This window comes from Ascaphus truei, chromosome 3 (genome assembly GCF_040206685.1).
Source record: "Ascaphus truei isolate aAscTru1 chromosome 3, aAscTru1.hap1, whole genome shotgun sequence".
In the NCBI taxonomy this organism is placed as follows: domain Eukaryota; kingdom Metazoa; phylum Chordata; class Amphibia; order Anura; family Ascaphidae; genus Ascaphus; species Ascaphus truei.
The window spans coordinates 67,375,994-67,520,172 of record NC_134485.1 but is presented as its reverse complement, the minus strand read 5'-3'; the positions used below and the strand labels follow the sequence as shown (position 1 = coordinate 67,520,172).

Sequence of the window (144,179 nt, the reverse complement as noted above, 5' to 3'; positions counted from 1 at the left end):
TTTCACTTGAGCTTTAGCCACTTGGTTGCTTAGTGTGACAAAGCACTTGAGAGCTATTCAATCTTGCTCTCTTATTAGAACTATAATGTATTACTTGCTAATTATTACGCACTGCAGTATTGAGTATTTTACACCTGACATTTAGCCAGCCTAGGTGTAGCTTGACTTTGACTACCTTATTGTGTCACCCAGCTTACTCTCCATTCCCTCCCCAATTCCATCCTCTATTTTTAAAGTTTTATTATTTTACTTGAATTAATTACATTTTATATTTTATTTGTAGCCATTCTATTCACATATTCTGATTTTATTAAAACATGTGTGCGCACATTATTAGAGATATCCTTGGTGAACTTTTCCCACTTTTGTGTTTATTTTATCATTTACATCTCAATAGTGTAGCACCTTGTTAACTATTTCCAATTACTTTTTAGTCCTGAGCAGTCTCTTCTCTAGTAGTTTGCACCAAAAGAAGAAGTATGGAGTGAGAAGAGCATAGAGCCAAGGACAGAGCCTTGTGGGACCCCAACATAGAGTGGGAGTGCAGAGGAGGAGTCACCAGAAAAGGAGACATAGGAGAGGTTGAATAGGTACAGTAGGATGTGAACCAAGAGAAGGCTGCCTCATGGAAGCTAATGGAGTAGAGTGTGCAGGAGAAGGGGTGATAAACTGTGTTGAAGGCAATAGAGAGATCCAGCAGAATTAGTAAGAAGAAATTACCCTTAGACTTAGTAGTGAGTAAGTTGTTGTTGGCTACTTTGACTAGAGCTGTCTTGTCGTGTATAGAGGATGGAAGCCAGACTGCAAAGAGTCAAGCAGTTGTATAGAGGATAAGAGAAGGTGAGTCGAGCAGTTGTATACAAACTGCTCATATAGCTTCGAGGCAAAGGGGTAGGATAGATACACATGTAGCAAGGCAGGTTTCTTTTTTTTTTTTAATAACTGGGACTAGATTATGACCCCTGAGCTGCCACAAGGACAGCAAGTTTTGTGAAACAGGAGGATTAATGCTGCAGGGGCCCATGCTTTTGAATGAGACCCCGCAGCATTAAACCTCCACTTGAATTGGCAATCTGTAAGGAGAGAATAGCACTATTCACCTTTCAAGTGGGCCGTAGAGCCATCTGCATTTCTATGTCTGGATCAGTGTTCCGACAGTGCTGAAGGTAAGACATACAAGGCTGTATTGTACTCCGTTACCCTGGATGATGTAGATGCCCAAATATGTGGCTTTACCTCGTGAGTGGGAGCTACAGTATATGGCCATATTTGGTCATCTACATCATCAAAGGGGCTTCGTGTCCTGTCCAAACCCTTAATTATGCAGTTGATCAAATATGACCAGGGGGTGAGGAATTACAATACAGCCCTGCATCTCTTACCTTCAGTGCTGTGGGGACAAGCCCAACAACAAGGGGAGCTGAAGTAAATATGTTACATGAAGTTTCAGTTGGGATGAATTGGGCAACAGGCTCCCAAAATAAAGGTCAAGACTTGATGCCAAGGTGGGGTGCTTGGAGCCTTATGCTGCGGTCCCAGTGTCTTCTACAGTGCACGCCTCGGCGTGCACTGTGCGTAGAAGCACTGCCCATCAATGGGGCTGGGCCCAGTATGCACCATTGCTCGGAAGGTGCAGCCGTGGTGTGCTACTAGATTTTCAAAAGACAGTGAAATTGAGTTTACAGTTTGCGACAGAGGGGTGGCCACGCCCCCACTGGGGGTTCAGCCAATGAGGGCGAACCGGCCGCATGAGGACAAGGCCAGGCCCCTGGAAAACCCCAGCCACGACCCCCATCGCAAACTCTGCAGTCTGTCCCAGATCGCAGATCACGGTTAAGCACTGTGCACTCGCCACACCCCTGCCGGGCGCGTGCTACAGTGCACACTGGGACTGCAGCCTTACACTGGCTACATGCGGCAAAGCAAGAGCCTTGTTGACTCTCTGGATTGGCCAGGTTTGAATTTTCCTCCCCTTCGTGACACTCCCCTTGGGGGGGGGGAGTTTTTGCTGTAACCACACATCTTCTTGTTATTTGTCCCTTTTGGCCATCTAGCTCTCTCCTGAACAGATGACAGAGAAGCCCAATGCTACATCCAATATGACAAAAATACACAGTAAAATACTTATATATTCTCTTGTGTATTTTTGTCATATTGGATGTAGCATTGGGCTTCTCTGTCGTTTGTTGTATACATATGCCACGCTCAATAGCTCTCCTTTTTGACACTTATATACATATATATATTGTGGGGGCTCAGGGGTTTCCAAAAAGAGCTTCCTGGTGTTTTGTGTGTTTTGTTCATTTATTTTCAGCTGTCTCAGCTGCTGGAGGTTAGTGGCTCCTCCTTCCAAGGTTTTAAAACCGCCCCTCCCCACTTCCCAAGTGAGTAGGTCCTTTCATTCTACTGAATACAGATCCAATGGTGGTCTTTCTCCCTCCTAATAGAGGTACTGTAAATGAGAATTTTAATCCTAATAGAGATATATATATTAGTATTTAATTTGGTAGTGTTAGGTCTTGCGAACAGGTGTCTGCCTTGTCATGGCTCGCAAGCTTACAACGCTTTGGCCAAAGGGTTAAACTAAATGACCCTTTTTCAAGAGAATATATAAGTATTTTACTGTGTATTTTTGTCATATTGGATGTAGCATTGGGCTTCTCTGTCGTTTGTTGTATAAATACAGTATGCCACGCTCAATAGCTCTCCTTTTTGACACATATATATATGTATATATGCATATATGCAGTGGTTGACAAATCACCAAAAAATCTACTCGCCACAAAAAAATCTACTCGCCACCTAGTACCAAACGTGTGCTGCTTGGGCCAATATTTACCCGCCCGGGGGTTAAATCCACTCGCCCGGGGCGAACAAATGTATAGGTTTGTCGAACACTGCATATATGTATATATGTATATATGTATATATGTATATATGTAATATATAATATATAATATATATATATATATATATATACAGCTAAACCCCGTTATAACGCGCCTCGTTATACCGCGATTCGGTTATAACGCGGTTTTCCCGTGGCTCCCGTTTAAAAATTTTTTTTTTTTTTTTTTTACATTTTTTTTTTTTGCACACTGCACACACTGCACACACACTGCTCATTGCTCACACTGCCACACTGCGCACACACACTGCACACTGCACACACACTGCTCATTGCTCACACTGCACACACTGACACACTGCACACACACTGCACACACACTGCACACACACTGCACACACTGCACACTGCACACACACTGCTCATTGCTCACACTGCCCACACTGACACACACTGCACACTGCACACACACTGCTCATTGCTCACACTGCACACACTGACACACTGCACACACACTGCACACACACTGCACACACACTGCACACACACTGCCCACACACTGCACACTGCACACACACTGCACACTGCACACACTGACACTGCACACACACTGCTCATTGCTCACACTGCACACACTGACACACTGCACACACACTGCTCATTGCTCACACTGCACACACTGACACACTGCACACACACTGCTCATTGCTCACACTGCACACACTGACACACTGCACACACACTGCTCATTGCTCACACTGCACACACACTGCTCATTGCTCACACTGCACACACTGACACTGCACACACACTGCACACACACTGCACACTGCACACACACTGCTCATTTCTCACACTGCACACACACTGTACACTGCACACACACTCCTCATTGCTCACACTGCACACACTGACACCCTGCTCATTGCTCACACTGACAGAAACTGCACACTGCTCACACTGACACACACTGCACACACTGCACACACTGACACACACTGCACAGACACTGCACACACTGATACACTGCTCATTGCTCACACTGACACACACTGCACACTGCTCACACTGACACACACTGCACACTGCTCACACTGACACACACTGCACACACACTGCTCACACTGACACACACTGCACAGACACTGCTCATTGCTCACACTGCACACACTGACACACACTGCACAGACACTGCTCATTGCTCACACTGCACACACTGACACACTGCTCATTGCTCACACTGACACACACTGCACACTGCTCACACTGACACACACTGCACACTGCACACACACTGCTCAGACTGACACACACTGACACACACTGCACAGACACTGCTCATTGCTCACACTTACTGCACACAGCTCTCACAATACACTCACATGTCAGCAGCCCACCCCCCCTCACATGTCAGCAGCCCACCCCCCCCTCTCACATGTCAGCAGCCCACCCCCCCCCTCTCACATGTCAGCAGCCCCCCCCCTCTCACATGTCAGCAGCCCCCCCCTCTCACATGTCAGCAGCCCACCCCACCCCCCCTCTCAAATGTCAGCAGCCCACCCCACCCCCCCTCTCACATGTCAGCAGCCCACCCCACCCCCCTCTCACATGTCAGCAGCCCACCCCACCCCCCCTCTCACATGTCAGCAGCCCACCCCACCCCCCCTCTCACATGTCAGCAGCCCACCCCACCCCCCCTCTCACATGTCAGCAGCCCACCCCACCCCCCTCTCACATGTCAGCAGCCCACCCCACCCCCCCTCTCACATGTCAGCAGCCCACCCCACCCCCCTCTCACATGTCAGCAGCCCACCCCCCCTCTCACATGTCAGCAGCCCACCAGCCCGTTTTTCACATGTCAGCAGCCCACCAGCCCGTTTTTCACATGTCACCAGCCCACCAGCCCGGTGGAGGTTGGAATAATGACATCACCCGCAGGGGGCGGAGAGCGGACGGCTTGATTGACAAGAAGAGGGCTGTGGGCGGGGCGACTGAATGAGGCAGGCAGTAAGAGTGCCCGGATGTGGGATGCTTGTTCTGCAGTCATTGGTGCCATATAGGAGGAGGTAAGTGGGCGTGGCTTGCATCCTTTACCCCCCTTTGTCTCTATGGCAACTCCTCCTGCCCGGGTGATTTGCAGTGCAGGGTGGGCGGAGGTGAGTCAGAGCCGGGCGTGGTGGACTCGGCCGGGGAGGGGGAGCCTCGCGCTCCGGGACCCTCTCCCAGCCTCTCCTCCCCACCCCTCTCCCTCCTTCCCGCCGCTCACCAGGACTCAGTGACCGGAGCTGCAGCTAACCCAAGTCCCGCAGGCTGTGCGAGGTGCTGGTATCTGTCACACCCTCCCTGACCCCGCACAGCGGCTCTGATGCTGGGCGTAGCGGTGATGACGAACAGGTAGGGGACCCTGCATTAAAGCCTGAGAGAGATTAGTGTCTCCTCACCCTGCCCACCCCTTCTCACCATCACACACACACACACACACACACACACACTCACACTCACACTCACACTCACACTCACACACTCTGTCTCTCTCTCTCTCTCACACACGCACGCACACACACACTCTGTCTCTCTCTCTCTCACACACACACGCACGCACACACACACACGCTGGGAGGACACAGACACGTGCAAAACCAGGGGGCTGAGAGGGAGGACGGATGAATCGCCGCCATTTAAAAAAAAAAAATTATTTATTTATTTATATAACTTCCTTCCCTCCTCACACCCGATCAGGAGCGCGGCGGCCATTTTTTTTTTTTTAATTAGCGCGACCCCGTTACTAACGCGGTGGACTCGGGGTGGACCCCGAGCACCGCGTTATAACGGGGTTTAGCTGTATATATATATACCACAATTATTAAGGTTATAGTGGGTAAAAAAAGTGACAAAAACCCTCCAAAGTAAAGCATAAAGCAACTGTAAATATTACTGTATGCTCATTTGCATGTCTTAGACAGGTCTGCAACCCTGTCTTTCCCCATTATCGCCCAGCATACAGCGCTTCCACTGCAGCAAGGGATTCTGGGAAATGACATGCAAATGAGCACTCTGTGCCACCTTTTGTCTCAAGCTCGTATTACACGAGCAAATCCTCAAGCCAATGCATGTTGTTTTAAAAACAGCTTTTAGACAGAGGCTGGGATGAGATGCAAAGCCATTAAACCCACATGTTTCAACCTTGATGGGTATCATCAGTGTGAGGTTGGTTGTAATGGCTAAGCTGGATTGAGACTTAGACTAGGTAATCACCACAGGTGATTACCTAGTCTAAGTCTCAAACCAGCTTAGCCATTACAACCTCACACTGATGATACCCATTCACCCAATCACTTGTGGTGATTACCTAGTCTAAGTCTCAATCCAGTTTAGCCATTACAACCAACCTCACACTGATGATACCCATCAAGGTTGAAACATGTCTGTGAGTGGGTTTAATGTCTTTGCATCTCATCCCAGCCTCTGTCTAAAAGCTGTTTTTAAAACAACATGCATTGGCTTGAGGATTTGCTTGTGTAATACGAGCTTGAGACAAAAGGTGGCACAGAGTGCTCATTTGCATGTCATTTCCCAGAATCCCTTGCTGCAGTGGAAGCGCTGTATGCTGGGCGATAATGGGGAAAGACTGGGTTGCAGACCTGTCTAAAACATGCAAATGAACATACAGAAATATTTACAGTTGATATATATATATATATATATATATATATATATATATATATATATATATATATATATATATACACTGTATATATACTGTATATATATATTGTGGGGGCTCAGGGGTTCCCAAAAAGAGCTTGCTGGGGTTTTGTGTGTTTTGTTAATCTCTCCTGAACAGCCCAGGACTTAAAGGGAAGATACAGATTGTCTGGCGGATGTTTTTCCAGCGTTTTGAATAACTGACTAGCTGAGCCAGAGTTCCAGTAGCTGTTATCTTGGAGAATAGAGACCCCCTATGAATTTGTAGCAGCGTGCCTGAGGACTCTTGTAGGCTCTCTCAGGAGGAGAGCTACAGTACCTGGAGTTCTAAACTCAGCGGCATCAAGGTTCCCATGGAAAGGCTTTAAGTGACTTGGGGCATCCAATTTCAGTTGATAGCGGTGCCCACCAGAGAGTGGAGTAGTCAGGAGGCAATACAAATTGCAGAGGGTGAGGATGTCATGTCAACCAGTGAATTCAAGATGTTAACCCTTAGAAAGCTGGACACTATTTATGTGCAGTGGAGAAGCAGCTCTTGGAATACCCTTTCAGACATCTGGCGCAGATGTTAAACTTTTAAACATTTCTTAAAGTTTTCCTTAAAATATAATTGTTTTCAAGAATAAATTGACTGCAAATTAATCTGACACAGGCCTGTAACAGGAATTGCAGATTTGCAATATAGTGGGAAATGGAATATGCTGTCTCTGTACTGTGAAACTTGAGATGTCCAGTTGTCTTCATTTTTAAAGGCAGGTAATAACACAGAATGTTAAGTACACTTATTCCTTAAAAAAAAAGTAAAAACATTGGTTTCTTTTTTTCTAAAGCATATTGAAAGTTTGAGTATTTAAAAAAGCCAGTTTGGTGATGTCATTTAAAATTCACGGAGTTCCATGTGTCAGACATAAATGTAATTGTACATAGCTTCAAACTCCCCAGATGGCAGGGAAATCGAATGTAAGTAAATTGCCATACCTACGCAGCATACAGTAGATGCTTTTAACATTGGTGATACTTTACTGCTGAATGTAGGGGCCTATTCATTAAACACTGATATTACCAATGTAAAATCTTCCAAAAAAGACATCTAATTTCCATGCAGTTTCACCCAATTTGTTCTTATTTGATGCAATATTGCCTGGAAATAAATCACAATTAGAAATCTCTCTGTAGGGGGATTGCAGAGTAAAGAAGGAGAATGTCCTTGGCAGCAGCGACCTTGCCAGTGATATTCAATCTTGCACCTTAATTAATAGCCTGTAAATATTTATTTAGCAATTTGCATACAGTACAACATTTGGATATTGCATTGAATTGCACATCCAGGAACAAATTGCATCTTAAAAAGCAGTTTTTTGGAAAGGCAATAACTGCTTAATGAATAAGGAGACATGCATTACCATGTAAAAATTGACATTTCTGCATGGGAATTACATTATTGCAGATTAATAAATGGGGATCTTAGACTCAAACACCCCCCTGCTATTATAAAATAACCCCTGTCCCAGGCAGCACCCTTATTGGCATCAGAAGAAGTACCAGTCGGACAACAGAGAGATGCAGAACTATGAACATGGCCGCACAGAGGAAAACCAGGAAGCCCACTACTTAAGATGATATTTAGGGGGCTATGCACTAAGCTCAATAGCTTTGCGCTCTGATTTTGCAAAAAAGCAGGTTCGTTAAAAAGTGAGGCCGGGGACGCGATTCACTAAGGCCTTGAGCCCATTTTTTAACGTACCTGCTCAAAATAGCTCAGAACAGCCACAGCGTACGAGTTGCTTTTTTTCCCCCTGCTAGCGTTCTTAACCTTTACGTATGCTAGTTGATAGAAAAAAAAGCTGTGTGTGCTGTGCACGCGCATAGTAAGTGAAACTTCTTTGACTTTTGTCACAGAAATTGTATTTGTATTGGTGATGTTTTAATTAAAAATCAAAATACAATTTCATTGCCAAAACGCAAATACATTTGACTTTTAATGCGCGTGCTCGGCACACATCCCCTGTATTAGCTATTTGCACTAAGTGTGAATTCCTCATGTGTATGTGTGTCAGTCAGTGTGTGTGTGTGTGTGTATGTGTGTAAGTCAGTGTGTGTGTGTGTGTGTGTGTGTCAGTCAGTGTGTGTGTGTGTGTGTGTGTGTGTGTGTGTGTGTGTGTGTGTGTGTGTGTGTGTGTGTGTGTGTGTGTGTGTGTGTGTGTGTGTGTGTGTGTGTGTGTGTGTGTGTGTGTGTGTGTGTGACTGACACACACACACACACACACTGACTGACACACACACACACACATACACTGACTGACACACACACACTGACTGACACACACACTGACTGACACACATACACACACACTGACTGACACATACACACACTGACTGACACACACACACACACACACTGACTGACACACACACACACACATACACTGACTGACACACACACACTGACTGACACACACACACTGACTGACACACATACACACACACTGACTGACACACACACACACACACACACTGACTGACACACACACACACTGACTGACACACATACACACACACACACACACACACTGACTGACACACATACACACACACACACACACTGACTGACACACACACACACACACACACACACACACTGACTGACACACACACACACACACACACTGACTGACACACACACACACACACCCACTGACTTACACACATACACACACACACACTGACTGACACACATACACACACTGACTGACACACATACACACTGACTGACAAACATACACACTGACTGACACACATACACACTGACTGACAAACATACACACTGACTGACACACACACACACTGACTGACACACATACACACACTGACTGACACACATACACACACTGACTGACACACATACACTGACACACACACACACACACACACACACACACACTGACTGACACACACACACACTGACACACACACACACACACACACACACTGACACACTGACACACTGACACACTGACACACTGACACACTGACACACTGACACACTGACACACACACACACACACTGACTGACACACATACACACACATACACACACTGACTGACACACATACACACACAGACTGACTGACGCATACAAACACACACACACACACTGACACACATACACACACACACTGACTGACACACACACATACCCATACACACACACTGACTGACACACATACACACACTGACTGACACACATACACACACTGACTGACACACACATACACACACATACACACATTGACTGACACACACACACACTGACACACACACACTGACACACATACACTGACACACATATACTGACACACATACACACACTGACTGACACACATGCACACACTGACTGACACACATGCACACACTGACTGACACAAATGCACACACTGACCGACACACACACGCATACACAGGGGGCCCGGGAACGCCCGCGTCAGTGGAGGGCGGAATGGTGCCGCTGTCAATGGGCGTTAGGAGCGTGTGGGGGGAACGGCGCCGCTGCCAGCCGCTTCTGTGCATGTGTGGCGTCCGGCAGCGTCGCCATGACTAATGCGCATGCGCGGTGTGGGCAGCGCAGAGCTTGGCGGTAGCTGAACAGCTCCCCTTGCTGCCTGTATGCGAGTGAGCCCAGCAGCACATGCGCATGCGCAGGGGGGCTCTGTCTGAGTCTCCACTCCAGCCCGGCAGAGCGGGCGGCTGGGACAGAGAGCGGGCCTGGTCCCAGGAGCCGGTCAGCGGGTCCCCGCTGCCCCAGATGCCGCCCGTGCCCATCTCCTCCTGGAGGAAATTGCGGCCATTAGGAGCGGCGCCGGCGGCTATCGCCGCCGCCGCCACCGCCGCATATGTCGCGGCTGGGGAAGAGAGCCGGGGGAGCCGTAGCAATGCACGTGGGGGTAATTGCGGCCGTTTGGAGCGGCGCCGGCAGCTATCGCCGCCGCAGCCGCATATGTCTGCGGCCGTGTGGGGGGAGCGTCGCCGGCGGTGGCATCTGATTTTTTGAGCGGTTGGGATCATGTCAGTGTTGGGGTCGGGCTGAGCCAGAACACAGCCCAGCCTCAACTGCCAGCACTGACGTCACATCCGTTTCATTTCTGTCTCCACAATCCATTTTTACCCCAGTTCGAATGAGGTGTCACTAAAGAAGTTTCACTTAAAAAAAGCCGCATGTAACATTTGCATGGAGATTTGCCATCTCCATGCAAGACTGTTACAGGCGATCGTACACTAAATAAATACATTTTAATAATAGTCTACATGAGCAGGGGGTCTCAGGACCTGAACCGCATTGGTTTCAGGTCCGAGGACCCCCTACTTCTGGAGATATAGGCCCCGTTATGGGGTGCCGGTATCCCCTGCACTTTAAAGCTCCCGCGACACGTGACCGGGACATTTAAATTCTGCAGAGGATACCGGCACCCCATAAAGGGGCCTATATCTCCTGAAGTAGGGGGTCCCCGAGGTTGAAACCAATGCGGTTCAGCTCAGGAGACCCCCTGCAGATCTACACTAGTATTAAAACACACATAACAATAAATAATAATTCATTACCTTAGCGGCTATCCGCTATGGTAATGAAGCTGCTTTAATGTATTTTTAATAATAGTGTGCAGGAGCAGGGGGTCCCCTGAGCTGAACCGCATTGATTTCTGCCTCAGAGACCCCCTACTTCCCGAGATACAGGCCCCAGTATGGGGCATCGGGTGCCAGTGTCGCCGCCATCTTTATAGCATCCAAGACACGACGTGGGCTCTATAAAGATGGAGTCCACACTGGCACCGATGCCCCAAACCGGGGCCTGTAACTGTTGCTAATGTTTATGTTCTTTTCATGTATGGCTAATGTATTTATCAGCTTTATTTTGTCATTGTTGTGAATAATGTAATTTGTATTTAGTTACAGATTTTTTGTAATGGCTTATTTCTGGTAGTTAGATTAGAATGATGGTGGTTACTTTAAATTAGAATTTTTTGGCAATGGTTTGGCTTTAGGAATTGAATAGGGAATTGTATAATTGATTTGTATTGTATTGTAATTGTTTGAGGAAATGGATTAATTGATTGATGCTAATTGTATTGATGTTGCTTAGTTTCTATTTGATTTTCAGGGTGGCATTAGTGGTTAGGAGACATTGTTCATAGTGTATTTTATTGTTACATATATTTTGCATAGTGTTACATGATGCACAGATTATTTGCATCATGTACACACTCAATGCAATTGTGTGACATTTCATATACATATGTGTAGCTGCTGGTTTGTTGGTTTATATTTACAATTGCTGCAGAATTTATTTTAAAATGCAATGTGGTGATTTCAAGATTAAGAATTCATGTTTTGATTTATGCATGTTTTATGTGTTTCATAATGGGCAAATAATCTATTATCCATATCTGGATAATAGTTATTTTGCACATTATTGTACTGTATGTGTTGGGGGGGGGGTGAATGTATGTATTTAATGTATAGGTCCGGTTTATTTTTTTTACATACAGGGTTTGTCCTTTGGTCTGCGAGAGACCTCTGGAGACCACCTGAGGTATCCTCGGGTATCTCACGGGTACCAGACTGCGTGGTCCACGGGGGACACCTGCGGGGAAGAACCGGTGGCCCCACATCTGTGGGGGCACCGCAGACCCGTAGTGCCCACCCGTGGATCCCCAGACCCCCGTGAGAACCACCCGAGGCCCCTCAGACACCTGTGGGTCTGACCCGGGGCTTCCAGACATCCGCAGCCTACCGTGGGGACCCAATTGTGCACCACGGTGACCCGTGGAGACCACCTGGTGGGCCATGGCACCTGGTGGGACCCACCAACAGGCCTCCAGAACCTGTATGAAACAAGTTGCTGGTAACCTGTAGGTCTGTGAGGTGACCCGTCAGGCCCACCGGGGACTCACGTGGGCCTGGGGTATGAACCCTGTATGTAAAAGAATAAATCATGTATTTATGGGGGGGGAACAGGGGGTGGGTTATCTATTTAATAAATAGAATGATGTTTATTGTGGGGCTGTGTATTGATTTTATTGTGGGTACTGGGGGTGGGCGGAGGGGGTATTGGCCCCAAGGGTATGTGGGTAGGCCTCCCGGCTGGGTAGTGGGTGAGGGTGGTTAGGCCTCACAGGGTGGGGGGGTTAGTGGGGGAGGGTATGTAGGCCTCCCGAGTGGTGGGTGAGGGTGGGTTAACCCCTTAATGACTGTAGCGGTTAATAACCGCTATGGTGATTAAGGGTTAGGGGACATTACATTGGCTATTGTGATTGTTGTGCATGTTTTGCAGCACCGGAGGGGAATGGGCAGGATGAAGATGAGGATAAAGACGGCCTTCATCGTGGGCGCCAGTAAAAGGTAAGTGTAATATGTTTTTACTGTATTTATTGTAATATATACAGTATGTATTTAAAATGGGCAAATGCATTATTATCCATATGTGGATAATAGTAATTTTGCCCATTACTGTATAGTATGTGTTAGGGGGGTATATTTAGTTATAAATATTTTTTATTATTTTTGGAGGAGCAACATTGGTACCGCAGGTACACCGGGACTCCGGCGGGGACCCCCGGACTCCCGCAGGGACACCCGCACTCCTGCGGGGAACTCCGCTTGGTGAGCCGGGGACCCCCACCCCCGGCCCCGCGGGGTCAGCCGGGGACACCTGCGCGACCCCCGGGCTCCCTCGGGGACCCCCGCGGGGTCAGCCGGGGACACCCGCCGGCCTGTTGTATGGGTTTTGCGCATGCAAAAATGAAAAGCAATAATTTTTTCTAAGTCCAGCTTTTTTTGTGTCTACACTGACCTGATGTGTTCTGATCAACGCAACTTTCGCGTACGCTAAGGTTGCGTTGCTTAGTGCATCCCGCTTAAGGGCAGAATTTAACGCAAACAGGGTTACGAACGAGCAAAGTTGGACTTAGAAAAAATTCCAAAAAAAGTCAGTTTTAGAGCGCAAAGTGCCTGTTTGCGTTGCATAGTGCATCGGGTTGAGCTCAAAATCACGTCCTAAGAGCACTTTGCGCTCTAAAAGTGACTTATCGGAGCTTAGTGCATGGCCCCCTTAGACTTTTCTTGATACTGTATTTTTAATACGAAACGTTATTAGCATTACATGAAAACATTTAACATTTTTCTTAACTGGCGTATAGTTTACCTTTAAGATGCCATGCAACTAAGGAAAATTATTTTTTGCCATCTCACCTAACAGTGCCTCATAATCGCCAAGAATGAATGGCAATTAGCTGCAATCACAAGTAGAAATGTGTAGAATTTGCCATTTTATTTTGAAGTTCACAAAAAAAATTTGCCTAACATTAAAGGTAAATTTGCAGGTAACGTGACCATAAATTTTGGTCACATGATCCTTTAAATATTGTCATTTTTTGCAAAATTTATCCAACGTTGAGCACGGTTACTTTCATGAAAAATTTCACAAAAACACTATTTAAAAAATATTTCGCAAAGCACATTTGAAGACATTTGTACATTTCTATTAGTCAGATGTTCATGAGTGTACTTTAGATGCCAGGTACATTGTTCTGCTGAAGTCAAAGTTCTATATTGCTGATTAGCACATTAGGAGGTAGAGAATTCAGGAATCCTTGTTTTAGTAGATTAACAAGACAAGCATGTTGCCTAAATACGGTATGATATTAGAATGAATATCCATTGAAGCCACAATAGACATCACAAGGGCTATATGTATCTTTGCATATATATTTAAAAACGACTGAATGGATTCATTGCACCCCACCAATGTCATCCTTATAAACTAATTTATAAAACAATATTGGCTGAAGCTACCATATACGGTATTATAGACAGAAAACAATGACATGCTTCAACTTTACCCATATCCACAGTTCTACATGGCAACAAATAAGTAGAATAAATATTTTTCCCTACAGTGTGCTACTATTATCCTACTTAAGCAAAACTGTTGAAACACATTATTAAGCAAAACATACTGTAACAAGTTGAGAAGTAACCTACTTACCTTTTCCATAGATATATTGTGAGAACTCCAATGGAAAATGTACAAAGCATAATAATGAGAAGTAGGAGCCAAGCCTGAATTCCTTCGTTATCTAAAAATAGAATATGTTGGTGAGTTTAGCATAAATGGTAAGGTTAGCTTTTTTAAATTTAAGAGGTCATTGGACATCTCGTGTTTTTCCTATCGCACTAAAATTTGAGTTTTGAAAAATTATTATCATATACTTATAATGTTTTTAGAGATGTGCAAATCTTTCTCCCCAGTTTGCGAACCATGCGAAATTGCCACTTAAAAAAAAAAACTTACCTGAGATACCTGGGAAATATGCTAATTTCAATCATTTAACTATATTGCATACCCAAATTATACATGTGTAACACCCCTATCTCTCCCCCTGGTAGCAGGAGATAGGGTATACATGTGTGTGAACAGGGTTCCGAACCACTCCCGATTGGGATTAGAGTGTTGGATCCCCGGTTTGTTAACTGTAATCTCAGGGTTCCTTCTGGCAGGTTTAGGCCTTGGCTGTAATGGATGATGAAGTGGTGGTTGTGAGGACAGGATAAGAAATAGGGCATCAGAATCTTTTGCAACTTAAAGGAGTTTATTGACAGGGCTTCCACTGCATCAGGGATCAATCTCTGCATACATCCCAGCCCAGGGGCATCACCCCTTCCCTTGGCAGGATAGCACTAGGCATCCTCAGCCATTAACCAAGGCAGGAAATACCAGCAATGGTAATATCCCCTCTGTCTCCTCTCAGCATCACTCCGAGACCCGTCCCTCTCAGGTAAGTACTTAAGGGCTTTAGCCTCTAGTCCACCTGAAGCCTTATGTTGAACAGAGGAGCCTGGTTCACCTACCTCCTCCGCAAGAGTGGTCTCCTGTTGGCGTCCTAGACTGTAGCACCCTGTGTCTCAGAATACTCCTTCTGCCTGAGCTTCAAATCATCCCCTGCTGTGTCTATTTAAGTTCTAGCTAGGTAAATCCATATTTCAATTGTCTGTCTGTCTTCAAATCATCCCCTGCTGCGTCTTAATTAATTTCAGCTTTCACACTTGGGCAAGACAACACCCTGCTTAGAAAAACCACCTGTTCTAATGTCTCTCACATGTGCTAATTAAGTTGGTTGGGCCAGTCAGGTAACATTTTAGAAGTCTATAAGTAAGCACACAGCAGCCTTGCTGTCTGCAGCCATGTTTGAAGTAGATAGGTTAAAGTAGAATGTTAGTGCTGAAGTTTAAAAGGAAGTTCAAAAGGAGTTAACAAGTGGCACTTAACTATTGCTGTGATGCCGCCTCTACTATTCATATTTGCTATGGCCTCACTTGTTTTCAAATTATGCACTTCTTTCTACCAGCCTCATGTCTCCAACTTTATTCATATATCTCCATCTCTCCTTTCTTCGCCACTTCTCAGCTCACATGAACTACTTTCTTACCTGTGCCCTCTGTCACTACACAGCTATACACCCTGCACTAAACCACAACCCTACAAAACATACTCACACATTCTCTTTCTATCCATACTTCTCCTCCTTGCTTCTGGGGATATCTCGCCCAATCCGGGTCCCTGCCTTATTTCTACATGTGTTTGTCCTCGTCTGCCAAATGCAACTTCTACTCTTCCGGTGTCAATCCCTCCAAAACTCATACCAATTCCCTGCAACCCTCCCTCCTCTCTCCCGTTCTCCTGTGCCCTTTGGAATGCTCGCTCCCTTTCTAACAAGTGCCTCTCTGTCCATTACTTCTTTCTCTCTCACTCTATGCTCCTATTCGCTATAATTGAGACTTGGCTCACTCAGTCTGACTCTGCTCTGGAAGCTGCCTTCTCTTTTGGGGGACTTTCTTTCTCCCACACTCTGTGCCCTGGTGGCAGGGGTGGAGGCGTGGGGCTCCTCCTCTCCTCTCTCTGTCATTACGAACCCTTCCTATTCCCCCCTCTTTTGCTTTTCCCTCCTTTGAGGCTCACACTGTCCAGATCTTCTCTCCTCTCCCTGTCTACGTGGCGGTCATCTAAAGCCCACCTACCTCTACTCATTCCCCTTCTGCCTTTCTCTCTCACTTTGAATCCTGTCTCTCTTTCTTTCTCTCATCAGACTCTCCTGTTCTTCTCCTTGGAGACTTCAACTGCCACATTGATGACCCCTCTCTCTCCTGGGCTGCACGCTTTCTCTCTCTAACCTCTTATTTGGCCTTCAACAGTGGACTGCAGCCAGCACCCACAAGGATGGCCACTATCTAGATCTGGTTTTCACTAAAAACGTTTGCTCTCTGATTTCTCCATTTCCCCCTTTCCAGCTATGACCATCACCTCATCTCATTATCTCTCTCTCGCTTCTTCCCTTCTCCATCTACCCCTTGTCTATTAATCTACCAGCCTTTGAGTCCACTTTACGCTCCTCTCTCTCCTCTCTCAGTTCTGCTACAGACCCTGACAACCTGGTCAGAAACTACAACTCTGCCTTATCCTCCTCTCTTGATCTGCATGCTCCACTTTCTATGTGCCATCCTCGCCCTTCTAACCCCAGACTCTGGCTAAATTCCCACATGTGCATGCTGCATTCCTCCACTCGTTCCTCTGAACGCCTCTGGAGGAAATCTCACACTCTAGCAGACTTCCTTCAATACAAATTTATGCTACTGCACCGACACACTTTATTCGAGCAAATACCCAGTATGTACCTGGCAGATACCTGGAATGCGCCGCTCCTCACCTCTGACAAGCCCCGTTGCATTTGCCTTCCCAGCCTGGGTTCATGCCTGGCTGATGGGCGGCTGATCTGTTAAATGATAATGATTAGGATTTAATAGGCTGCAATGCTTCGCGTGTCTACCAGATGGCATAAATTCCTGAATTGTAATGCAGTATATATATATATATACTGTGCAGTATTGCAGCCAGCGGGAATAAAATGCTTCAATCCATGCTTGGAAAATAACTCAATGCACTCGGACAGAAAACAGTCACAAACCTCAATACAACCGGGTATACCCGAATTCGTGGGACTAGCCGAGCTCGAATAAAGTGTGTCGCCAGTGTACTGTATCCTGTTTCAACTCTGCCCTCTCTCAAGCGAAACAACCCTACTTTTCTTCACTAATAAACACACACAAATCTAACACAAGCCGCCTCTTTTCTGTCTTTGACTCTCTACTCAAACCACTTTCAGCTGCCTCTTTTTCCTCCATCTCCGCTCAGGACTTTGCTGATTATTTTAAGGAAAAGGTGGAATCCATACGTCAGAATATCCCCTCAGTATCCTCCTCCCATCCTACACCGCTTCCCAATTCTCCTCCTGCCTTCCTTGACTCTTTTTCCGCTGTCTCAGATGAAGATGTGTCACTGCTGATCTCCTCCTCTCCCTCTAACACTTGCCCTCTTGACCCCATTCCCTCCTATCTCCTAAAACTATAGGAGTTGCTATAGTTCCTACTATAACCCCTACGCTCACACACATTTTTAACTCCTCACTCTACTCTGGTACCTTTCCCTCTTCCTTCAAACATGCAACACTTGTACCATTACTCAAAAAGAGCCAGCTTGACCCTACCTGTCTTTCTAACTATCGACCTGTCTCCCTCCTGCCTTTTGCCTCTAAACTACTTGAACGTCTCGTATTCTCTCGCTTGCTCCACTTTCTCAACACCCATTCTCTCCTAGACCCTCTACAATCTGGCTTCCGCACTGCTTACTCCACTGAAACAGCCCTCACTAAAATAACTAATGACTTCCATGCTGCCACAGACAGAGGTCATTAAACTCTGCTCATACTACTCGACCTCTCTGCAGCATTTGACACCGTCGACCACCCTCTTCTCCTTCACATTCTCCACACTCTTGGTATTCAGAACAAAGCTCTATCCTGGATCTCCTCTTATCTCTCCCATCGTACTTTCATTGTCTCTTCTGCTAAAACACCCTCCTCCTCTATCGATCTCTCTGTGTGGGTACTCCAGGGCTCTGTCCTGGGACCTCTTCTCTTTTCTCTGTACACACTTTCTCTAGGTGACCTAATCACACCTCTTGGGTTTAAATATCACCTCTATGCTGACGACACTCAAATTTACATTTCAACCCCTGACCTTACACCTGCTGTACAGACCAAAGTTTCAGAATGTCTCTCCTCAATATCATCATGGATGGCCCTACACCGACTTAAACTTAACATGACAAAAACCGAGATCCTCATACTTCCTCCCAAACCTGGCCCTACTGCCTCCTTCCACATTACTGTTGGTAGTACTATCATTCAGCCAGTAGCCCAAGCATGCTGCCTAGGGGTCACACTCGACTCCTTTCTCACATTCACCTCTCACATTCAAAACGTTTCTAAAACCTGTCGCTTTTTCCTCCGCAATATTACAAAGATACGCCCTTTCCTCTGTTGTTCGACTGCTAAAACTCTGACTCAGGCCCTCATTCTCTCCCGTCTCGATTACTGCAACCTCCTGCTGTCCAGCCTTCCTGCCTCTCACCTGTCTCCCCTACAATCTATCCTAAATGCAGCTGCCAGAATCACTCTACTATTTCCTAAATCTCTCAGCCTCTCCCCTGCTCAAATCACTCTCCTGACTTCCTATCAAATCCCGCATCTCACACTCAATTCTACTCCTCACTTTTAAAGCTTTACACTCTTCTGTCCCTCCTTACATCTCAGCCCTAATTTCTCGCTATGCTCCATCTCAACTTTTGCGTTCTGCTCAAGTATGTCTTCTCTCTATCCCCTTTGTATCTAAAGGCCTCTCCCACCTTAAACCTTTTTCATTGACTGCCCCACACCTCTGGAATGCCCTTCCCATCAATACCCAACTAGCATCCTCTCTATCCACCTTTAAGACCCACCTTAAGACACACTTGCTTAACAAAGCATATGAGTATCATCGTGGATAATACTAGACACATGATACATAAAGCTTGGCCCCCTGCAGGTGCACTTACTAGAATTCCCTCCTACTGTCTCTTTACGTTCTGCCTACCTACCAATTAGATTGTAAGCTCCTCGGAGCAGGGACACCTCTTCTGAAATGTTACTTTTATGTCTGAAGCACTTATTCCCATGATCTGTTATTTGTATTATTTGTTATTTATATGATTGTCACGTGTATTACTACTGTGAAGCGCTATGTACACTAATGGCGCAATATAAATAAAGACATACATACATAGGAAGGTCTTGCTTCTCTTCACTCGCCATAGACTGTCATCCCAGGATCTTGAGGCCCCCAGGCAGTCTTTATTAGAAATCCCTGTTCATCATCCCTAGATGAGGGATGAACCTGCACTTCCCTAGGTGAGGGATCAACTGACTATTCTCTCTAGCAACTTCCACTTAGTCATAGAGCAAGAGGAGCCATACTATCCCTCCCTCTCATTCTAGTAGCTTCACAAGCCCAGACTTGTGCCTGTAAGTTGCTACACTCAGCAACTGAGGAACTGTGATGTTACCAGCTCACTATTAACCCCAGCACTGCGTGCTCTTACCAGGACTTATGTGCCAGGCTGGGGAAAAATTAGGGAGGGGGCTACACAAATTTTACAGGTGTGTTCAGTTTTTGCACAGTTATCTCTCCACATTTAAATAAGACTCTCTCTCTCTCTCTTGCACTCTCCCTCTCCCCCTCCATTCTCCCTAGCAAAATCCTGATTTCAAGCTCTATTTGTGATTGCCAAGAGCTGAATTTGGTAAAAGGTTTGTGAATGCATTTTTGGAAACTTTCTCACTTACTGTACTTGTGACTTAGTTTCCCCTTTCTTTATCTTATGTTCTCCCCTTTACAGTATTTACCCTTTTGCTACCTTATTCTCTTCCCCTTATTTACCCTATTTACCTAATTCTCTCTTGTCTTAGTTACATTTTTTTTTAAATGGTTGTATCCAGGGGGTAGAGCTAAACCGTAACAGAAAGATACAATACAAATCTCAGATGACATTGCAGTTTGCTATTGGCGCAAATGAGGGAGGCTTGCAGAGCAGCAATATTAATTTCCCAAAAGGAACCAGAAACATTGATATATCTGTAGCCATGCCTGGTTTGCTACCAGTCTGCCCTCTCTATCATGCAAGCCCTGGTAACAGAGCAGGCAGTGACAGGACCAAATATGGATTTTCAACACAGAGGCAGCTCCCTTGAGATAGGGGAGGAAGTGGGACAAGGCCCGTGTTCTACCCAATCCTGGGTTCAGACCTTGTACCTTCCTCCAAATGTACTTAAGGGGCTGCAACCCCAAATGTAGGCAGTGTCTCTACCGTTGAGAGAGGCAGGTATCACGCAGGATTGATTGTGCATTGGCATCCCCTGTTCCTCTTCCCCTTGGGGGAGAGTGAGAGATTATCATTCCCCTGTCCCTGCTAGATGGGCAAAGAAGAGTAAGGACTGCTTTGGGTGCCCTTGGCCCAGAGTAGAGGTCCAGGGACCATCCAGAAGTTGGAGACCTACAGATAACTGTATTGGGCAGGACGCCTATAATACTGTGTATGCAGAGGAGCAATAAATCGGTTCCAGTTATCTATACCTCCTACCTGCTGTGTAATCTTTCTGGGGGGAGAGGAGTACGTTCTGCTGTGGGAGATTGCCTTTATGCAGTAGATGGATGCACTGTGTACCCAGGAATAAACAAAGGTAATGTACCCCAGATGCCTGTCCAGACGTCCCCACTACCATATGCGGACCACTCAGTATCTCCTGTGAGCCAACAGGTAGCATGCACCAAACACCTGGTAACAGGGGAATCTCCCATGGGGTTGTGGAAACACTGTTACTTATGGAGGCACTGCTGAGATCAGCAACAGGACAGGCTTTCAGCTACGCAAGGCTGGAAGTTATGAAGTACGCTTCCAGAACGAGGGCTGAAGAAAGAGGGAGGCTAGGTGTAGTGTCCAGGGGTCTCCGGCATACAATAACCAGGGCCTACCTTCCCCGCCACAGAACTGCAGCCTATGCTAATCTACAGGGCAAGCTGTGTTGAGACAGAGGGCTATTGCTGGTTCTTAGTTACCCTGCGGGCTGATACATAGGGTGTCTGGAGGAGGTGTCTAGTTGCCGCGGGCCAGAGGCCCCTAAGGAGACTATGGTGTCAGGGTCAGACGGGTTGGCGTAAGGTGCTGACTGTGTGGTGTCTTAGGAGGGGTACCTGATCCGCAGGTCCTATACCTCTCTGCTGGAAGAGCTACCACAGCATCACTTGCAGTCAATACACAGTAAACCAGTGCTTGCGATGGACTGATCGAATGCAGCATGCTGGAAAGAGTTTTGCTAGCTTGGGGTCCTTCCAGAGCCCAAAATATTGCACTGGGGGATTCTTTGAAAAAAGTCTAGACAGGATTCCTGCTTTATATAGGTTCTAGAATGTAAGTTCCATAGGGCAGGGACTTCCTTCCCTTTTTCTTAGTTTGTACATATACAGTATGTACTATTTTTCCATACAATACCCTTCCAGATTGTACTGCACTGTGGAAAATGTTGGCGCCATACAAATAAAAGACAACAATAATAATAATAATAATAATAATAATAATAATATATATTCATTCATTGTTTTGCCTCAATCAGTTTTCATTCTTCATTTTTAAACTCAACTTCCTGACTTAATTCAAGGTACAGTATGCAACATTGTAACACCTATAATTACATTTTACTGTAAATACGACTCTATTAAACTAACCCTTTGCTTTCAAAAAGGCCTGTGCCTGTAACACATTATGTTTCAAAATGTTACTAATCCCTCTGGTAGAAAATTGGATAAACTAACCTGCCAAGCTATAGTACATGTACTGTAGGTTCAAGTTTTTGTGCTTAAAATGAATTTCAATTCTGAGATCTGACAATAGCTATGCAGGACATGAAATTTGCATTTTTCACAATTCTACTGGATAATTACACATATCCCACTAAAAATCAGAATATTCACCATGGATATGTTGGTACTGTACAGAATATCGTGACGTACTGTAGCCCAAAATATCAAACAGTGTACAATGAAGCTTAATCTACAGTAGAACAGACTCATTTGTTTATTATTTTTTGGTCACGGTAGCATATTCTCTCTAGCCTCTTCTTCCCGCCTTTTGCTATATTGTTCTTGATTAGATTTTCAGATGAATCAATGAAGCATAGCAAACATTTTATAAAAGCATAATCTGCAACCATACTGTATGTTAGGAAATGTTGCCATTGCTGCCACTATGGAGCTATGCCTAAATGTCACACGACCCCAATGAGTTTTAACTTGTGTTATTTAACAGCAGTATGATTTTAAACGTCATGGAATCAGCTTGCAATTTACCTTTACCAATGAAAACTGGTTTGCTCCATTCACCCCAAAATTTGCTTTTGGCACATTGTTTTTGTCTTCCTCGGATTTGAATAGAGTATCGTCTGTGTTTATCCAAGTCAGCAAACAAATATTCTTCTTCTGTGCTGCTGATAACCTTAAAGTTTCATTAGATAATGATTAATATACATTTCAGAATTTTTCAAAATGATGCAGCATTTTATATTATGTTATAATATATACATATATATAAAAAATACATTTCTAAAGAAGAAACAGTGATTTAAAACAGCATTGTCAATTACATTGATTGTGTTTTTCTTTAAACATCTTTAGCGTAGTTACTTTAAAACAAATATGACATATTATTTAATACTAAAGGGGTAATTCTATATCCACCGAAGCAGCTTTCGGAACGGTTTTGGCACAAAATGCCTATTGAATTGGATTGAATGTATGTTATTTTTCTGTTACAGTTTTTTTCATTGTATTTTGATTGTTATTTAAGTTTTTAATTTTTTGATTGCCCATTGATTGCAAATGTATTTATGTATGCCCCTTTAGGGCTATACAGCTGTGTGAAAAAGAAAGTACACCCTCTTTGAATTCTCTGGTCTTACATTTCAGGACATAATAATAATCTTCTTAGCAGGTCTTAAAATTAGGTAAATACAACCTCAGATGAACAACAACACATGACATATTACACTGTGTCATATTATATGGGTATGATGTACCCACTGTGTCAATAAATTGGTTTATTGGCATTTGTAATGTGTTTAATTTTCTATGTAATGTGTTTTTATTTTGGGCCAGTTTTTTGTTTACTTCACCATTTATTGCTATAGTTGTAAATCAGGCCCATATTATATTAGCATGATGTACCCACTGTATCAATGAACGGGTGGAGGGTGGTGATAGTTGCCTGGGGAGGGTGATTAGGCCTCCCGGGTGTGTAGTGGGGAATGTGGGTTAACCCCTTAATTACTATAGCGGTTACTAACAGCTAACCATTAGCCATTAGATTTTATTTTTTATTGCATTGTTTATGGCAATGGATGACATGGACGTGATGAGGATGAGGATGGCCTTCATCATTGCAGGCTAGCAGGGGTACGTGCAAGTTATTTTTACAGTATTTCTGCTGGTTAATGTTTTATTTTAAATGGGCAAATGCACAATTATCCATATCTGGATAATAGTAATTTTGCCCATTACTGTACTGTATGTGTTAGGCGGGAAGAGGGGAGGGGTGTATTTATTTCACAGTGGACATGTTTTATTTTGGGCACATGATTGGTACTGCAGGACAGCGGGGACCCCCAGATACCCGCAGGGACCACCCGGGTACCCTTGTGAGGCCCCCAGACAACCACGGGAACAAACTGGAGGTCTCCGGACACCAGCGGGGACCACCAGGAGGCCCACAAACACCCGCGGAGACCACCCGGGGGTCCACGGACACCCGCGAGAACAACCTGAGGACCCCCAGACACCCGCTGGGACAACCCGGGGACCCCTTTGGGCCCTCAGACACCTGCGGGAACCACCGGCTTTTTGTATTAATGGTGTGCATAAAATAAACAATAATACTTTTATTCACGGCTCCATCTCTTTTGCGCCAGCCTTTAGCTGGTGAAAAGGAACGATGAGTTTTTACAATGCGATTCACTTATCACTGCTTTGTGATTCTTGCAGACTGGCAAAAAACGTTGGGTTTGCCATTTTTTGCTTTATCGTACGACATTTTTATCACTGACAGTTTTTGGTGATAAAAAGACTTTATCGCGTGATACTGCAGTGTTATCACTGCTTTGTGAATCGCGCAGCAGGCAGTACCGTGCTATAAAGGCATTTATCTCCCTTAAAACATGTATCAATGCTGTGTGCATAGCTGCCATTTTCTCCAGAATAGGACACAGTGCTCTAGAGATCTAGTTTAAGTCTTACCAATGATCTATATGGCATCATCACCCCTCTCTATTTACTGATAATACCTCTCTATAAACAACCTAACATCCTGCTTGCTTTCCACATAGATTTGTTCCATTGCTCACCTATTTTTAAGCCTGCTGCATTAATGACTCCCAGGTGTCTTTCCTTTGCAGTAGTTGACATTATAGTGCCATTAATCCTGTATTCTGCTTTGGCATTAAATTGTATTTGCCATACTCTTGACCATTCCTCTAAACCTATATCATTAGTCATTTTGTTTACCCCCCTGGAGTGTCAAACCTGTAGCAGATCTTTGCATTATCTTCAAAAATGCATACTTTCGCGCCCAAACACTTTGTAATGTTACTAATGAAGATATTAAAAAGAGCACCGGCTTCAGGACAAATCACTGAGGTACTCCACTGGTTACCTTCCCCTCATCTGAATGTACTCCTTTAACCACAACTCTTGGTGACCTAGGCTTCAACCAATGTATTATTAATTCTACCACAGTACAGTACAATCCCAAGCATTGCCCCTTGTTTATCAGTCTTCTTTGTGAGACAGTGTCAAAGGCCTTACTAAAATTAGGGGAAGTCACATCTACTACTCCACCTGGATCTTACCTTAGTCACTCAGTCAAAAACAATTAAATTAGATTTGGTTGACAGGATTACCCCCCATTTAACCACATTCTGCCCGGGATTTTGTAGTTTGTTGCACTTTAGCTTGTCAACAATTCTATATCAGCAAGGTGTTCATTAATTCTCTCCCTACTGATGTCACACGCACTGGTCTGGTGCTACCTGCCTCTGCCCTACTTCCACATTGTGAAGTGTGACTATGCTGGCTCTTCTCCAGTCATCTGGAACTACAGTACATCTGTTAATAGTGACTGATTCAATAGATACATAATGGTGTTGCCAGCACACCCCTAAGCTCTTAAAATATCCTTGGCCGTATCCCATATGGTGTCTGTAACTGGGACTTATCCCTGTGTAAGAAACTGCCTCTAAATCCAGCAGGGAGCTGGTTAACTGCAGCCAGGCAATTAACCAGACTCCATCTGGCTAATTAGGACTCTGAGACTGGTTTAAAACTCCTGCTAGAACAGACCTAGGGAGATTTTCCTCAGCACACAACAGTGCTGACATGAGAAGAGGGTCTTTAAAATACAGGACGACATTATATTGACAGCAAGACACAAGGAGACCAGACCTCTTTTCCTGGATGCAGAGGACCCAGGAATCTGCCAGAGGCTGGACCCTCAAGCACACAAGACACCTGGACACCACAGATCTGAAGGGTCACCTGCTTTAAGGTACTGCTGAGACTTTGGGGTGGTAGGCTGGAAATGGGCTTAGCCTCTCAGTCTTGTAAGAGAGGGACTGGGGGAAGTAAGTTGGCCCTTACAAAGGGATTGGTGTTTGTTGTTTTGTATATTTGTTGTTGTTGTGCTGTTTAAAGGGACTGGCTCAATAAAGCCATATGTTAATTTCACCCTAATAGGTCTCCATTTGCATACCTCTACACACATCTCTTACAGTGCCATTGACTTGTCCACTATCAGTATTTAAAGTTCCAGTAGGACGTTCTCCTCTGTAAATGGATTTGTGTTCAACTTCTTTCCATTTGTACTGTATTTCAACTACCCAACTCTGGTCCTTCTCCTTCCCCTTTAGCTCTGAAGATTGAGCAATAATAATTATTTCAGTGATCTTCAATACCTTTTTCTCCCTCAGCCAGACTATTCCTTTCAGTTTTTCGTCGTACTACTGTATTCCTCCTTTTGTTTTTCCCCTTTCACTTATATACCAAAAGAGGTAGCACTTACTGTATATACTGTACCTAAAATGTTTCCCCCCCTTCTTTACAGAGATATTTTATCTTCTGCATGGGTCTTTGCATATCTAATTATTTGCTTAGCCTCCTTCTGCCTAGCCTGATACAGTTCTCTACCCTTCTCCCTCTGAATCAGGCTTATACTATTTTCTAAAAGCTGTCTTTATATTTACAATCCCTGTCACTTCCTTTGGAAAACAATACCAACTTTCTTCTCCTTGTATTTTTACTAACCTAATCTATTGCTTTTAGTATCACATCTTTTAATTATTCCCACTGCTTCTGCTCTCCACACCAATTCCCGAACCCTGCCAAAGAGTCTCCTAAATAATTTGCCATATCTAAAATGTTAGCCCTCCTAAAATGTAAAACCTTTGTTTTTGTGTGGTATGACAACCTCTGTCTTTATACTAAACCACACTGATTGATGAGCCAAGCAATCCAAGTTGCTTTCTCTCTCTCTCAAAAATCCATCTGGATTGTATTCAATGATTGATTCGAACTAATCCACTAAACTTTTTAAGCAACCAATCTGTAGATGAATTTTGGTAGTGGTGGGGGCGGGTTTGGGCAAAGCAATCTGTGAATTCAGGGACACTGATTTGAACTAGTTTGCCCATATCTAACAACAAAAATAATAATTTTGAATCCAAGTATCAGCTCTCCCTAATGACCTGAGCAAGTCACTTTTCTCAATGTGCCCTGGGCACGAAAACTGGACTGCCATCTCTTTGGATGAAGCGATGATAGTGCCTGTAACATTATGTGCATCCCGGTGTATATTGTAAACAGGGTATAAGTACAAAATATTATTTTGAATTATAAATAGCGCTCTTCCTGCAACTGATTATTCCCATACTTTTTTTTAAATTAAATGAATAAACATAGTTACATAGTAGATGAGATTAACAAAATGACATATCTATCAAGTTCAACCTACACTATGCTAAATTTAGACTGATACTTTAGCCTATATATGTACTTACAGTATTTTGAACCAGAGGAAGGCAAAAAAATAAACCCCCCGGTGAAACATCATCGAAGGATGTCTCATAAGGGGAAAATTAAATTCCTTCTTGACTCCAAGAATTGGAGTACTCCCTGGATCAACATCCTTTCCATGTTAACGTATTTGGTATATCCATGTATACATTTCCTTTCTAAAAAGATGTCCAACTTTTTTTTTTTTAAGGTATCAAGGTATTTTCGAATGTATCTGCTATCGCAGTCGACATGGGTATTGAATTGCACATTTTAACTGCCCTTACTGTAAATAACCCTTTCCTCTGTTGCTGGTCAAATCTCAAGGGATGAACCTATGTCCTTTGTACTACCCTTGGGATGAATAGCTCTTTTGAAAGCTCCTTGTATTGTCTCTGAATATATTTGTATATACTGTACGGTAGTTATCATATTCCTTCTTAGATGCCTCTTTTCTAATGTAAACACATCTGAATTAGCTAGCCTCTCCTCATAAGTCAGATTTTCCATCCCCTTTATTAATCTTCTCTGCACTTTTCTAGTTCCATAATATAATATTTTATGGAGCGGTGTCCAAAACTGTACTCCATATGAAAACTTTACTCTGTATGTGCCTTGTGACATATTTGATATACTCCTATAGATTTAAAGTGATTTAAAAATATAATGGTGATATATCTAATGAATGTGATAAATAACTACAAATATGCAATATAAAAAGTTTCCAGCTCTGCAAACCCTGCTCTCTGCTTTTTCTGGGAAATATGAGTGCACTTTTTCTCACTTTTCGTGTTTTATCAATCCAGTGGAAACATATTTGCACTATTTTTATATTTTGTATTTTTCTGTTTCTCGGTCACTTAGAATGTATGCTCTCCGAATTTTGAAGAAAGCTATCATTTAGATGAACAAGAACAGGTCTTAAGAGGGTTTGCAGAGCTGGAAACTTTTTATATTGCATATTTGTAGTTATTTATCACATTCATTAGATATATCACCATTATATGTTTAAATCACTTTAAATCTATAGGAGTATATCACATATGCCACAGTACAGTATTGAAATAGCAGCTCCCTTTATACTTATTTGCATATCATGTGGTTAGGTTATGGTTGTAGGTTATACACTGTTACTGTACATCATTATGAAAATTAGTGAAAAAATAAAACAATGTAAAAAAATGTGTACATTGCATAGTATTCATTTTTAAATTGATTCACTCAAAATGAGTACTTTGTAGTCATACACACATTTCAATGGTTTGTTGATTGGACAGTTCTACACCCAATTTTTTTTTAACATATAATGGTTGATATTATATGGAAAAACATACAGAATGTTATGTCATTTATCAAATTATGAAGGAGCATGTGGCAGTCAATAAGCTTATAACTGGATACAGTATGTCCCATAGTTTGACATTTGTTAACAGACAATTTAATATAATATAAATATACAGTATATGGGCTTTAGATTAATTGTTCTTATTACCCTGATTAGAGGATTCTTCTTTGTCTCAGAAAGCTTTATTTGGTATTGAAAGCAGTTTTTGGAGTATGACTGTACAGTTAATGGTGGACTCCATCTGATTTTGATATCCTCATTTACAGGTGACAAAGATACATTGATTGGAGGATTGAATATTTCTGTAATTGATTAAACATAAATTTCAATAAAGTTAAAACAGCCACATAATTTGCAGTCACAAACTCTATAGGCTATTGATTAAACAATGAGAATGGCCCTTGAGTGGTGAACGAAAATAACAGATTTCACTGTATTCATTTAACACGTCTTACAAGTCTAAGCCTTCAGTAGAGATTGGGCATTTTACCGGTACCACAGTAATATTGTGGTAATAAAAACTGACACTAAATCAATCTGTAACAACATTTATTAGCGCTGTAATACAAGGTGATGGCTTCTGGGATCATAGGGATGCAACGTTGAAGCGGCCATGTGTGTGGAGCCTTCTCTTACAGTGCTGTCAGACATGCTTCTCTCCATTCCCCGCATCCCCCTCTTCAACAGCACTTCTGTCTGTATCAGAACAGCCGGAAGAGTGTTAAGGAGGGAGGAGGGGAGTGTCTGGCAGTTCCATGAGAGGTAGCGGGCAGCAGCTGCAAGAAAGAAAACAGCTTCTCTCCCTTTACAACAGGCAAGAACCCAGGGTGATGACCCACCTACCTCAATCCCTACAATTCTCCTGGGACTCCTCTTAACCCTTTAACCCCCCTTGGGCTCCTCTTAGCGCCCTCCCCACCCCCACCCTCGGACTCCTAACCCTTTTCCCACCTGGGACTCCTAACACTCTCACCTCTCCCCATAATCCCTTCTCCTCTTATTAACCATTTGAATACAAAATAAGCTGCAGGGCATTGCAGATACATGTGATGCAAGTCTCTCCTGTAGAAAAAAGTCTTCATTTCAAAACTGTTTCCATTTCTTCCCCTCGTTTTTTCTCACCTACACTGCTTCCATCACTCTAAAATCACCATAATTCATGCCTCAGTCCCTTAAACCCATTTCTCTCCTCCTTATATACTTCCTCCATTTAGAAACACATTTCAATGATAAAATGATAAAAAATATCTAAAACATATTTTTGGACAATACTTATGAATAAAAAGTGTTTCAGTGAAATACATCTTCAGACCTTTTTTTTTTCAACATGATCATTCTCGCAATATATGTATTAATATCGGCATCATGAGAATTTTTTTTGTTATCACCCAACCTTAGCCTTGTGATAAATGTTATTTTAGATAGCAATTTTATTTGGCTTTAATATTTGTTGGAAATGCACATTAGATATATAAATGAGCGAATCTCTCAATACTAAAAGATAGGAATTGACTGATAATTTTGCAAAATCTGATCTTCTTGAGGTGTTTAAGATTGATCATTTGTATGCGTATAAGTGAAAAACCAAAATACCGTATTTCCTCGATTCTAAGACGCACCTTTTTTCCATTTTCACATGTCTGAAATTGGGATGTATCTTAGAATCGATGTTTAAAAAAAAACTGCTAGGGGCCACTGCTTGAGCAGCCACAGCAGCCACAATGGGGATGCTTTCAGCGCTTAATAAAATCGGGTGTTAGCGGCGGTGATGAGCAGGTGCAGAGAGAGAGCACGGGACACAACATAAGTAATGAAGGAATTACGTTGCTCCCAACCCCAGCACAGCTCTCATAGTGCTGAACAGGAACCTGCTTGTAGTGCAGAGGAGAGAAGTTGTACTGTAGAGTTGTACTGTACTGTAGTGTAGTGTTGTGCAGTGTATTGTTGTGCAGTTTAGTGCAGTGAATTGTGACTTACCATAAAATGGCATAAAAAAGACTACAATACAGCATTGAAATGCAAAGTTATTGTGTTAAGCAGAAGAGCACGGAAATAGAGCTGCGGGAGGCAAAACGTAATATAAATAAAGCAAATATTTGTCGCTGGAGGAATGACTGCACTGCAATATTTGCTTGTAAAGCAACAACCAGGTGCTTTACAGGACCCAAGAAGGGAAGATACCCACAAGTAGATGAAGCTGTGCTTCATTTTGTCATTGAGACATGAGTAAAAGAATTGTATGTCACACAGCAGGCAATGCAAGTAAAGGCAGCAGAAATTACCAAATCTCTTGGAATAGATTACACAATTTTCAAAGCAAGGAGAGGTTGGTGTGACCAATTCATGCATCGTGAAAGACTATCACTAAGGCACCGAACATCTATCTGTCAAAAGATTCCAGCTGACTTTCAAGAGAAGCTGCTAAACTTCTAGCGATACGTCATTGAATTAAGAAAGAAACAAAACTACAGGTTTAATCAAATTGGAAATGCTGACGAAACCCTGTTACTCTCCGATATGCTTCGAAATTATACTGTAAATCCTAAAGGTGCTAAAGAGGTCAAGATCATGAGCGCGGGTTATGAAAAGTAGCGTGTCATTATGCATAACTGCTGATGGCCAAAAGTTGCAGCCTTATCTAATTTTAAAAAGCAAACTGATACCCAAGAATGAGATATTTTCCAAATAGGTAATTGTGCATGCACAAAAAAAAATATTGATAGATGACAGTTGACCTGATGGAAGACAGGGTAAAAATCGTCTGGAGTAGATGTCCAGGAGCTCTACGTAACACACCTAGTATGCAAGTTCTTGATGCGTTTCGTGGACATTTATCTGAATAGCTAAAGAATAAGCTCACCAGAATGCACTGTGACTTGGTGGTTGTTCCTGGTTGCATGACTAGCAAACTTCAAGCCCTCAATGTTTCAGTGAACAAACAGTTTAAAGATCATATAAGGAAAGAATATGAGGCATGGTTGCTATCTGAAAACCTTCCTTTAATACCTTCTGGTAAAATTAAGAGGGCATCTGCCTCAAAACTTGCAGAATGGGTGTTACCTGCTTGGAAGAAAATACATAAACAATAGTAGAGCATTCATTTAAGAAATGTTGCATCACAAATGCACTTGATGGTACAGATGATTTACTTAATGTTTTACCAGGAAGTAATACATTGAGAGTTACCTCTCATTTTCAAGTATGTCCTGGGCATAGAGTTAAAATGACAAACAATACATGGCTACAATACATAGTTACATAAGTGAACAGGGTATCAACAGAGGATGATCTTTTGTGGGAAAACACTGACCTCAATGACTCCCAAAGTGATCCAGAAGAATATTTAGACTCAAACTCTGAATGTGATAAGGAAGAAGAAAGTACGAGCCACTTTCAAGGCATGACCATACACGCTTTGGCCAAAGGGTTAACTAATTTACCCCTTTTTCAAGAGATATATAGGTATTTCACTGCATATTTTTATCACATTGGATGGTGCTCTGGACTTCTTTGTTTCTTGTTTTATACAATTAGCCACGCCCAGTAGCACTCCTTTTGACACTTATATTCTTATATACAGTACCGACACACTTTATTGCAGTGTGGTCGGTACCGCAAGCCGGGATATTTCCCGGCTTGCTTGTGGCTGCCCCTCGGCGTGCCGCGCGTCATAGACGCGCGGTCACGCGTCTTCGGGAGCCTGCGCCCCCTGCACGCGCGTACAGGGCTCCCCGAGGGAGCCCTGGTGTCCCGCGATCTGCGGGACGGCGGCAGGGGGTTCCGGGGGACCCGGCGGACCCAGTAGCGGTAGGGAGAGCGCCCCGATCGGAGGGCGCTCTTCCGCTGCTTCGGCGCGCGCCCGTCACACTCGGGCGCGCGCCAGGCTACTGCTGCGGCCAAGAACGGGCAAATGCTCGAATAAACTTGGCCGCAGCAGTATATATATTGTGGTAATTTTGGGGGGTTTCTGAGAGCTTGCTGGGTATCTGTGTGTTTATTAACTTTGTCTAGCAGGTCTCAGCTGTTTTGGAGATTAGTGGCTCGTCCCACCCAGGGTTTAAAGCTCGCCCCTCCCCACTGTCCAGGTAAGCAAGTTTTCTTTTCATGCAGCTGGTTGCGAAGGGTTCAATGCCAAGACCATCCTTCCTCTAATTATAGAGGTAAAAAGGGATTTTAATCAGTTAGTGTTTAGGACCTGCAATACTGTATTATGGTCATGCCTTGAAAGTGGCTCGCAGGCTTACACACTTTGACCAAAGGGTTAACTAAATTACCCCTTTTTCAAGAGATATATAGGTATTTCCCTGTGTACTTTTGTCACATTGGATGTTGCTCTGGACTTCTTTGTTTCTTGTTTTATACTTGGGCTATTAACAGGTTAATATATTAATATGTTCTGCAATCTTATGTATTTGTGTGACCTATTCTAGGTTGGTTAGTGTTATCTTGTCTATGTATATAGTGCCCACTATCCACATAGGCAAGACTGGCTTAGCAACAATTTGGGGTAGGCGATAAAAACTGCCATTATTGTTTGCGCTTGTCTGTTATTGCCAGGTATAGTTTAGTGCAGTGTTTCCCAACTCCAGTCCTCAGGGAACCCCAACAGGTCAGGTATTGAGGATATCCCTGCTCCAGCACAGGTCGGTCAATCAGCGGCTCAGTCATTTTGACTGACCCACCAGTGCTGGAGCAGGGATATCCTTAAGACCTGACCTGTTGGGGTTCCCTGAGAACTGGAGTTGGGAAACACTGGTTTAGTGAATAGCAGGTGAATACGTAATTTGGTGTTAGTCATTTGCATACTGCACACTGCATTAAAAATAACACTGACGTGTCACTGCATTACAACACACCTTATCACTGCTTTGCTGCTTACAATGTGGTTTAGTTAATAGGTCATTACAAACGGGCGTTCAAAACTCACAATGCCAATTTTCTAATTTATCGACCTGTAGTAAATCTAGGTAATTGTTCCATCCTCTTAAGGAAAGAAACATTATCAACTGAATTGATTTAAGACTACTTACCTATATTTGCAGTTACAAAAGTTTTAAACAAGTGAACCTCATGACTGGAAAATTGGATTTCAATTTTTCTTCCCAGGTTTCCTCCTTTCACAGCATTTGAAAACACATCTTTCATATGACACCCAATGTTTTTCTTCTCTTGATTTGTTAAATATTGCTGACATGCAAACACATCTGATCTATGTCTGTACAAAGTAAAATAGAAATATATGTTTTTAGCATTATTTTGTAGCATTGCAAATAAAAAGCTTGTTGTGGAAGTAATTTACCTTAATGAAAAGGAGTATTGGGTTTCTTTTGGTGCATCTTTCTGTATTTGCCATGTACAGTTTAGACTGGTTAAGTTGTATATTATGCATGACACATTGCAAATGTATTCTGAAAGAAGCAAAATAAATAACTGCGTGTTTAGCTCCCAATGTGAATAGTATAGAGGGACATATTTACTAAGCAGTCTTCTGCCATAAGATACTTTCCAATTCTGAAAGACACCTCATAGTTACAGCCTATTGACTTGAATGAGCTGGAAAGTGTCTTCGAGAGGCAGAAAGCTTCTTATTGCAGAATGTTGGAGAAAAACCAGCGCACAACTCTTATAGTGAAGTAAAGCTTGTGATTGGCACAATTGTGTAAAAGGATAAATATTGCGCGTACATCAAGACCATTCTTTAACGCATTTCATGTAACATAGACAGTGGTTGACAAATCACCAAAAAAATCTACTCGCCACCTAGTACCAAACGTGTGCTGCTTGGGCCAATATTTACTCGCCCGGGGGTTAAATCCACTCGCCCGGGGCGAGCAAATGTATAGGTTTGTCGAACACTGAACATAGACATGGGAATGTCTATGAATCGATGTCCACAGACACTGTATCTTGGCAAGATGAAATACTGTAAGTGGAACAGATCTTTTATCCAAATTGCTGCGTTGTCTGCACCATCCAAAGGACACAGCACTCGAATAGCAACGGCACAGGGCTACTCCATTTTTCATTTTTTTTATATACAGTATCTATTCTTAATTCCACTCTACAATATATTATCTGTGAAGGACCCTCATATTAATATATTAGAATATCACAACATTAAATATATTTCAGGCACTAGAATCTAAAACTGCACTTAAAAAGAGAGGGGTTTTTTGTCTACACTATAAAAAAAACAGTGTGACGCATATATAATAGGAAGAGACAATAGTAAATACATCAGATTTACATTTCATAAACTGACCTGGAGGAGCATTATAAATATATTCTGTCCAGTTGCTTTCTGTTACAATTCTATTGTTCTGGTCAAAATGTATTTCTCTAACTTTAGCAATAAAGCCAGGATGTAAGCGAAGTTTTAAAGTTGCATGATTTTCCGATGTTTCCTCCTAAAAATAAAACATGAATTGTTTACTGTACACCGCATAATTACTGTATTTGTAAAGATTATAACTAAAAATGTATCTTGTTTTCTATGTAAGCAAACATGACGTACCATTTATACAGTAAGTTAACAATAATATATATATATATATATATATATATATATATATATATATATATACAGTGTATATATATATATACTAATTAATATCATTATTAAATGAAACAGTTTTGAAAAGGGAGAAAAAAAATTACGACTCCAAATTATGTTAGCAAAATAATTTCGAAAACACGGATTACCGTTATGTCGTGTTTTCTGTCCAGGAATCGATATGAAAACTGGTAACGTACGGTAAAGTTCTTGATTTGTTCATTATTCTCTGTAGCCCAGGAGAGAGTAACAGAGTTGACGCCATAGGCAGAAATAGTTACATTGAGCTGTCTCGGAACAACTGTAAAGAGGTTAACATTACCCTATTAGTAGAAATAACAAAATTGAAACTTAAATGCCTGCTAATAGTTGGGGGGGAAAACATATCAATATACAGTATACTTCAATATATGAAACACAGACACACACAAAGGAGACTTTGTATCAAGGCAAAATGTTGCCATTCTGGGGCAAAACAAACTGCACCAGATATACAATATGAAATAAAAAATACTATTGATTCCACTGATTTTCTTTATATACATACTGTAAAAAATATTTGACCCAGAATTCCACCACTTCTGCCTCGATTCATACATACATTTGGTGCTGTTTGATACTGATACAAACACCTATCTCATGTACCTACCATGTGTACACCTATCTCATGTACCTACCTATCTCATCTTACTACCTCATCTACCTTCCTTTAACATCTATACTGTAATAGATTGAAAGATAAATAGATGTCAACATTTATATTTCTACTTACAGTATATATGATGTTTGTGTGTAGAAAGCTATAAAACATAATCACAAGATGAATGCACAATTTGAACATGCATTGAACATGAGACACAAACAAACTCAGTAATAAACCAAATAAATGAAGGCCTGGGACGAAGGAGACATGATGTGGCACGACACCACCTCATTCCCTCCCCCAACCTTGATGAGATGGCACGTCCTCCCACCCACCAACACCCCCAAAAGACATTTGATGCTAGCCTCCCAATCCCTCCACCTCTATACCTCCCCCATCCTTACCACACCAGGGATCATATAGGATGATGTTGCACACCTCCCTTCTTCCCACTCATCCACATCCTGGATAATGTTGCATTCTCTCTCTTCCCTTCACACCACAGATGATATCGCCAGCACCTCATGATGTTGCACACCCCTCTCCTTACCACTAGCCTGCCCCCCAAGGGACGCTGCATGCGTACCCCTTCTTCCCGCACAGCAGATGATGTCAACTGCACCCCTCCCCCACCTCGAATGATGTATGCCCCTCTCCCTGCCATAGCTCAGATCACGTTGCATGCACCCCTTCACTTCCTCCCATATACACCCTGGATGATGTACGAAATGTCTCACTATTTCCTTTCTGCACTCCTTCCCACATCCTGGATGATGTTGTACGACCCACTCTCTTCCTCCCACACCCCACGTGATGTCTCACAAATGCAAACACCCCCCATCCTTCCCTATCATGGATGACATCACCAGAATGCTTGCGCACTGGAACCAAAATGGTTTTGAGGTCAGGGATAATTCTGGCAGCCAATAAAAAGCGGCAACATCATCAGCAATAAGCTATTTACTTTTGTGGAGATATGACAGTTTTAAAAATGTCTTTGCAACATTTTTGGTGTCATTTTCCATCATTTGCATTTTTCTCTACACGTTAAGTTAAGGTAGGTAAAAACAGGGACCCTCCACCGTACAGCATGCAGCCAATAAAAATATCACCTGTGAGCACAGTCACATGTCTCACACTCCATTTAGCAGTACAGTATGTAAAGAGCCATGTGATATGATACCATTTGATTCTGCTGCAAAGCACAATGACATGCTTACGGATGTTGCCATTTGAGAAATTTTCCCCTCAAAAATATTAGCACATTTTGCCTGATTTGTGAACCTCTACGAAAGATTTGCACATCTCTATATGGTAATACACAAAGATGTCACAGCCTTTATACCTTAGCGACGCTAGTAAGCTTTTAATTCAATTTAGTGACATCTTAAAACCAACAATCCAGAGTTACAATGCCCTTCTGGCTCACATACAATGCTACATTTAGTTTACACAGCATGGTCCATGTGTCAGGTCACCACATCCTCGGTTATCAAGCAATTCAATGGATCAAAATAACAGGCAAAAAAATAAAAAGGTGCCAGCCTGGCATTGCTGTATAATGCATCTGGACATCCCCACATATCTAAATAACACAAAGCCCAGCACACACTGTCTATAGATCATAGAACAAATGAAAGGGATAATGCCAAGAAGAAATGAAATGACATTTAATTTGTAACACAAACCACCAATATTAGAACCACATCCCCGACATCAAAAAATGATAACATGCAATAATAAAACATATAACAGGCAAAAACAGAAGGAATAATGGAGGGGGGAGAGGGCGGTGAATAGGGTACAATAACAATAGGGTCAAGACAACACATAGGTGGGTACAAACAATGGGGAAGCAGAAGGGGGGCAACGTTTCGCCAGGCCCGTTCCCCCTCTCTCCAATGGAACAGAGGGGTACTTTCCTGTCCTCCAGACCCACAATAAAAACATCAAGTCCCACAGAGAGACTGAATAACCCCCACACAAACAGTTCAATAGGGTATTAGTGAACAACCAAAATGGTGAGTATATAGCAAAGTCAGAAGGAGCAGGATAAATGATGTGAGGCAAAAATGCAAACCACAGGCAGTCTAGTGAAACTCAGCAATCCTGCTCCTGCTGCTTCCCCATTGTTTGTACCCACCTATGTGTTGTCTTGACCCTATTGTTATTGTACCCTATTCACCGCCCTCTCCCCCCTCCATTATTCCTTCTGTTTTTTCCTGTTATATGTTTTATTATTGCATGTTATCATTTTTTGATGTCGGGGATGTGGTTCTAATATTGGTGGTTTGTGTTACAAATTAAATGTCATTTCATTTCTTCTTGGCATTATCCCTTTCATTTGTTCTATTATCTATAGACAGTGTGTGCTGGGCTTTGTGTTATTTATATATGTGTATTGGGTCCTCCGCAGCCTGTTGCACCCTGCAAAAAACTCTTTTGCTTTCCAGTGTGTGCTGTATATCATTGTTCTGATCCCCACATATCTGATCATAAAAATGTGCCACTGGATAAGTATTCAAAACAAAATGCTCACACAAATGTAAATGCAAAGTGTCTGGGGAGCTCATTTCTACAAGAATGTTGTAACAATTTTACTCGCACAAATATGGAACTTATTGTAACTTGGACAATGTCCTCTGTTGATCAATGTGACCCATTTATTTGGAGAAGTAACATTGTTCCTGTGATCAAATGATACAATTGGATGAGTAGGCAAATATTTTGTATCATTTTGGAAATGTCAGAAGATCCTATTGTGCCAGACTTGTTGATGCATAGTATAGAAAAATACTTGGCATTGATGTGTTTTTTTCTCTGGTAAGTGCTCCTTTCTGTATCTCTTATGATGACAAATAATACATGGTTACAAATACATAGTTACATAAGTAAATAGGGTATACATTATATACAAGACATTGCATGCACAGTTAAAGATAATATATATTATAGGCTTATGTTAAAGTTACAGACCAGATTAAAAAGGCATGGGAACACTAAATGATACAGTGGTCCTGAATAACAACTCTTAAAGCATCTATGAAGAGAGAGAGAGAGAGAGTGTTGGGTGCAGGATGGAGCATGAGGTGTCAATTCAGTTTAAAGTAAAAGAGAAGGCAATAAGATGTGAATGAGTAATGGAGCAGTTTCAATGGAGATCAGAAAGAAGAGTGAGGGGTAGTGAGGTGCTGTTGCACAAGAGTGTGACAATAGGAGTACAGATGGAGAGAGAGGAGTAGTAAGATGCAGGTGGGCGATAGACAGAAAATTACAGATATTCCTAGTGATAACAACATATCCTGTAATAACTAATTTAATAGAATTCAATGGCAGTAATGACATGGAATGTCACAACATATCCCATCAGAGACTAGAGGGAACAGTGAGATCTGTGACATCTGTAGGTACAGTATAGACAAAGAGAGACAATGAACGACAAAGGTGAAAAAAGATACAATGCAGGGGTAGTTTTGTTGGTCCATAAAATAATTTTGCCTGGGTATTACAAGTTCTGACTGGCTACAGCACAGACAGTGAACTATCCCAGCCATGTCGATCTATTAATGACATTTTTAAATAGCAAATAATATTTTAAAATATTCTAATTTTATATCTGTGTAACCCTTCTATGGTACCCCACCTGACATGAGATTGGGGGGTACACTCCTTCTGGTCACTCTGAGTGGTTTGGGTGCTGTGACCTGCTGATAAACAGGAGGGCTGAGTGCACCGCGGTGTTGTGGGGAGAACCCAGGACAGGACAGGAGGTGTGGTGTGGGACAGGTTACCTTGTTCTCTCAGGGTGCACAGCGCCTCCAGCCAGTAGGGATCCCCTGGGGTCTCCAGAGGAGAGACCCCCACTGACACTCCATTCTCCAGACACCAGGAACAGGGACACACACAGCAGCCTCTTTTCTCTCGGTCTTTATTCAGCATAGGTGTGCAGACAGGTGTGCAGGTGTGCTGTAGCATGATATCACAGGCATGGTGTAATCTCTGCCTCTCTGCTCATGGCAGCTTAAATTCCCCCCCTCCTTGCCCAGGTGGGGCAAGAGGGGAGACCGGTTCTCTGTCCTCTCACTGCAAGATCTCCTCTCAGACTGCACACAGATCTCTCTAACTGACACACTAAATTTAGGAAACATGTCTCGATTTGAATATCCTCAGGGAGTGTCTCTAACTTTGAATCATTACAACTCAAAGCTGGATACCGATTGGCTCACACACATCAGGGGGTGTTCCAACCCATATCCACCCTTTGGATTAACATGCTCACAGGTTGCTTAGGCCCGCCTCTGAATATTGCTACATACTCAGAGCTGAAATGCAAAACAGGCCAACTGAAGGAATCAACCTTTCCACTGCCTGTTCTAACAGGACTGACAGAGGAAAGGCCCAGAATTAGCAATAGCTGCCGAATGCCTGGCTATATACTCCCTCTTGTAAAACTCCAACCGTCCCGGCTTGGACTTACAGCAGGTATAACCTCTACCATACTGTGCAACACCTGTAAATTCACATACAGTAAGTTGAAATGCATTAACTCCTATGCATTTCAGCTGGACAGAACTGACATAACTACTGCATATACACAGATACATGGCATATACAGTGACTGAATGAACAGAACATTTCTACTAACACGGCAGTTATTAAAGCATTAATAGTAATGAGCAGGGTCAGGCTTCCTGACCATTCTACCAGTATCATCAGGTACCTTTACTGAATAGCACTTTCGTGTCCCATACTCAGAAATATATTCCACTCGGTCTATGTGAATATCTCTCCCAACCATCCATAGTTTTAATAACTGGGGAGCTCTATCCAGATCCACATAGGCGGGATCCTATGCATAAGTCCCAAAGGGCAATTATGGCTTCTTTCACCCACTCTAAGCAGTGAATTTTTACAGTTCCCATCAGTTTTTCAGGGAGGTATGGAAACTCAAATCTCATCTTTCTGAACCTATGAACAATTACACGGGCTGCTCTGCTAAACTTCCCTAAGCTGCGGTCAGTAGCAGTACCCGGCAGCACCCAGAATATAGGATCTTCCCCTACAGGGGTCCCTTCTGCCTCCTCTCTGACAGGAGACAAAACATTTTCAGATTGCATTGAACTCATCCCCTCATCATCACAATCCCCCCAATGCACAGACACTTCCAATTGCATATCAGGCATAACAGATATAACATCATATTGTCCATAGGGAGCCACGGGGCTTCCAGGTGAAGAGGGCCTGGGGGTCAAGGTCGCACCTTGGGACTGGTGATGGATGGGGAATGCGGGGCAGAAGGGGCAGATGACTCAGGGACTGGGGCCTCCGGTGACAAGGGGCCAGCACCAAAGTGTCTAGGGGGCATGTTCAGGGAACTCTCCCCGGGAGGAGCAATGGCACAGTCCTGGGTCAAGTTCAATTTGCCCCTCCCTCTGCTCTTCTGACAGAGGGCTTCAGCAAGCGCCTCGGCCTGAAGGGCCTCCCGGGACTTCTTCCACTCCCTGCATGTCAGTAGGAAAGGATCAACTGGAAGGGTATTACTCACCGGAGCGGCCTGGATCTTACTGGAGCTCACCCGGCCAGGCGACTCGGCGGCCATCTTAGTTCCCGGGGACGTAGTAGCAACAGTGGAGTCGAGGCAGTCATCAGGGGTGGTGCTGGCCGGCACTTCTCCCGACAGTCGACTCTGGAGCAGCAGGTCATCGTAGTGACGTTCAGCAGCTCGCATGTAGGTCCATGCTGGACCTGGATGAGGGGTACGTGGACAACACTTGTAGGTCTGGGTAGAACAGTTCATACACCATGGCAATGTAATGGTGAGCAGCGTCGTCGGCTGATGCTTGAGCCAGTTGAGACAACTTGCACACCAGGGTGTAGAGAGTGCGCAGCTCCTCAGTGCTCATGGTGAGATCAGGTTCTGCAGGGCCATTGAGCCTAGCCCACAGATAGGGCACACGGAAAGCGGAGCAGCTTCCCATGAGGTGAAGAGAGCCACCAGGAAAATCGCACAAGGGGCAGACTCCAAGTAGTTGATTCTCAGGGGAGTTCCTAATGACTAGGACTCCTCCGGTCAGTTCGTAGACTTGTCCCCGAGTCTCCATGATTATGGATAGCAGCAGCAGTTCAGAGGCACAACTGCTGTCTCTGTAGTACACGTGCGTCTGGCTCCTCACTTCCTGTGGGTTCCTTCATTCACACTCGGCTCGTCCCCCTGGTAGATAGGATAGTCCAATCCAGAACAAGCAAAGGGGGAGGGGTTTGAACAGTTCCCGTACTTTCTTGCAAGCTGAAGATCAGCACAAGCTTCCAAAATGCAGAAATCCTTGCAGTACAGCACATGGCTTCCCTGGTAAGGTGGGAAGCGCTATTTTGAGCACAAAGAGAGTCCATACGGACCCAAGAGGAGCTGGAGCCACCATTTTGAGAGCACAAAATACATGGCATCCCTGTAGGAGCAGGAAACGCCATATTGAACATAGTCCAGCACAGTGTGGTCTCCGTTTGCATTCAGGAGCCACAAATACATTTCTGTCCCTGTAATCTTTGAATATCACGCACCCTGGGGTAGCATCAGGGAACACCTCGCACAGGGACCGCAGTAACTCTTACTGCAGGGTGCACAGGGGCCTACAGACATTTCCCATGTAGTCCCTGTCCCCTTACCTCTCTCTTCGTTGTGGGTACAGAAGTGTCATCACTCTTCCCTGGTATCGCCTCAGGTCAGCCGCCCCAACTATAGTGCCATTAAGTGACCGTCAGCTCCCTGATGAAGCATCAGGGACCTGTCTCCCTTTTCTTCTTAGATGGGGTGCACAGGGGTCATAGGCGTAATCCCAGAGTTCCCTGTCCCCCTCACTCTCCTTGGTGGGATACAGAAGGGTAACCACGCTTCCCTGGGGGCGCCTCAGGGAAGTCGCCCCTGCTGCAGTGCCATTAATAGGCAGCCAGCTCCCTGGTGAAGCCTCAGGAACCGGCCCCTATTTTCTTCTTGGTAAGGTAGATGGGTGCACAGAGGTCCCTATGCAATCTTAGAGCAACCTCTGTCCCCTTGAAGGGCATGTAAAGATGTACGCTCCCTGGTGCATAGCCACCAGGAATGGTCCCACAGCAAGGTCTTCTTAATTAGGGTAACCCCCTCCCTGGGGAAGCTTCAAGGAGGGGTTCCCTCACTGCAAAGTCTATTGTTGCTGTTCTGTGCTGCATACAAAGTCTTTGAAACTGCTGCATGGTCCACTGTCTTGAAAACCTGTCCTGTCCTGGGGAGCAGTCCTCCTCTCAGCAGCGCCTCCAAATGTAACCCTTCTATGGTACCCCACCCAACATGAGATTGGGGGGTACTCTGTACTGTTCTGGTCACTCTGAGTGGTCTGGGTGCTGTGACCTGCTGATAAACAGGAGGGCTGAGTGCTCCGCAGTGTTGTCGGGAGAACCCTGGACAGGGACAGGAGGTGTTGTGTGAGACAGGTTACCTTTTTCTCTCAAGGTGCACAGCGCCTCCAGCCAGTAGGGATCCCCTGGGGTCTCCAGAGGAGAGACCCCCACTGACACTCCATTCTCCAGACACCAGGAACAGGGACACACACAGCAGCCTCTTTTCTCTTGGTCTTTATACAGCATAGGTGTGCATACAGCATAAAGCATGATATCAAAGGCATGGTGTAATCTCTGCCTCTCTGCTCATGGCAGCTTAAATTCCCCCCCCCTCCTTGCCCAGGTGGGGCAAGAGGGGGAGACCGGTTCTCTGTCCTCTCACTGCAAGATCTCCTCTCAGACTGCACACAGATCTCTCTAACTGACACACTAAATTTAGGAAACATGTCTCAATTTGAATATCCTCAGGGAGTGTCTCTAACTTTGAATCATTACAACTCAAAGCTGGATACCGATTGGCTCACACACATCAGGGGGTGTTCCAACCCATATCCACCCTTTGGATTAACATGCTCACAGTTTGCCTAGGCCTGCCCCTGAATATTGCTACATACTCAGAGCTGAAATGCAAAACAGGCCAACTGAAGGAATTAACCTTTCCACTGCCTGTTCTAACAGGACTGACAGAGAAAAGGCCCAGAATTAGCAATAGCTGCCGAAGGCCAAGCTATATCTGTCTTTCTTTAATTTAGCCTTACTTATTTCTGCTATACTGTATATAAATCTTGGATGTCTTTTAGTCTGTTATTGCAGCTTTAACATTAAACACTATCCATTCTTCCCCCTCCAGCTCTGGCACTTTTATATTCCCTCCATATATGCCTGTCTTTACACTAGGCCTGCTGAACTCAGAATAGCTGGGGGGCCAATTCTTAAGTCTGACTGCAGAACTCAGGCTGCACCAGGAAAAAATAAGATACATAGTCACTATAACCTGCGTACACATTTTTCTTGAGCTTTTCCTATTAAAAATATGTAAACGTCGCTGGTATCTCTCTCCCCCATCCCCTTCTTTCGCCCTCATTCCCTCCTCCATCCCCCTCTCTTTCCCCATCTAGGGAAACAGAATTATGGTAAGTGGCCCTGAGATAGGCGGGGGACACTGTCTCTTTTTCTCCTCCCCCCTCACCCACCCTCCCTCCCCCATCTCCCACTGTCTTACTCCCCCCTCCATGCTCTGTCTGTCTCTTACTCTTCCTCTCTCTCATCACCCTCACAAAACATGCATACACAATACCACCTCCCCCACAATAAACATACACACCACACCCCTCCCACACAATACACACACACACAATACTGCCCCCTCAATACCCCCTCCCCCCAATACACACACACACACAAAATACTCCCCTTCCCTCACAATACACACACACACAGCACACCCTTTCCCCACAATACACACACAATACCCCCATCCCCACAATACCCCTTCCTCCCCAACAATACTCCCCTCCCCCACAATATTCATAAGAACCCACCTCACAATACCCCTCCCCAAAAAAACGACACACAACCCCCGTCCCCCACAACAAATCCCACCGACAAAAAAACCCTCCACTACAATACCTGCAAACCCCCCCCCCGGCTCAAGTGCAGGGTCTGTCGGCTGACCAGTCACGGGCCGCATGGTGACCCCTTGTGGGCCGCATGCTGCCCGCATGTTTAACAGCCCTGCTTTACACAGTCCTGAAGGTATCATAGTGGGAATGAGAAAGGTCAGCTAAGCGTATTTACCACACGTTTTCATTCTTTTTATAACTACATACACACCCAATAAATATATGTCATGACCCTGAATACACAATGCCAATTTACAATAAAATACTTACAATTTATTTCCTTATCTGGTAAAGTTAATATCACAAATTCCTCCATTATTGCCAGGATTAATATCAACAGCAGATAATTTGCTTTAGGTGTCATTGTAAAACTCTGTCCCTATAAATAAAAATGATCATTAATACATTTTAAAATGGTTATAATCTATATCAATGAATATCAGTTATTTTATAGTAAACATACTGTACTGCAATTATTATTATATGAAAACATAAATCATATTAATGTTCCATACTATTTTATGGAATCATACATGGTATTGACTATTGAGTCAACATATGATAATTAATGGCACAAACATATTAGAATACAAAGTATTGTATAACTTTTGGAATATTGCTCCGTTTGTATGACAGAAACATTTAGATTTTATAAAATCGCAATGTACTCCACTTCAAAGGCAAACGGAAACTCTTACTAAAACTATTGCAATACAGTTGTTCCCCAATACTATTATAAATCATGTGACTTAAGAAACAACACAATAATTGAGACATATTTTCAGTTCCTCTTCTATTTCTTTAGGATTTTTTTTTATTGTCATTAAGCCACTGGAGCTTTTGCTTTTTGAATAGTACATTTGATGCCTGTAAACACAAGATTACATTTCTATATTAAGTTTAGAAATAATAATAATAATAAAGACATCTCACATTATAGGTCATATTTACTCTGCCATAAAGAACCTTCTGAAACTGGATGACACCTTCAGCCCATTCAAGTCAATGTAAGGTGTCTGCTGATGGCAGAAAACAACTTAGTAAATATGGGCCTATATACCTTAGAGTTATATCTCAATTAAATTCTCTGTGTCAAATGATTACAATTGTATATACAGTACTTGCCAGATATATAATATAAAATATAAAACATCCACTAACCTGTGATTTTAGCACAATTCTTACATATGAATCACAGCAACAAACAAGTGAAGTCGAATCACTCAATGAACTAGCCAACATAATATAGAATCCTGTCCTAGCCTGGTCTCATCCTTCCTTTGTTTTCTAATATCAGGATCTTCATTGAAGTATTACAAATGAGAAGTCAACCGGATGTTTTCAAGAAAGACGTACAGTAAAGAAGGAGCAGTTACCAAAATCTCCAGTTCTTTACTTCACTGTATAATTTAAACTGCAGTCAGTTACACATCAAAAAAGGAAGTAAATAGAAAAGGAAATGTGTCAGCCAAGACAAAGAAGTCTCCTTGGATGTGACCTTGAACACTATTCCAGTCTTGTCTCTATTTTGAAATCTGTGACTCAGATTTGCATAAAGAGACTGTAACATAGCAAAGTACCGATCCCTGTGGTGCTCAACTCACGACTTTAGCCCAACCTCAAAAAGTTCCATTTATGACAACCCTCTGTTGTCTGTCCTTTAACCAGTTTTCAATCCAGGTGCATATATTATTACTGAGTCCAATTTTCTTTATTGTTTTATTTTATTTTTGTGGTTCCCCCAAAGTACTGAGGGTGCCCTAGGAACTTAAACAACCGGTGTCCATAGAACAGTGTGACGGTGAAGGGGTACCCAGGCCAGTAAATAAAGGTATTATGTCCAGCTGGGTGCCCCTGAGCCTTATTGGGGAAATATAGATTGTCGGCTCTGCGACCCAGTAATGGCAGTAACTCTGTAATTGTAATAATAATGTCTGTGTGTCTCCCACCAGGTATAGGGTGGCGAGAATAGGTGGATGTGGCCGGGTTGCCAGGGACGCGAGCGGGCCGGTTGCCGGGGACGCGAGCGGGCCGGTTGCCGGGGACGCGAGCGGGCCGGTTGCCGAGGACGCGATCGGGCCATTACTAGGGCCGCGGTCGCGTCGCGAGGGTCCCGGCGGTTCGCGGAGCAGGGCGCCGCCATTGGTATCACTATTGCGCGTGCGCAGGAGCCTGATAGCGCGGCAGGACACATAGAGTTCGCGCATGCGCAGGGAAGGGCAGTCCACCCCCAGGGTGCACAGGGGGCAGAGCAACATGACCCCAGGGAGCCAATAGGGCTGTAGCATCTCCCTGCAGAGGGATTGATACATTTTCGCGGGCTTGCAGCACGTTGGGGAGTTGGTGACCGGAGCAGCAGGGGAAGGAGGTAGGGTGCAGGAGTCAGTGACTCCCTGCACTAGGCCAGCATCCCCCTAGGCCCCAGATAGCCCTGAGTCACAGTAGCTGAGTGTTGTAGGGACAGGCCCTAGGTTAGGGACCATGCCCCATTAGTTATTTGTTAGTTAGGGACACAGCGAACACGGCGCTTCCTGCTGAGAGACTTGGGCTCAAGTATCTGTCATTAAAGAGAGCTGGACTATCTTCAGGGTGGGATCGCCCCTGACGGATCACCCCGCGGGTGGATACTGGATATCGTGTAGGAGATCGTCTGATCCTTTTTGAAGCGGTGGCGGATCCAAGCACTGGAGTGCTCGGCAGGTACTCTAACTCTACAAGTGCACCAACAATCCTATTAGCTTTAAATAGTGGCTGCGCAGTCACACACAAATTAATATGACTTGGTAGTGTGGGCCATTGTGTGGGGTTACTGGACACGGGGTGGGATCATCCGATGAAGGGTTGGTGAAGTGTTGGCGTCCGCCGCGGTGCGTGAAGTGTTGGCGTCCGCCGTGGCGCGTGGAGTGTTGGCGTCCACCGTGGCGTGTGAAGTGTTGGTATCCGCCGTGGCGCAAGAGTGTTAGTGTCCGGCGAGACGCAGTAGTTAATGTCTCCTCTAGGGAGGGACACCTGTTGATGTTACATGCACGTACGTTTCTATGCTCACAAGTAAAGTCACTGATTGTTTACATACGTTGTGCTGGTTATTTATATGTGTCCTGCGAGGACCAATTCCTGCTCTGCTAGGAACCATCGGAGGTGAAGGCACTGCACTGAGTACAGGGTTACTCATACTATAATTGCCCCAGGTTCCCCGTGTCGGAAGCTCAGCCCTCCTGTGAGCCAACAGGTAACGCACCACACCTGGTAACATTGTGTGTTCTCCGCACCCACACTATATCTGCGATTGGGTGGGGTGGAATACCCGTTACATTTGGAGGCGCTGCTGAGAGATCAGACCTGGGGTGCCCTGTTCCATTTTTTTTCTCTCAAAATGTCACCACAATAACCGTACCCGTTGCGCTCAGAAGTGTATGACTGGGCCGTAGAGCTGCAAGTGCCCCGTCCCCATACACTCGCGGTGCGCCTCGTCCCTGTTGATACTCCGTCTTCGTCCATAGAAATGGGCCTGAGGCAGCACCCAATTCTCCGGGAGGCTGCCACAATAGAAGTGTTAGAGCAACATTTGGAGGACGAGGAGTATTTCTCCGTGTTAGTGAGTATAGGGCAAGATATAACTGAAGACCAGGGTCCGTCCAGCTTGTGGCTCGAAGGCCCGACCGGATCCTGCAGTATTGTTGTTTACCCTGAACTGCCCATAAAATCTGAACCCTGCAGCTCTCCCACAAACTTAGAAGAGGTTGTCATGCATCCATCACCTTTCCCCCTGAGAGTTATTGCGGGCCCGACCGGGCTGCGACCACCAATTGCAGTTCACCGCTAAGTATTGCCCACCCGTCCTCTAACTTTGGGGATGGAATCCGAATGCTAGCTCAGACTATCATAGACCTGGGGGCGTCCCGATCCGAAGCTCAGCCCTCACAACAGTATCGCAAGCTAAGGATCTTTTCAGGGACCAAGCCGACCCCGATGGGTGAAGAAGCGTGTGAAGTCTGGAGAGAATACACTTCTCAGGTCCTAGAAGAGTGGACGTGCTCTGAGTTGGTGAAGCGGCAATGCATAATGGAATCCCTGCACCCTCCCGCATCCACCACAGTACAGATGGCTAAAGATCAGCATGCGGACGTCACCGCACATCAAATGCTAGAGACTCTTGTGCGGGCTTACGGGCGAACCGAGGACATAGGACAATTGATGAAGCGGTACTTAAATCTTTGCCAGAAAAACGGAGAGGACCTATCTGATTTCCTACAGCGGATTCGAGCAGTCTTATGGGAGATGCGAAAAAGGAACAGTATTACGGCCGCCGAGGTGGATGAATATTGCCGTAAGCAATTTCTGAGAGGAGCTCTACCGAGCATCATATTGTAATCATGATGAAGCGCTCTTTGATGCAAGGTGATCCCCCTTCCTGGGAGAAGCTAATGGATGAGATAAAAGAACATGAAGCCTACGACCGGTTGCATACTTCCAAGAAGACTAAGGAGTCTTCCACGAGTGAACCTCCGGGGGCTACTGCGGCAAAGGCCAAGAAAACCCCAATTCAGGAAGAAGATGTCGCCGACAAGGTCCGGGTCTCCAAATCTAGCCCTTCCGGGAAAGTATCTTCCCCGTACAGGGATCGTCCTGAACACCGGGAAATCACTTGCTATAACTGCGGCAAGAAGGGCCACATCTCAATCGATTGCCCGGAAAGGGAGGAAAAACCTCCCAATAGAAGGAACCCCGCCCGGTCAATGATATGCCGAGTACAAACTGCAGAGTCGGACTCAGAACCCCCTCCTGTAACCTCCGATGTCCCTGCTGACGTTGATCCTGGGGAGGACGCCCGCCCCCAGGAAGCTTACAGTCAAGTAGGCCCCGCGGCAATCGTGCGGGTGGTAGTGGAAGGGATCTATGCATCGGCCCTACTGGACACGGGTTCACAAGTGACCATTATATATCGCAAGTTCTATGACCAGCACCTTAGACACTGTCCCCTGAGGTTGGCCGAACATATGAAGGTTAGGGGGTTAAGTAATGAAGACTACCCCATCGATGGGATTGCAAGGGTGCAACTGCAAATACTTCAACTGAACACCGGCAATACATACCCCATGCATGTAGCGGCCATGGTATGCCCGGAGCCCCAAGATCAGTGCAAGTATCCAATCATCTTGGGAACCAACGCTGATATAGTGCAAGCGGTAATCCGAGCATACCTGAAAGAGACTAACGAGTGGCCGCTAGCCAATTCTCTCCTAGATCCCGTCCTAAGAGAAGAGTGCAATAGGTATATGCCCTGGAGTGTCACGGGGATCTCTACAATCGTCAACGCGGACTGACGATCATATTACCAGGGGGAGTGCAAAGGATGGCCGTCTGGTGCTGTTATCCCGAACGAGATTGGAACGATCAGCTTTTCTCTTTGGAAAGTACCCCTGAGGAAGAAACTCGGAGAGGGTATAGGATACTACCCGAAGTGAGGGAGTGGACGACTAAGATTCCTCGCCGAACACACGTGTATGTGCAGAATCTCTCCCCCTTCCCGATGGAATTTGATGCCGACCAGAAGTTGGGTTGCATATATAGCCCTGTGACCACGCCCCAGGTGAAGGCGGCGGCCGTGAATGAGCGGTTAGTCGACCTGGACTTCAACTTCGACAAGTCGACGTTGCCCACCAAGTGGAAAGAATGGCTGACAACCAAGTTGAATAAACGACGGAATGTGTTCTCCACGAGTGAGATGGATGTGTGGTGCAGTTGCAGCGCTCAACATACCATTCGACTGAGTGATGCCACCCCATTCCGGGAACGCTCACGTCGCATCGCCCCGTGGGACGTGGATGACGTGAGGAACGCCATACAGGAAATGGAGACCGCTGGAATTTTGACGGAGTCTCGGGCCCCTACGCGTCACCCATAGTGGTGGTGAGGAAAAAAAACGGATCCGTACGACTGTGTGTCGACTATCGAACCCTGAACAATCGTACAATACCGGATCAGTACAACCTCCCTCGCGTTGAAGAGATCCTGAATGCTCTGAACGGAAGCCAAAGGTTCAGCGTGCTCGATCTACGATCCGGGTACTATCAGTTACCTATGAATGCAGAGGATCAGGAGAAAACAGCCTTCGTCTGTCCTCTGGGGTTCTACCAATTTACACGTATGCCCCAAGGCATATGTGGGGCCCTTGCTACCTTCCAACGACTGATGGAGAAGACTATCGGGGACATGAACCCCCGGGAGTGTCTCATCTACCTGGACAACATCATTGTCTTCAGAAGAACTCTGGAAGAGCATGAAGACAGGCTGCTTAAAGTGATAGATCGTCTGGGGAAGGAAGGGTTGAAGTTGTCCCTAGACAGTGTCGGTTTTGTCACACCTCGGTGACCTACGTGGGGCACATCGTGTCTGCTCAAGGGATCGCCACCGACCCTGCCAAAGTAGAAGTGGTCGTGAACTGGCCGCGTCCCGAAAATGTCACAGAACTACGATCCTTCTTGGGGTCTGTGGGTATTACCGTCGCTTTGTGGAAGGGTTCTCTAGTAGAGCTAAACCCCTGAACAATCTGTTGAAGATATACCCCGAAGAGACCGGAAGGAAGGCTGTATCGGCCCGCCAACCGTTTGGTGATAAATGGACGTCTGAGTGTGAGCAGGCCTTCCTGAAATTGAAGAAATGTCTGACCGAATCGCCGGTGCTTGCGTATGCTGATCTCGAACAGCCATACGTTCTGCATGTGGATGCCAGTCTCAATGGACTGGGTGCCGTCCTGCACCAGAAGCACCCCGAGGGTCTTTGGCCTGTAGCCTACATCAGCCGCAGTCTGACGCCCAGTGAACAGAGATACCCCGTCCACAAGTTGGAGTTCCTGGCTCTCAAGTGGGTGATCACTGAGAAGCTCCACGATTACCTGTACGGTGTTACATTCGAGGTAAGGACGGATAACAATCCCCTCACATACGTCAATACCTTGGCCAAATTGGACGCCGCCGGACACCGATGGCTGGCAGCCCTAAACAACTACTGCTTCTCCCTGAAGTATAAGCCGGGACCTTTGAATGTAGGGGCTGACGCTCTATCCAGATGACCCGGGCTATGTGCTACTCCAGATGATGAGGAATGGGAAGAACTCCCGGGACCAAGGGTGCGCGCTATATGTAGCACTGCTGCCATCATCAACGATCAAGTGGCCTTCTCAGAATTAAAGATGGCAGATTCCTTAGGATGCCAGTCGCAGGCTGTACCAGCCGCCTACTGCAATCCAAAAGGGATGAACATAACACCTGACAAAGTGTTGCGGTGGAAAGATCTGGTGGACTACCAAATACGAGATCCTCTCATTAGTGTCATTAGGCAAGCCGTTGAAAGAAAGAACCCAGCTCTTATGAAGTGGGCTCCCAATGACTTGGTGGCCTTGCTCCTGCGGGAAATGGATAAATTCGAAATAGACAACTGTTTACTCTATAGGGTGGTGCAGTACCACAACCACCCGGATAGGCGACAACTAGTCCTTCCTAAGAACTTTCAATACATGGTGTTGAAGTCCCTACATGATGAGCATGGACATCTCGGTATAGAGAAGACCTTTGGGTTGGTCAGAGACTGCTTTTTCTGGCCCAAGATGCGAGAGGCCGTAGAACGACACTGTCGCCATTATACTAGGTGTATACAGCACAAGACCCTGCCCACCAGAGCAGCTCCCATGGGCCATCTGAAGAGTTCTGGCCCCATGGACCTTGTGTGTATGGACTTTCTGTGCATTGAGCCCGATAGCCGGGGAATATGCAACATGCTGGTCATCACGGACCATTATACACGGTACACCCAGGCCTTCCCTACGAAAGATTAGAAAGCCATCACAGTGGCAAAAATATTATGGGAGAAGTACTTTGTGCACTACGGTCTTCCCAACCGCCTTCACTCCGACCAAGGTCGGGACTTAGAGAGCACGTTGATCCGAGAACTGCTCAAAATGCTGAACATTGCCAAATCACGAACGACCCCATATCACCCTGAAGGAGATGCCCTGCCAGAACGATTTAATCGAACCTTACTGGACATGTTCGGAACTCTGCAGAGTGCTCAGAAAACTGAATGGAGTCGACACGTGGAGGCCCTGGTGCATGCGTACAACTGTACCAGACACGAGTCAACTGGATTTTCCCCATACGTCCTCATGTTTGGGCGAGAGGCGAGACTGCCAGTGGATGTACATCTTAGAGTCTCGACGGATGGGATACACAATGCTACCCCTTTCAAATACGTGCAAAGACTTAAAGACAGTTTACAGCAGGCTTATCAACAGGCTGAGAAGTCTACAGCTAAGCTGAACGCTGGAAATAAAAGGCGATACGACCATAAGGTCAAATATCGGGAACTTCGTCCTGGGGACGCTGTGCTGCTTCGAAATCTGGGAGTCCCGGGAAAACACAAACTGGTCGACCGATGGAGAGACGGGGTATATGAAATAGAATCTCAGATGCCTGTCCTCCCGGTCTATCGCATCAAAGACACTGAAGGCCGGGTAAAGGTATGGCACCGTAATCATCTTCTCCCCATCCCACAAGTGGGAGATGAGGAAACAGAGATACAGGCCACACCGCTCAACGGTGAGCCCGACTTATCAGAGATGGGTCAAGAGACTGTCCATAACGAGACCCACTCTGAAACTCCTGTAGATCCTATGGAAGGACCCTCTCAAAGGGACTACGCCACAGATGGGGCATCTCCTGTAGGAGCTATTGGTAAAGGGCCCCGTAGGCCAAGCCTACTAAGGTGGCACCAACAGGCCAGCCTTTGGATCCACAGAGCCCGTGCTTTGTGCCTAACAGAGACTGTTCAGAGACATTTCTCCCCTCAAGGGAAGAGGCTGAGCCTCAGGACTGTGTTTATTACTCCCCCGAGGGAGTTGCAGAAGAACAGCTCCGCAGGAGCCAAAGAATCAGGTACCCTCCAACTCGTGTAACCTATGATCAAATTGGGGCACCCCATTATGAGGCTCAGCAGTGGTCTCGGAGCAAGATCCAATCTGTGATTGTGATGCTCACAGAATTGTGCAATATAGTTTAGAGTCATGCAAAGTGCTAAGTTATATTTGAAATGCATTTTTATTATATAATTTCTGTACATGGTTGAGTTGTGTCCCAAGCGAGGACGTTGGGGTTTTTACCAGGGGGAGGATGTAGCCGTGTCTCCAGTCAGGGCTCAGAGCCCCTGTGGGTACTCACGGGGCAGCCATTGAAGTGCGGGGGCGTGCGCTTGCATCGCGCGCCTCTCAGGTGGATGTGGCCAGGTTGCCGGGGACGCGAGCGGGCTGGTTGCCGAGGACGCGATCAGGCCATTACTAGGGCCGCGGTCGCGTCGCGAGGGTCCCGGCGGTTCGCGGGCAGGGCATCGCCATTGGTATCACTATTGCACGTGCGCAGGAGCCTGATAGCGTGGCAGGACACATAGAGGTCGCGCATGTGCAGGGAAGGGCAGTCCACCCCCAGGGTGCACAGGGGGCAGAGCAACATGACACCAGGGAGCCAATAGGGCTGTAGCATCTCCCTGCAGAGGGATTGATACATTTTCACGGGCTTGCAGCACGTTGGGGAGTTGGTGACCGGAGCAGCTAGGGGAAGGAGGTAGGGTGCAGGAGTCAGTGACTCCCTGCACTAGGCCAGCATCCCCCTAGGCCCCAGATAGCCCTGAGTCACAGTAGCTGAGTGTTGTAGGGACAGGCCCTAAGTTAGGCACCCTGCCCCATTAGTTATTTGTTAGTTAGGGACACAGTGAACACGGCGCTTCCTGCTGAGAGACTTGGGCTCAAGTCTCTGTCATTAAAGAGAGCTGGACTATCTTCAGGGTGGGATCGCCCCTGACGGATCACCCCGCGGGTGGATACTGGATATCGTGTAGGAGCTCGTCTGATCCTTTTCAAAGCGGTGGCGGATCTGAGCACTGGAGTGCTCAGCAGGTACTCTAACTCTACAAGTGCACCAATAATCCTATTAGCTTTAAATAGTGGCTGCGCAGTCACACACACATTTATATGACTTGGTAGTGTGGGACATTGTGTGGGGTTACTGGACACGGGGTGGGATCATCCGGTGAAGGGTTAGTGAAGTGTTGGCGTCCGCCGTGGTGCGTGAAGTGTTGGCGTCCACCGTGGCACGTGGAGTGTTGGCATCCGCCGTGGCACGTGAAGTGTTGGCGTCCACCGTGGCGCAAGAGTGTTAGCGTCCGGCGAGACGCAGTAGTTATTGTCTCCTCTAGGGAGGGACACCTGTTGATGTTACATGCACGTACGTTTCTATGCTCACAAGTAAAGTCACTGATTGTTTACATACGTTGTGCTGGTTATTTATTTATATGACCAATTCCTGCTCTGCTAGGAACCATCGCAGGTGGAGCCGCTGCACTGAGTACAGGGTTACTCATACTATAATTGCCCCAGGTTCCCCGTGGCGGAATCTCATCCCTCCTGTGAGCCAACAGGTAACGCACCGCACCGCACCTGGTAACACTGTATGTTCTCCGCACCCACATTGTATCTGCGATTGGGTGGGGTGGAATACCTGTTACACAACTATGAAATGTATTTCTATAGCACTGTTTCCCTGTAACCGCGCAAAGGAAAAATGTTTTTAAAACTCAGCAGCCCACAGCACAGCACATGCTAACTTCTGCTAGGAAGGTCCTAGAGCGCGCTGAGATTTGTTGTGAGTGCTGGTGGGGTAAAATCATGAAAAAGGTTATAGCGCAATTTTTATAAAGTTATATAAAAATTGATGAATGAAAGTCCCCTTATTTTAATTGTTCCAACATTATAGGCGTAAGGGGATTTTCATTCAGGCGGCCAGAACAGAGGAAAACACTTAAGTTTTAATTACAGTACTTTAGAAGTGTATAGCAGGAAATTCCTGTGAGGGGAGCAATGCATATGTAACTCGAACTTCTAAGACACCCCTCTCGTTTGGTTCCACAGTGTCTGAAAAAGTCCGTAGTTGAAAAGATTTAGCCGACTAAAGTATGAAGTGGGGAGAGGTAATAAAAGTATCACCATCTTAGTAAATGTCCGGGCAAATGGCCCAGATGTCCAGCCAGCTCAGACAAAATTTCACCAGGTAAGGGGGATGGGTCTGTATGCTAAGCTACAAAGGTGCGAGGAAGCCCTCTGCCAGGTTTTGCCAAGTATGGGCAACTCTGAGATAGGTGGGAATATTATTCCCACGAACGAGATTGGCTGCAGAGGTTAGATTTTTTACTGCATAAGAATCCCTGCAGCTGATCGGGAGTCAGATTCATCATGCAGTGAAGGATTCACCTAAGCTGGATTTTAAACTTTATACCATCGTAACCCAAATCAAGAGTTCGTAAGAACTAAGAAATCCAGAACCAATTCAACGGCGGTAGAACGAAGTAAGCAGCATTGGAGGAGAAAAAGTGGTTGCGAGAGGCGCCACAATCCAAAGACTGTTTTTGGCTCTGTTTGCGCACAACTCCAGCTCCTGGAAAATTGTGCCTATAGACTATTTCTAAGGATTTCCTTCCAGGAATAGAAGATTTCGTTTACCCCATCCCAGTAAGTGTATTTCAAGTGTTTTTTGTAAACTAATCTGTGTATGTTCATTCTGTAAATAAATCACAATTTATTTTATCTCTTTCTTTGTTCAATCAAAGGATCCGGGTAATTTGGTGTTAAAAGTGCTGGTCTCCCGTGACAAACAGTCCCCCCCAATGTGTGAGGTAGCGCTAACCCTATGTGGATCGTTGGTGCACTTAAAACCTCCCTGGGCACCCAGGTACCGCTGTTGGTCAAAGGATCAGTCCGGCCCCACGATGTGGGGCCTCCCACAACAATCCCCTCATTCCTTATGTGTCCCGATCCGCCTCGTGAAGCGAGTTCCAGTTGGAGGGTCTCACCTAATGTCTCTGTAGCCCTGTGGCCTGGTCCCAGACCACAGTACACTGTGTGGCTGTCCGGTCACCGGTGCCAGAGTACCCCTGTGTACTAATGGGGAAGCGTCCCTATCTGGGGCCTTCCCAGCAATTCTCAGCTATGGTGACTCAGGGCCTATCTGGGGCCTACGGGGAAGACTAGGCCTATTCCAGGGAACCACTGCTCCCTGGACACTACTTGCACCTTTGCCTCCTCCGTCAGGACGGGGGGTCTTTGCAAGCCAAAGATATCAGCCTCCTCCTCCCTGCCCCTGAGGATGCTGGTACATGTAGTCCCAATGTAGTGTCTTGCTAAGTCGTTTTAAGATAGCTGCCGCAACTATCAGACTCTCCATCCTGCGCATGCGCTGCGAGCAAGATAGCTGCCCCCACACTCCTGGCACAACGCTCTGGCGGGCAACCCGGCAGCTCCCCTCTGCATCGGAGTGTGCGTGTGCATGTGCGTGTGCGTGTGCGTGTGTGTGTAAAGAGAGAAGGAATGGGAAGAACAAGCTCCATAGCATGACTCGGTTTAAAATTAATTTAATGGGGGGAAGATAACAGTTAACTGGAAATACACTCACAAGTGGAGCATTATAAAAGAGTAATAACAGCAGTTGAGGATGCCCAGCTCACAGGAAGCATGAGGACAGATAACATCCACATAGTACAAAACAACTCCCTTTCAATCAGTGAAAAGATCCACACAACAGTTCAAGCTGCGATGGTAAAGGCGTCCGCAAATCCACAAGACTGCTCAGCCAGATGGTTTCAGGAGAGGTACAGATGCAGCAGCCATTATCTGATCATTTCACAGGTTGTATTCCTTTGCACAAAAGGGAGAGGGGAGGGAAATATCCTTTTATTGGGAGCACTCCTATCTCAAATACAGGGTCGTGGTGTGTATGTTTATTAATCAATCACATCACATTTTGGGTATATATTTACCCTTGTACCTCCCTTGAACAGAACCTTTGAACATATAGGGTATCTCTATGTACATTTAAAAAAAAACTTTTTAATACAGAATAAAGTGAAAATTGTACACTCAAACTTTAAAATAACTTAAAAATCCAAATGAGAGTCTCAAGAGTCTGTGTGTGGCTAGCAAATATGTAATATATCAATTATAGTAATGGCTACAATACTGTCTCCCTATACAGTAGAACCGCTACCTTAAACATAAACTTTGCTTATTGTGCCTAATTCTAACACAAAAAGCTGATTGCTGTTATGTTGCTGATTTGTATCTGGCTATTGCAACTAAGCTGGAGAAATCCCAGTCTAAAAAATACAGATAGATAATAAACCTTTACTAAGGCTAATTAAACATATCCAATGCTAATTAGGACCTTAATTGTTCAGATAGAAAACTTGCCACTTAGTATCTGGCTCACTCCTAAAGTAGGAAATGATGTATTTTATTCCTGTGAGCAGTTATAAAATTTCATAGGTCTATTATCAAATCAAGGGAAATCAGAAGACTAAAAAATGTTTGTTCTGACTGATCTATTAATCTGTATTGCCCTGGAGAGATCTATGATTGCCAGTGTCAAAGGGCATTGATATTAATTTAAAGAGTGTAGCAGTAATATACAGATAATAAATGTAACCGGAGTATGAATCAGTCTGCCTGTATATTGAATAATATTGGACATGTGATTCTAACTAACCAGAAAAGCTCTCTGTAAATACAGCTCAACCCCCTTATAACGCTGTGCTTGGGGTCCAAAGAATCACATCGCGTTATAAGCGGATCGCGTTAGAAATAATGTACAATTGCATGCATTGTACAATAAAGTATTCAAGATACCTATAATTGTGTTGTCAAGTATTCATAAATATGAAAATTGGGAGCCACGCTTGCATCGTGTTATAAACGGATTCGCGTTGTAACAGATCGCGTTATAACGGGGTTGAGCTGTACTAAGGGTTTGTGAGAGGTGAACATCATTGTTTATCTAAGGGAAACTGAAAAAGCCTGTGCAGTTAACAGACCTCTACTGTGGTCTCTGCTCTCAGTCAATGTCAGACTTTTCAGCATGAAGAGATCAGTTGCTTTGGGAAAATTCCTCCTGCTTACTCAGCTACATGGAAGCATACCCTTAGCTGTGATAAACATATAATAAATCTCATCCGAAGTATCAAACAATCTGTCTGTATGCAAAGTAATACTGGGCAGGTGATTCTGGCTTGCCGGAGTTTCTATCTTATCACTTTTACTCCCAACGTGGATCTGTACTCTCAGTCAAAATTAACCCTGCAGCATAGGGAGATTGCGTTACTGTGAGAAAAAACTTTTCCTACTCACAGAACCTTATGTAATCGTGCCCTTAGTAAAGTTATAAATAAAATAGACTTAAACCGGAGTATGAATCAGCCTGCCTGTATCAAGAATTATACTGGGCAGGTGATTCTGGCTTGCCGGAGTCTCTATACTCTCACTTTTAACTCCTAGGAGAGCCGAGCCAGACCGTGAGGCTGTCAGACCTCTCCTGTGACTAATACTTTTAACAATATAATGCCGTGCAGCCTGGGGAGATCGCATCCTGATGTGGTATAGAAATCCCACCCTGTGTTGGTTTGAGATTTCTTGAAATTTTCCCGCTTTAAGACGCGAGTTTACTAGTGTTTTGATCGAATGCAGAAATTTGCATTTTAGGGGTGTCTGCAATATATATCATCAAGAAACTCAAATGGGCGATCGTGAGTTGTTGTCTTAAAAAATCTAATTGCAATTCAACCTGTTTTTTATTCCTGTAAAGTGCTTCGTGTGTATGTGTGTGTGTGTGTGTGTGTGTGTGTGTGTGTGTGTGTGTGTGTGTGTGTGTGTGTGTGTGTGTGTGTGTGTGTGTGTGTGTGTGTGTGTGTGTGTGTGTGTGTGTGTGTGTATGTGTGTTTGTAATTTGAAGATTGAAAATTTGAGTTCATATACAGTATATAGGAAAGAAGTTCTTTCTGAGGCTCCTTGGCTTTTAGCCATACAAAAATTAATCGAACAGTAGAAGATTTACAATATGAACACACACAACAAAAAGTATTTATAACGAATTAAATGTTTTATTTGTACAGGCAAAAAAAGTTCAAACGAATAATACCAAAATACAACATCGCTCTCCTTCCGAATGTAAAATGTATATTCCGCACATGCGTTTATGTTAAATTGGAACCTTGTTGAAACGCATACAGTATGTGTGTCATCACATTTCTGCGCATGTGTGTAATGTACAGTACAGTACTGCGCATGCATGTTGTTACTGTACAGTAAGATAAGATACAGTGCATTTCCTCACGGAGTCACTTAATATCTGCTATACAGTAGTACAGTACTGCTGGTAGTGTATTTAAATAGTAAAAAAAGCCTTTTATTTTCTAGATTTATATAATATAGTGTACATACTGTACTGTAAGTTTATTTAAGCACTAAAAGCAAATTAATTTCATTACTGTACAGTAAGATACAGTACAGTGCATTTCCTCGTGGAGTCGCTAGATATCTGTTGTACAGTAGTACTGCTCTTTGTGTATCTACAGTATATAGTAAAAACACTGTTTATGTGCTACAGTATACTGTAGTTATATACTGTAGTATACTGTATAGTATGTCAATGAGACATTTTTATATATTTAAATGCATTTAGAACTTTACATTACAGTATGTACTGGATTTTAAAGATTTTTATAGTCTCCATTCGGTCCCTGTATTGCTCTGTTGAGTTCTCAGTGATTTCGATACCACTAAAAACATCCAGCATGTGGGTTGACAGTGCTGGATTTGGGGCAAGGAGTGCTGGTGTCATCCAGACGAACATTTGCGTGGCTTGGTGCTGGAAGAGGTAAGCTGAGGGCTTCGGGACTAACATCGGCATTGCTGGGTGCAGGAGCAGGTGAGCTGGGGGTTTCCGGATGAGCATCGGCATGGATGGGTGCTGTAGCAGGTGAGCTGGGTGTTTCTGGATGAGCATCGGCGTGGATGGGTGCTGGAGTCGGTGAGCTGGGGGTTAACCAGATGTAACGCCTGTATGCCCACAGACCTGGCCAGTCCCCAATACTGAGGTGGGTAAGGGTATAACACGCACCCACAGCAGTGAGGGTGTGCCCGGAGTGTGGTAAGTTCCGTTGCCGGGCCTGGTGAGAAAGGGTTAACGTTATACTTGCTGAGTCCAGGGTGCCAGGAGTTGGAAAGTAAATGTCCAAGAGCCAGGTGTCAGGGGCAGGAGAAAGCAGCGTAGTGATGTCCAAAGCAGAGTCCAAGGGTAGCGATGTACACGTAGTCAAACAGAGCCAAGATCAATCCAAAGGAATCCAAACAGGGGTAGGGACAGGAACCAGAGCTGAAACAGGTAACAGAGCTAGGCATAAACACTGCACATAGGAGCCACAGAGAAGCTATGTAGAGCAAGGAAGGAAAGGACAGAGTTGGGTTATAAAGGAAGGAGGGCCAATATAAGCAAGGGGTGGAGCAGAGGTTTGTCTGGGTACTTGCAGGGATAGGTCCAAGTGAGTAGGGGAGGAGACAGGGGTGTAATCCAAAGCAATCACCTGCAGCCGACGGGGGGCGGAGCCAGCGGTGCGAGAGGGCTGGTAAAACGATCGGGTGCACGCGCCTTCTGTAAGGCTGCTGTGCGCGCGCCCCGATCGCGTGCCTGGGCGTGTGGCGTGCGCCGCGGAGGAATGGCTCTGCGTGGAGGAGGTGAGAGACCGAGGGTGCAGGGAACTGGGGCAGCTAGCCGCAGTGGGGCCTGAGGTGACGGGGATACGCTGAGAGGCGCATGTCCCTCGATCCGTTACACCAGACGAGCATCGGTGGACAAAGGGTCATAGCGGGCGGATGTTTTGGAATCGGTGGTGGGAGATGGTAGTGAAAAGTTCGGGATGTCTGATTCGGCTTTGGTGGGTGCAAGGGCACTTCTGGTGCCCATCCAAACAACTTGATCCTTGTTGATTTGGGCCATTTTCTTCTCCACATAATAAGGGCTGGGGTTCTTTGCCTTGGGGGCCTTTGGAACCTTGTCTCTAGGCACCTTTGGCTTTGGCTCGAAAACAGCATTTGAGTTTTGCTTTCTCATGGTTGGCACAGCAGAAGAAAGCAGGTTCCTGCATCCATAGAATCGGGGTTGATCCATGGAAGCAGATGGAAGTATGCACAATACAGTATCTGTTCAGGAGCTCGTTCAGAAAGAGATCATAGTGTGGGAGGCTATGCAATTGGTGTTACCTTTTTTGCACTGTGTCCCTATTTGAATTTTTGGTCGGGCATGGACACGAGCTGTAGGTGTTAAAAGTGGGCGTATACAATACTTAACCTGTCAAGCGAGGTCCATTACATTATAAATATGCCTTCACTTCAGTTGATTAAATGCACATTGAATATACATCGAATACACATTGAATATATATTCCTCTGTGCTTGATTTATTTTCTAAAGCAGTGATGCCGAAGAAAGTTATTTCAAAGGATCTCAGCATGAGAATACTGTACATGTACAAGAGAGGACACGGAATTTAGAGATCAAACACTGGTTACTGAATTCAGGCCTCGATTTAGCACAAAGCACAGTTAGCTATCATGCCCATGGTCAGACAAAAAGTTTAAATCAGAGTCCCCCAGTCACAACAGAGTAAGTATGTTTGGTTTCCTTCTGCAATTACTGTATTACTCAAAAAGCTTCTTGCATATCAAAAACCATGTTTTTGTTTACATGTTTTCTTCGAAATTTGTTAAGACCCAAACAATTACTGTACTACCATACTTTGAGAAGAAAATATAAAATGTGTTTTTTTCCCTTTCTGCTTTTATGACTCTAAACGTTTCTTGCATATCAAAAAAGCATGTTTTGTTTACTTGTTTCCTTTTAGGCCCAAGCAATTACTGTACAACCGTACTTTGAGAAGAAAAAATATATATATTTTAAATGTCTCTTTCTGCTTTTATTACTCAAATGCTTCTCTTTTCCTTAAAACTGTTGAACGGCAAAGTGTCTGGTGGACGAAATCAGCTAGGCTAATGTGCAGCAATTCTAGAGAACAGTCACAATATCCCAGCATCTGAGACCAGCATCAGGTGATGAGATGCCAATTGAGATGGAATTATGGAAGTGTCAAGTAAGCGTCTTACTGTAATAAAGTATAGTAAAATGCAATACTGTAGTATGAAAAGTTACAGAACAGAGTGACAGAACAGGGTTGATACTGTAATTACTGTGCCTTAGTTATGATGGTCCAGGTAAAGTGTTGTACCGTACACTACTGTACTGTAGGTAAACGTGTGGTTTTACTGTACCTGTACAATTTTTCCTTTTCATTACAGAGCGTATCCAATGATAAGGGATCCCAACAAGGTATAAAGTGTGGAGCAAGCACGGGCATGTATCGAAAGTGGCAAGCCTCTTCAGGATGTCATCTTTTCTGACGAGACAACTGTAGCTCTTGAGAGATTTTCCACTTTTGTATTCCATAAAATAGGACGCCTATTTCTGAAGCCACGTCCCAAGCACCCAGTGAAGATATATGTGTGGGTTGCAATCTCTAGACGTGGACCAGGTTACATAATCATATTTGAGGGTAAAATAATGCACAGTCACATGCTGTAGCCTTATGCACTGTACAGTACAACTGTAGTGTATTCTGTACCCCAATGTTCAGTTTTATCATTATTTTTGTTCTCTTTTTCCAGGAATCATGGGCAAAGTATTTTTCCAAGAGCAAATAGCCACACGTATAAATACATTAAGCATGATTTCCCATCTGGTGGTCACCGGTTCTTCCAGGACAATGACCCTAAATATACCGCCTCTACTGCCTATATCCTTGAAAGTGGTAGGTATCAACTGGGTTAAGATACCACCAGAATAAGTGCTCCATTGTACATTAACTTTTTCTTATTGTTTTAAACTGTTTTTATCTGTTCAACTAACTCGCATTTTTTCCCCATCCTATTCCATATCACCATCTTTGAACCTTATAGAACTGGTGTAGTGTGCACTACAGGATCATATCAGAAAGGTTGTAAAACATACAAAAAGTAGGAATTCGTACAAGGAATAATGAGTTTCTGTAACGACATACTGACTGTACAAAACAGCAAACAACTATATTGACCATATTAGCAGCGTTTTGCCCGTTCCCTTAGAGCGTAATGGGAATGCCACCGGCATTTAGTAAGGTACAGTACTGTGTTGTAATGTAGTAAGGTAAGTACAGGTACAGTAAGTATAGTACAGGTAAGTATGATACTGACAATAACCTGATTAAATGTTAGCCTTCTATTGAAGGTAATTGAACGTTAACCATTTTATGGCTGTGCTTACTCTCTACTTTATATATACAGTACTAAATTATATACAGAACTGTATGTATAGTATTTGTATTAGACGTGTGTATTACCTATTATTTTTGAAAATTCATTATAGTTTACATGTATGGCAGGTTATAGTTTATTTGTTTTGTGTGGCTTTCAGTAGTGTTAACCAGTCAAGGCTTTCAATTCACTAATCCTGCAGCTATTTTTTTTCTTTCACAGTTGCAGCACTAGTGGAATGGGGGAAAATGTCCAAGCTTGTTGTACTTTGTGCATAATAACAGTCAATGGTTTGTCCTAATCTCCCCCTCTCTCAATGACAAAAGAACTCCAAGTCCGTTTACACCGGCTGAGGTGACTCAGCTAAATGCCATGAAATTAAAAACCACAATAGACAAAACTGGAAACATTAAAGTTATTGTGTCTGTTTGTGAATGTCCTATTGTGATTGTGTGTTGGAGGTGGGGGAGGTGCAACTAAATTAGTTTATCTTGGTCTAATGCTGTGATGAGCCTACAGGATTAAAGTTGAAAGAAATCATTTGAACTGTTGTAAAATACAATAAAAGTTACGACTCCCTTGATACTGTACTGTGTTTGTGTGATATTTCCATAAACAGTATGATACTGTAAGCAGACCAAGCATACCTAAAGTTGACGGTATTGAATAGAATTCCCATCCACCCTCCCCGCAAAAAAAATATATGAAAGTATGCTACCTCATAGAGAAATAAAAAATGTATTGATTATATAATTTTAAAAATTGATAAAATTTGAAAAAAATGCATTACATAAAGTTTTCCTTAAAATAACTCCTTTATTAAGCCCTGCTCGAGGAAAAAAAGGGGAAAAAAATATGCCTTTTTTTGTGGACTTGTAATTCACATTGGCAGTGAAGTCATTCTAGTCAAATCACTATGCAGAACTTCTCAGGCATGCGCTTGCATGTGAAACCAGGCAAAGTAATTTCTCGTCTAAGAACAAAAGGCTCAAACATAATGTTACTTTCTTTATTAAGGTCCCATGGCTGGGGGAGTTTAGGTGTTGATAATGAGCTGAATGCCTTTTGCTTGGCTTAGTGAGAGTGGTGTGGGGTAAGGTGCAAATATGTTAATTGTTTCATCTTTGTGTAATTCTGGGATGACTGTGCAGGATTACACTTGAAATAAATAATTTGAACTGAACTGTTGTAAAATATAATAAAAGGTATGACCCAAAGTTTAAGGAATTGAATTGATTTCCCCCAAAAAAACTATTAATATTTTTGGGTGGTTTCTTCCCTGACTTAATTACACATGCAATGTCTAATTATAATGCAACATGTAACATCATAGAAAAATACAAATGTTGTACTTTTATAAATGTAACAATTGATAAAATATGAGAAAAAATGCATAACAAAGTTTTCCTTAAAATCACTAATTTAGTAATCCCTGCTCGAGAAAAAAAATGAAAAAAAAAATATAGCTTTATTTTATTTTGGGGGGGGGGCTTGAAATTCACATTGGCAGTGAAGTCATTCTAGCCAAATCACTATGCAGGACTTCTCAGGCATGCACATGCGTGTGAACCCAGGCAAAGTAATTTCTCAGCCAAGAACCACAGCCTGAAATATTGTGTCTTTCTGTGTGAATGTCCTATCACCAGATAGAAGTGTTGATAATGAGTTGAATGCCTTTACTGTATCTTGGCTTAGTGAGGGTGGTGTGAGGGTGCAAATAAAAGTTTCATCTTGGTGTAATGCTGTGATGAGCATGCAGGATTACAGTTGAAAGAAATCATTTGAAATGTTAATAAAAGTTAGCAATCCCTTGAGACCATGTTTGTGTGTATGATATTTCCCTAAACAGTATGATAAGCAGATCAAGCCTACCCAAAGGTGAAGGTATTGAATCAAATATTCTTTACAGCTCCCAATTATTCTCTCCTCCCAAAAAAAGTTACTTGAATATATTTTGTTTCCCTTTTGATTTCTACAGTAAGTCCGATTAGCAGTGAAGGCTTTCTATTGTACACTAGTTCACAATGCTCATGTGTGAGGAACCAGGAAATGTGCATTTCTATACCAGCAGACAAATCATGAAACTGGCTTAGACTTTCTCTGTTAAAGGTAATTTCTCATAGCTCGGGGGGATGTGTTGATAGCTAGTCTCATGCCTTTGTTTTGTGGGGTGGGGGATGAGATGCAACTCAATTGGTCTGTCTTACAGTACTGCATGAATGATCATGAAGGATTAGAAAACAACTGTTTAAACTGGTTGCAAATGTAGTTATTTTCTAAATCTTAAAATTGATTAAATATGAAAAAATGCTTTTTTCCATTAATGTTTTCCATTAACCATGAAGTGGAATAAAATAAATAAACATCTCGGTGTGAAATGTTATTACAGGTTATGACATGTAATTGAATCACAGGGCATAGTTTGTTGTCCAAAATAATACTGTAGCGTGGCAAAGTTTTAAAAGCGTGAAGCTCGTAATACTGACTGTATAAAAGTTAAAAAGGTAACGTTTAAAAAAAAATGATATTACAGTTCCATTGAATGTCATCCTTAACTTTTGACGCTCGATTTCAAAGTTTCTTTTCTGGAAAAAAAAAATTATGCTATAAATTCTGGTAGTGCACATGGGTCAAGTCATGCTCTAGTGCGCATGTGTACAAGCATTGACGGGCTATGGCAGGCATACAGTACACTATACCAGGCTGCTATCCTTGGCGCCTCGCACCCCCCCCCCCTCCGCTCAACCCCGGCGTCAAATGATGCGCAGGGTCATGTGACGTCACGTTGCCATTGTAATTTGACACCAGGTTACCATGACGACGGCTTGCTGGAAGGGAAGGTATGGTAAGTGTATTATGGAGGCTTTGCGCGAACCCCCGGCATTTAATTTAAATGCCTGGGGGGAGAGCACAGGACCTCTACAACTGCCCCATCCCAGACAATCTTGCACCCCCCAGGGGTGGAAATGAGCCAATGTCTGAGGTGTATTGTGCGTACAAGCTGTGGTCACTCATGTAGTCTGCATTATATTTATCTTCATTATATACCTTGCCAACCGGGTGGATATGACCCAATATCAGGGGTGTACAGCATTGTGCGTAACAGCCAGGATCACTCATGTAATCATCATTATAGTTGACAGGTGCCTGCTGAAGCTGGTAATCAGGAAGGGGCCAGGTAGCAAGGATTGCGGTTCACCAGGTTTTCAGTCACGGTTAGCCCGTTATTGCAATAGTATTGGGAAGCCGGTGTTGGTACCTGTAGATTGCAGGGCCGGGAAGTACGTCCTTTACTAATCTTAAAAGGATGAAACCAGACCTATCTTCTTTTGAAGTCGCCATGAGCAAACATACCGGCAAAAGCTGGTAGCACAGACCAATATCCTCTTGTACTGTATCTCCCGGAGGAGGGGCGGTGTGAAAAAATCAATCCTCATTAGTTAAAGTTTGCCTTATCGAATGCTTCCAGCCACGTTGGTCTGGTGAAAATGTGAAGAATTCATATTTTTCAATTATATAGTCCTATATCTCTGATAAAGTTGCCTTCTTATCTGTTCCAGCATTAATTGCAGAAAATATGAGAAATGTGTAACTACATTGTGGTTTGGTATAAGGATTTGACATGAATTCCATGATGTCCATTCACCAAGTGCAAGGATAGCAATGTAGAATAACGGGACAAGCATTGTGTAAACTGTGGAGATTTTAATTATGAAATGCCTAAATTTGATAATGGCCACTCTTTTTATCTAGTTTTTAAACACCTGCAAATTGACTACACACAATTCACTGGTTGCCCTGTGCAAAGGGATTCACTTTTGCCATCTGGCAGAAACACACAGAACTGCACCCAAACAAATCACAATCACATTAATCACGGAAATCAACAACGGTAAACAGGTGTATGATTAACAGCCTTCACGGAAGATCAACGAGTGAAAAGCACGTGGAAAACAGTAGACTTTACGAAAACGGCACCGAGAAATTATCGAATAATGGCCGCTGCATCTGTAAATGCCGTTGGATGTTTGAAAAGTTAGTGAACCACCTCAAGTCAATCACTTCCGCATTGGCGTGCGCTCGGCATCAGAGAACATGACCTTATGCATTTTGTCATGAACGTGACTTGATCAGAGGTATGATAGGTTGCTTAAAGTCTGGGTTTAGATATCCATCGTTGCTAAGAAACGATGAACACAAAAAACCCTCAACATACCAATTAGACAGATAGAAGGACAGCAATATGCAATACACTACATTGTGTTAACACTATCAACAATTAGCGTCAATGAGTGTCAACAAAAATGAAAATATAAAATAAAAATACTAAATGTTAATCACAATGAATGATAAATGATAGCGCTAGATTGGAAAAACGATTAATTCAGAAGATATTAGTGCATATAATTCTACACCGATATACTGGAGAAACAGTTAATGATTAATGCGCACCAGTGCTGGATCCATACAATTCATATTATAATGTGATTCAGGAAGATGTTGGAAATGGGGCTAGTGAGGTATATAATGATGAGAAGTCCACAGAAGGGCCAAATGATCTCTGAAGGTAGAGACTAGTGGTAATAACCCCTGTCAAATCCTCATTGAGATGGTCCCTGGACTTACAGCATACAATGGTGTAGAAAAGAAAAGTCAATTGTATTCACATATATGCCCCAATTCACATATATGTCCTGGTTTGCGTGCAGCCAAGTAGAATTGCTTGCATTGAATAAGGAGGAAAAATTGGAGCACAGCCAATGGAGTGGGTCACCAAAACAGTGAATAAAAAATATTTCTTTATAAAGAAATATTTTTTATTCACTGTTTTGGTGACACACTCCATTGGCTGTGCACCAGTATTTCCTCCTTCAATACACCAATATACTGTACTCGTATCTATGCACTCATTAAGACTAGATAAGTGTGTATTCCCATATTACAGATCCAGAATGACTCTCTAATACAGAGCAATCTGAATCTATTTGCTCAATGTTTGGATTCAGGGATATGCTCCTTTCCCATAATGCAGAAACTAGTAGGATGTTTCGAGTGAACTGATAGAAAATGTTTATGGACACTGTGAGAACCCCTTTCACAATAGTCCCTGTAGTCTGTGTTTGAGAGACCTCACAAATACAGGATATTTAGTCCACCCAATGTATTGAATCCCACATGATAGTAGATACACTACATGTGCAGTTGAACAATTAATTGGGCTTTTTACAGGATGGCAGGTCATTGATCTTTGTGATTCTTTTTACAAGGGAACCTGCCATCCTGTAAAAATTCATTTTGAACTGAGTCAGGCTATGGATCTTGAACTTCCTGTTCCTTCTCTATTTTTAGATCAATCTCTGTGATGTGGTCATCACTATCAGAAGCAGCAGTTAAGTCTCCTTAACTACACAGATCATCTGTTTTTGGACTTCTTCAATTACTGTAAGTTCCTGATTGGACTGCACCTATATCACTGGGACTGATTTGCACTATATTTATTAATTTTATCTTGTGTCAATTCACATTTATCTTGCATTTTTGTTCATCACTGATATATTATATCTGTAACATACATTCAACAATTTTTGGCACATACTGTATATTTGCTTTCACATTTATATTTGCACATACAATTTTTATATTTATATCGATTAATGCTACCTAATGTTTTCTTTTTAGTGTGTGTGTGTGTGTGTGTGTGTGTGTGTGTGTGTGTGTGTGTGTGTGTGTGTGTGTGTGTGTGTGTGTGTGTGTGTGTGTGTGTGTGTGTGTGTGTGTGTGTAGCCATGGCTGGTCCAGGGCTATATTTTCTGGACACGTAAGTCCTAGTAGCTACAGGCAGTGTCAGGCTATCCTGTGGGTTTCTTAGGAGAAAACCTCAAATAAAATAAATGGTCCTCAATGTGAATAAATCCTGTGTTAATGCGAATTAAAATAAAGGTGGAGGTGGGATGAAAAGAACCAAAAGGAGTACATGTTCCTATTGAATTCTGGGCTATCTATATACACTATAACAGGGCAGGTAAGTATGTACACAGTAATATAATTGTATTCAAATGGTAGATACAGTGTGTCACCATAGATTCAGAGCACATACTGTATAAGCTCTGAGAATATACATTTATATGTGAATGGACATTTAGTGTATGGTGGTTACATCACGGACCTAGCTCCACAATAAAGGAGGCTATATACATAGCCACAGATCCTAAATATCCATATAGGGTCTCATATGTACACACTACTTAACTACCTCTGGTTAAGTTACTAATGATCACAGTCACGTGCTGTTTGACACATTCTCTGATTTTAAAGCCCATTTTTTTATTCATCGTTTATTAATAAAATATTTTAAATATGTCACTATACATTTAGTTTGATAGAGTGCTGGTAAACTAGGTTTCCATTTCTTCTGTGTATATTTACAACAGTATCTTTAGCCGCCGAGTGCTCCCAACATAGGGGTTCTTTATCGCTGTGTTTTTGTTATGCATTTCCCCTGGTCGCAGCACCTTTGTCATTGGCAGTAGCGAGGGTTCCCTCTACCCCTTCTCTCCTCCCTCTCCCTTACCCTGGTTATTATCCTGTGGATTTACCTTACAACCCCCCTCCCCCTCCCCCCAATCATGCTGCCTCTCTGAGTGGCAGGGGTGGAGGTGAAATTGGATCTGTGTACAGTCAATCATGGTGCAGACCTTGTCCCCTCCCCCTCTGTGCCTTAGGGAGGAAGTGTTCTAAATTATAGTCAGTCTTGTTGTGAGTCTGGTCTGAGGAGGAGTGGAGCTGAGTCCCTCCCGGGCGGAGGGGACATGCTCTCAGCCCCTTAGGGGATTGAAGGGAAAAGACCTAATAGACTGCAAGGCTTCAATTGAGAGAAGTCAAGTACCATCCAGATACCAGGTGGCTGCCTCAATAAAGGATCCTGCTTAATATACCTCTGCCTAAGTTACAGTCTATTGGGTAGAGGTATGCTTGAAGACTGTCATGGTGGGGACTGTCTCTCCAGTACACCTGGAGACTGCTATGACTGGAGGCGCTGACAACATGAGAAGAGCCTGAAGGATCACCAAAAGCCTGTCCTGTTTCACCATACCTACGCGGACCCTTTGCATCTCCTGAACCCTCACAGGTAACAAGCACCATGACACCTGTAGCTTTAGCAAGATCTCCCAGAGTGTGGAGGAAGCAGTGCTATATATATATATCAAAAGACAGGGTTGCCCAATGCTTTTTCTTGTATACATTTGTCACGCCCACTAGCACTCTTTTTGACATAAATATATATATTCATGATGTGGTGGGTGTAGGAGTTTGAGCTAGCTGGGAATGTGTGTGTGTGTTATATATATATATATATATATATATCATACATTACCAGCAAAGGTAAGGCGACAACAGCACTCAGAAGGTATAAGCAGCTATAAACTGTATTAAAGAAACTTGCACATATAGCCAACGTTTTGGTCCGCTGAACCAGACCTTCCTCAGGGGGGTGCAGGAAGGTCCTGCACCCCCCTGAGGAAGGTCTCGTTCAGTGGACCGAAATGTTGGCTATATGTGCAAGTTTCTTTAATACAGTTTATAGCTGCTTATACCTTCTGAGTGCTGTTGTCTCCTTACCTTTGCTGGTAATGTATGCTTTATTATTTTTTATGACATAAGCACCAGGTCATTATATCACTACAGGAGTGCCAGATATTCATGATTTGTATGTATGTATATATATATATAGTGTGTGTGTGTGTGTGTGTGTGTGTGTGTGTGTGTGTGTGTGTGTGTGTGTGTGTGTGTGTGTGTGTGTGTGTGTGTGTGTGTGTGTGTGTGTGTGTGTGTGTGTGTGTGTGTAGCCATGGCTGGTCCAGGGCTATATTTTCTGGACACGTAAGTCCTAGTAGCTATAGGCAGTGTCAGGCTATCCTGTGGGTTTGTTAGGAGAAAACCTCAAATAAAATAAATGGTCCTCAATGGTCCTCAATGTGAATAAATCCTGTGTTAATGGCGAATTAAAATAAAGGTGGAAGTGGGGTGAAAAGAACCAAAAGGAGTATATGTTCCTATTGAATTCTGGGCTATCTATATACACTATAACAGGGCAGGTAAGTATGTACACAGTAATATAATTGTATTCAAATGGTAGATACAGTGTATCACCATAGATTCAGAGCACATACTGTATAAGCTCTGAGAATATACATTTATATGTGGATGGACATTTAGTGTATGGTGGTTACATCACGGACCTATCTCCACAATAAAGGAGGCTATATACATAGCCACAGATCCTAAATATCCATATAAGATCTCATATGTACACACTACTTAACTACCTCTGGTTAAGTTACTAATGATCACAGTCACGTGCTGTTTGACACATTCTCTGATTTTAATGCCCATTTTTTTATTCATCATTTATTGTCTTAGGCAGGTCTGCAACCCTGCCTTTCACCATTAGCACACAGCACTTCCACTGCAGCAAGGGATTCTGGGAAATTACATGCAAATGAGCACACAGCCACCTTTTGCTTCAAAACCATTTAATGTGGTCCCCTATAGGCTTAAACTTGCTGCATTTCACAGCTTTTTTGCACAGCCTGGGTTAAGATGCATAGCCAATAAACCCACCCATAGACAGCTGTTTTGACCTTAATAGGTCTCCTCAGTGTGGGGTTGGTTATACTGACTTTGCAAAATGATGTAAGGATAGGTTTCACCAAACTATATATACAGAATGCTCACGCTCCATATCGTACAATTGTATATTTAATGAAATAGAAGGGGAATGGACAGGGGTGGGGGGGAAGGCACACTTTCAAAACTAAGTAATTTAAACAGCATGTGTGAATAAAATATCACCGCCAGCTTGTCTGCTCCGGAATCACTGTCCTCAGATGGTAAGCTCACAGCGTGAGCAGAAGGCTCCAATCAGCTGGGCACTTGAACTGGAGGTGGCGTGATGCAGCCTAAGTCCTGCTACATGCTGCCTGCTAGAAATCCTCATGGTCTAAACGAACGCTCAGAGTCTGATCAGATCTTACCAGACTCCTGCGTGATGACGTAGTGTCACGTCCACACACAGATGGCCAGCGTCACGTGGTATTTCAGCCTGCAGATCCGGATCTTCATGGTGGATGCATTGGATGCAGTTTGAGGCCTTCACGGTACGTGAGCTTCCAGTTTTCCCCGGGAGTCGGAGCTTCTAAAGGTACTGTAAGTAATATATTGTATGTTTCGAAATGTATTTTTTTTTTTAGGTTTTTCCATTGGATGTGTTTTGGTTTTTTTGCACATTGACTGATAATGTATTAATCTGTACCACTTTAGGGTACAGATCAATTACATTATTAGGCCAATAATTTGTTTTTAATTTCTTGCTTTGTATTGATGGTGATTTTTTTATATGTTTGTTTAGTATGTGGAAGTAATTATTTGTCATTTTGCTGCCTTATTTTATTTCTTTTTTGCCGATTGATTTTTGTTTTTAATTAATGATGTCTTGTGTTGGGTAATGCTTTTAATGGTTGTGTTGCCGATATTTTTTCATAATTAATTTCTTGGTTGGTTACTGATTCAATTAATTCATTGTTGTTTTATTAACTAATTGGTTTGATTGGTTACTGTTAAAATTAATTCATTGTTGTTTTATTAATAAATTTCTTTGGTTAATAGTTTAATGCATTCCTTGTTGAGCTGATTAGTGCTTTTATTAATTGCATTAGCTGGCTAGGGTTTTTATTTATTGAATTAGGGTGTTTCGGTGGTTTTTAATGTTTTATTATTGTGTCTTTTGTGCATTAATGTATTTTGATTAGGGTGCCCATTGAGTGCTATATTGGTTATCATGCCCATATTATTATATTGGTATGATGTACCACAATACTACTCAATGGGTACAGGATGGGTATAGTGGGTCCGGGGTGGGTGGTTAGGCCTCCCGGTTAGGTAGCGGGGAATTACTAATTACTATAGCGGTTATTAACCACTAAGGTGGTTAATTACTTAATTACTATAGCGGTTATTAACCACTAAGGTGATTAAGGGGTTAGGGGCCATTATAATGTATATATTATGTATGTATGCTTTCTGGCACAGGAGGAAAGGGACCTGAAGTATCCTGATGAGGACACCCTTCAAATTGGCTTTGGTAAGTAGAACTGTACTTATTTACTTTATTTATGCTGGCTAATGTTGTGTTTAATAATGGGCAAATAATCTATTATCCATATCTGGATAATAGTTATTTTGCCCATTACTGTACTGTATGTGTTTTGTGGGGGGGGGGGAAGTACCACCTGCAGACCCACGGGGGACACATGCGGGGAAGAACCGGGGGCCCCACAGCTGTGGGGGCCCCTCAGACCCACAGGGACCCCCCGGTTACCCCAGACCCCCGTGGGAACCACCTGAGGGCCCCCAGACTGCTGTGGGAACCACCCGAGGGGCCACAGACACCTGTGGGGATGACTTGGAGACCCCCAAACACCCGCAGGAACAACCCGTGGACCCTATTGGGGCCCTCAGGTGCCACCTATAGGCCCACGGCACCTAACGGGGACCACCCGGAGGCCCCCAGACACCCATGGGTACCCTCCAGGGTACACTGTGGGGCCTGCAGACACCCATCAGAACCACTGGGGACCCCCGTCGGCCTGGAGTTTTAATCCTGTGTGTTAAAAAATAAATCATGGTTTTACAGTATGGGGCGGCTCGGGTTTGGGTGGTGTATTGGTGCTACTAAATATTTTTTAATATACATTTTATTCCTACTGTAGATTAGTAGGGTGTCTCCGGAGCAGAACCGCATTGTTTTGAGGTCTGGGGACCCCCTGCTTCCCGAGATACAGGCCCCGTTATGGGGTGCCGGTATCTCCTATGCATGGAGATGTCCCGATCACGTGACGCAGAACATTTACATGCCTAGGAGATACCGGCATCCCATAAAGGGGCCTGTATCTCAGGAAGCAGGGGGTCCTCAGACCTCAAACCAACGGGGTTCTGATCTGGAGACCCCGTGCTCATCTACACTAGGAATAAAATGTATATTAAAAAAACATAAATTTCGGGCGAGATTTTCGCTGGGAGAGGTGGCTCTCTCTGAACAGGTCTTTCTGCAGCAGAAACAAATCGCCAGATTTGGCCTTTTCAGAAGATCGATCCTATCGGTGGCGGAAACTCGCCCGTTTTGGGAAATTTCCTATGACAGGAATTAAAGGCTTTCTGAAAACCGTGATAGCAACGCTCCAGAAAACAGCGATATAAATGGCCCGGGAAATTTTTTTTATGAACGCTTAATGCATAGGCTCCTTAATGTTAAAATGGAGTCCATGGAAAAGATGTTGAGAGAAATCTATTTGCGTAAACGCTCTGCGACTGTCACCATATATTCTGCCTACAAAGAGAGGATCGCCCGACGCAAGGGAAATCTCATGACACCCGGTCAGTAGAAAGACTTTACTTGGAAAAAGTCCTCCTCGTGTGATTGAGGAGTGCTGATTTCAAGCATCTTCTGGAGGAGACACGAATAACCTGGAGAAAGGGCTCCAATTCCAGTGAGACTGAGAGTTCTCGTTCTCCATTCACTCTCATTCGAGCCTCTAAAATATCTTGAGTGAGTGGAAGGATGGGCTTCGGCCATGGTAAGCCCAAGCTTCCCTCAAACAGGTATGTAATAGGGACTTATCACTGTTTGAGAGAAACTGCCTCTAAATCCAGAAGGGAGCTGGTTAATTGCAGACAGGCAATTAACTAGACTCCACCTGGCGACATTAGAGCTTTAAGAAAAGCCTCCTATTGGAAACAGGGGAGAGATTTCCTGAGTTCACAATTGGGCTGACACAGGAAAGTAGAAAAGCCTGCACACAGGCACAGTCTTGAGCCCAAAGGTGTACTGAGATCAAGACATCCAGACACCCAGTGACCAATGTTTCCTGGACACAGAGGACCCAGGAACCTGCCAGAGACTGACATGGAGGGCCACCTGCTTAAGGTACATCCTGAGGAAAGGGATAGGGGTTTACTATTTTGTTGTTTTTGTATGTTTTGCCTGGATAAAGGAACAGGCTCAATAAAGCCAAGATATCATTTTACCCAAATCGGTCTCCATTATATGAACCTCTGCACACATTTCTTACAGCCCCTATCCCTGTAGAACAGACAGAGCGTGTTGATACTCTATGTCTCCTGTGCTTCTCCTCTTCTGACAACCTCATACCAGCTAACTGCATGGGCTCTTCAGCTGTTGGTGCCCTCAAGGGGAACTGGAGGTGGGTGTCGGAAAAAATGTGGGAGTTTTGTGAGATTGTTCTCGCTCCATTTAACAGTCTCGAATACGCAGGCCCATACTTATTCACAGAGATCGGTTGGAACATGTCGGCAAGGCAGCTCACCATGAGACACTCGGATAGGCCCTGCCAGAAGATGGCCCCCAGAGCCAAGTTAGTCCAACCCATCTCCGCAGCTTGGGTTCGGAATTCAATAGAGCATATCCCAACAGTGCATGCACCCTGACATATCTGATGTGGAGGCAGAGAATACCCATCCTGGGGTACCAAATACCCTCCGAAAGGTCTGGATGAAGGCAGTAGAGTCAGTCACCAGGGTAACATCTCTTCCATAACAGAAATGCACATGACAGGGTCTTGTCAAAGAGCAGGGAGTTGATGTATATCACCCTTGCCATATGAGAAGCAAATATGGATGGCTGGAGCTCGAACTCGATGGAGCACTAGTTTAAGAATACCCTCCAGGCCGCAGGATCTCCTCCATAATGCAGAGGACAGGTATACAAGGTTCCAGATGGGCTGGAGGAGCCGCGAATGCGGAAGTTGCAGGGATTGGTGCAATCTGGAGGGTATCCAGTCTGTCAGCAATGGTGTTCCTGTTTTCAAAATTATTGCACTATATCTCCTTGTCCTCTCTTTTTGCATATGCATCCTGGGACTATTTGTGCTTCATATCCTGTATTCACGTGCATCTACAGTAAATCAATTGAAAAAAAAGTCTTATCCCATCGAAGCTGCACTACTCCCTATGGCTGTAATGTGCAATTTTTATTGTGGTCAATTTTGTTCACTGTATCTTTCACAAAATATTTTCACTGATTCACTTCATAATTTTTTTATATACTAATAATTCTTTTACGAATTTCTCTTAATATAAAGTGTTATTTGTGTTTCAATTTGATCACTTTGGCATAATAAAACAATGCATTATGTACAACAGATTACAATACCGTGGCAAGACAATCTATGATTTCTAGATAATTTAGTGGTTGTGTGTCCTGTCAATGATGAGTCAAAAAGGAAATTGTGAAACAAGCTGTCTGTATATGTAAGAGCATTTTCCGGTTGCTGATCCAAAACAATGTATTTATGACGAGATTGTTAAAGATGTTACTGTATAGTTTGCTTTGTAAGAGTAAAAAGATTCTGACAGCATCTCTATTATATATTCTTACAGTATATATTTTTCTGTGTCAAGTATGATCTCTGAGACTTAAGGTACTGTACATACTTATTATTTTTTTTACATGCTTACTTACTAATACTTTGTCTAGGCATGTGTAGTTAATAAAGGACTAAGTCAGTATTTCTCTAACATTTCCTCAAGAAACCCCAGGCACATATTGTTATTTCTACGTAACAACTGTAACTTAAGGAAAATCTTATAATCAAGCTATATTTACTAAATAGTCATAGTCATACTGCAAGAGCCAATCATAATAAAATAATCACATTGGTTGGTTTAATAGCTGAATTATGAGTGATTAATGGAGATTTTTTTTTTAAATTCAGTTTTTTGGGGCGTTTGTAATATGCCTGCATTTCCCAAATACACGTTAGTTATAAAAAATGAGGGTGTGTGTGCCAAACACGTGCGTTCTAAATGAAACTTCCTTGCGTTTTGTCACTGAAATTGAATTTAGATTTTTATGATTTTGATTGAATGAAAGTTATTTGAAAGTTACATTTTTTTTATTGCTGAGAGATTAGCCAACTGGGCTTGTGCACTCGCCTTACTTCCGTTACACATTTTTATCTTCATGATGGAGTTTTTCTCCTATGAAGGTACAGTATAGTAGGTGCAAGTAAATACATTTGGAGACTTGTATCTGTATACTGTACACATACACACAGTGTACATACAGTGTGAGATATACATATATGTGTGTGCGTGTATGTATGTATATATACAGTATATGTAAGGGTATATCTCCACTTTGGGTATGTAAGGGTATACATCTCCACTTTGGTCTCGTCTGTCCAAGGGAGTTTGTTCCAGAAGTCTTGTGGTTTGTTCAGATGCAACTTTGCAAACCTATGCCATGCTGCCATGTTCTTTTTAGAGAGAAGAGGCTTTCTCCTGGCAACCCCTCCAAACAAACCATACTTGTTCAGTCTTTTTCTAATTGTACTGCCATGAACTTTAACATTTAACATGCTAACTGAGACCTGTAGAGTTTGAGATGTAACTCTTGGTTTTTTTGCAATTTCTCTGAGCATTGCACGGTCTGACCTTGGGGTGAATTTGCTGGGACATCCAGTCCTGGGAAGATTGGCAACTGTCTTGAATGTTTCCAACTTTTGAATAATCTTTCTCACTATAGAATGATGGACTTTAAATTGTTTGGAAATGGCCTTATAACCCTTCCCAGATTGATGGGTAGCAACAATTGCTTCTCTAAGATCATTGCTGATGTATTTCCTCCTTGGCATTGTGTTAAAACACACCTGAATGCTCCAGACCAGCAAACTGCTAAAACTTTGGCTTTTATAGATGGTCACACTTGCTGATGATCAATTAATCAAGGGCATTTGATTAGCAGCACCTGTCTGCTACCTAGCATTTTAATTCCTATGGAAGCAGTAAGGGTGTATTTAGTTTTTCACACATGGCTTCTCCATTTTGGCTTTATTTTTGTTAAATAAATCATGGCACGGTGTAATATGTCATGTGTTGTTGTTCATCTGAGGTTGTATTTACCTAATTTTTAGACCTGCTAAGGCAGGGGAGCGCAAACTTTTTGTGCTGTGCCCCCCTGTCACTCTGCCCCCGGCTCTCGCGCCTCCCTGCCTACCTTCATTCGCGTCAGATGACGCTGCGTGGGCGTGTGACATCAGGTCAAATGGTGCCGCGGCTGAATCCCGGTAAGTAAACAGTTGCAGGGGCCTCACGCGATCCCCCGGCATTTAATTTAAATGCCTGGGAGAAGAGCGCGGGGCCTCTGCAACTGCCCGTGCCCCCCCAGCACAATCTCCCGCCCCCCTGGGGGTCACACCCCCCACTTTGCGCACCGCTGTGCTAAGGAACAGATGATTGTTATTATGTCTGATATGTAAAACCATAGAATTCAAAGAGGGTGTTCTTTCTTTTTCACAAAACTGTGTGTGTGTGTGTGTGTGTGTGTGTGTGTGTGTGTGTGTGTGTGTGTGTGTGTGTGTGTGTGTGTGTGTGTGTGTGTGTGTGTGTGTGTGTGTGTGTGTGTGTGTGTGTGTGTGTGTGTGTGTGTGTGTGTGTGTGTGTGTCTCAACATAGCTGATCTGGTACTCTTCTTTTGTTTTAGCCCCATTAATGCAAGACCCCCTATTACTCATTGTTGTGCAATGACCTGCAATGCTTAAAGCTGCAGTTCAGTCAATATCCTCCATGTGTGTTTTTTTTTAATAAATCAGTTCTGTAGTAAGAAAAAATACTTTTAGCAGTTTCTTTTTAAAAAAAAACAACTTTGAAAGACCAATTTTCTTGTATTCTAATTTAACAAGCATTTACTAAGGCACTGCCCCTTCATGTCCTGTCACAAGCCCTGGCACACCCCTTTGTCAGCCCTGCCCTCCCTCTTGCACATGTCAGTGCAGGAGTGCTCATGAATATTCATGAGCTTCCACTGACTGACAGAAGCAGATGAAAAACATATGCCATATCTAAAGATGTCGCCAAATTTCGCCAATCAATACATGGAGAACGAATTGACTGGCAGCTATACAGTTCTTTAGGTAATTAGAGATTGCCCACATGAAACTATTGAATTAAAAATAAAAATAAAAAATAAAATAAAAAAAAAGACTGAACGGCAGCTTTAAAGGAACCATTATTCTATTCCCTTATGTAGGAGAGACCTTATGATAATAAAGAGGAAATCCTAGGATTGCAGCGGTGCACAGCCAAATAGGAGAAGGGGACCAGCAAGGTGTGGGTTAAAAATATTTCTTTATTGGTACTGCATGGTTAACGGGGACACACACTCTGACGCGTTTCGGACAAAATTTTTGGATAAAGGACAATTTTTGTCCGAAACGCGTCAGAGTGTGTGTCCCCGTTAACCATGCAGTACCAATAAAGAAATATTTTTAACCCACACCTTGCTGGTCCCCTTCTCCTATTTGGCTGTGCACCGCTGCAATCCTAGGATTTCCTCTTTACATCAACTCTGAGCGTGATGCACGCACCACAGGAAGCTGCCACTTGTGAGTATTGCCTTTCTCCTTCACGTGGGGATTGGTTGACCAGGAACAGTGTTGCAGCAAAGAAGTCCTGCCCAGCGGAGTCAAAAAGATTGATGGTACGTTAACCCTTTACTCACTCCTACATATGGACAGTTATACCATATAGTAGCAACGCTGCACTTCAAAACACTGGGTCCAATGCTCTATCTCTTGGCTTTATGTGCTTCCTCTATACCATGATATGTGGACATTAACTTTTTAAGTGATATTGAGTCCGAATCAGATTGAGCACTGTTGTTGGGACTTGTGCCCCAAACTACCTACTTATGATAATAAATATGGCAGGTTTCCTCCATCTCTCGACATCCGCATACAAATGAGGTCATTTGCCCTGATTTAATGACTGTGAGAGAATCATTTTTATAAAAGAAAGCTGCATGTATAAAATATTCACATATTTTGTGATAAGCTTGGAAAACACAAAAAAAAGAAGACGGAATATCCACTTAAAGGACCTGTCAATGGCTGTAAGCATAGGTCAGAGTACTTATTCAATCCCAGTTTAATATTTAGGCACACAGCTACCTTTAAAGTATAATCTTTCTAGGCACTACTTCTCTTTTGGTCATCTAAACACTAAAATTAACCAATTTCCGTGACAGGTTTTAGGTGCTATATCAAAGAGATCGGAGTCTTTGTAAAAGGCCTTTTTTTACGTTACAGAAAAAACATAGTAAATACATGCTGTTTGGGTTATACTGTGTATACGTATATACTGTATAAAAATGTAAATCATTACACATACCCCTAAGAGATAGAAGGGATAAAAACGGCCTATTGCAGTATTCCTTCACTGGCATTTTTTTAACCAAACCTTAGTTTGCTCAGGAAACCCTTTGGGGCAGGGTACAGTATACAACTTTAATAATTCTACCTACATTGTTGCATGCAGTCGAATGATTAATATGAATACATCCCATCAATAAAATAGATTTTAACCAAACAAATTATCTGGGGCCACCAGTCATTGCTGAATTTCACCATTACAGATATTCACATCCGTGTCATAAGGAAACCTTCTTTTTTTATCAGTAGCAGCTTGAGAACAGGAAACTAAATTGGAATGTGTTCACTTTTTACCATGGAACTAAATGAAAGTATGGTATTCTGAAATTCATCTAGGAAGTTATATGGGGATGTGGCACAAAGAGAGATTCATTTTTGTCAATGATTTTTTGCAACATTTCCTTTTTTACAGATTTATTTTTTCATCAGAACATTGAACACTTGCTGTTCGTCGTGTCTCCTGACTCAAATTGCTAAATCTACAGTATTTTAAAGCACAGACAGGGTCTTTTACCAATGGTTTTAATTACTTAAAGCAGCAATTTGTGCTGCTCGATTGTTTGTATATATATATATATATATATATATATATATATATATATATATATACACTGTGTATATACTGCATATAGTGCAGAGTAAATGAGTACTTCAGCATTAGGTGATACCTTTTTTAGTTGGACTAAATTTATATTATGACAAGTTTTCGATGGTTATGTTAAATTTGTCCTATAATATCAATTGTTAGTCCAAATAAAAAATGTATCACCTAATACTGATGTACTCATTTACTCTGCACTATCGCAACTGGACTAACATTAACTTACTGTAGGTTAATGCCTCATTAAAGCTGCAGTTCAGTCAATATCCTGCATGTGTGTTTTTTTTAATAAATCAGTTCTGTAGTAAGAAAAAATACTTTTAGCATTTTCTGTTTTTAAAAAAACAACTTTGAAAGACCAATTTTCTTGTATTCTATTTTAACAGCCATTTGCTAAGGCACTGCCCCTTCATCTCCTGTCACAAGCCCTGGCACACCCCTTTGTCAGCCCTGCCCTCCCTCTAGCACGTCAGTGCAGGAGTGCTCATGAATATTCATGAGCTTCCACTGACGGACAAGCAGAATATAAACAGATCCCTTCACTAATTATGTCACCAAATTTCGACCTATCAATACCTGGAGAACGAATTGACCTGCAGCTATACAGTTCTTTAGGTAATTAGAGATTGCACACATGAAACTATTGAAGTAAAAAAATAAATTTAAAAAAAAAGACTGAACTGCAGCTTTAAGTGAATAACAGACCTTGAATCAGGGCCAGAAAGAGAACATAAAATGAAGCAGAGAGAAAGAGACAGAAAGAAAAGGAACCGTGAGATAAAGGGGAGGAGGCAGAAAGAAAAGAAAAGGAATTAGGGAAGGGCACATTATGCACATTATGCACATTATGCACATTACACTTGAGAACATTGTTGCAGATTCCTCTCATAGGATGAGATTGATTACATGATTTCTGAGGCGAATATCCACCATAGCATTAAAAAAGATTTTATCTCAATCATGCTTTGCACTGACAACAACTAAGCTGTTAAGTTGAATATTGTGTTATTTTAAATTCAAATTACATTTTTATTTTCAAAACTATTAATTTATTTCAACATTAAACAGACAGTTATGGAATGGTGCTATAATGGCAAACCTTCTAAATTGTTTAATGCAGTGGGTCAAAGGGCACATTAGCCTAGAACCACAAAGAGCTGTTAAGTCACATAACGTAGCGTTAACTTCCCATTATCTTAAGACTAATGGTGTATCTTCAAAGGACAATAACATACAGTAATGTTAGGCCTTATTTTCTTCCATACAAAGCATAGTGCTAAATATATTGGACATTAGTGACAATGGTTGCATTTCCATTGAAGTCTGCTAAAGTTAACACAGGGACCTAACATTATGTTATTTAACTCATACCTAAACTTGGCTTTATTTCTATCCAGACACTAACATAGGGCTTTTGCAGTGACTGTGTGGTTAAAACATCACAGTTAGGCATCATCTAAATAACATTGCGTTATTTCCCAGTGTTATGGTAAAAACTCCATTTGACCTCCTGGATGTTTACATTTTCAGATCTCCTAAACAAAATATCAGACTCTAAAAAGAAAACCATCTCCTGAAAAGGTCAAGTGGATATCTTTGAAGGTAAATATAAAAGTAACATGCTCAAGAAAAAAAAGCTGTTTGGACGGCTGCTTTAAAGCAGCAATATTCCCCACCTAATTTTTTTTTCTTTTTACTTCTTTGTATATGTAAAGCATGTGGCAATGTATAATTCTAAATTCTAAGCTAAACTCGAAATCCTTTGGTGTTCCTGTTATAAATCTGTAAAAATCCTGATTGTGCGACTAACATAATGGCTGCTTTAGTCGGGGCAACTTAGCAGCTACAATGTATCCTTATATTACTAAGGTAACATTATCTATTGTTACAGTTCACCCCACAAACTGCTGGGACATTTGACAACAAATTATCCCACACAGGAAAGTGTTGCAAAGATCTTGCACTGCTGGGGAGGTGAGCCAAAACCTGCTATAGTAATCGAAAGATGCTTTAAAGCTCATTAAAAATGGCATTAAAACTTGAATAATAGAAAAAAATGAAGCGAGTATTATCTAATACTACAGAACTGATTTATTTTTCAAAAACATATAGTATTTCACATGTTTTGTTGCTTTTAGATTAAAACTAGCCCTTGGGCTTTGAACATGCTGTAGTAGACATAATACTTAATTTTTTTTTTCCATAGTCAAGAGGTATTAACATAAAAATGTAACAATAGAAGTTTGTTTTGGCCCATTGCTCCATTTTCCACTTGCACATGTAAGGAAGTGTTTTTTTTAGATTTAACGCACATTGTAAACTAGAAATGTTTGCGCCATCTCAGATGCGGCAGGTTTTTTTTTTTTTAAACATACTGTAATTACAGGATTAGAAAAAGTGATGCATGGAGACTGAGAGTTTGTTCAATTTTATTCAAATCTGTGTTTCATGTAACAAACAACTCCCTAACTCTTCTACATGTAGCCCTCTTTCCCCCCCCCCTAAGTGAGATTGGGGTGTGTAGGTGTATCTGACAACTTCTCAGTGTGGTGCTATACCTGTTGGCTCACAGGAGGGCTGAGCTTCCGCCATGGGGAACCTGGGGCATTTATACTAGGGGTACTTACTTCCAACGATGCAGCGCCTCCACCTGCGATGGCTCCCACCAGAGGGGGAGTGGTTCCTCGCAGGACAATCACAATAATCGATACTCACACAGATATATATATATACTAGGGACTTTACTGAACATGCAAGAAAACATATCATACAGTAACATCATAACCTGTGTCCCTCTCTAGAGGAGACACTTACTGCGTCGCGCAGGACGCTTCCCCGACACTAGGTGATCCCACCCAGTGTCCCGAGAATCCCCACCCAATGTCCCGCACTCTAGTAGAGAACGTGGGTGACTGCGCAGCCACTAATTAATGTGTTAGGCCTGTTGGTGCACATATATATTGAATACCTTCCGAGCACTCCGATGCTCGGGCCTGCAACACTCTTCTAAAAGGGTCAGACGTGCGATGCATCCATCTGATCCTATCCAGGTACTTCTCCAGGAACCCCAACGAGGGTCCCACCGCTTCACGGGAACACAACCGTCTCACGGTAAAAGCAACCGAATCACGGGAACAGCAACCGCCGCTATCCCTGTCTATCCCTAACTAACCCTAAAGTGACAGGAACCCTAACCTAGGGCCTGTCCCTGATGAACCGTAACCTGAGGTGACTTGGGGGAACCTCCTAGGGCCTGCGGGGTAATAACCTGCCCCACTCCCCTAACTTATCCCAGTCTTGACACTCACTGAACCCTAACACTAACACTACACTACGCACTGCAAACTTCGTAACGCGTACAGCAACTTGCTGCACACTAGCACTATGCCTTCTTGTCAGGCCTCACAGCCCTGCCAGCCGTGACCCTGACAAGACAGCACTGACACACGCACTAAGGGCAGCGTCCCTGTCTTGGGCCGTCCCTCAGCACTTACCCACTAACCTGGTGGGGAGTTAGGGCCTTACTTGGGATGTGGGAGACCTTACTCGATGCAGGAGCTGCACATGCTCTCTGCACCCTTCCTTCCCTCACAGCTCCCCAGCTCCAACTGCCGTTCTCAGCACGCGAAATGTATCTTATTGCTCCCTCTAGAAATCCTTGGCCCTTATTGGCCACACGGAGGCACCTGATGTTCTTGCCCCTAAGCCTCATGGGAGTTGTAGTCCCGTGGAGGCTGCAAATACATTGGGGCCGCGTGCGCGCCTTTCCTGCGCCTGCGCTAAGCCCTAATGGCCGTCGCAACCTCTCTAGGCTCTGTCCTGCGCATGCGCGACCTCTCTGGAGCTCTCCTGCCGCCTGGCTATCCCTGCGCATGCGCGAGCTGTTGCGCAATGGCGGCGCCCTGTACCCTGAGCCGCCGGGGCCTCGGCAACGCGATCGCGGCCCTAACAACGGGCCGCTCGCGTCCCCGGCAACCGGCCGCATCAGGGAACAGCGCGCGACTTCCCCGCTCCGGCCCCCACCCTTGGAAGTAGCCGTTGGGCCCGGCGCTGGCTCCGACGGCACCCGCGACCGCACTGCTCCAAGGGAGGGGGGTCTCAAGAAGCTGCGGGAGCTACAGGCTACATACAGTATTTACACTCCAGATTGCAAGCTTATTTCCCTTAATACATCACCCCCATTGTATTTAGTTGGTCTACAGTCCATATACAGTATGACAACCTTCACGGAACACCTAGGCCAGTGTTTTCCAACCTTTTTTTTTTTGTTAAGGAACACTAAGTGAAATTCTGAGGAATCCCAAACCTCTCTAATAGCAACTCTGTGATCAGATGCATTGTAAATTCTTCTGTATTTGATGCAATTTTGAAATGACCAGAAAATTGCAGGGCACCCTTTAGGTATGCCAGGGGAACCCAATAGTTCCTAGGAACACTGGTTGAAAAACACTGAGCTAGGCAAAAAAAGAAAACATTCTGATGTAATGTAAATTTTCATATTCCTGGAGAGTTGACATTCCCATGTGAAAGTTTTGCCAATGTGTAAACATACATTAGCAGGGTTCTTTTTTCAATTGGTAGCAGTATTTTCTATAATTAAGATTTTTTTTTTTTTAAATCTACGTATTTACAGTATATGTCAGACTGCAAGTAAATGTGGTAAAACAATATTCAGAATCCCCCACAAAACTGCGGTTATTTCTGAAAACTCAGCTGATAATATCAACATTTATTTTTCCACTGAAACTTTTGTCTGAAGTACTGTGTTACTGAATCTCTTGTGTAGAACGTATGCATCTCAGCTATTATTATACAAATGCAGTACGTGGCATTACTATATAACGAAAAAAATAATTTGATATGAAATATTATTATTTAAATATAATAATAATTTAATATGAAATATATTATTTCTCCACCAACTATATTTGACAAAGCTAAATCTGTTGTTTGTTTTTTATTTATTTTTTTAAGTAGTGGTAAAATAGTTATTTTACTGCGGATACATTTTACAAATATGTGACATGAAGTTTTGAAATTAGTTAAGCTTGAAAGGTCCTTTGACACGCATGGCATACTGCTTTAATGTACGTGCTTGCTTCTGTTGTAGATTGTGTGCAGTTATATCAGCATCACTGTTCAATGGCGCACTCCTCATCAGTTTCTTGCATGGCATTCCTCATGTTATTACTCCAACTATTGTGCAAAATTACGATTACTACAGAAGGTAAGTACATTTTCAGGAACATTCTGAGAAATGTACTGTAGGTTTTTCCTGCAAGTCAATGTGCTACTGTAGGAGTCTTGATAACATGCAAATGAAAGTGGTACATTTCAAGGATTACCCACCATGCAGCAATCGAGGTTTAGTACATAAGATAATTACATGTCGCTTTTTTAGAATAGAAGTTGGCTTTATTTTTTAGGTCTGGATACATTAAGCTGCGGTATTGGTAAAAGCACTTCAAGTCTAACCGCAAGCCAATTATTCAATTGACATGCGGTTACAAGGTTGAATGGATAGAAATGGATACCCATACTTCAAACAGACCTCCTAACCGCAGCCACGCTTCTTCAATCAGCGCTGGCTTTGGCACTCACAACGCCATCTTATGCCTAAAAAGATTATAGCACACATTGCATTTACTTCTATTACAGCAGGCAGGGAATAGCCTGCAAATTGGGGTTATGAAGGCTGGGACAGGGCAAATATAGCTGTGCAGTGCAAATACTTTTAACCCCCTCTGCCCCAAGAAACAGGCTTCTGAGGTTTAACCCCTTCATTGCCTTAGTGGCTAGCCGCTAAAGTAATGAAGCTTTTTAAATATACTGTAAAATGTAATACTAGTGTACATGAGCAGGGGGTCTCCGGAGCAGAACCGCATTTATTTGTGGTCCGGGGACCGCCTGCTTCCCAAGATGCAGGCCCCTTTATGGGGTGCCAGTATCTCCTATATGGTAATGTACAGGTTAATAAAAGCTTCAATCAGACTTAGAACTTTGCAACTAATATTGACAGATTTACTATAAATCATTCTTCCTGTTATTACACAGGTTATTAAGAATTTATATTAGCGTTAGGGACCACTGAATTGTGGTCTGCCGTGCAGTTGGCTCAGGGGCTTACAACAATTTTGGCCAAAAATGTTAAACTAAAAGACCATTTTACTTAATAGATATTTATACATATATATTTAGGCACTGTACCGTGTATGAGTTTCACTGGATGTGCTAAAACTGAGCTATGTCTGTGTTTTATGTTCTGTCTCTGGTTTTAAATATATATTGCCATGCTCAGTAGCACTCCTCTGTGACACTCATATGCTTATATATATATGTTGTGGTTATTTTGGGGGTTCAATAGGAGCTTGTTAGGTGTCCAGTATGTTTTACAATTGTTGTTCAGCTAGTCTTGGCTGATTGGAGGGTGGCAACCTCCTACCTAATTGTAGCTCACACCCTCCCACATTTAAATGGTTAAGGGCTCACTCCATAGCATCTTCCACTCAGGGGAACTTGCGTGCTTGCAGTAGGGTTGTGACAATACAGAGTGCTTTTCCTTTTAATGTACAGGTTAATAAAAGCTTCAATCAGACTTAGAACTTTGCAACTAATAATGACAGATTTACTATAAATCATTCTTCCTGTTATTACACAGGTTATTAAGAATTTATATTAGCGTTAGGGACCCCTGAATTGTGGTCTGCCGTGCAGTTGGCTCAGGGGCTTACAACAATTTTGTCCAATTGTTTTATGTTCTGTCTCTGGTTTTAAATATATATTGCCATGCTCAGTAGCACTCCTCTGTGACACTCATATGCTTATATATATGTTGTGGTTATTTTGGTGGTTCAATAGGAGTTTCTTAGTGTCCAGTATGTTTGGCTTTACTAATGACTAAGGTAACCAAGGGGCTAACCCCAACCAGCCCCCACGTGGGTAGCCTAACCTAATCACCCACCCCAAGTTAATGGCAGTGCTTTACTAGCCACTAACGTAACCAAGGGGGATAAGTAGTGTTTTTTATTTATTGTTGTAACCCCTTTAATGTCTGTGGTATACGTTGGTAACCACAGACATCAAAAGGGTTAATGTTATTTCTACTATAGGGTTCTCTAAAAAATAGTTATTACAAAAGCCTATGATAGTCATATTATTAAAGCAATGCAGTGGTTATTATTAAGGGCTGCGTTAATTCCCGCATCTTTAGTTTGTTTAAAATATTGCACCTAGTAAATTATTACAGCAATGTTGATGTATCCCATCTTAAAATTGCATGATAAGATGCATTTTTTTTTACCGGGTGCAACATTAACTCAATTTTAACGGAGTAACACCTCTTTATTTGGCCGTACCTAAGTATATGAGGTTGGGGCCTGAATCCGTTTACTATAGAAACCATCACTCTTGAGTGGGATCAGTAATAAGGGGGACACCACAGCAGTTTACATATACCAGTTTTATAAATAAGAGGAAAGGGTATAATACACAACACAATTACTAACACTCCAGAACTACCCAGTGCTGCGCACGTGTTGGTGAGTGTTTGAGTCACTGAACCCAGTCTCCCAGTCCTGGGTGAGCAGGCAGTACTATGTGATACATGTATCTCATTGGCGCTCCTATGTTGATATATCATTTGCAGGCCTGTGCTTTTATAAAGACATATTTAGTGTGGTACCAGTTTCTCTGGTGGCAGAGGGATTCCCTTCTTCACTTTAATTGTATGTCTCCTGAACTGTTTTGCTGCCTCTCGACTCGGGCAATGATCAGCTCCTCTGGTCTCTCATCTTTGCTGCCAGCTTCTCACTGCTCTACTTCACTGTGCTCTCCTTCATGGTGCTGTCGCTCAACACTCAGTCAGCTCTCTATGAGGCACATGCAGGTTCCTATATGTAGGATGGCATCTGCCTGCACCCTCACTGTCTCAGCTCCATACAGCTCTTACTCAGCCCCTCTCCAACTGCCACCAATTGTCATTCCACTGGCTAAGCACAGTCACATGGTCCAGTGGAATAAAATTCTTAAAGGGGCCATGTACTATGCTGCTTGCAGACACAGGGGGTTACAGATGTAATCGGGCCTTAGAGTCAGGTAAGAGGTGGCTTTAAAGCTTGTAATTTTCCTTGTACAGTACTTGCCTAACATCTCAATTTCATATAATTACCCTGAGCCCTTGTCTCCAGTTTAACTATTATATTGACTATACAACAATGTTTTGAACCCAGCTTTTGGACCTGTGAAAGACATTCAAATGTATGATTCTGTTGTCTTTGCTGTAATTTGTGCTTTACCTTGAAGGGTTTTTGGTACTTTTTTAACCAGCAGAACCTTAGTGTACAGTATCTTTTTACTAAAGAGTTGATTTTTTTTTAACACTGATAGCAGTTGAAGCATTTGATAAAACATTAGACTATTAATTTAAGGCTGGTTGTTAAGTGTTATCAAATGAGTAGTATGTATGTATGTATATACAACCCCGTTATAGCGCAAACCGCTACAATGCAGATCCACTTATAACGCGGTCTGAGAGGGGCACCCAATTTAAAAACATCTACAAGGATTTTTTTAAAAATTTGTATATAACATTCAATGCTTTATTGCTAACGGACAGACATACATACACATACACATACACACACCCTCCCCCCTACACCGTGAAGGAATTGAATCCCTGGTACTTCATGTTCTAGTGCAAGTCTCTAACTGCTACCCCACAGGGTTGCGTGATGGATCTGACTCTATAAAAAAAACTTAACATCTACTGCACAGTGAAGTCCATCACCACATGAGAATATACCTTCCACACAACCATAGGGTTGTATAAGGAGGATAGCCTTCCATCCACACTGTGGTGTAATGATTAGAGCAAGGGACTGGTATATGACACGATTGAGGGTTCAAATCCCCGGCAGTACTGCACTCAAGAAAAAGTTTATTGTGGATCTATTCACTTTTGGGCTGTCAATGTCAGAGAAGGGTCATGTGACTCTCCTCTATGCTCGAAAGTCAAATTGAAATGTCTCCCCAAGCATCAAGTTTGGGAGAGTATACGTAAGCGCCGCGCAGCAAGTACATGGAGGCAGCCTGATGAAGCAGGGAGAGGAGAGAGCTGCAGATGCCAGGTAAGTCTTCATGGAACCGCTGCCATTTCGCGATCCCGGTTACAACGCGATCCCGCTTATAACGCAGTCTCATTATGTGGACCCGAGCACCGCGTTATAACAGGGTTCAGAGAAATATATATATATATATATACAGCAGAACCCGTTATAACACGGCGCTTGGGGTCCACATAATGAGACTGCGTTATAATCAGGATTGCAAAAAAAATGGCCGCCACCATCAGGACTTACACAGAGCACGGTACAGGGGATCCGACACCACAGAAGTTACATATAATAAGAATCTATATTATTTTGTTCTTTTACTATAACCACATCTGTGGTTTTTTTGTATATATTTCTTTTTGTGGATACGGAAAAAGAAGCTACCCTGGAACTATATATTATTTATAATTTGAGTCCAACATAGAATGGCACCAATTTAAAGGTCAGTTCAAAGTTGGGCAGCAGCCGGGACAAGATCTTCAGGAATAGTTGAAAGCTGAAGCCTACAGAGTTGAACGGTTTCAGGATAAATATGCTGCATTGTGCAAGGAAATAAATATTTTTTTTCTTTACTTCAAAATTTCAAATACTGCCAAAACCATCAATAACACTAATGGAAAGCCTTCAGCATGTGCTCTCCTGGCACTGATCACAACACACTTAATAAAATATAACAACAACTAAACTGACCAAAGAACCGGAGTAATACTGTATGTGGTCAGTGTCCGAACACAAAGTATCAGGTGATGTTGCAACGCCGTGTTTTAAACTAATGTTAAAAAATACCAAATAGTGGCAAGATAGTGCACTAGGTTACTTTGAAAATGGTTTCAATATTTTTGTTTGTTTCCAGTTAATAAATGTTCTGTTGTATCTCACTGTTGTATCTCTTGATGAAAATCAGAAGGGTTTTATGACTTTTTACCAAGAATTCATACTAGGTGATCAAAATGGTCTTTACATGTGAACAAAACACCCAGTCAAATTAGGAAATATTTACACACACGTTTGCTGATTTAGAGAGAAAGAGCCATTAAATGCATTCATTCATTCATTCATATAGAATAGATGCATTAAATTAAAATGATGCAATATACCAATAATGTCTGCCCAGTGTACGTCTGTGTTGCCCCAAAGGTGGACAGCCTGATGGGGCTCCCCAAGAACTGCTTTGTGGAATGTCAACCCCACCCACTGGAATGTTAATGAGCCAAGAGGACACAAATAACTTTTTGTTCACAGCTGCAACAGATTCAATCTCAACCACCTCATTGTACGTCTTCCTTGCCCCAAAGGCGGACAGCCTGATGGAGCTCCCCAAAAACTGCTCCCCTCAGCACAGGACCAGCATGCTAAGGGTTAACATGTGCTTGTACTTTGTGGAACATCAACCCCACCCACTGGATTGCTAATGAGCCAAGAGGACACAAAGAACTTTTAGATCACAGCTGCAACAGATTCAATCTCAACCACCCCAGTGTACATCTGCATTGCCCCAAAGGCAGATAGCCTTTGGCGCAGCCGAAGAGCAGCCAAAAAGTGTGAGCCATTTGCTGTCATTCGCTGTTGTTTGGTGATGTTAAAGTGATATTAAAGCTGCTCTATTTCAATCTGAAACTCACAAGCCCTTTATCCCCTGTACCCAATTTTCCAACTCAATCTGTCCATGAAATTTCTGTGAATTCACTGTATAATCCTGTTCTTTTAATAGAACTTTTTAATGTAACCATGTATTTTCTTATAACTCTGTGCCCAGGATATACTTGAAAGCGAGAGGTAACTCTCAATGTATTACTTCCTAGAAAACATTTTTATAAATAAATAAAAAATGTTTTTAGCAGATACGATAGTGTGTGTGTGTGTGTGTGTGTGTGTGTGTCAAGCAGGCTCTCCCATCAGTGCAGGAGAAGCCCATGGTGAGTCGGGGGAGGATCTCACCCTTTCTGGAGAAGCCGGGATGTTTTAGCTTCTCTGTCGGTGTCGCCCGGAGCCAGCCCCTCTCTGCCCCCAAACCCCCGGCAGAGGTACAGGGGTTGGGGGGGGGGGGGGGGGTGTTATTATAATTTGCCAAAAGAAAAAAATCCTAAAAGGTGCATGACATAACAACATTGCAGTTATTTTAATTGACAAAGAACAATAAAAAACTCAAATGCATTGCTGTTTTATAAAATAAATACAATATTACTGTACTTTAAAAACAGATTATAAGTAGAAGTATTTTCAAATCGTTTAGAAAGTCTGCCAATCTTTCCTTTTCTTTCAATTACAACAGGGACAGGTACAGTAGTCATTGCATTGATTTGTTGGAACTATTGCAACTAGATTTTTTGAATGCAGACTTGGGGTGAGTTAAGTTGTGTTATATCTATAACTTTGAGTTTACAATATCAACAACAAGGTGTCAGTCATTTGCCTTAAATTAACACAACAATCCATAAATCCTGCTGATATTACATTCTTTCTGTTTTATCCTTTCAGAAGAAGAGATTGCCCCGATTCCGAAAAATCTTCAAGTAACATTGAGAGCAGCATTTTTGAATGTAATGTGGGATTGCAACATAACAGAGGAGATGCAGAAATATGAATATTATATCAAGATACATCACAATCTCAATCAACTTAAGGTAAGGCTTCATCAGATATCTTGCACATCTATCCCTTCATTTATATAATAAAATACATTTTTGGCCATCATCTCAGTCATGTGTAAAGTATGAAAATGAACCCTATTGGCCAACTAGGCAACAAAATAAGGGTTATTCATTGAAGTGTTGATCGAAGCACTATTTTGCAGGAACTCCTATTGACTTGAGTGGGTTATTCCGTGTGATAGTTCCCAATCAGCAGTATCACAGTTTAATGAACCCCCATAATGCTTTTTAATGTATTGTGTCATTTTCTTTGCTAATAGGTATCCTGTAATCAGTCAAACTTGCCAAAAATAGGATAATGTAACAAAATATTCTTAAATATTATTTTTGTCTTAAACGTAAATGGTGGATATGTGTCAATGTAAGAAAGTGGATATGTGTCAATGTAAGAAAGTGCAAATGCAAGCTTGTTTTTACACATTGCTCCATTTTTGCTCCATGTCAAATATAAGAAAGCGCTTCTTACATTTGACACAAATTGTAAGTCAGAAAAGTTTTTAGCCAAAATTGTTAGAAAAAAATAGCAACTTAATTTTTTGTTTCATGTTTGATCGAATTTACGAAGTGAAAGTAATCAAAAAGCCATTGCCATTTATTATTCAGCATTAATCAAACTTGCCACAAACATTTGTATAGAACTTCTTCACCTAATCGAATTAGGTGGTTCGCCAAGTTCGGCTTAGCGCACAAAACTTTTTCACGTCTCTTCTATTGAGGACAGAGACAACCATCATTCAGCACTTTGTAGAGAGCTTAATGAGAAACATTCTCATCCTCACAGCAAACTGTCACTAACTCAGTGAGTTACTGTATTTCCCCAACAATCCTACTATTTCTCCCCAAAGTCAAGTGAGATGCCATCAGGAGATCAGAATTCAGCTGCTCACAATTGTTTGTTGTTTACTGTTAACCATTCTAACAAAAGACTATTGTTATGTGAGTGTTACTGTTTCTACATAAAGCCTTACAGTGCTGCTCTGCACACTAGAAAACAAGATTGTAACATGATGATCACTCCCTTCACATACCCATTGATGTAAAAGTCAGTCAATTTTACCTTGGTGTAAATATCTCTGTCCGGCAATGGGTGTCAATGTAAAAATCTTGATTACCAAGCTTCTTAATTTGGGCGCAGATGAAAAACAATAAAAAAAATGCACACACATATACCTGTAGTTTAGAACATATTTTATTGATGACTGCAGCAACAAAATATGTTGTCACGGAATATGGGGCAGCGCTACTCCCCCACCTTTTATATTCAGTCTTTAGAAAGATGTAGCCAGCCAGGATAGAACCTTGATCCCAATTCACCGACTAGCGGGTAATTTCTAGGGGCAATGAGACCTCTTCAAACGCTAAGGACACAGGACTCCCAGAAGTCCCGCTTTGCGCACACAAAGGTTTTCAATTAAAAAATGTTATATTGTAAACTTAACTAACTTGGTGGGGAGCCCTCAAGCACATGGACTACAATCGGTCAAACAAGCAGGCTATTAAACTGCATGGGGTCGCGCGGCGCCAGCGGAGCACTCTGGAGCATGCCGTTTCAGCCATGGGGATCTAAATGGCCATGAAAGGCCTTTTCACCTGATCGGTACCTGCCATCCTCCCCTCCTGCACGTGTGTTGGATCACTAACGTATGGCCAGGTGGGTTGTTCAGGTGGCCATACTGCTGTTCAGGCAGGCAGCTTGATGTAACCGCCGAGGGGCAAAACAGTCACTGTGGCCAGAAAGGACCCTCAGCCACTGAATAAAAGGTTTCTCAGGCAGAAAGTGCCCACTCAGAGAGGATGGAGTGGACAGATGCAGGTGCATGAGTGACTGCCAAGAGGAGAGGGGAGCCTTCTGTTGGTGGGGTAGAATAGGAGGAGTTCTGAGGGGGGTTTAAGTGAGGCCAAGGGGCAGCTGGGGTTCCATATTTCCCATTACAAATATAAACAAATGTTCCAGCACTCACTGGCTCTACCGTGTAAATAAGAATCAACTGGGAGTAATGTCCAAAAAAGAAGTAAATTTAATGCATACACAAGAAAAAATACAACTTGGAGTGATGTCCCACATGATATCCACCAGCAGGAGTGAGAAAGTGACACATTGCTGACAAGGATCAGACGGTTTGATTTAGCTATATACTGCTATAACATTTGTAACTCTTGCTGCTTATGGACTGCGTTGAGCTGCTGCTCCAATTTTCTGCTTTGCCTATTATCTTTGTTTGTGGGTTAGGGCTGGACATTTGTTGGGGAAAGAGGGATAAGGGAAGTACCTGATGGTCCCTTTGGACCCAAGGGAACGGGCCTGAAGAAGAGGTATCCACCTCGAAACGTTGCCCCTCTACTATACCCTCCCCCTATTGTGTTTGTTCCCCCCACACTGTGTCTTTTGTCTTTTTTTCACTCCCTTACCATGTGTTCTTTCCCCATACTGCGTACACCCTAGAGGCATTTTTTTCCATTGTGGGACATCACTCCAAGTTATTGTTTTCTTGTGTATGCATTAAATTTACTTCTTTTTTGGACATTACTCCCAGTTGATTCTTATTTACACGGTTGAGCTAGTGAGTGCTGGAACATTTGTTTATATTTGTATATAACTATAGGGGAATTAGGGTCCCATAGGTTCCTGTTGCACCCTGCACTAAGTTAATTATCATCCTTTGGTTGAGTGCTGTCTTTAACTTTTTGTTTATCATATTTCCCATTAGTTCCCTTCCATCACATAGGTGCTTGTAAATTGGTTTGTATCTTTCATTTCAGATCTTTGAGTAAACAAAGCAGTAACTTTAATAGTGCTTAAGTTCTTCAGGGCATGCACTATTTCATGATGCTTTTTATTCACAGGCTGCGTAAAACTGACATAGTTGCAAATATTGTTTGTTTTTAAGCTTTGTAATATGGTATTAAAATGTGGTTATTGTAAAGTTAATAGTAAAGTTCGCTTTGGGAAACATTGATTCTATCAGCAAAGTAATTTCAACCCAATTCAGCTCTAAAGAATATTTTTGATAAAAATATTGAACCTTTCCAGGGAGATGAACTCAAAAATTTCTTTAACACATAAGATGCCTAACACAGTGAAACATACTGTATATTGCAATGTTGGCTACCCTTGCTGAAATTGCTGAGCTTTGTTCTCTCTGCTTCACTTGCCTGTAGCATCGGCTTTACTTTACTTCCCTAGAAGGCCTAAAGATATCACCTGATATATAGACAGTTTGCTATCCAAGTCTGCCCTCTATTGCTCAAAGTCCTCATTGAAATGCATTTATTTAGATATTTTCATAGGGGGCTCATTGTTCATGTTATCCTGTCTGCGATGAGATTCAGCAGAACCTATCTTTCTCATGTACAGTACTTGAAAGGAAAGAGTGCTGCTCTTTTCTTTGTATACTGTATATGCAAACAGGAAACTGAAATTATATTGATGCCTGCCCTTAAATATACATATTTTAGTGGTATCATGTGTTTTTAATCCAGAAAGAATACTTTGGCCCATATTTACTAAGCATGGCTTTTCCAGTGCCGGAAGAAACCTCCCGGCCCAGTCAGGTGAATGGCCTGTAATGTGTTTTCCGGTGCTGAAAGTCATTTCATGTAATATTGCAGCACTCCTTAATAAACATTACCCTTTATCTCTTTTTCTCTTGGCATTCCCTACATTGAAGCCCATATGTAACAGTATGTAGCGGTGTGCCATAAGACATCTTCTAGAGCCAGAATACGCTGTACGGCCTATTCACTTCTATTTGCCATTTGATGTCTTACAGTACTGGATGGTGTCTTAAGGAATAACACTGCTTAGTAAATATGGGCTTGCAGGCTTTGTACATTTTCTTAAAGTGTTCTTCTGGGAAGTGATACAATGGTGACCCATATGAATTTAAGCATCTGTGTCCCAAATAATTGGTCACTGACACTATATACTGTACAGTGGTAAAACGTAGTGGTCCAATGCCTGATTTAAAAAAAAAAAAAAGATCTACCTTTATTAACTATTGCTGCAAAGATTAGTTTTTTCAAAGCAATAAGTGCTGCAAATTTAGAAAGAGCAAGATACTGTACTTTTTAAAATAAATCAATTTTATTTTAAAAGAAGTTTCTAAAAAAAAAAAAAAACAGTGATACTCTGGGTGTCAGCATATAAAAGTAGTGGTACCCATACACCCTAGTATTATTGACCACTGACTTCATACAGGAAGTCTTTTATTGTTTTACTTATGCATCATACTTAGAAAGACACAGGATGAGTGAGATAAATACCTATTCAAGTCAATGGGATTTTCTGTGTGGCAGTGCCGCATCTGCACTATCGCATTTTATTGAAGAAACCCCACAGGGTCAGCACTCTGTTAAGCAAAACATCAAACCAAGCAATAACATTAGAGATTGGCGCAAATATGGCGTGTCTTCTCAGTCACAGATATTCACGGCTTGGGTTTACAAAGTGACATTAGCTACATCTGTATGCAATACCACCAACCGCCGCCGCACATTCATTTGCAAATGTTGTAACATTCAATTACACAGAAGAGAGTCAGAAAAAATAATAATCATGCCCTGGATCTTGCATATTACATTAGTACGATGTGGCAGGGTTCCTTTTCCTGCTGCACACACCAGTACGGTTATGCATTGTGCCTCTAAAACGTACAAGTCCATATGTTCCTAACTATTATAAATTGAACGGATCCACTAATCAAAGACCAGTTATTGAAACCTTAATGTTTCTTTATATGGTTACTTCATGTTACATGTTTGGGTTACATGATGTAACCAAATGAAGAAACTTTTTTTTTTTCAGAATTGCCCCATTGCCTTTTCTCTAGATTTTAGAAAATATCATTGGCCTTTTAAACTTCTATAACACATATGTATCAAGGCAAATGTGGTGCACTGCTCGGGCAAGGGATCTGCAACTTACGTATCAGAGAAAATGTCACATTGAAAACAATATGTTTTTTTGTTTTTTTAATCAAGTTGGGCCTACTGTATGTACAGTACTAAGAGCATCTATTATTATTATTTTTAATTGTGTTAAAATGTCTGTGCTAAAAACGTTATAAAAAGTGTGTTATATGTATGATGGCTTCAGGCACACGACACATTATTCATTGTCTGAAATAAATGTTGACACGTCACCTGGTGTTGCATACCTGATTGATAGGATTCAAATTGAAACAGAATGATGTGTATTTTTTATTTACTCATCGTTAGTAAACATAAATAATTTGAGTGATATTATTTATAATAGCCATACTATACAAATAATACATTTTATTAACCTATATAAAACTGTTAAAATCTGGGTTGCGTAAAATAAATTGTTGGTTGATGCTGTACAGAGCAACTTCTAACACCATTATCCAACATTTTACGGTTTACGCTAAGTTGAACCTGGCAGATGATCTTGATGCACTTTATCCTTTTTATGGCAGTACAGAAAAATTCTTATTTTAGCGCGTACTAATAACATCTGTACACCTAGCGCTGTCCCTTTCTGGGCGCCAGATGAAATACAAAAAATAAATAATGCATGCTGATGGCGCAGATTGAGAAATTTCAGATTCATACCAAGGGATAAGAAGTTCCAAAGGACCCCAATTACTGCACTCAATACTAAGTATTAGTATATATGGACCTAAATGGTCCCTCAGATAATATTTGGATGGCAATCTAAATAGATCACTAGGACCAGCTAAAAAGACAATAATAAAAAATAATAAAAACTGCATGCTGATGGCGCAGATTGAGAAATTTCAGATTCATACCAAGGCATACAAGTGCAATTTAAACAGATTTCCACTCACCAATTTTGTAACCAAAAAGCGGTTTGCAATGCTTAGTAAACAGGCCCCCATAGGGCAACTGTTTTGTTGCCCCAGAGTTGCACAACTTTTGCCTTAACACATGGGGGCAGATTCATCAAGCGCCGGTGCAGTTAGCGCACACAACATGTCATTAACTTGAAAAGGAGTTAATGCCGGATCGGGTGTGCAAAACATCTGACCCATAGACCACCTATGTCGCTTCTGATTTGTTTAGCTAAAACCGAGCAATAGTTCAAAAGAGAAGCTTCCTTTTGTATGATTTATTATGTATGTTGGTATGCTGTGAAATATTTATATATCTACAGTAATCTAGCCTGACCTGTTCTGATATTTTCCCAGATTACAGTATCAAGTAATTCAGCATGTTTTAAAGCAGGGGTCTCAAACTCTATCCTCAAGGGCCACCAACAGCCAGCTTTAATGGAAGTGATAGCCATAAAACCTGCCCTGTTGGTAGCCCTTGATGACTCCGTTTGAGACACCTGGTTTAAAGTATTTTAATAGTTTTTTTGTTGTTGTTTGTTTTAAGACTTGTTTAAACTCTTTTAAGTTCCTGGTAAGCAGGTCATAGTTTTGGTGAATTTGGTGAAATGTGGCACATTGTAAATGGCTCTACTAAAAAATATATTAATATTCTTATGAACATGAAATGATTGTATAATTATTCTACCATTTCAGTTAGAGAAATGTTTCAGTGAAATTAAAACTAACTACCTGCGTCGTGAGTTACATAACGGAGTGTCTGTGGATATTGTAACAAAAAGATCTAAAACTGTGAATAATACGTGGAAAAAAAAGACATTCTTCCATGAAGGTAAAAAAATGTGTTAATAGAAATGTGGACCATTATAAATAAATTACCTGAAAAATCAATGCTATATTTTCACACATTTAGATATGTTTGTGATACCATTACAGGTAGTTTTAAATGTCACATTTGCATACTGCTGCGGCACCTCCTATACTCCTACTTACCCGTAAAAATGCGGGGATGTTCTCCGTTTCTCACGGAGTTTCCCGCGCGGCGGCCGCATCATCAGACAAGCGCTAATGGCGCTTATCATTGAAAGCGCCCACGGCGCGGGAAAACAGCAGAAAAACGCTGCATCTGCTCGCGTTTTTAAAAAGCCCGCGGTGGCGGTCGCAGGAGGTTAAAGGCGGTCGCCACTGTATATTCTTTGTCCTGCAATACTTGATTACAAAACATGCAGATTTTTTTTATTGTTCCAACAATCATTGTGAAATGAACAGTGTAAGCCCCTAATTTAATACACAATGGTAGTAGATACTGTATGATACTGTAAATGCGTTTTAGGAAATGCAGTAAGTTTTACTTAAAAAATGCTTTAGAGAAACTAATAGGACTAATACTGAGGAATAATCTACAAGTAATACATTGGGATGATGTTTTTGCAGGGAAAAATGTAGAAGATAAATGGGCAGTCTTTAAAACATTGTTAGAAAAGCACAGTCATCAATGTATACCCTTGGGTAATAAGTACAAGCAGTTATCGGTTATCCAACGGAATCCGTTCTGGAAGTAGCGTTGGATAGTGAAACCGTTGTAAAGTGAGTCTCATGTTAATCAGTGGCGGTGAGTGTTGGATAACGCATTCAGGCATCGGATAGCACATTCTGACATCGAAAAACGGTCCATTAGGTTTTATTATAAAGCGCTGGATATGCCATTCGTTGTAAAGTGAAACGTTGGATAGCGAGGACTACCTGTATAAAAGAAATAAGTCAAAACCAATGTGGCTAAATAAACAGGTAGCGGAGGAAATGGAAAAGAAGAGGCAGGCATTTAGATTTTTAAGTCAGAAGAGATTGAGGCATCGTATCAGAATTATAAGGAATGTAACAAAAATTGCAAAAGGGCAATCAATTTCGCAAAAATGGATAATGAAAAAAGTATTGCAATAGAAAGTAAGATCAACTCTAAAAAGTTCTTTAAGTACCATAATAACAAAAAAATGATAAAAGAAAATATAGGACCCTTTCAGTGTGAGATGGGCAGGCAGATTATTGGAGATAAGGAAAAAGCAGAGGTATTAAACAAATTCTTTGCCTCTGTGTTAACAAGGGAAGAATCAATTACAATAGTAGTGCCACAGGAGGAAGCCACAACCTCCATATTAATGAACAATTGGTTAACTGAGGAAGAATTTCATAGGTGGCTTGAAAAAATTAGAGTAAATAAGGCACCTGGCCCCGATGGCATACATCCAAGAGTTCTCAAGGAGTTAAGTTCAGTAATAGCCAAACCATTACATTCAATATTCAAGGACTCCATTTCCACAGGCGCTGTACCACAAGATTAGCGTAAAGCAGATGTGGTGCCTATATTTAAAAAGGAGCTACAGTAGATCACAACCGGGGAATTACAGAGCTGTAAGCCTGACTTCAACAGTGGGGAAACTACTTAAAGGTTTATTACGGGATAATATTCAGGAATACCTAATAGAAAACAAAATTATTAGTAATAGTCAGCATGGATTTATGAAGCTAGATCATGCCAAACTAACCTTATTTGTTTCTCTGAGGATGTAAGTAGGAATTTAGACCAGGGTAATGCAGTTGATGTGGTCTACCAAGATTTTGTAAAGACTTTTGATACGGTTCCACACAAGAGGTTGGTGTACAAAATAAAGCAAATTGGAGTCAGTAAAAATATATGCACCTGAATTGAAAACTGATTGAAGGATAGACAACAGAGGGTTGTCATAAATGGAACTTTTTCAGGTTGGGCTAAGGTTGTGAGTGGAGTACCCCAGGGATCGGTACTGGGACCCCTGCTTTTTAACTTGTTTATTAATGACCTTGAGGTTGGCATCGAGAGCAAAGTCTCCATCTTTGCTGATGATACTAAATTCTGTAAGGTAGTATAATCAGAGCATGATGTAATTTCTCTCCATAAATACTTGGAGAGACTGGAAACTTGGACAGGTAAATGGCAGATGAGATTTAATACAGATAAATGTAAGGTTATGCATTTGGGAAGCAAGATTAAACAGACGACATACAAATTAAATGGAGATAAACTGGGGGAATCCTTGATGGAGAAGGATTTAGGAGTGCTTGTAGACAGCAGGCTTAGCAATAGTGCCCAAAGTCATGCAGTAGCTGCAAAGGCAAACACGATCTTATCTTGCATTAAACGTGCAATGGATGGAAGGGAAGTAAACATTATTATGCCCCTTTACAAAGCATTAGTAAGACCACATCCTGAATGTGGAGTACAATTTTGGGCACCACACCTTAGAAAATACATTATGGAACTAGATAGAGTGAAGAAAAGAGCCACCAAATGAATAAAGGGGATGGACATTCTAACTTATGAGGAGAAGCTAGCTAAATTAGATTTATTTACATTAGAAAAGAGGCGTCTAAGAGAGGATATGATAACTATATACAAATATATTTAGGGACAATACAAGGAGCTTTCAAAAGAACTATTAATATCACGGGCAGTACAAAGGACTCTGGGCCATCCCTTAAGGTTGGAGGAAAGGAAATTTCACCAGCAACAAAGGAAAGGGTTCTTTACAGTAAGGGCAGTTAACATGTGGAATTCATTACCCACGGAGACTTTGATGGCAGATACAATAGATTTGTTCAAATAAAGGTTGGACATCTTTTTAGAAAGGAAAGTTATACAGGGATATACCAAATAAGTATAGATGGGAAGAATGTTGATCCAGGGAGAAATCAGATTGCCAATTCTTGGATTCAATAAGGAATGTATTTTTCCCCTTATGAGATATCATTAGATGATATGTCTCTGGGGTTTTTGTTTGCCTTCCTCTGAATCAATAAGTAAGTATAGATATAGGATAAAGTATCTGTTGTCTAAATTTAGCATAGGTTGAATTTTATGGACGCATGTCTTTTTTCAACCTCATCTACTATTAACTATGTACTGTAACTATGTAATAGAATGGCGATTTGACAGTAACCTTGTGAAAGGAGGTATCAAGTCATTGGGGTCTATTTATTACAATTAGGAGGAAATGTAGCAAATGTCTACCAAATACAAATATTAAAGTATTTAAAGTAATAGTAGTTTTAACTGTGATATATTGGGAAAAAATATTTATTTATTTTTGCCTTTGCTTCAGTTTTGGAATTGGGAGATTATGATAAATAGCCTCTACTAACCCTTGAATTGGCCTAAGGTGGTTTTTGGCACCAGAAGGTGTTTTATGGAAACTGTAGCACCAGTTAGTAAATATGGGCCTAAATCCCTGATATGCCATGCATGTTTCTGAACTAACTCAAATTTAAAGTGTGCTATTTGTGTTGTGATACATAAAAACCATGCCTTGCTTGCGGCTAGGTAAATTTACAGGTAATTTACATTAAAATGCATTTCACGTTAAATGTCCACTTTTTTTAAAGCATGGATGGGAAGCAAGGGATCTCCGGAGCTGAACTGTGTTCATTTCAGCTCTGGGGACTCCTCTCGTACCCAAAACACTTACCTGGGAAGGTGCAATTGGTACATTCCTGGTTGAGTAGGAGTCCGTAGGAGTCCGCCTGTAGGAGTCAGTGACTTTATTGGCAAAAAACATCCGTTATGGGGATGAATTGGGGGCATCAAGCCATATAAGTATCTTGCTAACAAGAGGACCCTGGAAATGAAATTACTGTGGTACAAGGGGGGGAGGGGTGGAAGTAATAGAACATTTCTGTAGGGGGAAGTACTCCTTTAACTTTTTGTCTGAGGGAATGTTTAATGCAGTTAATATTTAACTTTAGATCTATCAACTTATTTGTACTATGTGACGATAAACCTGTTTCTAGGACAAAATGGAACATCTGTTGAAAATCTCTCCTGTGTGGCATATAATGTTTCTTATATGAACTGCTCATGGGATGTGGGCAAAAAAGCTCCAGAAGACACACAATATTCCCTTTCCTTGATGTAAGTAAACAGGATTATAGGCTAAAACTGGTAAATTCCGGGCATTATTGAAATCCCTGCTCTCTGATTGGTTAAAATTCCGTGCATCATCCAATCAGTAATGACCTGTAATTTTTGGCACCGTACCAAGTCTTTCAGACAATCATAATTCAGTTCTCATCCACAAAGAGTGAGATAGGTAGCAGCAAGGCACTGACTCCTCCCCCACCCTGCCTGCAGAGAGCTCCACAGAGGAGAGTGAGAAGAAAGGTTTGTGCCTGTCTGCTGTGTGTTTTGTGGGTGTAGAGGGGCCAGTAGAGAGTGTCTTTTGTGGATGTGGAGGGGGGCTGCAGTGATGTATCTTCAGTGTGTGTTTTGTGGGTTTAGAGGGTGGAGGAGGGGTGCAGAGTGTTTTGTTGGTGTCTGCAGTGTGTGTGTTTACAGGGGGCTGCAGTGGGTATAGAGGGGGGCTGCTGGTGTGTGTTTTGTGGATGTATAGGGGTCCAGCAGTCTGTTTTGTTGGTGTGTGTGTGTGTCTACAGTGTGTTTTGTGGGTGTAGAGGGGGGCTGCAGTGTGTGTCAGTGGGGGTGGATAAGGGGTGCAGAGTATGTTTTGGTGTGTGTGTGTCTGGAGTTGTGTGTTTACAGGGTGCTGCAATATGTGTTTGCGGGTGTAGATGGGGGCTGTTGTGTGTGTTGTGTGTCTAACCAGGTCCCCTCCGGCTCCCTGGTCCTCCTGTTTCCCCCCCACCCCCTTACCTCCGCTGCCGTAGACGATGTTGGTTGTGCACGCGCACGCACGGACATTCACGAATACACAGAAAGAGTCGCGGCAGCCATTACAGTTCACGCATGTGCAGTACTCTAGGTGCACGCGGAGGCTGATAGGGATAGGCTCTGCGGGGGCTACAAACCCCATAATGCATAGGGGCTGCAATCACCCATGACTACACACAGCCAATAGGGCTGCGAGAACCTCCTGCTGCAGAGATAGATACATTTTGCGCGCTGAGGATCACAAGTCAGTCGGAGCTGGGAAACAGATAGGTGAGGATGTATGTGTGCAGGGGTCTGTGACTCCTGTACTAGGCCAGACATTCCCCGTAGGCCCCAACTAACCTGCAAAGCTTGTGGCTGCACAGGGACAGGCCCTTAGACAGGGACACTGCCCCATTAGCTGTTTAAGTTCAGGGACACAGCTGCAACATTGTGCAGCATTGGCGAACTGTGGTCTGGGACCAGATCATACTGCAAAGGTATAGAGACTATCTTCATGTGGGACACTCCAGCTGGATAAAACCCATGTGGAGGCAGATTCATCACGGATGCGTATTCCATCGCTGGATCAGCGGATCCTATCTATCTGTCAGTTGGCACGCCCGGGTGCTGGAGCACCCGGCAGGTACCTATACACCAAGTTCACCAACCATTATTACACCTCATTTAGTGAGCAGCGCTGTCTCACACATTGGGTTTGGGTGTGGGACTCTTGGGGAACGGTGTTGGGGTACACGGTGATGGGTTACGGCCGTGCGAGGCTTGGTGGGTAGCTGTATCTGGTTAGCCATTAGTAGTATGTTAAGATACATATGTTGCCAGTAAAGGTTATTGTTATTTTACACTGCGTGTTATTATTGTTATTTGGTCCTGTGAGGGGCTCCTCCCAATACGCTGGGATCCCTCTCAGGTGCTCTGCACCAATACTATTATTATGTCACCCCAGGCTCTCCGTGGCAGAGGCTTAGGCTGAGGCCCCAGTACCTCCGCTGCACGCGCGCCTGCGAGACTGGCAGCGTGCAGCCGATTCCCCGGTCTGCAGTGAGTTGCAGGAAGAGAGACCGGGGGGCGTGGCGGGGGAGTGACGGGGCGCGGCCATGACGTCACCCGGCAGGTTCGCCCTCATTGGCTGAACCGCCGGGGGCGTGGCATAGCGCTCCATCGCGAGTCCCACTGTCAATTCTATTGAGAGCAGGAGCAACTCTCGCCACAGCGCTGCGGCCCCCCCTCACAGCGGGACCGGCGCCATTGAGGGGAGGGCTCCCGTTCCTGCAGCATCCGCCACAGCGGGCGCTGCAGTAGCCAGCGGGGATCAGGCCTTAGGCTCCCTATGAGCCAACAGGTTAAGGCAGCACCAATAGCCTCTTTGGATAGGGGGAAACAGGGCTACATGTGTTTTGTGGGTGTATTGGAGAGGGGCTGCAGAGTGTGTAGGGGAGACTGCAGAGTGTGTTTGTGTATATAGAGGGGGGTTGCATGTGTGTTTGTGTGTATAGATGGGGGGCTGCAGAGTGTGTGTGTGTGTGTGTGTGTGTGTGTGTGTGTGTGTGTGTGTGTGTGTGTGTGTGTGTGTGTGTGTGTGTGTGTGTGTGTGTGTGTGTGTGTGTGTGTGTGTGTGTGTGTGTGTGTGTGTGTGTATAGAGTAAGGCTGTGTGTATGTACAATTTCCATTTAATAAACTTGCAGTAAAAGCAAAAGAATGTGACAATCATGCTGATAAAATCAATATGACTACAAAAGTGTCTATCTTTATGGAAAATGTAAAAAAAAAAAAAAACTACATTTAGCCTATAATAGTAATAATCCCCTCAGAACAGGACATTACTGGCCACTAATGCCCTGGCTGGGTTAAAGTCCCTCGACTTCACCTCGGGCCTTCAACTCTTCCAGCCAGGGCATTATTGGCGAGTAATGCCCTGTTCTTCTGGGATTGTTACTTAATTAATGTTTCTACCATATTGTATTTCATGCAAATTTTTGTATAATGGATTTATTTTGTGCATTTGCCCACAAAGCCAAGAAGATAATACAGAAACGTGTCAAGATTACAGGATGGATTCACTGGGAAGACAAATTGAATGTTTTTTCAAATGTCTGAAAATTAGCTTCCTTGATCGGATTTACATACTAGTGACAGGATCAAGCAATGTAACACATATTCGATTCACTGACAAATGGCTTACTCCTGCCGAACACGGTAAGATAAATTACTTCATGTGAGCCCATTGAATAGCTACAGTATGATGATAATATACATTGTTTACTAGAGTATAACTTAAAAAGTAAATATTAATATAGTGCATTATACTATAGTGTATCTTTCACCTTCTATTCCCTTCTTCGCTCCCCCCCCCCCCCTTCCACCCTCTCCCACTTTGATGTCCACAAATTTTATATGTACATTTAAGTCCATCAGAAGAATAACACATTTTAATTTAACCATGACTGGAAATTATCAAAAAGGTGCTTTGATGCTTTATATTGTGGATCACTTCTGTAATTATACATTTCCAATTAATCAAATGCAGTACAGCTTCTAATATTGTAATATAATGTAGCTTTTTTTCTCTTTCTCTTTGGCTTAACTTTTATACATTGATACATTATACATTGATCTAGCGTTTTAATATTTACCAAGTATCATTATATTATTTTTAGAAATTCTGAATTCTCCAAGAAACATACAAATATATTCCAGTTTGCATGATCTTATAATTACATGGGAAAAACCAAACACAAGCCACCCATATCCAAGTTACTGCTACAAATACGAAATTAACTTGAAGAGTAAAGGAAATGAGGTAACTATTTAAATTCCCTACCTGTTATTTGGCACAGTATATAAAAGGTAATTACTTTAACTTTAGGATCTTGTGTTAAATCAGCTGATTTAATTTGTAATATTTATATAGTTTCTACATACTGAAACACGTTAATTTAAATTATAGGCCAATACTTTAAAACATTCAGAAAACTGGGCATTAACATCCTGGGATTGCCCAGAAATGTAAACCAGTATCAGCAGTTAACATTAAAAGGAATGTTGACATTACAATAAAAAGAAAATTACAACAAATGTAGGGGTCTTTGACCTACATATTCACTAAAGGTCAACAAATTGAAAACTTTGCAGTATCGTTGTTTATAGTTAAAAAAAGTTTTTACTTACAGTATGCACTCCCTTATTGCTATCAGTAAAGCATTGATAACTGGCTTTTTTTTTTTTTTTCAACTTCATTTTTATTGGTGTTTCTTATACATACAATTTACCACAAACCATTGCTTTTTAATGTTTGGACACCGGCCCATTTTAGACACAGGGATTGTTGATTATTTCCTGAGAGTTATTGCCTCTCAAGATCATGGAGGACTTTAGTGTGGGTAGGATATAGTAAGTGGTCTTTTTTTTTTTTTTTTAATCACTTGAGTGCCAATGACACCACCTGACTCAAAGACATTCAGAGAGTTAATGACCACTTGGCATACTGTATATTAAAATGTCTTATTAGCAAACACAAGATTGCTAAATGAAAAGGTCCAAAACCTGTGTACTGTATGATGGGCATTTTATCGCTCTACAAATACCTGTCTACTGTATCTTTATCAATTTCTGACTGTCTGAAGCTCCCTGCCACTGGCGTATTGCTTCAATGGTTTTATTTTTTTCCGTACAATTGGGAGGATATACTGTATAGTAATCTTATAAGTAAAAACGAAATTCTTTATAAATCACTATATTATTTTTATATATTATATATATATATATATATATATATATATATATATATATATATATATATATTTATTTTGCAAAAGGGTAGTTTATTTCATTTATATAATTTAGTCTTTTTTTATCATGTGTTTAGCTCAAAATAAATTTTGGAAGGAACTGTACCTTTAATTAGTGCAACCACACATAGATATACTAATTAAAAATTAGGTTTATTCAACACATAAAAATGGAGGTCCACAGAAATTGTGGGGCCCAGGACAAACATTTTAAGCAGGCTATCCCCCCCCCCCCCCCCCCATGTCAGCGGTATTTATGTTTTAATTTATTGAATTGGGGTGTTTAGGTGTTTTGGAATGTTTTATTATTGTGTTTTTTGGGCATTAATGTATTGTTATTATGTGCCCATTATGTGCTATAGTGGCTTATCAGGCCTATATTATATGGGTATGATGTACCACAATGCCACTCAGTGGGTACAGGGTGGGTACAGTGGGTTCAAGGTGGGTGGTTAGGCCTCCCGGGTGGGTAGTGGGGCAGGGTGGGTTAACCCCTTAATTACTATAGCGGTTATTAACCGCTAAGGTGATTAAGTGGTTAGGGGTCAATAAAATGTATTCTGCTATGTATTTTTCTGGCAACGGAGGACATGGCCCTGCAGTAAGCTGACGAGGACGTCCTTAATATTGCATGGAGTAAGTGGAATGGTTTTATTTCCTTTATGTGCTGGCTAATGTTGTGATTAATAATGCCAAATAATCTATTACCCATATCTGGATAATATTTATTTTGCCCATTACTGTACTGTATGTGTTTGGGCGGGGTGGTGTATTGATTTAAAAGTAGGCCATGTTTTAATTTTTTACATACAGGATTAGTACCGCAGGCCTGCGGGGACCCACAGGAACCACCTGAGGACCCCAGGGTGCCCATGGGTACCACCTGAGCACCCACGGGGGACACCTGCAGGGACGAACCGGGAGCCACACAGCTGTGGGGGCCCTGGGGACCCACAGGGACCACCCGAGGGCACCACAGACACCTGTGGGAACCTCCCGAGGGCCCTCAGACCCCCATTGGACCCACCTGTGGGCCCCCAGACACCGGTGGAGAGGACCTGGGGACTGCCAGACAACCACGGGGACCACCCATGGACCCCATTGGGGCTTGGGGGGACCCGCGGGGACTACTTGGAGGCCCACAGAGCCTAGAGGGGACCACACGGAGGCCCCCAGACACACATGGGCACCCCCCTGGGTGCACTGGGGGACCTGTGGACACCCATCGGGACCACTGGGGACCCCCGCTGGCCTGGGGTATTAATCATGTGTGTAAAAAAATAAATCCTGGTTTTATGGGGGGGCATATTTACAAAATATTTTTAAATTTAAATTTTATTACTATTGTAGATGAGCTGGGGGTCTCCGGAGCAGAATCGCTTTCTTTTCAGGTCCAGGACCCCCTACTTCCCGAGATACAGGCACCGTTATGGGGTGCCGGTATCTCCTATGGATGGGAATGTCTTGCATCACGTGATCGGGACATTTCAATGCATAGGAGATACCGGTACCCATAACGGGGCCTGTATCTCGGGAAGTAGGGGTCCCCAGACTTGAAACCAACGCAGTTCTGCTCCGGAAACCCCCTGCTACAATACACAAGTAATACAATTTAAATGTTAAAATATTTTTATTTCCGGCGAGATTTTCGCAGAGAGAGGCGGATCTCTCTGCAGCAGATAGAAGTCGCCGGATGAGCCCTTTTTCGGAGTGCAGGTCCTATCACTGCCGGCAACTCACCATGTTTGGAAATGTTGCTCTCACTGGTATTCGGGCCTTTCTGCATACCGTGAGAGCAACACGGCAAAAAAATGGTGATTTCAAAACCCTGACGATAATTTCTATCGGACTTTACTGCACGAGGTCCTAAGTCTATTTTGAATATTGCCTGCTGTGGTAATTATTGTGTTGTGGATTGAATCGCATCAAAATTTTCACTTGTTCCACTGCTCTACTAATTAATACTTAGAAGTAATACATTATAGAATTCAAAGATCCACAGCATATCATAAAAATTGTTTTCAGTTAGGTACTGTTATTTTGTACCTATTTTCTGGAAGTGAGATTTTGATCCTAGTCCATTTGATAGACCATTTTATAGAACAACCTGTTTTTTCTCTGTGTTATTTATTTTTCTCTTCTATGCCTTTATGGAGGTCCTTTATGGAGTTGTACTGCTTTGTCGTCCTTTCAGGTCAATATGCACACATGTAGCAATACACGCAATTAAATGGTTTTGTTTTGCAGCAAAATTACACAACAGAGAAGTTGGAAAACTATACAATCACTGAATTCAATTTAAACCGCAAATACACCTTAAGAGTGAGAGCGATGCGATTTGAATCTTGTCATTCCAATTTAAATTGGAGCGCATGGAGTGAACCACTTGTATTTGGTAAGTTATCCATTGCAAGCTAAAATTGTTTATAAGTAGAGACAAGTGCATTTCAAGAAGTCATGGTCTATTTAAGGTAAATGCATTAGATTTACTTCTCTGAATGAGCCCAGAAAACTGTGGTGGTTATGTATCAAAGTCTTATGGCTGCAAAACTGGAGCAAAACAAATGTAGCATATTTATCTAAGCAAAAAAATTCCACAATGGAACAATTTTCCTTGATAAATATTGTGCAATATGTTTGCTCTATGTCATAGATGAACTAAATTAAGCTACCTAAGGTGACGTTAAGATAACTTAACATTGCATTAAGATTAGCACTGTATCTACAAGTGATAATAGCTTTGTTAAGTTATGTTTTTTTCCTGTACAGAACAAAGGGTTAATTATAATGGATGTTAGTGGTAATGAGATGCAAATGATCTGCCATCTGTATCCGCTTAAACCAAAGGTTACAAGAGAGGAGGTCTGAACGATCCCGTCATCGCCAACTTACTATCAGACCATCTTCTCTCCACTTCGGTATGTCAGAATCTTCTCATTTCGATTCTTCTGAACCAATGCAACTAGGTGGTAACAAATTATCTTCCACTGAGAAGCAACGTTGATGCAGCGCTGGCTCTGCTTGTATTGTGGCAATCCCGGACACCAGGCACTCCATTGTCCCCACAAGTCGGGAAAAGCCAGCCCCCAATGAGGTCCAGGGGAATCACATTGGGGACACTCACCACCTCCCCTATCACTAAGAAGACCTTGCCAACCAGGATATTAATTCCGGTATCACTGACTGGTGAGAGTTTTCATACCACCGCCCTGGCATTTGTGGACTCCGGTTCAGGAGGCAACTTTATTGAACAAGGCTTCGCTGAGAGGAACAACATCCCTCTCGTCCACAAGAAGTCTCCGGTAGGCTTAGAAGCTATCGATGGTTGTCCACTTCAACCAGCCTTCATATCCTTACAGACTATTCCATTCCACTTACAGACAGGTGACGATCATATGGAGGAGATCCATCTGGACGTGCTTCACACCCCTTCCAACGATGTGATCCTGGCCTCCCCTGGCTTCAACATCACAATCCCCGTATTGATTGGATCGATAAAGAACCTGTTCTGTGGAGCACTCCTTGTGCATAAAACTGCTCGGTGCCTGTCCAAAGGTTATGCGGATTGGCTGCTCCTGGAGATGAGACGAGTTCCCTACCCAAGGTACTGTATATACCGAATTCCATGATGTTTTCGATAAGGCACGGTCAGAGGTCCTACCACCGCATCGCCCCTTCGAATTGCTCCATAGATCATTTACCCGGTTCTGTTCTTCCTAGGGGAAGGTCGTACCCTCTCTCTCTTCTGGAGACAAAAGCATGAGTGACTACATTCAAGAAAATCTTAAGAGGGGATTCATTGGGAAATCTTCTTCTCCAGCCGGAGCAGGATTCTTTTTAGTGAAAAAGAAGGATGGATCCCTTCGCCCCTGCATCGATTATAGAGGTCTTAACAAGATCACTGTTAAGAATCGTTACTCATTACCTTTAATCTCTGAACTTTTTGACCGCCTTCAAGGGGCTTCCATCTTCACCAAGTTGGACTTATGTGGTGCCTACAATTTGGTGAGAATTCACCAGGGTGACGAATGGAAAATGGCCTACAACACACGAGACTGCCATTATGAGTACCTCGTCATGCCCTTTGGCCTCTGCAATGCCCTGCCGTCTTTCAAGACTTTGTCAACTAAATGTTCAGGGATCTTCTCAACCAGCTTCTTATTGTCTACTTGGACGTCATTTTGATTTTCTCCAAATCCGTTCAGGAACACATCGGTCATGTCAAACAGGTACTATTATGCCTCCGTAAAAATCATCTCCTCGCCAAACTTGAGAAATGCCAGTTCCATCAAACATCCATGACATTTTTGGGATTGATCATTTCTGACTCCGGTTTCGCCATGGATCCAGCTAAAGTGAATGCAGTCCTGGACTGGCCTCGTCCTACTACTCTTAAAGCGGTACAATGTTTTTTGGGCTTCTCTAATTATTACCGCAGGTTTATTCAGAATTTTTCTTCTATGGTAGCCCCCATCACAGCCTTGACCAAGAAAGGTAGGAATCCCGCTTCTTGGCCACCGGCCGCCATTCAAGCTTTCGACCACCTGAAAAGAGCCTTTGTGTCAGCTCCTATTCTCATACATCCGGATCCCAAACTGCCATTCACCTTAGAGGTAGACGCATCCGACGTCTGGGCTGGACCATTCTTTCACAAAGAAGATCACCTCAGGCCAGACTCCATCCCTGTGCTTTTTCGCTATGTTCTCTTCTCAGAACTTGGTCCCTCCGGACCGCGAGTCAGCCCAAATCTCCTGGAACTCAAATCGGCATAAAATCACAGCCGCAACTGCTACGTTCAATTCTGAGAATTTGGGCGCAATATGCTGGACTTCTGGTCTCTGGCGGGCAGGCTTTTCAGTCTTGAAATCAAAGCCAGTTGCTTTGCTATTACAAACACAGCATCTTTGAAAAGCCCGTCCGCACTCTTTCGGCTCTGACTCAAGGGGAACACACAATCTGATTGGCTGACGGCTTCTTATAGTATTCCCTGCTTCATTCATAAAATAGAAGCAGACCGGACAGCCATTCCGCGCGTGGGAACTTTCTCAAGCAGCCAATCGGATCCAAGCCGGGTAGAAAAGCCGGGTCAGCAGGAAATTTGAAAAAGCCAAGGGACATGCGCAAACCTGCCACATCTCCCCCAATGCCACCCACTGGTCAGGCGCCCCGAGGTCTGGCAGAACAAGTGGCATTCTGGAGGACTGCCATTGATCTCCAGACGTAGTACTCTGCCTTTCCCCGCTAACCAAACGCTGTTCACACCTCTAGACATCCTCTGGTTGCTTTAAAGTCCGATGTCCAGCAGACATACCGGCGCCTATGGGTTTACACGGGCTGCCTGTTTGGACATTGGTTCAAAATGTTAACACATACTGTATTAAAATACACTTTAATAAACTTTGAGTCTTGGGTACATTTGTCGTGGAACCGGTAATTTTGGATCCCAACCCTCTAGGCACATTCTAAAATACACTTTAATAAACTTTGAGTCTTTGGGGAACCCCTCTAGCTATGTGGGACTTTAGGTGAGGATCTTGGGGTTGAAAACTAGGAGTCTTGGAGACACTGTATGTGTCAGTGTGTATGTGTAAATCAAAATGACTTGCTTTTCACCCCAAAACCCTACCTAAGACTTAGACTCCCAAAGTTTGGTGTCTCTAGGGTACAGGGAACAGAAAAGGAAAAAAATGTTGTCTCTTTATTTCTTTCTGCCTTAACTCCCCATACACTTTCCCTTTGACTCAGTTTGGACTCTCAGAGTCCCCACAACCTTATGTATGGTTGGGCACCCACAAATAATATACTGTTTGTGGGTCACCTTGGCACTAGCTGGGGTACCCCCCTTAACCCAGGGATTCCCTCAGCTAAAGGAATACATAGTGATCCCTTTGCCTCATTCTACTTTCCAAGTTATGCTGAGGCAGGACAGCCTAGTGGTGAGTCGTGGTTACGTTCTCAAGGGGAGGTATTGCTGGGACAATGTGCCTACATGTATCCAAGAATCAGGCATTATTCCCGGGGTACATTTGTCGGGGAACCGGTCATTTTTGATCCTGACCCGCTAGGCACATTCTGACATTTCCTCCGCAACGCCCCCTCCCCCCTCACCCCCCCTTGAAACTCATTGACTAGCAATCCCCGCTTGGTTGCATACCCGGAAAAGGAAAAACACAAAAAATAGTTTTATTACATACAATACAATGTAATGATACAATGTTACTGAGTCCAAGAGCTAACTCTCTTTGACCCTTATACACAGAGCAGGAGTAACCAAATGGGCTTGACCTTTATTATATAGCCTGGTTACCCCCTCCCTTCCCACACCTCATCTGCAATATTATATATTCATCATTGCTATTATAGTCCATACTAAAAGGACTTATTAGCAGTTTCAGGTGTATTTATTGTATATTATTAGAATTTGGTTTGCCCCAAAACACCCCCCTCATTGCTTAATAGTGTGTGCATTGGTAACTTACCTGTTGTATTTATTTATATTTTCCTTTTTTTCCATATTCTGTAATACTGTATGTTTTAATTTTCAGGTAATTCAGCAAGTTTTACAGAAATTCACTACTTCATTCTGGCAACAATAGGCATGGTCATCTTCATAGCAGTTCTCATTTTCCTGTGTCACAGGTAAACCTACAATAAAAATTACATTTGTATATAAGAATAGTAATGTTTTTATATCTAATACAATAAATGTAATGTTGCTTTTGCATGAAGGAAAATAGATATGGATACATATAGTGTTAATATATGAGGAAGCAATATGAAAGATATGCCTGTCAGCCCCTACTCAATACGCTATGAAGCCATCTCCCCATTCTGGAGAAGATTTCAGCTCTATTCATGTGAATAGAGCTAAACTCTTCCTCAACGCTAGTGTAACCTCTCTGTAGCATATTGAATAGGGGCCTTACACTATACTAAAATATGAAACTTCAATCTGTTATCATAATGATTAAATCGAGAATAATTCAGCGCACCTCCAAAAATAAAAAAATATATAGTGAAGTAAGTTCATACATTGCAGAAAGATTATAGTGGTGAGGTATGCACTTACATGTAAGTGCCTGAACCCAGGCACGTAAAGGTTTCTTTATACACCTCTGCTTTGACACAGCTACAGATGAGTTTTGAAGCTTTGTTTGTATAAAAAGTACAACTTTATAAAGAATCAGGTATACACTCACATAGACAAATGAGCAAAGTAAAATGAAAAGACCAACTCCAGTCACTTGAATCTGCTCCGTGGACCGCGACCCTCGCTATTCCAGCCGGCGTCTTTCGTCACTTCCGGTCTCTTCCGGTGATTCACTGTGCTCCTGGCGCTTAGTCCCCCGGCAACCCTACGCGTTTCGAAGGAGTTCCTTCTTCCTCATGGGTATGTTTAATCCATCCTCCTATTCCCTTCTTTTTGTATCCCTGTCTACCGCTACTCTGCAATTAACTTTAATAACATGCTTCACAGGTGTGGTATACGTAGCGGAGGAAAGAAAGGAGTTAGACAACCAATATTTTGTAAACGGACTCTACATATATAACAATATTTAAACACATAATTTAAAAAAATTGTATTTTATACATCTATGAGTATATATTGCAATGTATATATTTAAAAATGTTCATAGATCTGCTGGTCTAGAATAGAACTTATTTTTAATTAAATCATCACATGACTCAAAATGAATGTAATATTTTAATTTATATGAAATGATATCAGATATTTGTCAGACAGCCTGACAATAGCATAATATTCAAAACTTTGATAAAAATAGCATTCAATTTTTTTGCTGTCATATTATAAGATTGGAAAGAGGCAATTTGTATACACGAATAATAAGCTTTAGCTTGTTTTAAAAGATTTCCAGAGACAGGGAATATCGGATCGTACAAGGCAGAGTTCCAAGTGTATAGGATCAGCATAGATAGGTTTGTGCCCCAAAGCAGGTCAACGCAATTAATGGAGCTGTAAGCAGATCTCCACCTGCGGATAGAAGTGAGGGAGTTAGGTATAGATATTGCTGAAGTCCAGACATGAAGACACAAAGGTAAGAACCAGCGTGGGGCAATCCACTGGAGGAATTAAGTGGTTAGTCCTTGATTCCTGGCTGTAACGATGCTCGTCTCTGAACAGGAAGTGATTCGCAGGGCTGAGGTAGAATATCAAATACCGACCTGAACCAAGAGAAAGAGTCCTGAATTGAGAAAAGTAGTCGGGTTCACAGGTTGGAGACAAGACTGGCAGCAATGGGTCATAGGCAGTGGTCGAAGAAGGTGGCAGAGATGCAAGGTACAAATGAATATGAAAGCAGGAGACTCACTGTAACAAATATAAACCATGCTCTGGCAACTTCCTTGAGGAAGCCCTGCCTTTTTATAGGCAGGATGCCAGTACCCAAGATACAGACGCTTCAGTATGGGCATAAGTGATGAAGGCTGCAAGGGAAGAACATGGTCGTAGCAGCTTCAGTGTAGGCACTTAGAGCGTCGAAGCCTCATAGTACCCCCAACCCTCTCAGAAGCGACTTCTGGATGATCCAAGGCAGGCTTGGGGGAAACTTCTTGTGAAGGGGCGGGGATGTCCTTGGAATCCACCCAAGAACTTGCCTTGGGGCCATACCCCTTCCAATGCTCCGGGAGTCCAAAATCCATTTAATCGCAAATTCCTCCTGACCTTCCACCTTTACAGAATTAGGTGGAGTAAGAGGGGAAGAGAAGGAATTCTGAATGTAGGGTTTGAGGAGAAAACAAAAAATACAGATCGTATCCTTAGGCTAGCAGGCAGTTCCAATTTGAAGGCAACAGGGTTGATTTGCTTCCTTTTGAAAGGACTGATGTATGGATGTAGGACAAGCTTGGCCAAGGATAGCTTGAGGTCAATATTTCTGGTGGAGAACCAAACCCAATCAACTACATTTGTCTGAGTGTACCTTCAAAAAACCTTTAGCGAGACAGGTGTAGACCCATTTCAAGAGATCATTGAGTTTCTGGAGCTTGAGGTCCACCACGGGAACCCCAGAGAAGAGTTGTATTTTAAGGAATTTCGTGCAAACTCAGCAAAAGGGAGCAGTTCCGCCCAATTATCCTGCTGTTTGGATACGAAGCAATGAAGGAACTGTTCCAATGACTGGTTGGTCGTTTCTATTAGGCTATTATATTGTGGTTGATACACTGAGGAAAAATGGAGAGAAATTCCCATTTTGGTACAGAACGCTCTCCAAAACTGTGAAAACAAAAACTGTGATCCCCGGTGTAGGAGATGTGCACAGAGGTTAAAACACCAGAGAGATTTTAGGTGAAAATAAACATAGGCTTTACTAGCCAGCAGCTTTAACCAGAAAACAGCTTCATATCAGCAAACAAAGTTAGAGCAGAAAATAACCACCAGGCCTAACCCCATGGAGAGGACTGACTAACACTTCAGCAATCCCTATCTGAGGGCTGGAAGGCTAGGCCTATTACCAACCTTTGACAAAAGTCCAAAGATAGGTACCGGTAGGCAGGGTGCTCTCCATGGCAGTCCAGGGTCTGTGGTGGTGTCCGTGGGATGATCACTCTGGCGGTTTCCAGGAACCAATGCAACCTAGAACAGAGAGTCTCTATTACCCTGGGATCTCTCTAGCAGCATGGATTTACTCTATGCTAGAGATTTCCTTCAGTCTGTGCAGCAGGTTTTTAAGCATGCTTAATGAGCCAGGTGGAGACTGGTCAATTAACTCCTGCTGAAATTAACCATCTCCCTGCTGGAATCATCAGCTAATGACAGACTTTATTTTTTTAAGCCTTTTAGACAGGGGAAGGCTTTACTACACCCAATCAGAGACAATCTCCGAGGGTACTCTGCGCAAGCGGAACATTATTTACTGTATACTACACAAGATATCAATCTCATGTAACTCCTACGAGTTTCGTAGAATGAATTCAACGATCACTGATGAAGTAGAATTAATTCTATGAAATGCGTAGGAGTTATAACTGCATGTTTTGGGACAATTGCACTTATCTCCACATCACTGTCTCACTCGCACCTGCAGCCTTATCCACACAGACCGAACTGGTATGGTGCTTTGACGTGGTGCATCATTCTTTTCATACTACCAACAAGATGCTGAGTCATCATTAAACGATGAGCAGCAGACTCTCACACTTTGTATAAGAGGACATGATTACCCTCTTCATGATGGAGGTCATGGAGGAGGAGGCCCCTAGCACTTATCCAGCTGTCCCAGCTGCACCCATAGCTGTATCTCCTGTTGTCCCAGCTACATCCATAGCTGCACCCACAGTTGTCCCAGCTGTACCCATAGCTATACCCCCATCTACACCAGTCACAGCTCCAGCTTTAGCCAGACGCACAAGATCTGCACTTGTGTCAGAACAGACTCTGATGGGCCATCAGATCGAACTGCTGGAGATGCCGCAATTCGGCCCGAGCGGCTGGTGCTGGAAGTTGTGCTGCCAGACCCCTGCTCTCCCCCATTGCAGGGGGCATATCCTGCTGCTGGTCCCAGTCTCTGGTATAAGCCCCACAAACGGGAGGAAGTCGGACTCAACAAGAGCAGTGCAGTGGAATGGAGGCCCCGCCCCCAAGGTGTTTGTGTGTGTTTTGGGACCCTGTGGGGGTCATGTGTGGAGGGGGGGTATGTGTGGTGGGAGGTTGTTATGTGTATGGGGGGGGATTATGTGTATGGGGGGTTGTGTGTATGGTGGGAGAAGGAGATGAAGATGTGAGGGAGAGGAAGATGGGGGCATGAGGGAAATGGAGGTGGTGTCGAGAGAGAGGGGGAAAGGGAGAGGAGGAAGAGGGAGGGAGAGGAAAGGGAAAGGGTGGGAGGGAGAGTGGTGGGAGGGGGAGGGAGAAGAGTGGGGTGGGAGGGGCAAGAGAGAGAGGGGTGGAGGGAGAGGGGTGAGAGGGAGAGGGGCGGGAGGGAGAGGGGCGGGAGGGAGAAGGGTGAGATGGGAGGGAGAGGGGTGGGATGGAGAGGGGTGGGCAAGAGGGGTGGGGCAGGAGAGGAGGAAGAGGGGTGGGGCAAGAGGTAGAAGGGCAGGAGGGAGAGGGGCAGGAGAGAGAGGGGTGGGGCAGGATGGAGAGGGTGGGGTGGGATGGAGAGGGGGAGGGGCGGGCGGGAGGGAGAGGGGCGGGTGGGAGAGGGGTGGGGCGGGAGGGAGAAGGGTAGGGCGGGAGGGAGAGGGGCAGGAGGGAGAGGGGTGGGAGGGGCGAGAAGGAGAGGGGTGGAGGGAGAGGGGTGTGGTGAGAGGGGCAGGAGGGAGAGGGGTGGGAGGGAGAAGGGTGGGGCGGGAGGGAGAGGAGCAGTAGGGAGAAGGGTGGGGCAAGAGGGGTGGGACAGGAGAGTAGTGGGGCAAGAGGGGTGGGAGGCAGAGGGGTGGGGCAAAAGAGGTGGGAGGGAGAGGGGTGGGGCAAGAGGGGTGGGGTGAGAGGGAGAGGGGTGGGGCGGGAGGGAGGTGGGAGGGAGAGGGAGGGAGGGTAGGGTGGGAGGGGGAGGGGCTGGAGGGAGAGGGTGGGGTGAGAGGGAGAGGGGTGGGGCAGGAGGGAGGGAGGTGAGAGGGAGGGAGGGTGGGGTGAGAGGGAGAGGGGTGGGGCGGGAGGGAGGTGGGAGGGAGAGGGAGGGAGGGTAGGGTGGGAGGGGGAGGGGCTGGAGGGAGAGGGTGGGGCGAGAGGGAGAGGGTGGGCGAGAGGGAGAGGGGTGGGGCAGGAGGGAGGGAGGTGAGAGGGAGGGAGGGTGGGGTGGGAGGGGGAGGGGCTGGAGGGAGAGGGTGGGGCGAGAGAGAGAGGGGTGGGGCAGGAGGGAGGGTGGTGGGAGGGAGAGGGAGTGAGGTGGGGGAAAGAGGGAGAGGGAGATGCGGGAGGGAGGTGGGGGCAAGAGGGAGATGCGGGAGGGACAGAGGGAGGTGGGGCAAGAGTTAGATGCGGGAGGGAGAGGGAGAGATGGGGGCAGCGGCGGATTTGAAAATCCACCACCCCTAGGCACTTAGCTATGGTGGCCACCTACTGGCTACCGCCCTCTTTCTGAATCTCAGCGTCAAATGACACCACGATGCCACGTTGCCACGTTGCCATGGCAAAGAGATGCGGTGTGATGTCATGTTGGTTACATTAAGTAGAAAAGCATCACAGGGCACTGCGGATTTTTAGACCTATTTATTAGCAAATTTTTAAAGTGACGTTTCGACCTGCAATGGTCTTCATCAAAGTGATGCTTTTCTACTTCATGTACCTTGGATCACCTACAGGCTATCCCTAATTGCAGGAGCACCGGTAACTGTATTATTTTTTTTAATTTTCTAGCGTGCAGCAGATTTCTTTATTGTGTTGGTAACGTTCACATCGTCATTTGATACTGTGATTCGAAAGGTGGAGGGCAGCAGCAAGAAGGCGGACGCCACATCTAAGTGCCTTCCCATTAGGCCCGATTGTCTCGAGAGCAAGGAAAATGTATATGGGGCGGACATTTCTGCAGCACGAAAATTTTGCTCTCCTAGGACCGGACCTAATGGGAAATCCACACTGGGTGGGGCTGGGAGAGGTGTGGGCATGAGAGAGAGAGAGGTAGGGCAGGAGATAGAGGTGGGGGTGGGAGAGACATATGGGGGCGGTAGGAAGTGGCAGGTGGGGGCGGTTGTTATGTTTGTGGAGGAGAGTTGCTGTGTTTGGGGGGGAGTTGCTATGTCTGTAGGGGGGAGTTGCTGTGTGTGGGAGGGGGTTGTGTGTGTCGGGGGGTTGTTATGTGTATAGAGGGGGTTGTTATGTGTAGGGGGGATTATGTGTATGGGAAGGGGGGATATTGTGTATGGGGGAGTTGTGTGTATGTGGAGAAGGAGGTTGGAACATGAGGAAAAGGGAGAGGTGGGGGGCATGAGGGAGAGCAGGTTGGGGCGTGAGGGAAAGAATACTGGAGGCGTGAGGGAGAGGAAGTTGGGGGTTTGAAGGAGAGAGGTGGGAGCATGAGGGAGAGAGAGGCGGGTGAGAGAGGTGGTGGGAAGAATGGTGGGTGAAGGAGCGGTGAGGGCAGGAGAGAGAGCTAGGGGCAGGAGGCAGAGGTGGGGGTTTAAGGGCTAACGGTGGAGAGACTGAGGTGGGGGCATGGAAGGAGAGAGGTGGGGGAGAGAGGTGGGGGCGTGAGGGAGAGGGAGGTGGGGGTGTGGGAGAGAGGGGAGTGAGAGAGGGAGGGGAGAGATCAGATTGTGGAATAGTGTGGATCTCACAAGGCCACCGACACTGGGGGTGGGGGGGGAGGCCAGTTGAAACTCTAGTCCTGTGCCCTGGGAAAGCTTGTGCTATTATAAATTCAGTGTAGTATGGCCCAGAAAGCCTTATCCATAAATGGGCTAAAATGGATTGTATAACAGGGCCTGGAGACCATATGATCACCTTCCATGATGACAACACCTGGTCCCTCCACTAACTCCCTGCCCACATCAGGGCTGTCAGTAATGGTGGAAACTGCACCTCCTCCACCATCCCCTGAGTTGGCCCCGCCATCAACACCTCGCGTCTGGACAATGAGGTGTTGCAGAGTTCGTACCAGGGGGCTGAGTGAGCCTGGCAAGAAAAGGCGCTGAACTTTATTTTCTGTTTATATTTTTGTTTTTTCATTTTATATATATTGTTAATTTGTTGGGGGGGGTTGTCGCATACCGTGAATTAACTGTTTGTGATGAAAATTTATTTTCCAAACTTCTATCTCTTGGTAATTCTTGTTCTCATATGTACAATCAGTATTGTACTCCCATACTTAATATACTCAATATTACATACTGCACAATAGTAGGCCACAGAAACATATTATAGATTCTCGTTAATCATTCAAAAACATAGTATAGTTTATTAGATTAAAATAACACAATGTCAGATGCATATGTTGATGTGTTTCAGCCAGGATTAAGTCCTGCACTCAATAAAATCATGTGGGTAAAGAAGACCTGCCCTTTTTCCTTGTAGGCTATTGGTAGAAATAACACAATGATAATCAGGGCCTGGCTGTGAGTAAGGGCAGTATTTGGAAGGTCTGAAATATCATAGCGTTATTCTCGGGTGCGCTAACATGAACAGATCTCCTTTTTTAGGTAAACTGCTAATTACCATATGATTTGCATATGAGCAAGCAAGATATACATTAAAAGTTATCGATCCGCTATTTTTTCAGGTGAACACGAGGACATGGTAATGTTAAGCCTCTTTGGGGATACGCGTTACGGGTGTCAGTATGTTATATTTTTAGAAGAACATAACGGAGCTCTTAGGATCTACCCCTTTGTATGCAGTAGGACCAGACTTTATCTCATTTCATGTTTATTCTTGTCTTTACAGTTAGTTACATGGTTACATTTATATGGACCCATTTATTTATTTTCCCTTTATCTGTTACTTCATTATAAAACACTCCACGAGGTTTGTATTTTGGACAAACGTTGATGAAATTTTTTTGGGGTTTTATGCAGGACTATTAAAAGATTGTTGTTTTGTAAAAGCTGCCTTATAATTCAGTCTTAAATGTTGAAGTTTTGAAAATATTTCTACATTCTTTCTTAAATTATGTAATAATCTAATACTCCACTAATAAAGCAATATGAAGTGAACATTCCATATTTGTTATTGTGCTTTTTACAGTTACATATTAAACATAGCTTAAATTATGTAACAACCATTAAAATCATATAGCATGTCACATAATTCAATACTCCATTTATTCCCAACTCAATGTACTTTGCTTAATAGAAATGTACTGTACCAATAAATACTATGAAAAAATATCACAAAAACATTACCAAGGACCATAACCGGACCATAACCGCACCGTAACCATCCTTTAAAACAAAGAGAGCGTTAAGTATTCAGATTCAGACTTACTAAAATGTTGTGCATTTTTGACTAACCATAAAGATAACTACCTACAGTAGTGCATCATACATTGCCAGTGCTACAGTAAATACTTGTTGTTTCTTTCTGCAGGTACAGCGTACTAAACATTTTGTTTCATCCAATTCCACAACCACAGAAAGATTTTAGCAATATTGCACACCAATTTCAAGAGAACAAAGTGGTAATGTATTGCTCATTGAATATGTACATCTAGGAAAGCCATTTCATTAGTTCAAATACAAATGTCCATATACTATTTGTCAGGAGCAGTCTTCAGGCAAAAATTTTAAATGAATAAAAACATAATGTGTTGCCAGGAGTACTCCTTTATGTTACAAAAAAGGTACTACTTAGAGCTTAATATGTCTAAAACGGATCTCCTTATATTTCTTCATAAGCCTGGACAATATTCCCTTTTTACATAACAGTAAATGGAACACCACCTATTCTGTCAGCAAAGCACGTTGCCTGAGGGGTTCATGCAGTAAGCGGCGGAAAGGCACTTCTCGCCACTTTCCCGCCAAAAATGCCTATCCCTCTTCAGTAAGGGGCGAGAAAGTGGCGAGATTAAAAAAAAACGCCAGTTTGGCTGGCGGTTTTTTTCCACCGGTGGTGAGGCGAGAAGGCACTTTCCGCCTAAAAATGAAACATTTTCCGCCACGCTGTATTCTAGTAGTGGCGAGTAGCTAAGCGGAGCTATTCGCCACTCTAGAATGGCGGTTTGCTGGCCACGCAAGAAAAAGATGGCAAGTTGCTGCTGAGAGACTGCGGATGAGTGGCGGATCGGCACTTAGAAAAAATTCAGGCCTTTTTCCTGGCTGGGATTGATTCTGGGGGTCTCCGGAGCTGATACCATTAATACCAGCACTGGACCCCCCCGGCATGCATCCGAGGCAGGAAAAAGGCATTTAAAGCCCACTTCATTACCTTAGCGGTTACCCGCTAAGGTAATGAAAGGGTTAAAGAGCCGTGCCAGGTTTATTTATTGTGGGTAGCGGGGGTGGGTGAAGGGGGTATTTGGGCCTTGTTGTTTGTTTATGGCTTGCGGGGGGGTTGCGGGTGCACTTAACCCCTTCACGACCGTAGCAGTTAATACCGCTACGGACATGAAGGGGTTAAGGCCTCCCGCTACCCACCCGCAAGCCCTAAACAAACCACTGTTGGGGCTAATACCCCCTTCACCCACCCCCACTACCCACAATAAAAAGAAAACACACACAACAGCCCCACACTAACTAAATAAATATATATATGACCCCAACAACACCTATACCCCCCTAACATACAATACAGTAAGGGGCACAATGACTATTATCCACAAATGGATAATAGTGCATGTGTCCATTTAAAATACATACAGAACAATAAAGACATTAAATACATATAGCACTCACCCATGTCCGGCTGCCACGATGAAGGCCATCCTCACCTTCATCCTGCCCATGCCCCATCCGCTTCTGCAAAACAGACACAAGAATTAAAACATCCAATGTAATGTCCCCTAACCCCTAAATCACTATAGCGGTTATTAACCGCTTCAGTCATTAAGGGGTTAACCCACCACCACCCACATACCCTCCTCCACTCCCCCCCCCCACTCCCTGAGGCCTAACCACCCTCACCCACTACCCACAAGGGAGTCCTACCACATACCCTTGGGGCCAATACCCCCTCCCCCCAGCACATAGAGTTCAATAATGTGCCAAATAACTATTATCCACATAGGGATAATACATTATTTGGCCATTATTAAACACAATAAATACCATATTAAAATAAAGAAAATTCTACTAGCCTCTTCAATAAGAAGGCCCCGTCGCCAGCATCATCATTCTGTTCCGTTGGCAAAATAATAAATAGCCAATACATTTCAATGACATTCACATATCAATGTACCCCTTAATCACCTTATCGGGTACTAACTTCAAAGGTAATTAAGGGGTGAACAATCCTGCAATGGCAACACCACTTATCCATAACATCCTCAATGAATTAAAAAGCAATTTCCTTAACAAATCTCATGTAATCATTCAATCTAAAACCTCAAATGCCACTTAAAACATAGCATTTACATTGTATACATGTAGCATAAAATGTAAGCTACATGTACACGCTGCAAATCAATGTTAACAATACAGTAATCCAACTAAAATAGCATTACATCACAAGAAGTATACCATGTAATCCAATAAAGTCACCATCAATGAATTAACATACATGAATTACATCCCTAAACAATTAAAATAGCATCCATACCAATTACACAATTAACTATAGCAACCGTTACAAAGAACAAGTTAGCATCATACAAAAAAGGACACCAAAAATTACAATATACTAAAGCAAGCCTCACCATTACCTACAGTACAGCAAAGAAGCCCAAAAATTACATCTCTCTAATAATAAAATACATTTAACACACATCTATGCATAGCAGCATAGCCACAATCATTTACAATACTGCAAATCAAGCTTTTACAACACTATCATTTCTTACCCTGTATGTATATATCTCTCTAGACATACATACATACAGTGGCAAGAAATGATTTACATTAAAAAAAATATACACATGAAAAAGCAAAAAAAAACACATTTACATTAAATACATTTCTTTATTTAACTTACCATTACTTGACCCACTCACCGACTCCCGTTGATCAGCTTACTCACGAACCAATCCACGAACAGGAACCCATAAAATAAAAAACTATAAAATAATAAACATTAAAATAATAAAACACGGCAATCCAGGGGTCTTCTAGTTGTAATCCATCTTCATCTGTATTCTTCTTTCTTCTTACGGGGTCTTCTCCCCGTCTGGTGCCACGCTCTGGTCTTCTTTCTTGTCCGGAGGTCCTTCCTCCTCGGCGTCTGGCTTCAAAATGAGACGACATAGGCTTTTAAAGGCCTATGACATCACATTTTCATCATATGGTTCCCACGGCCCTGATTGGGCCGTGAAAACCATGTGTTTTGGCCGATAAAAAAAAAATGATGATGTCACTTAAAGGCAATGAAAGCACAGCCAATCAGAATGGCTTTGCTTCAATTGCCTTTAAGATGACGTCATTAAAAGAAACATGGCCGGCCTCACATGGTACGGTAGTCAATCAGAGCGTGGGAAGTCTATCCCTACTCTGATTGGTTCTAGTACCATGTGACAGGCTTTCAATGTCGTCATATCCGTTCTTCCCCAAGCCTCTGTCACATGGTCTACTAGAGGCAATCAGAGTAGGGATGGAGTTCCCACGCTCTGATTGGCTGCCGTACCATGTGAGGCCGGCCATGTTTCTTTTAATGACGTCATCTTAAAGGCAATTGAAGCAAAGCCATTCTGATTGGCTGTAATTGTGTAATTGTGTAATTGGTATGGATGCTATTTTAATTGTTTAGGGATGTAATGCATGTATGTTAAGTCATTGATGGTGACTTTATTGTATTACATAGTATACTTCTTGTGATGTAATGCTATTTTAGTTGGATTACTGTATTGTTAACATTGATTTGCAGCGTGTACATGTAGCTTACATTTTATGCTACATGTATACAATGTAAATGCTATGTTTTAAGTGGCATTTGAGGCTTTAGATTGAATGATTACATGAGATTTGTTTAGGAAATTGCTTTTTAATTCATTGAGGATGTTATGGTGGTGTTGCCATTGCAGGATGGCTTCACCCCTTAATTACCTTTGAGGTTAGTACCCGATAAGGTGATTAAGGGGTACATTGATATGTGAATGTCATTGAAATGTATTGGCTTTTTAATATTATTATTTAATATGGTATTTAATGTGTTTAATAATGGCCAAATAATGTATTATCCCTATGTGGATAATAGTTATTTGTCATTATTGTACGCTATGTGCTGGGGGGAGGGGTATTGGCCCCAAGGGTATGTGGTAGGACTCCCTTGTGGGTAGTGGGTGAGGGTGGTTAGGCCTCAGGGAGTGGGGGGGTAGTGGGGGAGGGTATGTGGGTGATGGTGGGTTAACCCCTTAATGACTGTAGCGGTTAATAACCGCTATGGTGATTAAGGTGTTAGGGGACATTACATTGGATGTTTTAATTCTTGTGTCTGTTTTGCAGAAGCGGATGGGGCATGGGCAGGATAAAGATGAGGATGGCCTTCATCGTGACAGTGGGACATGGGTGAGTGCAATATGTATTTAATGTCTTTATTGCTCTGTATGTATTTTAAATGGACAACTGCACTATTATCCATTTGTGGATAATAGTAATGTTGCCCCTTACTGTATTGTATGTTGTGTATTGCTATGTTTATTGGGGCTATTGTCCACAATAAACATGCTATTATGCGTTAACCCCTTCATTGCCTTAGCGGCTATCCGCTATGGTAATGATCAGCATTAATGTATTTTAATAATATTGTGCGGGAGCAGGGGGCCTCCTCAGCTGAACCGCATTGATTTGTGGCTCAGAGACCCCCTGCTTCCCGAGTTACAGGCCCCGGTTTGGGGCATCGGTTACCGTGTGGACGCCATGTTTATTGCGGCGACACTGCCCACCCGATCACACATACCTGGGAATGTAACTCGGGAAGCAGGGGGTCCCTGGTCCACAAAGCGATGCGGTTCAGCTCAGGGGGACCGCCTGTTCACTATACAGTATTATTAAAAATACATTCATGCTGCTTCGCTACCATAGCAGATAGCCGCAAAGGTAAGGAACGAGTCTTTATTGATATGTGTGTTTTATTCATAGTGTAGATGTGCAGAGTGTCTCCGGAGCTGAACCGCTTTGGTTTTAGGTCCGGGGACCCCCTGCTTCCCGAGATACAGGCCCCTTTATGGGGTGCCGGTATCCCTCTGCTTTGTTTACATTCCGCGGTCACGTGATCGGGACCTTTAAATGCAGAGGGATACCGGCACCTCATAAAGGGGCCTGTATCTCGGGAAGCGGGGGGTACCCGGAACTGAAACCAAAGCGGTTCAGCTCCGGAGACCCCCTGCACAGGTACACTATGAATAAAAATGGTTTTAAAAATAATTTTTATTGTGCTGATGTTTGCGCCAAGAGAGCAGCGGATCTCTCTCTGCTGCAAACACAACTCGGCAGGGGACGGCTTCTCTGCAGTTTCTCGCCAGGCAGTCGTCTCGCCACCGATTACTAGCCATTTTATCAAATGGTGGTGGCTAATTGATTCGCCAGGGATTCGCCCCTTACAGCATACAGCCAGTTTAACACGCCAAAAACATGGCTAATTGCTAAACTGGCTAATGCATTTTTTCGCTGCTTACTGCATGATGCCCTAAGTGTTCACATTCACATGTATGCTGTGGCTAAAACGTGCCGCTTCTTCATCCATAACATTGACAAGATGTGTTCTTTCCTCTGTTACTCTACTGCTAAAATTCTGATGCATGCTCCTATCTTCTCACATCTGAATTATTATAACCTACTACTAACCAGTTTTCCTGCCTCGCAATGTTCTCCTTTGCAAGCTAGCGTATCCAAAATACTGCACCCAGAATTATTTCACTTTCTCCCAAAAAGTGTAGTCTCACCGCCTTAAATCCCACTCATTCCTACCCATTAGGTTCTAGATCACGTACATAGATGTTCTTGTTACATTACCTTCAAAGCTCTCCACTTATCTCCTTCCTACAGTAAGTCAGTTCTGATTTCTTGTTATGCCCATCTGTTATACTCATCTCTTGCCCTCTTCTAATACTGTTATTGTCTCCTTTTCACTACCACAGCCACTGCTCCCACCTTAAACCTTTTTGAAGTAAAACTTCTTTGCTGGCACCGACACTGTTTTGATAGGAAAAATCCCTTGTGTTGTAACAAAATTCCATGACGGAAGTGACGTCACGCTATTTCTGTGCGCACGCCACACCCGTGCAGGCGCAAACCTCAAAGCGCTTCCCTCACATTTTCAGCCCGCATTGTGCCCGCGCTCACGCCACACCCGTGCATGCACAGACCTCAAAGCACTTCCCTCACTTCCAGCGCACATGGAGCTTGGAGCCAGCGATGCGGCGGCCGGGCTCACTGCACATGCGTAATGGTGGCAAGGCACACCACACATGCGCAGTAATGGCGCTGGTGCCGTTTGCCACAGGTGCGTCCACACCATGCGCAGGGGCAGCCATTGCCGTGTGCAGGTGTGGTCGGTGCCATGTGCAGCCAGCATACGCAGATGCGGCTCATGCCACGCACATGCAGGCCTGCCGAGCACGCATGTGCAGGACTCCAGCCTGACCCACACCAAACTCTCTGCGGCAAAAGTGGGCCCCCTCTATACAGAGTCACCCACGCAGTCACCCACCCACACACCCAGTCACTCACCCCGTCACTCACACCGTCACTCACCCACACACCCAGTCACTCACCTACACACCCAGTCACTCACCCCGTCACTCACCCACACACCCAGTCACACACCCACACACCCAGTCACTCACCCACACACCCAGTCACTCACCCACACACCAAGTCACACAGTCACCCACCCATCAGTCAACATCCCACACACACTCAGTCACCCACCCAGGTCAGTCAGTCATCCACACAGAGTCACCCACACATTCACAGACACACACACACACTCTGTCACATGCACACACACAGTCGCGCGCACAGAATCACACACACAGAATCACACACGCACAGTAACACACACACACACAGAATCACACATTCACACACACAGAATCACACATTCACACATACAGACAGGGCCGCCAACAGAAATCATGGGGCCCAGGACAAATGAAAGGAATAGGCCCCCCCCCTGTCCCCATAGAGCACCGCCCCGAACCCATAGTGCACCACCCCCCCGAACCCATAGCGCACCCCCCCAGAACCCATAGCGCACATACCACGAAAAAATATTTTTTAGCACGCAACTTTTACTTCACTGTTGTTTTATTGTGATACAGAAAAAAACATTACAATGCAACCTGTTTATTTTTATATTTTCAACAAAAGATAGGTGACTGCCTGCCTGAGTGGGTGAGTGAGTGACTGGGTGGGTGAGTGACTGAGTGAGTGAGTGACTGGGTGGGTGAGTGAGTGGCTGGGTGGGTGGGTGAGTGGCTGGTTGGGTGAGTGAGTGGCTGGGTGGGTGAGTGACTGGGTGGGGGAGTGACTGGGTGGGGGAGTGGCTGGGTGGGAGAGTGGCTGGGTGGGTGAGTGGCTGGGTGGGTGAGTGGGTGAGTGACAGGGTGGATGTGTGGGTGGGTGAGTGACTGGGTGGGTGAGTAGGTGAGTGACTGGGTTAAGTGACTGGGAGGGTGAGTGACTGGGTGGGTGAGTATGTGGGTAGGTGAGTGACTGGGTGAGTGAGTGACTGGGTGGGTGACAGTGACTTGGTGGGTGACAGTGACTGGATGGGTGGGTGACAGTGACTGGGTGGGTAAGTGACTGGGTGAGTGACTGGGTGACAATGTTGGTTGGTTGAGTGACTTACCTTTACCGGTGGGTGCTGCTTCCTTGCCACCAGACACTTCCCCCCATGCCCCCGATATCCCCGGCTGCTGCCAGGGACGCGGGAGGTGGGCAGCTGGGGGGTCATGGGAGGTGGACAGCTTGGGGGGGGGGGCGAGTCGTGCTGGGGCAGGAGCCGTGCGGGGGAAGCTGGGTTGGCGCTTCCCCCTCCGTATCAAGTTGGGAGCGGGGGTGGGCTGGGTTGCATGCGGGGCTGGTGTTGGCACATCTCCCTCTGTCCCACGTGTGGAGCGGAGGGGCTGGGGAGCAGAGGGGCTGGGGAGCGGAGGGGCTGGTGTTGGCGCTTCCCCCTCCATCCCACGTGGGGAGTGGAGGGGCTGGTGTTGGCACTTCCCCCTCATCCCACATGGGGAGTGGGGGGGGTTGCGCGCGTGGGGCTTGTGTTGGCGCTTCCCCCATCTTCCCACGTGGGGAGCAGGGGGGCTGGGTTGCGCGTGCAGGGCTTGTTTTGGCGCTTCCACCTCCGTCCCACGTGGGGAGCGGGGGGGGAGGGAGCGGGTGGGATTGGTTGCTGGGCTGGATTGCTGGGGCCCACAGGCAGCGGACAGGACACCCTGCTTGCCCTGCGCGTCGGGACCACGGGAATCGCCGCCATTTAAAAAAAATTTTTTTAAATGTACTGTTGCGGCCGCCTTTATTCTACAACTTACCCGGATAAATATGGGGCTTTTCTCCGTTTCTATCGGAGTTTCCCACGCGGCAGCCGCATCATCAGATAAGCGCTAATGGTGCTTATCATTGAAAACAGCCGAGGCGCGGGAAACCTGCTGGAAAAAAACCGCGCACCTCCCCGGTTTTACAATTCCCGCGGTGGCGGCTGCATTAGGATAAAGGCAGCCGCCACTGTAATTAACTGGCGCCCGGCCGAGCAGTGACTCACGGGGCCTGGGAAGCTAGTACCCTTTGTCCCCCCCTGTTGGCTGCCCTGCATACAGAATCACACATTTTCACACACACACAATTACACATTTTCACACAGACACACACACACACACACACACACACACACACACACACACACACACACACACACACACACACACACACACACTCACATTAGGAATTTACAGTTAGTATAAATATAGAAGTGCAAATAGCTAAAACAGGGGGGGCATTCTAAGTGAAACTTCTTTGTGATTTGTCACTGAAATTGTGTTTTGATTTTTAATAAAAAAACAGCACCATCACAAATACAATTTCTGACAAAACAGGGACAAAAAACAAAGAAGTTTCACTTAAAATGCGTGCGCTCGGCACTCACACACACTTTTTCCTACACTGCCCCTTATCTGTGGAACGTCCTCACCCTCAGTTTTTGACAAACACCTTCTCTCCTCAAGTTTGTAACACATATAAACACGTCTTCTGAATGAAGCATTCAGGGCTCATGGCTACTGCTCCACAACCACACTTGCACTTACCAACCACTACCATCTACTGCACTTACTCATTCAGCTGCTGTCTCTGTAAGTCTCCTAACATAGCACTTAGATTATAAGCTCTCGGGGCGTGGAGTTCCTTTTCCTGTTGTCTGATTTTGTGTGTTGCACTTATTGTATTATATTTCTCTGCCTTGTATAGTCTCTATTGTAAAGCACTGCAAAAATTGTTGTCACTTTATAAATGGAATATATATATATATATATATATATATATATATATATATATACATATATACACATAGTTTGAAACCTATCGCACTGTGTAAGACACCTTTCCAGTGCCGGAAGACCCCTTATAGTCCATTCATTTGAATAGGCATTAAAGTATCTTTCAGTGCTCAAAGATGTTTTATGGCATATCACCATTCAATAAATATGGGCCCTAATCTCTTGTGCTATTTTAGAAATGTACAACTTTATATTAAATACTTACAGTAGGAGGTAAATAAGAGCCTAATGCACTAATATATTATACATACTGTAGCTTTATATACATATACTGTATCAGATTTCTACTGCAAATAACAGTAAAAGCAACGCTCACCAAAAAACACTTTTAAAAGGTCGGGAAGGTGTTAGAATTTTTGTCTTCAGTACCAGTCACATTAGAAAACATCTAATGTTTAAATGTTTTCATTGTTCGTGAAACAACTTACCTGAAATGGAAATCTAATGGAGTTTTGTCTTTCAGAAAAATGAATGTGTCGAGTATAACCAGCTCCTCCTAATAACTGAAAGTGAAGAACACAACATAACCTTGGTTGAAGAAATATTATAATGGAAAACGTTGGCGTCTACCACCAGGAGACCTTGACATTTCTATAACTCTAATGGAAAGAGACCATTGTTCTTGACAATGACATATTGGTCTAGTGCAGTGAAAACAAACATTCTTTCGGTAACCTCTTGAATGGTAAAAGGCATCTGCAATAAATTTTACAACCATGAGGCTAACTGATGCAAGCTAGTCTTAATTAGCTTGTACTGTATTGCACTAAGTACAGATACAGCGGCCGTTATCCGACCATTTTTCGGACCTGCGTCTGTGAAGTCTGCTGTATTCCACACAGCATTCACTATATCATCTTCCCGTGAAGGAAGCCAATCACACCTTTGTTTACCGTCGCTGATTACCTGGATTACCTGGATTCTGATTTGTGTGGTTGCAGTTCTGTGTGTATCTGCCAGATGGCAAAAGTGAATCTCGTTGCATAGACTATCCATTTTGTAGTGGGTAGTCAATGTGCAGGTTTTTAAAAAAACAGATAAAAACACTGTCCATTACAGTGATCCATTGTTAATTGACCTTGGCCGCTGAAGACGTTATTAAATTTAGGCGTTCCATTAAAATATCAAAACAGAATGTTGTGGAAATTATTCTACACTAGCTGATATATCTGGCGTTGCCCAGGATGTAATGTTCTCGCTCCCCCTCCCTACCTCTCAACTCCCTTCAACTCTCTTCCCCTCCTCTTCACACATCTGCCCCCCCCCCCTGTTCAGAGTTGCGCTCCCCCACCCCCCCCCCCCCCCCCCCAGTGCACAGCTCTGATTCCCCATGTGTTTGGCAGCTGAGCTGACTGAGGGGGGAAGTGTATGTGTGTCAGTCAGTCAGTGTGTGTCAGTCAGTCAGTGTGTGTCAGTCAGTCAGTGTGTGTCAGTCAGTCAGTGTGTGTCAGTCAGTCAGTGAGTGTGTGTCAGTCAGTGAGTGAATGTGTGTCAGTCAGTGAGTGAGTGTGTGTCAGTCAGTGAGTGTCAGTCAGTGAGTGTGTGTGTTTCAGTCAGTGAGTGTGTGTCAGTCAGTCAGTGATTGTGTCAGTCAGTGTGTATCAGTCAGTCAGTGAGTGTGTCAGTCAGTCAGTGAGTGTGTCAGTCAGTGAGTGTGTCAGTCAGTGAGTGTGTCAGTCAGTGAGTGTCAGTCAGTCAGTGAGTGTGTCAGTCAGTGAGTGTGTCAGTCAGTTAGTGTGTCAGTGTGTCAGTGTGTCAGTGTGTCAGTCAGTCAGTCAGTCAGTGTGTCAGTCCGTCAGTGTGTGTCTGTCAGTCAGTGAGTGTGAGTCAGTCAGTGTGTGTCAGTCAGTCAGTGAGTTAGTCAGTCAGTCAGTGTGTGTCAGTCAGTCAGTGAGTGTGAGTCAGTCAGTCAGTGAGTGTGTGTCAGTCAGTGTGTATCAGTCAGTCAGTATGTATTTATGTGTGGGCTTCCCCTCCTCTCTCCTGACTCCCTTCCCACCCTCTCTCCTGACTCCCCCCCCCCCCCTGCTGACTGGCGGTGGCGCGCTAGTGTCGGCAGCCGGTGAGCAGGTGAGGCGCTGCTGAGAGAGGGTGGGGGGTGGTGGGGCAGAAGCGACTGGCGGCGGCAGTGGTGTTGTCCTTCTCTTCCCTCCCCTAGCACCCCCCCCCCGAGGATCTGTGTCGGCAGCGGGTGGGGAGGAGGTGAGGCGCTGCTGAAAGAGGGTGGGGGTGGTGGGGCAGAGGCAGCTGTCGGTGGCGGTAGTTGCCCCCCCCCCCCGCACGGAGCTGTGTCGGCGGCGGGTGGGGATTTGAGGCGCTGCTGAGAGACGGTGTGGTGGGGCAGAAGGTGGCTGTCGGCGGCGGTGGTTCCCCCCCACGTGGAGCTGTGTCGGCAGCGGGTGGGGAGGAGTTGAGGCGCTGCTGGGAGAGGGTGGGGGATGGTGGGGCAGAGGCTGAAGTGGTGTTGTCCTCCCCTCCCCTCATCCCCCCTCCTCCTCATCCCTCCTCCTCCCCATCCCCCGTGAGGAGCTGTGTCGGCGGTGGGTGGGGAGGTGATGCGCTGCTGACAGACGGTGAGGGTGGGGGTTGGTGACTGTGGTGTGTGTGTGTGTTTGTGGGTGTGAGTGGAGGAGGCTGCTCACGGTGTGCGGTGATGGTCAGAGGCGCACGCAGTCACGGTGTGAAGAGGCTGAGAGTGTGCGTGTGTGTCTCTTCTCCCTGCCTGGCTCTTCCCTGCCTGGCCCGCAGGCCAATGAGCTGTCGAGCACAAATACACACACAAACATTATTTCAGTCTTATATATATAGATTGCTATGCCTGTGCAATAGCTGAATGGAGACATACACTGAATAGTACATCTTGTCAAGTCCTTATACTGTACTAGACCCGACTGCAGTTATGCATATTTAATATTTTCTGCAATTAATGCAGGAACAGATAAGAAGGCAACTTTAGCAGAGATATATGGCTATATCATTGACAAATATGAGTTCTTAAAATTTTCACGGAACCATCATGGGTGGAAGAATTCGATAAGGCAAACATTATGAATGATTGCTTTTTTCGCACAGTCCCTACTCCTGGATGTACCAGAGGTTATTGGTCAGTGCTCCCAGCTTTTGTCGGTATGTTTGATCATGGCAACTTCAAAAGGAGAAATATTGCATTTAATCTATTTAAGATTCGTACTTCCCGAGCCTGCAATGTGCCACCACCGGCTTACCAATACTATAGCAATAACGGGCCGACCGTCACTGAAAACATGGTGAACCTCAATCCTGGCTACCTGGCCCTGCCTGATTACCAGCTTGAGCAGGCACCTGTCAGATTTAATGCTGATTACATAAGTGATCCCAGCTGTAACGCGCAATACACCCGTGACATTGGGTTATCTCTACCCAGTTGGCAAGGTATATAATAAAGGTAAATATAATGTACTATACAGTAGTAATTTTAATTCGCAATTCTGTATGGAAATTTGTCCTACATGCTTGCCATAGCCCATCAATGCTTGTACACATGCGCACTAGAGTGTGAGTTGATGCATGCGCACAAGCTCTATACGGAACTTGAAGCATCCTTTTTAACAGAAATGAGTTTGAAATCGACCGTCAAAAGATAAGGATGAAGTTTGATGGAACTCTAAAATCGCTATTTTTTATACTTTCCCTTTATTACTTTTCTACAGTATTACCAGCTTCACGATTTAAAAAATAATAATAATAATAATTTAATAAAGTAATGTACTGTATGTGATCAATAGATTTATGTCATAACCGTTAATGAAATTTCACACTGAAATGTGTCATGCTTTTATTCAGTCCCCTGGTTAATGGGTTTATAATGCCTTCACAACTAAAGGGACACCGAACAGTGATGTTGCATATTGCTGTATAATTAGTTTTTGCATGTGTAATTATATTTCAGCTACGAAACCGCCCCAAACCCCCCCTCTCCAAAAAAAATATTCAGTTTTTTGGGGGGGAGGGGGAGCTTTCTATTCAATACCAACATTTTCAACTTTTGGTAGACTTGGTCTGCTTTTCATACTGTTTACAGAAATATTCCACACACACACACACACACACACGGTCTCAGGCACAGTAGTAATACATTTTATTACATTTACAAACAGTTCATACCGTTCAAACAGTTTAGTTATATACACATTTATATCTATTACCCTTATTATTTACATTTTAATACACTTACATTCACTTAATTATATTCAATCACATAGTATTTGTTATAATACATCAGTATCTAAACTGTATTATTATACCTATTTAATAGTGCACTTTTTTGGGATTCTTTTATGTTTGTAATAATATTTATTATATGACAAGATTTTATTAAAGAGTTTTTAATCTGCATTTACTAATGTAATCTTTTTATTAGTCAGTGTCCACATGTTCTCTCTTTATATTCCTATTTTCTATTACATTTATTTATTTATAAAATATTTTACCAGGAAGTAATACATTGAGAGTTACCTCTCGTTTTCAAGTATGTCCTGGGCACAGAGTTAAGACAAATAATACATGGTTACAAATACAGTTACATAAATGAACAGGGTATACATTATATACAAGACATTGCATGCACAGTTAAAGAAAATATATATTATGGGCGAATGAAACAGTTACAGACCAGATTAAAATGTGAGACAGCCTTAGATTTGAAAGAACTTAAACTGGTGGTGGATGTGAGAGTCTCTGGTAGGTTGTTCCAGTTTTGCGGTGCACGGTAAGAGAAGGAGGAACGGCCGGATACTTTGTTGAGCCTTGGGACCATGAACAGTCTTTTGGAGTCTGATCTCAGGTGATAAGTGCTGCATGTGGTAGGGGTGAGGAGCTTGTTCAGATAGCTGGGTAGCTTGCCCATAAAGAATTTAAAGGCAAGACAGGAAAGGTGAACTTCACGCCTAGACTCTAGTGATGACCAATCTAGTTCTTTGAGCATTTCGCAGTGATGTGTGTTGTAGTTGCATTGGAGAACAAAACGACACATTGAATTGTAGAGGGTGTCAAGTTTGCTAAGGTGTGATTGAGGTGCCGTGCCATATACTATGTCTCCATAGTCAATAATTGGCATTAGCATCTGCTGTGCGATACGCTTTCTGACCAGGAGACTTAGGGAGGATTTGTTCCTGTAAAGTACCCCTAGTTTGGCATAGGTCTTGGTTGTCAGGGTATCAATGTGCATTCCGAATGTTAAGTGGGAGTCAAACCATAAGCCCAGGTATTTAAAACTAGTGACAGGGGTTAGGGTGGTGTTAGCGTTGGTTCTAATCTGGAGCTCAGTCGCTGGAAGCTTTAAAAATTTAGTCTTGGTCCCAAATACCATTGTTACAGTCTTGTCAGTGTTTAAAAACAGTTTGTTTTGGGAAATCCAGTTTTCGAGTCTCAAAAAGTCAGACTGAAGTATGTGTTGAATGTCAGAGAGGCTATGGCTGTGTGCATATAGAATTGTGTCATCTGCATACATGTATATTGAGGCTTCCTTACAAGCTGTGGGAAGATCATTAATGAACACTGAGAAAAGTAGGGGCCCCAGAACAGAGCCTTGCGGGACACCACAGGTGATATCAGGGGGTTGGAGTTAGAGCCTGAGATGGACACATGTTGGGATCGTCCTGATCGGTAGGACTGAAACCAGTTTTAAGCATGCTTCCCTATTCCAGAGCTCTGGAGTTTGTTAAGCAGGATAGTATGATCAACTGTATCAAAAGCCTTTGCAAAATCTAGGAATACTGCACCAGTGAGTTGTCCCCGTTCCATTCCACAATGGATTTCATTGCAAACTTTTAGCAGGGTAGTTACGGTGGAGTGTTTGGGACGAAAGCCAGATTGGAATTGGCTAGGGAAATTTGTCTTGGTATAGTAATCGTTTAATTGGGAGTGGACACATTTTTCCATGACTTTGGATAGAATTGGGAGAAGTGAGATTGGTCTGTAGTTTGAGACAGTGTTTTTGTCCCCACTTTTGAAGATTGGGACAACTCTGGCAGTTTTCCAGGTCTTGGGGATATGGCCTGCAGACAGGATAGAGTTGACTATGGAAGCAATTGGTTTGGCAATGGCTGGGGCACCAAGTCGTAGGAACCTAGATTGTAGTAATTCAGGTCCGCATTGGCTGCTTAGTTTTAGTTTGAGGAGCGCTTGTATAATCTCCTCTTCAGATACTGGGCCAAATTGAAAATTGTGGGCAGTGTTGGGAGGGGGTGGGTCTATGTGGGCACTCCCAGGATGAGATTCAGGTTTGTGGTTTGGGCTGCGTTTCGCTAATAAGTTAGTGGCACACCCCACAAAGTAATCATTGAATGCATTTGCAATGTCAGTGGGGTTTGTCAGAGTAATATCCCCCTTAGTGATATTACTTGGTTGTTGATGGTTAGGAGGCTGGAATATATTGTTGATAACCTTCCAGAAGTTAGCTGGGTTTGATGTATTTTGGTGGAGATTGTCAGAGTAATATTGTGCTTTTGCGTGCCTTGTTTGCCTTGTGCACATGTTCCGCAGGCATCTGTAGTGATTAAGTTCCTTGGTAGTGCCAGTTACTTTGTAGCTTTTCCACAAGGTATCCCTGAGCTGGTAGAGTGCAATAAGGTCAGTTGTAATCCATGGAAGATGGGCCCCCCGTACCCTTATTTTGCGAAGTGGAGCATGGGTATCGCAGAGTTTTAAGAACTCGGATTGGAAACAGTCGAGCGCAGAATCAGGGTCGGGAATTAAATCGATTCTGTGCCATGGGCAGTTGGTAAGGTCATCCAGAAACTGTTGTGGGTTAAAGTTTTTAAATGGTCTAGTGAGGAGAATTTTAGGGCTTGAATGGGGCGTTTTAATTTTCCTTACACAGTACACTATTGCATGGTCACTGAAAATGTCAGGAAGGATGCCAGAGGATTGGATTCTGCTGGGGTTTGAGGAGAGAATCCAGTCTAGGAAGGAATGGTTATGCGATTTCAGGTTTGTCCGTGTGGGTTGGGAAATTAGTTGTGATAGGTTAAGTGACTTGAGTTGTATCTGGATTTTATGGTTTTTAGGGTCAAGCCAGTTGAAGTTGAAATCCCCAAGAACTAGCAGCGCACTCTTCTCATTCAGAGAGGAAATGGAGCCAAGAAACTGGGTGATATCAGCCAGGGATTGAAGAGGGGCTTTAGGGGGGCGGTAGATGCCAGAGAGCAAGATGGGCTTAGAAAAGGAGAGGCAGATTTTGCCAACTAGAATTTCAAAAGAGGGTGGGCTTGGGGGGCAATTTAACAGTGTAAATTGTAATGTGTCTGCAATATAAAATAACACCCCACCTCCTCTCTTTGACCTATCTCTCCTAAAAATGGAGTATCCCTGAATGGCGATATTTGCATCAGGGGTTTTATGGGTTAGCCATGTTTCTGTAAGAACGATGGCTTTGGGTTTATGCATTTCATGTTCTATTTAAACATTTAAAATCAAGGGTTATTGGTGTTTTTGTTATATATTGTATGCTATATTCATATTTTTGAACACTTATTATTATTGGATATGTTATTCCCTCTGACTCATTCCATTACTTTGTGTGCCAGCCCTTTTGTGCCTGCTGTTTCTTGTTTGTAATTATGTTGCCTTTCCATCAAGCCGATTTACATATTGTCACTCATTTGTTTAATATGGGTGGAGGTAGGACTATCAATTAATCAATCTATTTGGACTATATAAGCTATGAGCACTCCCCCATTTCCTAACCTCTGATGAAGTCACCAATACCCTACGTGACTAAACACGTACGGGTTAAAACGCTGATTGGACAGAGCCTGGACCTTGCTTCTTTCTCTGTCTGTTATTACTGAAGAGGTCTGCGGAACTGAGGGCCGCTGTGCCGGGGGACCGTTGTGTGGATGCACACCATCGAAGCCGACTGTGCATGCGGAAGGATATCCTACATCTCTAGCTGCAAGATTGGAGCTCTGTACAGGCAGGAGAATAACAAGGGGACCAGAGTTCATGTTCAACGCGCACAATTCACTGATTTGTTTTGAGTGACCTGATTTTTAGCATTGCGGTAATAAACCTTTTACTATTTACACTATGGAGCCCGCGCTGTTCTCTTTTGTTTCCTACAAATTATATATATATATATATATATATATATATATATATATATATATATATATATATATATATATATATATATATATACACACATATAGCCATGTCTGGTTTTGGCTACTACCCTGCCCTGCCAAAGTCCTCGTACAGGGCAGGCTGTGTTAGGCCCAATCTGGGTTTCCCCCAGCAGTGAGCAGCTTCCTTGAGTGACAGAGGGGGCAGGACAAGGCGTGTGCTCTGCCCAATCCTAGGCTCAGACCTTGAACCCTCCCCAGGGTACTTAAAGGGCTGCACTTCCAAAATGTATCCAGTGTGTCTCTCCCATGAGAGAGACTGGTCCCACGGAAGAGGTGTACAGGGCTGTCATCTATCCCCTCCCTTAGGGGAGTGGGAGTGAGGACATACCTGCTGCTCCATTAGGGAGTAGGGGGAGAGCTAGGACCAACCCCTGGGGCCCATGGCTGGGGGTTGAGTCCAGGCACCATCCTAAGGCTGGAGACCAAGTGTTAGTGTATGCAGTTGCTGTCTGTTTGCTGTATTCTTTGCTGAGAGAATAAAGCTGTTCCTCTTACAAAATATCATCCTGCCTGAGTTTGCAGTCTATCGGGGAGTATTCGAGAGTTCTTCCGCAGGGACTGCCTCCAGTCATCCAGAAGCCTGGCACAGATGGAGGCGCTGAACAAAGTGTGAGGGGGAATCAGCTATCACTCCTAAAGCCTGTCCTATCTTCCCCAATAACATCGGCAGGATCTCAGACCTTTGGTGAGCAAAAGGTACTCAGCACCACTACACACCTGGTAACAGGGGAATCTCCCAGAGGGTGGGGGAAACACTGTTACATTTGGAGGCACTGCTGAGATACGCAACAGGACAGGATTTTGCAGCAGAACAGGAGACATGCTCTTCTTTCACCATGCACATGTATTTGTAGTTAACTTTAGTGTTCTATGAGGTCCAGGGGACTGTACCTGAGCCATGCAGCCCTGCATTATCCTCTGTTCTGTATATACTGGCAGGCATCTTAAGAGGGGTGGGTAGGTCCCTCTGATTGGTTTCCCCAGGGGAGCTGCGAGCCGTACTGTGCTATACTATGAAGAAGTGTGGGGGTAGTTCCCCGATTCATCTCCAGGGAGACTACAGTCCACTCGTGCTAACAGATGAGAAGTTCCCCTGATGCGTCCCTGGAGAGACTATAGCCCATCCAACTATCTTATTCTGTGTGAGCGGGCAGGAATCTGTGGAGGGGCACCTGATCTGCGGTTGGCAAAGACTGGAGGAGCTGCATCCATGCACAATGCGGCTCCCGAAAAGCAAGCTGCATAATGTACTTTATTCAAACCAAAATGGTGGATCCCACCGCAAAGGAAGCGAAAGCAGGAGCCGTGCCCAACTGCTGTGAGTGGCTCGGCACGAAAGCCGAGGCCACTTCGATTTCTTATTGTGCCAGTGCTCCTCATACCACAAGGGGGCGGAGGAACTAACCAATCCAGAGAGACTATCACCACTGGGGGAGGAGCCGGATGCAAGCTACCGTCCTTCAGTTCCTCGTGGCCAGCAAGCTGTACAGAGCTCTATTCCAAACATATACAATACAGACCGGCGCCGTAATAGTCCAAAGGGTGAAGCAAATTCCAATGATGACAATGTCTCTTTAACTTCTATCTGCAGAAGTGCTGGGATGCTCCAAATTTCTTATAGATGTTACTCCACATGTATATCAGGGAGAAAAACAAAGAAATCACATCATAGTGCAACACAGCTGATACTATCAGTTAGAGTATACACAACAAGACACACAGACAAAACAAACACTACATAAAACAAGTAAGGCTGACTGAAATAAAATGAGAATTTATTAACACACAAATGATGAGGCAGATGCGGGATCCGGTAAGTAAAAACCAGAATCCTACTTACAGGACTGCCACAGATCATACGCAGAGGTTTGAAGTGTGTCTTGTCTTTGCTGCTGCTCCGTCGGAATACGTGACCTCCCAGGGGTTCCTTCCTTTGGCGACCGGAACTGCGTAACTCTCCGCGACACCGGAGCTTCCGGGGGCTCGAGCCCTCTCTTTCTCAGCAATTATCACCGAATTCGCCGTTCTGGGAGTATCAGACAAGCACCAAAAACGTCATCTCCTTGTAGAGTCTGTGTCTCACGTCCTGCCAAGTCTCTGCCACACTGCACAATAAAATCTACCAAACGGCCCAATGCGTTTCGTGCGCATGCGCACTTATTCAGGGGATACGTCACTAGGTACTTGATAGCCTTATATACCGACGGGTTAACCACTATTGGATATACAGTAGTAAACTCACATCAGCCTATACACTTATTCTATCAATCATGCCTAATGAACAAACAGCCTTACTACACAACACTAAACATACAAGTACACTTAAACTGATTCCCTAACACCAATGTTATACAAAAAACTAAAATGTTAAATACTCTTATCACTAATACATTAAACTCAAGCTCATATTTATAAGGTATAGCCATACCTGCTCCTCAATAGAATCCATATTACTAAAGTGACCAAGTGCTAATATAAAATATTTAATTAAAACATATATTTATGTGATAAAATTAATAAATAGTTATTTTAAAATATTAAAATTTATTTTAAAAAGACTCCCAATTCAAAATCGATATTTAAACCATTTGGAGAGAGGGTCTTCAGCTCATAGATCCAATAAGCTTCACGCCTACTGATCTGTTTGAGCTGATCACCCCCTCTCCA

General features: G+C 43.5%; 2 protein-coding genes across 7 annotated transcripts in view; one reads left to right on the top strand and one right to left on the bottom strand.

The window, feature by feature from the left end:
- LOC142490925 (interleukin-5 receptor subunit alpha-like) overlaps positions 1-46,604 on the bottom strand; it is a 54,734-nt gene extending 8,130 nt beyond the window's left edge. Inside the window, exons 1-9 of the mRNA XM_075593316.1 lie at positions 46,318-46,604; positions 45,427-45,535; positions 35,670-35,821; positions 35,230-35,374; positions 34,267-34,375; positions 33,998-34,182; positions 29,115-29,269; positions 22,877-23,021; positions 14,592-14,682 (exon numbers count right to left, since the gene is read on the bottom strand). Of these exons, the coding sequence (XP_075449431.1) occupies positions 14,592-14,682; positions 22,877-23,021; positions 29,115-29,269; positions 33,998-34,182; positions 34,267-34,375; positions 35,230-35,374; positions 35,670-35,821; positions 45,427-45,535; positions 46,318-46,398 (1,172 nt within the window). The 5' untranslated portion in view covers positions 46,399-46,604. The remainder of the gene's footprint in view (positions 1-14,591; positions 14,683-22,876; positions 23,022-29,114; positions 29,270-33,997; positions 34,183-34,266; positions 34,376-35,229; positions 35,375-35,669; positions 35,822-45,426; positions 45,536-46,317) is intronic.
- Positions 46,605-69,709: 23,105 nt separating this feature from the next.
- Positions 69,710-134,455, top strand: LOC142491541 (interleukin-5 receptor subunit alpha-like). Of its 6 annotated transcripts, none has more exons than XM_075594257.1 (13): positions 69,710-69,804; positions 83,779-83,850; positions 84,140-84,222; positions 87,359-87,475; positions 93,837-93,982; positions 100,519-100,654; positions 104,644-104,764; positions 107,536-107,717; positions 108,179-108,321; positions 111,557-111,704; positions 115,855-115,948; positions 124,290-124,380; positions 133,811-134,455. In XM_075594257.1, exons 4-13 carry the CDS (start codon positions 87,391-87,393, stop codon positions 133,895-133,897), a joined length of 1,233 nt encoding a protein of 410 aa, XP_075450372.1. In that variant the 5' UTR covers positions 69,710-69,804; positions 83,779-83,850; positions 84,140-84,222; positions 87,359-87,390; the 3' UTR covers positions 133,898-134,455. The 6 variants fall into 6 exon arrangements, with proteins under 6 accessions (XP_075450372.1, XP_075450375.1, XP_075450370.1 ...); XM_075594255.1 differs by lacking the exon at positions 69,710-69,804 and adding an exon at positions 71,126-71,491; XM_075594258.1 differs by lacking the exon at positions 69,710-69,804 and adding an exon at positions 77,743-77,858.
- Positions 134,456-144,179: the final 9,724 nt, after the last annotated feature.

Coding starts and splice junctions, on each gene's coding strand:
- LOC142491541 (XM_075594257.1), top strand. CDS start 87,391: ATGGCGCACTCCTCATCAGTTTCTTGCATGGCATTCCTCATGTTATTA. Junction 108,322..111,556: donor TGAAGAGTAAAGGAAATGAG/GTAACTATTTAA, acceptor TTTGTTTTGCAG/CAAAATTACACAACAGAGAA. Junction 111,705..115,854: donor GAGTGAACCACTTGTATTTG/GTAAGTTATCCA, acceptor TTTAATTTTCAG/GTAATTCAGCAAGTTTTACA.